Consider the following 144,179-nt stretch of genomic DNA (forward strand, 5'->3'; position numbering starts at 1 on the left):
TTTGAATTTAAATTCTACACACTATAGGTATTATTTGATTATAATGTATATATATATATATATACTTTGTAATAACTATATATAAATACCCATATAAAAACATAATGTGTAATATTGTAGTGTTTTAAAGCTAGGGATTATATTTTACATTATTATAAATATTCTAATCGTGTGACGATGATACACCATCACCACTGCATCCATAATTATTACGTAATATTTTAGATCCTGCATGAGCGGAGCGATGAATGTATATTTTTAACAATGTTGTGTGTGTGTGTGTGTGTTTTTGTGTCTGTGTACACCATAATAGTTGTCAAAATAATGCGTCGAATTTCAACTTCAGTATAGCTTTCCCGGTTATTGGAAAGTGAATCTAGTTTATGGAATTTAGTTAAGGAAAAATAGGAATTTTTACGCAAAATCAATTTCAAAAAAAAATCAAATTTTGATATTGGTGTAACTCTAAAACAAATTACCGTAGACAGATGAAATTTTCACTAAATATTTATAGTGACATTTTCAATACTACTTGGTAAATTTTTCAAATTTTTTCAAAATATTTCATATCTTTTTAAGTTATTTATAGACATTTGAAATTTTCGATCTTTTTACAATGACAGTTAAAAAATATTAAAAATACATGTAGTCACAATTTTTTTTAATAAGCTTTTTAAGTTCTATTTTTGACAAAATACGTAAAAATCACAATAATTTGTAATTTATTTTGAATTAAAAATTTATTTTTTTAAATCTAAGATTTGAAAATTCAATGCAAGATTCTTCATGAGTTTGTCTAATTTTATCAATTTTATCAATGTCTACCTGAAAGCCAAATTAAATTGTTATTAGCATTAGAATTTCAACATTGGATATTCACTCAATTTTTGTTGTAGGTATAGGTTTCTTATTTTATTGTTATTAAAAAAACGAATAACTGTAGTAGAAACTTGAAATTATTACACCAAATGTTTATTTTATCAACTCTTATACTTCATATTAAATTTCCAAAATATTTCAACTATTTTTAAGTTATCTATAAACATTTGAATTTTCCGTTTTTTTAGTTTTTGATTATATAATTGTCAATCAAATTTTATTCATTGGGTCAAAAGACTTGAAAATTTAATACAAGGTCCCCCGTATGTTTATATAATAGTAGGTAATTGAAAAATATTAAACATAGGTACACTGGCACGTTTTTTTTAAATAATCATTTACCCTTCACTGCATCATTTTTTATTAAGTAATAAAAAAAATGTATTTAATAGATTAAATCCTGTAGAATCCATTAAAATTATTAAATAATTCAGTTATAAAATGTAAACAGTACTCAATTTGACTCAATTTTGAAAAATGGATGTATGTATTTTATGGTAAAAATGTTGACAAAATTTGTTTTATTGAAAATTTATAAATTGTTCATCTTTTATAGCTAAGGAATGAAAATTTAAAACAAGGTTCCACATAAATATATATTCTTTGGCAAAAAAAAATCTAAAAGCTATACAAACACAGTTTTTATTTTATAGTTATTTTAAGTTCAAATTTAGATGAAATTACATATTAAATAACTAATATAGAATACCAATTTTAGTTTATATTCTTACATTGTTGTAATTTAAAAATATTATTCGTGAGTACTTTAAATTGTATATACCTAGTACCTACTGTGAATTACCGAGTCGTGTGCATAATGACTCTGATTTGATTAGTTTGGAATTTATTTTATAATTACCAACATTTTTTTTCCTCGAAATAATAGCAATATAATATAAAACAATTAAATATCCTATAGTAGGATATAGACTGACAAACCGTATATCCGCTCAGAATCGTTTTTCGTATACAATGATATTATATCATTGAATTCAAATTTAATACCATCCATTGCAGTAACCCATTTATAAACTACAGCAGACTGACATCTACTTACCTGCTTTTTTTATTTCTTATTTACAGAAAAACAGTCCGCGGAACCTGTGACCATTGGACGTATAATATTACATTTTGTACTCTATTATTACATCATTTTGTAACACGGATGTAACCACTTTGGTGACTATATAAATATATATGTATAATATGTACTCTTTGATAAAGCCGGGTTCACTTTATTCATATTTTGGTTGGCCGGTTTATAATCATAGTATCAGTCACTAAGAGTACTTTTTAACCGAACATGATGTTTAACCCGGAAAATGACGTTTTGAGTTGGGTAGTATAATATAGTTAGAGCTCAATTTTTTTACGCGTGCACGTCATGCACAACACGTCAAATTACGTAGCTGTGCGAATCCGGTTTAACGCTTGCATAATATATAATGCACGTGTCCTTTAGGCATCATTATCTATTATGGGCGTTTGGCTATATATATGTAGCTGTTCGCGTAAATATCTGCAGTGGTGGCGGCGGCAGATGTTTTATGTTTTCGTCCCCTTTCCGTTGCGGTCCTTTGCAGTGGCTTTTCGCCGCTACACTGCCACCCCCTGCACCCGTCCACGTCATCGTCGACTGCACCACCTGGTTTCGCCGATGCGCGTTCGTCGATCGCCCTTTATTATAGATATATACATATATTAATAAACATAATATTATGTATATATTGCGTATATGTATATGGAATATATTATATATTATATGCTCGTTTATATGCCGCGGGTACAGTGATTTCAGCAGAAACAAACCGCAGTGGATGCTGAAGCCCTGGTACATTATTATACAAGTCCATATTTGTTCACGGTCTGGGGTGCTCATTTAAAAACTATATTATAATAGGAGTGATTGGCAGACCCTATAACACTCCTTGATGATGGATATAATTATTTATCGTGATGCCTAAGCTCCGTGCTGAGCTTCGTCCGGATTATCGATTTTTCCGGATTACCGGAGGTTTTTCAAAATTACCTATACTCAAATAATTACTAAGATTTTATTTTTAATTTCACTATTATTATGTACCCACATAGGTACATGTATTAGTCTTTACTAGGAACAGTAAGTAATAAAAATTACGAAATTGTATTTGTCGATAACAATATTTTATAGATTAATTGCGTTGCGGGAATTCTCGTAAAATTAATTTACGAACAAAATGGAATTTAGCCGTCTGGATTACCGCGTTCACCGGATTATCGGGGGTCCGAACTATCGAGGCTCTACCGTATATATAACAATGATGTAATATCACTGTATTCCAGTGTGAAGGTAAATTATGTATTTACCTATACGTATTTTATAAATGTAAAATATATATAATGGTAGCAATATAAATGATATTAATCAAATAAGCAGGTATATGTTTTTGCGCCGTGTCGCGTACCAACAATCTGCCGAGAATTTGATTAACCGACACATAATATTATATGATGTTGAGTTATAAATTAATTATACTTTTTACTTATTACAAAAAAAAAAATAGTAAATTATCACTAAATGCTTACAATGAAAAGCTATGAATACGTAAATAATTTATTAATTGTATTCTATTATATTTGAAAATTATGATTATTGTTAAAGTTAATAAATTTTTTGTAAGGATATTTTCACCATTATGACGCGTGCAATAACAATATAATATAATATGATGTGATACTTACACTATATATATTATACAGTTATACAAATATAAATAATTTAATAAATTAATTATGAATGTCCGCAAGTCACAGTCCGTATACAGTACATATAGTACAAATTTTCTCTTTCGATATTGCTTGACCGCAATTATTAAAGTTCAGAATTTATTTTAAGCACTCATAAGAGTGACGATTCATGGAACAATTATGAGTATTTAATATCAAAAATATATATTTTATTAACATTTTGATTGCATAGATATAGATTGCAATATATATTCTGAAATGAATTTTTTTTTTTTGTAATTGACAAATTACTATGTATCGGCGTGTACTTTTGTGTAATCATCGTATTGTGTTACGTGATAAATCGGTGTTCTCGGAGTGGAACATTTCCCCTTAAACAATTTTTTTTACCGCGTAAAAGCTGGCTGTGAACATACAAATCCATACTACTTATAGTTATTACTTTTTATATTATTTATTAACAAAAAGTTATTGTAAAATGTATTATTATGTATAACTAAATCTCCCCCCACATTGAAAATTTCTGGACACGCCTCTGCTTTTAATAATGTATATAAATTAAATAATGTAATGCTAACATCATCATTTTAATTTTTAAGTGGATTGTTTTTTACTTATTTATAAACATTTCAAAAGTACATAATTTTTTGTTTATGTATATATATAAGGTATGATATTTTTGTTTAGACAACTTACAATAATTATATATAATTGAAACATGTGATAGTTAGTTTATATTAAACTGATATGTTAGCGGCAGATTTTCACGCACGAGTGATACACGACGAGAAAACATATAAAAATACGCGCTTAACTTGTATTTTGCCGCATAATTTGTGCAACTGCAGCGTTCGGGACAACATGGCGTTCGGAATAAAAATCGCCAGCATCAGCTGTATAGATAATAATATGTATTTTATGTTTACCCGCGTGCACGTAATTCAGCTGATGGGACAGGGCTTTACGTCAGACCAACTGCTGGGACAGCGCGCGCCGCAGCACGGACGACGGTAAGCCACGGTGCAGGCGTGTGTGACGTCAGTGATGGGCGAACAGCGAACAGCCGTCGAAGCTTCTGCGCCCGCCGCGCACTTTGGAGGAGCCCTGCAGTAGCGAAACGGGTTGGCGTAACGCTGCAGTTCCGCGAACTTCGGAAATCCTTCCCCAGCCGCGGCTCGTCGTCGCATCACTGTGCACTACATTCCCGGAGAATCGGAAGCGGATGAAACCCACGAAGAAGTACTCGTATAATACGTATACAGAATATGTCCAGCGATATCTCACGAAACAATGGAGATATCAAAATTCTGGATTTATAACAAGATTCACAGAGTGAAGAACTACAATTGTTTCATTTTTAAATTCATTTCAATGTTTTTGTACAAAATTAAAAAAATATATTTTAATTATTCGCAAAAAAATTAAAGATAGTCATTTTGTAGAGTTTATTTTTTTGAAAATATTGACGTTTCAAAATTTTATTTCCAATAATTTCCTGATTTTTGATATTTTTTCTAGTTTTGAAGAAATAAAATATGATTATTATAAATGTATAACTATTAGGAACAAGGAAAGTATTCAGCCGACCGTATGGGAATGCGCGCGGCGGGTCACATGTTTAATAACATTATGGTGTTAATAATTCGCAATTTTTGTCAAAACTAAAAAAAAATATTAAAAACCAGGAAATTATAATGAAAATAAAATTTTGAAACTTGAATATCTTCAAAAAAATAAACTCTAGAAAATGGCTATCTTTAATTTTTTTTGGAAATAGTTAAATATAAAAATATATTTTTAACTTTTTTACCAAAATAACATTGAAATAAATCAAAATATGAAACAATTGTAGTTATTATCCCTGTGAGTTATATTACAAAACCAGAATATTTCGATATCACCATTATTTCGGGAGATATCGCAATCACGGGACACCCTGTATATATAAAGATAAGCAGTTCGCTAGTCGGCGTCATACGCTCATACGCTGTCTCGAGCCGTGTCGGTAACTGTAAAGTCTTACAACGGGTTGCGGGATCATATACATTATACATATATATATATACCGGTGTGCGTTAAAATCCGAGCAACCGTTGGGGCCGTATATCACTCATCGTCTGCTTATACCTGCACCAAATTATCGTACATCAAATGCGCATCAATATTTTAAACAATAAAAGGGTATAACGAATTGTGTTTCATGTTGTATAATATTATATATAGATGATAAATAATTTAAGATTTTTAAAATTAAAAAATAATTTATATACATAAACATTTTTTTGTTAAAATTTTGACAAAATTCATCAAAAACTCGAAAATGTAAGTTACAAAATCACATTTTTATTCAGTAGGTATATTTTGTATATCACCTTATACATATGCAAAATTCGAAAATTTAACATTACGTAAGTAAATTTAGAGACGAGCAAAGTTTAAGACCAAAGTTAGAAAACAATTTGCACTTGGAGTGCACATTTTTTTGTTTTATTTCTATTGTTGAATAATTTTGATGTGCAAAATTATGTAGGACCTTTTAAACGGTCAATGATGCGCAAACGATGTATAATCCAAAAATCGAACGATGCGCAATTGCGCAAATGTCTTACGAAAAAGGTTATAATCAACAATAGCCGCGATGCGCAAACGATAACCAGCGACCGTAGCACTGCAGGCATTGCCCCAGCACTTTGCGGGTGGCGAATGACGACTACCACGCTGCGTTGTGCTCAACCGCACCTGGACGGAAAACAAAAACTCAATCAATTTTATTAGTCGTGATTAATTAGTCAGCTGATCACAGCAACAAAAAAAAAGCACAAGTCTTGCGATCAATGCACGAGGTTTTCATGGCGGCACGCACAGACGGCGAACGGAGACATTGCAAACATTGCGACATTGCTGCAGTGTTCTCGGCTTAACCGTTGGAAAAAACAGAATTATTATTATAAATAAATATTATTAATTATTTAAACGCAACCGGGCGGTGTTAACGGGGTTAACAGCTGGGCTACTCATTGAAGCTTCTGCGCAGCTTGGACGAGTTGTAGCCGAAACGTGGCGACAGCCAATCTTTTCCGTATTCTTAATTGTTATGATGCAAAACACGTTTCCATGCACGTACCGTTTTTCTGTTGTCGAATGTCGATCCGGCGTCATACACCCATAATACATTTTAAGCTCATATTGTTATTGTTTATTTTGCGTGAGTACGTCGCTTTAGCCTCTAGGAATATATCTGACGGTATTATATTGCGACGCTTTTGGTTACCTATATACTTACCTATATCTTACTTTCGTAAGAGTGCATTTGAACCATCGCATGAGACACCGAGACCGTCACAATATTTATATATATAATATAATAGTTAATTACTCACACAAACGTCTTCAGCACTTCTATACATAATAATAATAATTTATTTATTTTATTTATTTAGATAGATAAACGCCAAAGATGGCTTAAGTAGGTACAACATAATATATATATAATAATATACCAATAATAATAAATACAATAACATGATATAACATACATTCCAATAAACTTATATAAATTTTAACATATTATAGGATTAGTTATATCTGATAAACTGACAAATACGCATTTTACGACGGTCGGATGCGATTACTCTCGCAACCTTGCATTTATATATGCACAGAATACGCTCTTAATATTTTTGTATAATTATTATTTTGATTAATTCCAATGTAGAGAATTACATACAACCATAGAGGCTGATACGTTCTAACATAATACAACTACAGTTATCTCATATAAATGTACTTATCACAGATATCAACTATATTAATATATATGTTCTTCCTGCAACCAAACACTTTTTATGAATTATAATTTGTGTTTAATAATATAGGCTATAGGTATAGGTTAATTGTTTAATACTATGGCAGGTCAATTGTTTAAGTATGCAAAAAACCGTTGATTTTTACCAGACATTTTCGCGGAAAACTGCAACATAATAAGTAATGATTATGATGCAGGATATCCAAAATGTAAAGTAAAGATCAATTGAACCTTATAGAAGTAACAAAATGCATACATAAACTGCTATCGTCGTTTGATTGGACCAAAGTCGATGAAATAATGATATGAAATTGAAGATTTTGTTTTTTGGAATGAATAAACCAAGAAACGTGAATTTGCAGGCTATACTGCTTACGAATAACGTACTTCAGTCATAATCATATTATGGTCATATGAGTGTTAAGTTAGGTTAACCTAATGGTATACATAGCAGTGTTGGACTGGGCGGCCTGGCACACCAAAGACCCATATAGATCAATTTTTTTAAGCGGCCGAATAATGTATGGCCTGTGCATTGTGGACCGAGTAAAGAAAAATAATGCCTATTTATGCATGGTTATATATTTCAATACATACTTTTTGGGTCCCTACTCCTTACGTAAAACAAGGAACACGCTGAACAAATAAAATAATTTATGAGACTGAAAAAAACTGAGGGGCCCCGGTCGCGTTACATACGCGTAGTCCAGCGGCCATTGATTGGTTGGCACATCGGTTATAGTTCATATTATGCATTTAATCTTTTTAAATCTGAATTCATGAAAATTCGCAATTGATTTTTAATATATTCGGCAAAGAAAAAATAAAAAACAATTGCAATCGCTATTGATTAGAATTATATTTGAAACTAAATAGCTTATAATATTATAATTTATAATAATACATTTACTTTAAGTATATAAATGTAAAATATCTTTTTGATTCGACTAGGGACTAGGTATATAATTATTTATTAAGAGACTAGAGAAAGGCTCTGCAGGTGATGTAAAAATATTAGCTAAAAATTAAAATTTGTTGAAAATTGCCAAGCCTGAGACATTATTAGTTAAAACAATTAACTGTGCAGGTACTTATAATATGTTGTGTTGGAGATTATATAGTGATAACTGATTACAAACAATATATTTTCACTGCATTCACTAATAATATTATTATTGAATAAGAGTCAGACTAGTGTATACCTGTATGGATATATAATAAAAAATATAATATATTTATGATGCGTAGGGAGTAGCGGTGTGGAGCCGCACTATATATATTATTATACTCAATATTTATAATTTCTACTTTACGATCCTCACAGCATGCGGTGACGGGTCGACGTGATGAGGGCGTTTTCCCCCCACGTTTTAGTGCACCCTCCCCCTCCCCGCCCGCCCACCACTGACACGACCGTGGAGGTTTTCGATGGGGTGGCCGGTGGTAATCGACGGGTAGCGGCGGCTGTCGTTCCGACTCGTCGCGTCTACTACCTCCCCAACCCGCTCGCCTATCGCTGACGCGGCGACGTTCGTCCCAAGCGCGCGCGTACGTGGTGTGCGCGTGGCGCGTGCAAAATAATACTTTGTCGTACGGGCGAAGTCGACGGCGGCCGAACGCGGGGACGACGTCAGCCGACTGGGCCTTCGCCGCGACGTTGCCAGTTGTGGCGTAACGGTTTCGCCGGACGGACGGACGGACGGCGCGGCGGCGGCGGTCGGCTGCGGAGCCGTTTGGCCGTCAAGGCGTCCGACCTCGCTACGACGCTGGCGCCGCACGTACGCCATTTTGTGCTGCTGCGCACGGTTGCCGCTGCAGCTGTTGGCATAATAATATTTGTAGGTACATTTAATAATTTTAGCCGACAGTCGTTCCTATACTTATAAATGCCGCGTGGTAGACTAGGATTCCCGGGGTCGAATTTTGAAAATAATTGTAGGTACTTATTAAATGTTAGGTACTATAATATTATATTGGGCATAAATTATAATTGTTAGGCACGTTTTGTGTATAATATTATGCACATCATATTATTATTGTCACGACTTTGAAACTTGAAACAACAACGATAACGCGTCTCGCTATCATTTGAGAATGTTGTAATATTATAAATCATAATTTCCACATAACACCATATTTTAATCATTTCGGTCGATAAAACGATAATAATGTTTAAATAAACCTATATTATAGGAGGAATATAGGTTTTTCATATTTTAATAAAAGTGAACACCCAATAGCCTATGTTACCGCGGGTTCCCTTAAAAAAAAGTGTATCGATTGCCTATAATAGGCTAACCTAACCCATCTGAATAGCGTTTTTAAATCTTTCGCTGCAGTCAGATATTTAAAAAAATATTTGTTCATCTCATTTTAATATATGTCTTCATCAGGACACTAAATCTTCTCGTAGGTAGCTATACAGTATAACATAATATATAAAATGGCTCAACTTAAAAAATTACATTATACCTACCCTACCTATGGTTATAACTTACTGTTATAAGGATAAAAAATATTGTGTAAACCTATTTTGAGAGTACCTAATAAAAAATTCGTATGGTCGGATATTCAATTATCGCACAAAACGTATAATTGTAATTCATAATTTATACACTTTTAACTCAGAGTAACATGCAGAGTGATTGATGATCTCAGTCCATACGTTATACTGCAACAGCCAATAATTATAAATTTCCATATAAAATAGAATATACCAATATCGCAAGTATATATAATATGTAAAATAATATATGATTCATATATAGGTACACATATGTATATAGGTAATATATATATATACACAATATTACAGCTATATGCTCTTATCTCAAAGTCTAAATTCTGAAACCAATTGTAAAGTCTACACCGTATTACGCGTGGTAACTCGATACAATGAATAATAATAATAAAGATAAAAAAAAAATAATAACCGGTAAGTTGATACGTGTTAATGATATCGTAGAAATGACGACGACGACCTTCTATGCGGCGGCTCGCGTGTATAAACATGACTCTAATCAAATTTCTGCAATTTACAATTCCGGGTCAAGGGAGGCCGTGATAATGACTGATGCTGCAGTAGGTACTTTGCATTCATACGGACTCTATGCTAAAAACATAACAATATTTACTATTGCGATTGTACATTTTTTAAATCGTACTTGAATATTTAAATAAATAAAAAAAACAAATATATAGGTACCTATACTATTTTATACTCCAGACAGTCAATAGAAGTATAATATTATTGAATATATAATATGTAAAATACGTGGGAATATTTTAAAATAGGTCAGGCCGAACGAATATCATTTCAGTCGTTGTTGCCTTTTATAGGAACAGCGTCGGGATATACGCACTAATGTACTATATATATATATATATATATATATATGTGTGTGTGTGTGTCAATGAGGTTTAACAAAACTATGAGTAAAGCCAATAGGTAGATATGTAATCTTTGTGTCGTTCCAGCCTAAGAGGAACGTACGTAGAACCGACAAGCGCACATATAGTTAACTCTAACAGTGCTCTTCTAATTACTTTTAGAGAGTACATGGGGAAAAAGCATTTCAGATTTAATTGCGTGTCCTTCGATATGCGGGTTATACCACAGTACTTATATATGCGTTAGGTATAATAATCGTTAGTAATAAAAATACACAACAAAATACTTACGAAAAACAAAATAAACACAATATATAATATAGGTACTTAAAAAACAATAAGTTGTAAATTTAAATTTAAACTTAATCTTTTTATAGATAATATAATAATGTGATTGTGATATTACGATACCTATATTATATTGTAATGAGTATATAGTATATACATCATGATAAATCCACATAAATTATGAACATTGCAGTACAGACTAATACTTTTATCAAAAAAAACTCTCTATTTCGATAGCTATTTTAAGTATTATTTTCATATTTTAAAATAACTTTACAGAGTTACAAAACAACATTTCGAGTCATTTTAAGTTTCGAATCAAAAAGAAGTCTATATTTTTCTCCGAGATCCCACATTACAACAGACACCTAAATTGGTTCAGTGGCTTATGCGTGAAAATGTAACAGACATCATTTAGAAATTTAACTCATGCAAATCGAATATTTTTTTATTATTTTTTTATAATAGAGTTGCCATTGGTTTCTTATTATATATTACTAGAGCTTGGATGTTATAAATGATCAAAATGTCTTTAAAATATGCATTTAAAATATTACTATGACTATTATGATTAGTAAAAAATTTATTGCAAAATACATTATTTATTTATTTACTTATTTTATTTTTTTGAGTTACCTTTAGTTACATACTTACACGTAATAAAATATTTATAAATTAAGATTAAATACTGTTTGTTGGAATTAACTTGAAAATGACTGTACCGGTATGGATTTTAATTTTAATTTTAAATGTTTACTGCAATGTTTGTAATTGTTCGAATAAGGTTTTTAGGGAAATAAAAATTGAAAATCGAAACATTTTTCGTTTAAAAATGGTTGTCATTGGTTTCATTTTACAAATTATAAAAGTAATAGTAAAAGTAGTAGAAGTTAGTAATTTTTTTTGCATATTTATGATTGCAATCGGTTATCTAGGCAGATGAGATAAAAGCAGGGCCGTATTTAAGGGGGAGCTACAGCTAGGGTACTGTTGCTCCGGGTGGCTGAGTAGGAGAGGGCGGCTGATTTTTTTATAATTTAAATTTGTATTTTGTATAATGATTTATGAGGCGTATTTTTTTTTTGCTGCCCATTGGTGTCAAATTCCTAAATACGGCCCTGGATAAAATCATAATATATCTATCAAATCATCGCTTATTTATGTCTTCGAATAAATAAATTATAATTTACAAATTTGAGAGTTGGATGTAAGTTTGTAATTTTTATATAGGTACCTACTCAAAAAATACTTGACCGATTTTGTGAAAATTATGAATTGTTCATAACAGAAAAGTTTAGAGAATTGTTTGAACCATTTTTGTTTTATTCCAAATTCTGTGTCCAATCTGCCACAGATGAAATATCCATCTCGGTCAAATTATAGTTCACAAAGCGCGGTGGTACACAGTACACGAACGCCAATTTACCCTTGAACTGAGATATACTCAGATCAAGATACACCTATAATCTATATAGATCCTACGTAGAGATTATTTAATATTTTTTCACTGGTGCACGAAGTAGGGATATAGGTACAAATGCAATGGAAGTTAGTTTATCTGAAATTATAAATATAAGTTATTAATATAGGTACTCAAAAATGACTGAATCGTTTTCAATAAAAGTTATATCAATAGACTCCTAAAGACTTGGAGGTGTTTAAAGTATATTTTTTCAACCTATATAGATATAGACTGGTATAACTAAAGGGAAGTTTATACGTACCTATATTTTTTTCAGCTCACGAAAAAAAGAATATTATGCTTATCTATTTATGAATTGTTTAGTTAAATGATGTCCATCGGTGACCTAGATTTTTTTCTGCACATATTACTATTACCAATAATTTGTAAAAACATGGGACTTATATAAATTGTATAAGTGTAAAAAAAATATAGGTCTGTACTTGCGTATATTATCTGTATTAAAGTATATGTGTATAATACATATATTTTAGTATCTTATATATACTTTTTAAGCTCATTAATAGATGGTCCTAAATTTGGATATTTAACTTTTTGAGGCTGAAATATATAGGTTTATATCTTATAGTTTGTCTATAAAAGCACTCCTCTAAGGTAAAAGGCAGCATGTAGTTTAAGGAAATAATTTCTTACGTTTTTGTTTATATAGCTATAGTTTCCTTAATAATTAATTTTTGTAATAAATATATTACACTTTTGTGCATATAACTATTAATTAGAGTAAATTATTATGAATTGTTTGTTATCTAGTGATAGAATAACTTATATTTAAAAAAATACATAGCGGATTGTCTGTATTACAGGTTGCCTATATAGTGGCGCAATATCACTGTAGCATTACACACACGCTATATATTACATACAATTCATACATAATTCAATAATTAATTAAAAATTAAGTATCATAAAAAATAATACATGATGATTAAGTTACCTAATCAATAATTTAGTTTAATCTTAAAGAACATCTATTGTATGTATTTATTGTAGGTGATAGTAGGTATACATAACTTATACACAAAAAATACATTTTTAAAGTTTCCGTTTTATTTTACTTTATATAGGTAATATATTATCATTATACTATATTATGTATATATTATATTTAAGTGAATTTAGAAAAAAACAACATGAATGGAAATCCTCTATAAAAGATAATCGACCTAATTGGACCACCCTTTTAAAAGTCTTCCATTCCATTTGGAGAGGAGGAGGAGTGATTTTGAACCCTCTATAGATACATATAGGGCTATATAATACGGATATGCGTGTGTATTGTACTTCAATAAAGGGGATAGATATATATGCAAAAAAACTTTCGCCCCAAGTTTTGTCACATTCGAATGCATTACACATGTGCTCATTGATTTACAAAAATATATTTTATATCCATTTATAGTGTTCCAAATAATTTTAAATGTATACAAATTTCCGCATTGGATTATTGGATGAAAAATTTTCATACTTCATGTAAATGATTAAGTTATGTATCTACTTTTTTATATTTTAATGTTACAGAATATTCAGTTTGATATTATAAATAAAATATTTTAATATAGATAAACCTATGTAAAAAAAAAATTTTATAATTTTTATAGAAACAACTGATTACAATCATACAATAAGAACTTGATCAATATTAAATCAAAACTTATCGATTGATTTTTGTGAGGGTACTTATAATACGAGGTCTATCTGTAGCAGATATATTATATAGGACACTGCTGATGCTTATACTGCTTATAGTCACATAAATAGGTATGTTTACCTAACATATATAGATGATTTAACAATACATATTTTGTGTACCTACAATTACCTACTATTTAAGTCATTTTTAGACTGCTCTGCCGCCTCTATACAGTCTACTGAATTAGCGAATTCATATAATTTATTTTTTAACTGATAAAAGACATAATATTATATAAATATTGATGTAGGAAATATGTTAGAGATCTACACTCTACAATGTACAGCTATCACAAATTATTAAATAATAGTATAATACAACATTAATATACCTACGTATAATGTAGATATTTTATACTACTGCCAGTTAAAATTAAGTACAATTATTAGAGAATTTAAAAACGATTTAAGTTCAAAATCATTGTAAACAATATATTTTTATGTACATATAAGTAAATTTATATTTTTTTATAAACATATTGTCTATCTAACTATATAATCTACGCGATGATCTACCGGCTACCACAGCTACATATATGTATAATAAATAATAATGATCAGTGTGCCACATGCGGGTAGAAAAATGCAATCAGTGTATATAATAGGTAGACATTTTATATTTGTTTGTTTCTTGAAAAGTAATGATTTTTACTTATGTATAGCCGTATAGGTATACTATTACTCTATATAATATATGAATATATACTCGCACATCATCAATCAATTTTACACGTGAATACGTGATGGTTATGTATTGTATGTATTTCTGGTTAGGTATTATTCGCAACGTTCGCTGTAATTCTATTCAATATTCCAATTCAATTAGTTTGTTCAACTGCGGCAGCAACAGATTAACATTTAGTAAATAGCTACCCCATTAGGCCGTTCAACGAGTGCACGGCGTCACACCCTTCATCCACACTCCCAACAGTCTACACAGTTTTTCGATTATGTTCCGACGTTTAACCACGCGTTTCAGTGCGTATAATATTATGTACGCTCTAACGAATACTGACGATCGCTTTGTACCCTTTTCCTCTGCAGTGCCTATTTTTATCACGCGCTTATATTTACATCGGGAGAGGGAGATTAATTCTTCGAATCCGTGCCATGAACCCTAGCTAAGCGCATTCATTATTTTTAGACGAACAAATGTTTTTTATACCGACGAAGTGGCGTCGCCCACGGACGTTCCCTGCGGGGTGGTCTCTATTATATAATATAATATAATATACTCCGCACTCGGTATACTCACGCTTCAACGTTTATTTATAGACACGAACGTTGTGTCTTGTGTGTATGTAGCCGTTGTTGACGAGCGGAAAAATTTTAAAACCATCTGAACAATATTATAATGCAGTACAACTATATACTTATACACATTAAAATCACATGGTTTTTGTCTTGAACGATATTCATCCAACAGTAGGATAAAATACTATTTATTATATACGCACGCAGTATATAGTCATGTAGTACCTAAATTAAGTACATTGGATTTTATGCATGTTATTTGAGATCAAGATTTAGAAAACTGAAATTTAGAAAAATAATATTTTTAAATGGATATATTTTTTTTGTAAAATGTGTATTTTGGAATGAAATGGTCGTAGAATAAATATATACTATATAAGTACACGTACCTATATTATTATAGCACGTAAAATTTCCAAAATATATTATTTAACATATTCGATATCCACAGATAAATTCACAAATTTACTAAAAAAAACCAGCAAAGTCAACATTAATATCTGCAGCGGTCATCGGTCATTATATAATAGCATTATATTCTATATTATACAAAGGTAAAATTTCAGTTTTTAAATACAGACATATTTAAAATAAATAATGAATATTTATAATATTTTATATTATAAATTTTAATATTTGAAGTGTTATTTTTCGATTAAATATATCCACTTCGTTAATATATATATATATTACGTATATATAATATATAAATAACCTTCAAATGCTTTTTATTTATTTAATCAACATAATCTAACATCTATATTAAAAAAGTCAAACATATCCAATATTTGTAAATAGTTCAAAAAGCAGGTAAATATTGTAAATAATTGAAATTGTCTTTTATATTTTGTAATTTTAATAATAAATAAAATTTAAAAATGTATCAATCTACAATATATTTGTTATAATAATGTTAAATACATAAATTTGTGATATAAATAATTTAAATTTTATTGCAAATTTGTATATTTCGTGTATTTGCATAGAATATGACATATTTTGATACTTTTAAGTGCATAAAAATCCGCGCTCTACTTATATGGGTTAGACCTAATCACACTCATTGATCACAATCTTATGAAAATCGGTCGAATAGTTTCGGAGTGAATCGCGGACACGCCAGTCGTATACGAAATTTTCATATTTATTTAAGTTTTACAACATTGCTGCCAAATTTATTGATTTTTAATGTTGGTTGGCGCTAACAGACATATTTTGAACATTATTTAATTTTATTAAGCACAATCAAGGTTTTTCTATACGACACAAATACGGCATTTAGACACAAACGTGGACTGTGCGCCCCCCCGTAGGTATAATATAATAATATAGGTATACTTCTTTTTTTCCTTTATAACTATATAAACTAGTCTATCCGCTTGGAATTCCACACGCAATAACGCGTACCACATCTGTAAGTACCTGCAAATACAATGGTACATCAACGATCATCTCTTTGCCACAATATAATACCTTATATACCTACCAATATGATTTTGTTTGAATTGGACATTCCAATGTGTCTGTTTTTTTCCACGAAATTCCCCGTTGAATACGAATGATTTATAAGGACTATAGTCTATAATATACCGAGGTATAAATAATGTAATGGTTGCTGCAATAAAAAACAAAAAATTAGACTTATATAAAAGAAGTTTAGGTTTACAGTTGTGATCGTAGTACGATGGAACGCAAATACGGCAAACTCGGCACGCGACGTGGTCGGCACCTTTAAACCATACTGATTTTAAATTTAACTCAAAATAACTTACTAAAACATAAAAAAATCATTCTCGTCTTACTAAAAATATATAATATACCTATAAATAGTTGGTTAAACAAATGAATAGGTCAAGTAATGAGTACAGTAGGTTAAATAAATCTATTATTAGTTATATGAACAAATAAATCTAGAAAAGTTTCACTGTTGTAGGTACAACTGTACAAGTACTTATATGTTTTGAGGGTAGGTATATCACTTTTATGAAAATGGAATAAGCCTCTTTAAAGAACAATGTTTATACCAGAAACGTGGAGCTTATCACTTTTTCTACTTGAAAACATCATCATAGATCCATTTATTTTTATACAAAATATCATATCAAATCTTTTGCTCAGTTTAGATTCTTTTTAATTTTTTCGTTTAATTTCTAAAATAAAAATAATTGCTTCTTCCACATATACATATTATATAAATAAAGATTGTGGAATGAGCATAAAAAAAGTCAAATTACACACATTTTAATTTGTATGCATATTATAATTTGTTAGATGTGTAATTACTATTTGTATCATTTGGCACCTATACAAATATATTGTACATAACAATAAAATATAATAAGATAAGTATATAATACTAGCAAATCTCTATGTTTTTTGGCATTCGTTTATAGGTATACATATTTTAATTTATGGTGTAGGTTGGTACCTATACATTATTGTATGGATTTTGTTTGTTTATATTTACTCAATTTATATGCGTGAGATCTATAGTTTGGTTTAACACAGTTGGTTATTTTTTTTATTTTTTATTTTTATTAAAGCCGCAACAACTAAGATTATTGGCATATTGTACAATGTAAACATTAAATTAGGTGCTAGATAACATTATGAATAGTAAGTACAAATAGTACTATGTAGATTATTTATAAAGGTATAGCGTTAAAATATAGAAGTACAGTATTGGAAGTGAGAGAAAGATGAAAAGAAAAAAAATACAAGTATAAAATAGATACAAATACAAATACAAATGTCAGATAAGGTTATACAATTTGGTTATTTTAAGAAACTTTATGATTTTGATAGTGTTTTCATGATCGGGTCCAAGTGCTTCATATAGAGTTGGTTATTTACAACATGCAGATTGTAGATTCTGATTTTAAAACTAGTTCGGATATTGTCAAGTAATAGTATTTAAGTATAGGTATAATGTATTAAGTATTGATATATTATACAGTGTTCAGCGGGGATGACCTGTGATAAGATAGTAGCGAGCCGCCATAAAATAAAGAAAAATATGTAATATGAACACCAGGTAAAGGAATAATTATACCTTCCTATTATTATAATATATATTATAGTAAAATGTTAAGACGTAAACCGCATGAGTCGAAGACGTGAACTGCGGTTTGGCTACCCTTGATATAGTATGAGTATATAAGTTCAAATTACATAATTTACGATAAGACTATAAGAGATATGAGAATAATAAATAATTTATATAAAAGTAATAGTTTATGAAGATTATAAAAAATGCGTTTTTCAATCAATGCCCTAAACCAGCAGTGAACAATAATTAGTCCAACTCATAGGTTATATTTTATGATTAATCCTAACTTAATACTCCGCTCATATATTTATAAATTCTAAAAAGTTATTACAATATTTTAACTCCGTCTTAAAATTGCGTAAAATTTGGTATGTTATCTACCGTGCAAAAAACAGTTACAATTACATAAAAGGAATATTCCTTTGAAACGTCCCTATACAAAACTTCCATTGAGTTCCAAAAACATTCCGAAAACGCAATATGCCGTGTTGTTTGAAACAATAAATAAAACATAACTGTACTGTATTCTGTTGCATTTAAATTATATTTATAGTTTTGTGAAACATAGTTTTATCGTTTTCGTACAACATAACTAAAGTGTAAGTTAAGTTTATATTCCATTTATGATACCTATGTATGTTATCCGCAATTGTAAGACGGATACAACAATAATGTACGTGTTACGTCTACTTAATATAGTTTATTAGTTATAAAATCAATCACTTCGTTTAAAATGTTTTTAAGATTATTCAATAATGTTTATGTTTTGATAGTTTATAGAGCTATTTGCATGTTTATAAACTAGTTAATGCTACCAGTAAATAAAGTTACATGGGTAAACATGATATAGAACAATTATTACTGTACGTGTATTTATTATTTTTTCATTAATTTTTTTTAAAATTGTTTAACAAATAAAAGGTTCAATACTATTTTTTGTAATTTATATAACTTACAACATATTTTATATTTTATTTCAAAAATAATAAAATATAATAATATAACAATATACCAAATGACAGATTCAGAAATAATTATGGGTTTGTAAATGAGTAGGTACTCTATGTTGCATAATTTTAGGTACATTTATGTCTTTTTAATGAATAATATTATACCATCATTTTATCGTATATATATATATGTGCTGTATTAATAATCTATAGATTTTGAATTAAGTTTCTCAAAGCATTATACAAATGAACACTGTTAAACAAAAAAAATACAGTAATGAATTATTGTGATAATAAATTACAGAAACAAATTTTTAACAAATTTGATTTAGGACTTAGGTTTTATAGATGTTAATTACAAATATATTTGCTTTACTATTTTTGATATTTTACATGATTGGAGATCAGCATTGAATATTATTTTTAATTTTTGTAAAAATTAATATTTTATAGCATATATCATAATATACAATATTTAATAGACTAGCATGGCTATAATATACATATAAAATAATATAAATATTTACCCACACGGTTAACTGACTCATTATTAAGTTTCTAACTTCTACAGCCAATATATCTTGAAATACTGTTAATATAACATATAATGGTATATGACAGATTATGGTTTTACATTTATTAAAACATAATATATATATATATATATACAATTTTATTCGACGGCCGCTAGCAGTATGAACCATAGAGACCACAATCTCTTCTGTACAAAATTATTAGAAGAGGTTCGATTCGAACAAGTCGTGAACATTTAGGAAGTCGCCAAGTCCCGATTTTTGTACTTATAGGTAGTTTTTATACTGCCGATACTGCTGCAGCGTCCGCTGTAGTAGTATGACACTGTGACCACGTATAACTATTGTAATCTTAGAAAATCATTGGACGAATAAACTATATTTTTGTGGAGATAGGATTATCGGAGAAAAATATCCTATACCGTCTGTTAACGAATAATTTTTCTTAAATTTTCGGATATTTTAGATTTTTATTCCTCGGATATGATTAAATTGCACGTGGGTAGTAGATACTATTACATCTTTGCATCTGGGCCATAGTATACTTAAATGGCACCTATATGTATTATTCGCCTGTTCCACGATCCTTAACTATAGCAATCCGTGCAAGTTAGGTATATATACAATATAATAATTTATATAGAAGGAAATTCTATGATGTTAAGTGGAAATTATTGCTAAGTGAATATTTGCTAATTGTCGAACATATATTATAATATTATGTTCATGTAAAATATATTATATAGGTGCGTATATCTATTTGGCTATAACTAATAAATATACATATATAATAGGTAGGTACATATTATAGTACTGTATATATTTATAATTTATTCCTATTATAAACATATATAATATAATGGTTATACAAACTTGAATGGTGGGTGTGGTCTATTTATTATTTTTAACGGAATTCGATCGATTATACAAAACCACATTATTGCTCAACATTTTATACATATTTTCCCTTAAAGGCCATTTTGAATGATTAAAAAGTGAAATTGAAATAGAAATAAATTGAGGTGCCGCAGGCAACGGAGCATTTTATAAGTATATAAATATTAATACTATACCTATAATGTTAATTTTATAAATAACTTATAAACTATTATTTTTTCTTTATATTAATATAAACGTAATAGGTACTATTAGAGCATATATAGGTAATAGATATAAGGATAAGTATACGTATGTAAACCATTATAACTATATGGCTATGTACTAATGACTATATAAAGACTATAGTACATATTATTATAGTATATACACCCCATCGCGGTTATTAAAAACCAACACAACTCTATAACCACGAAACCTTAGAACAAGGCTGTGCAGGGCAAATATATACTCATATGACGTATAAACGGATATTTGTCTTTTATGGGTGGGGTCAGACACAGATCGATTCGTATACTATTATATATAGGTATATGTATCATCGGTGGTTACATTGCAGATTTTGAATATGTTACACCCTACATGCATATTATACATATTACTATTAGGTACACAGCAGTATTCACTAAGGGACATAGTATTTTAATTTATTATACATGCTATAACGTCTTAACACATAAAATACTATTAGGAAAATACTTTTAAAATTATTTTATCATTTATTTTGAGATTATATATCGACGATACCGATAATATATTTGTATACATATTTAGTAGCTATAGTATTATACAGCTTATACATATAGATATGTATATACATAGGTAGGTACGGCAGTAGCCATTTTCCTCCAATAAGGAATTAAGAATATCAAAAATATATTCTTAAATCATATTATATTAAACTACCAAAAATAAGTTAAATAAATATGAATTATTAACAAGACTCATTAAATATTAAAAAAGTAATAAAAATACTTTTTCCGCCATATATATCTTTGTTTAAATCTCAGTATAAGTAGGTAGATGATAAAAAGTATACATAGATGCCAATATACATGGAATTTTGTTATTACCCAAATATGTAGACGTAAATATTTAGATAACATAATTTTATTTAGTATGTGCAATAATCCTGCAGCAGTGCCACAATCACAACTTCGAGGTATACGTGCAAAAATATTTAAGAGGCTTTGCCTCTTATTATAGAGAATAATATATCTGATAGTCTGTAACTGCTTGTTGGTCATTTGATTATTCGACAACGGCGTTATATTTCATGCATTAGATGTTATATTATAATATGTATAGTATATATATATATAAATATATATATATATATATATATATATTTATTATTATTTATAAGTTGTTGATTATGAGTTTAAATAATTTACTTTCAACTCGTACATACAATCATCAATTACTAAATATAACATCATTAACATCTATAATGGAAGCATCTATAGCTAGAATTGACACTATGTCGTCTTAGATTTGGTACTTGGTATTCAATACGTTGTTCACTGCATGTTATAATCTATACAAGTTCAATAGTTTTATAGATATTGAACTATACTCGTTATGATATAGTGGAAACACGATTGTAAATATTTTCAAAGCACTGCTACAGTTTGACTTGGGGTACCAATTCTTTTTACTGTAAATTGTATACATAATATCATTTTTATTTATTTTGAACATTTTTCGTGTATCTAAATTCTTGATTAATATTTGAATAAATAGTTTCTGGACTATTAAAATGTATATAATATATATACATTGTACTAAGTACAGTAGTCTTTAAAAAAGGCTTTTCGAAAACATGAAATAGATATCATATATATATATATACTTACCTATCATACTTATGTATGGACACTGTTTACAAATTATATAAAATCTTCATAAATATATATTGACTATATGGGTGTACATAGTAAATATCTTCCAAACCCAATATCACGAGCTAATATTCGCTCTAAGTATACAAAATCAACTCAAATCTAATTATTTCAATTTCTATTTCGATACCTACATCAACTTTTTTTAAAAATTCATTTGATTAATAATTTATTCGAAAAAAAGTTTTAGTTTCTCATTTCGAGTTAGGATCGCCACAGCACGCTCCTTAAATGGTTTACAAATCCTAGTTGAAAATATGGCCATTATGGCTTATACGTACCTATACATTTATGCCGGGTTGCATAAACGATAGATAAGTAGTTATCGGTTCGATAATACAGAAATCGGATCGATAAGAATATTGTCTCTTGCATAAACGATTTTTATCTTTTATCGATCCGATAAATATGTTGCTATCGGTTCGATAACTTGAAGCCCCGATTTTGGTTCGATAAATATTAAAAAGAACTCTATAACTTTATTGAACTGATAACAGTGTGTTTTTAATGATAATATCGATTGACTTATCACTTTTGTAAGTGATTTTGTAATCAATAACCACATACCTAACCGCGGTTAACGAACGAACCATTGAACTTAATGGAATTATTTGTGCAACCGAACACTACTTTGTGGATTCAATAAAGATGTTTATCAGCTTGTTTATCAAACCGATATCACATCTTATTGAACTGTTTTTATCGACCGTTTATGCAACCCGGCATTAAAGTTCCAAAAAAAAAAAGGATTTTAATAACGGATTGAAGAATTGCCTAGCTATAAATTTAGTATATTATACCAACAGCCAGCTGCAACGGATGCTCACGCCCCAAATTGGCGTATCGATTGAAATTTTCATGTGCCAACTAGCTAGTAACTACGTATACTAAACGTATAGCTGCGTAGCGCTTATATTCTTTGCACAATATGTAGAAACTTCACGGGCCACACCACTTGTTAGCTGCATCATAAATTTATATGTATTTTACATGTTTTGGTGCGGACGGTGATATCACGACGACTGACGACACAAATATAGGTTTGATCGAAAATCGAAATGCTGTGATACTCAATAATTCGATTAAAATTGACCAATGGATAATATTATATTCCATACAGCAGTGTATGTATTCAGTAGCCTAAATAGATAATATCATACTCTCCAGCGGGTCTTATCACGATAATATTATTTCATGTCGTTACGGGTTACGGCGGTCGGTCTGAAAACTTTTGCTGATATCACTTTGTCACCACCTAGTGATCCATCGAATCTATAAATGCAACTCTTTGTATATATAGTTTTTTCGCTCATCCTATGTGTTTGTAATTATTTGACTAAACTAATTATATAGAAGAGAACAAATCAAATAGAACCGTAGGACACATACGTGACTCATGAGTTTTTTGTGTCAATCATACGTTTTGTAGTAGAACATTTTTTTTGGTCATCAACATCATTGAGGTTGATTTATAATAACAAACTTTGTCTACTGTAGATTGTAGATGGTCATTTAAGTAATATATCTCGTACTTTTCTTTAGTTGGCAAAAGGATCAGGAATTGTCCTGCACTTTTTAACTACAAGTAAATTAATTTTTTTACTCGGGAAAAAAATAACCTAGGAGTTTAAAATGTTCACTAAATGTTTAGATTAGCGTTTCCTTGACATGATAAAATGTTGACATTTTTTACAACTTTTTTTAAGAAAAACTAATATTTACTAGCTATCTGTATAATAGGAAAATAAATGTAGTTATTCCCTTCTATTTATATAATTGGCACTTTTTCAGCTATTTTTAATTGTTGAAAGTTGTATTTTGTAAGTAAATCAATATTTGTTTTTCGGTTAAAAAGTTGGAAAATGTATTAAATTAGTACACTTATAAAACTGTAAATAATTTATTAGATACAATTTTAAAATTTTAAATTCATTATATAATAAAATTTAAATAATCAAAATCCCGAAAATTAAATACATGTTGGGTAATATATCCCTTATCCTATATATAAATATTTTAAAACAAAGTAAAAACATGAAAATTATTTTAATTTAAAATTTATATAACTATAAATATTAGATTTAAAATAAACCTATCAAATAATTTGATCAAATATTTTATTTTTATTACCTGTACCTATACTGTTAATCTAGCGATATGTACGAAACTGAAACCGTATAAAATACTGCAGGAGCAGATAACACGACGAGGAACAATAATAAATTGTGCACTCTGACGCTGGCAGCAGCGTTCGAAACCGACATTCCAACTTCCGAATTAGGCATTATATTATGCCATCCAACATTTTTATCCTATATACTAACAGCCACACTCAGCAAAATCAACACATTTATTGAAATTTTTGGTTTTGATTGAACTTCATGACTCGTGAGCGATAATGGACAAAATCACTAAGATATTGTTCTTACTTTAATATTATGATGATATCTTCTTTTACGTTAACTGCAGTATTGATGTTGGGTGAAATAGTGGAAATAGAGATAATTTTGTTTAAGTTTATTTTCGAACTACTATACTTTTATATTCATACAATACGGACGGTATCTAATATTTTTTTTTGTAGGCATCACGTAAGTATAGGTACCTAATGATAATATTACAGATATTATTGGAGTACTATTTAATTTTTATGGACGGAATTATTTAAAAACGTCATAATATTACATTCTTATGTTTCATATTATGTTACTTGACACTCCGTGTTTATATATTCTTTTTACAATATAATTTGAAGTCTTGGTGTATACATTTGATATCTATCAGTCCGTGTACTGCAGACTGCAGTGCATCGCCTGCACCTACAGTAATTCTCTCCTGCAGTACGCTCGTACTAAGCTGTTGCTATTATTCATTATAATGAATAATGACAAAACAAATGTCGTCCTATTATTACAACATATGAGAAACGAAATAACGCTGAGATACCGGAATCGGAAATATTATATTAGTTAAGCGTTTTAGGTGTAATGTGTAAATAATATAAATTGTTAAAATTTTGCCAACACGTCTTTAATGCATTACACAAATATACAATTAAGAGGACATCATACTCGCATAGTATGTTGTGTTTGTCTCTCAATGAAAACTTGGTAAATTTCCATTACGCCATTCCAACTACGAGTGATGGTTAGCTTTAATATGAGGGTAAGTTAACCTGCTATCAAACTCAAAGGTAAGAAAATTATCTGTACGTCGGTTTTTAAAATATTTTAATTTTAAAGTGAATAAATAACACTTTTAAATTTTAATATTTTACTTAGGTCAACTTACACAAATATTTGAGGTAACAATACACAATTAAAAGTTGTAACTATATATGGAACTTAAGTTTGGGTACGTAGAAACAGATATGGACGCAAGCCTAACGCTTTCGACAAAAGTATAATATAATAATATGATACCTTAAATGCTGAATAAAAGAGACTTTTCGCCCTCTATCGTATATAAATAGTAAGTATGAGCGGCTGTTTGTCGTTTTTTAAGGCTTTAAGCTGTCGCCGCCGTCTGTAGCGGAAGCCGGAAGGGAGGCGGTAAAAAAGAACGTGCGTGCAAAAAAAAAATCATGTGCGGTATTATTATAATATATATATATATATATATATATAATATTTAATATTATAGACCATAGTCATTTGTAGTAATACGACGCGGCGACGGCTGCACACACATACATATACTACACACACAAATGCGCACTTACTGGTAGTGTTAATTGTTACGTTGGGGGAGGGGAAGGGGACAAACTTGTTAGGTTAACAAACAGGGCCTTGGTCAGTCGGCAGTCAAGCACAACAAAATACTGACAGCGAATAGTCTTTTTTACAGATTCTAGTGTGTTGGGCTCGATAATAATATTACCCTCTCGCCAACTCCTACACCTCAGTTTTATCTAATTTGAGTGCATTTTTTTATCATAATTAGCACACTATTATAATATCAACGGTGCATTGGTGCGAATTATCGATTATGAATTTTGTACAATATTCGTTCTTGCAGGTCGAGTTGTCGAATAGTTTAATATTAAATTAAAAAACACAGAGACGAAACGGGTGCAGAACAACAACAACAATAATAATAATAATAATAATATTAATAATAATAATAGTAATAAAGTGTGACGGTCGACTATGGGCCCCGGGAGGCCCCTCTATTATTATTATTATAATTGTACATTTTATTTCACAGCCGACGACGACAACACTACTACTATAGTAAATAATATACGTCGTCGCGGCAGTTCAAAACTATGCGCCGCTTGTGCCGCCGACGGTAGCGCAGGTCCGTTCCAAAAACAACTCAAGGCCGACACACAACAAACACGCGGATTTCGCCGTTGCCGCAGTGTTGCCAACTCGACGGTGCTGAACGGATCGTGGTGAGGCGGCGGCTACGATTATGACGACGGTGACGGCTAGGGGACACGACGACGCCGTAATTAGGACAACAGGCGACAACGTCGCGCCGCCCGGCCGTGTCGATGATTCTCTCCGTCCGGTTGCGAGTGCGACGTACAAATTATTATAATATAATAATAATAATAATAATAATTACTACGACGTTTCCCTTTGTGTGAGTGTGTGTGCGCGTGTGTGTGTACACTGTACTGTGTAGTGAATGTATTTTTGTGTGTGGTACGTGTTGCGCGCAGCACGCGACAAAAGAGAAAACGCATTATTTTCTTTTTGTAAATCTAATACCTACGCGCGTTTCCTGTATGGTTATCGCATTGTTTATTCGGTTGCACGTTCGTTCATGAAATTCATTTTTTGTACCCTCTACGTACAGCTATTTCATATAGGTATACCTTCATCGCTATAATAGAATAATATTCACAAAAATTAAATAAACGTTGTATCACTTGTATATACCATTTCCATGAAATTTTAGTTACATAGTATAAAGCCATGTTTATGTGTAATAATGCATTTAGATGCACATGATATTGGTTGAACGAAAAATGAACCCAGTAGACGCGCGTTTCTACCTGTAGTTCGGATAATAAATTTGTTCGATTGTCCAGAATTCCGTAGGTATTATTGTTGTATTGTATCGTATTGACGTGGGTAACGTCATAAATTTTGTTAAGGTTAACTGTAAGTGGTATTCCGATGTTTGTTTACTTATTTTATTTACGATGTAACTGTTGTGTGTGCCCTACATTAATAATGCCACTATATTGTGTATTTTAAGGGATCTAGTGCAACAGTCAGATATTTCCACTTTTCAAAATTCTTCAGCAGAAGAAAATCACGTTTAGTACATTATTATTTGTGATAGATTATAATTTCTGTAGTGAAAACATGTGTAGGTATAGCTTTTCTATTTATTTGTGGATTTAATGTATTCAAATTGCTTTTTTATTAAGTCATGGTTATTAACATGGAATGAAAAGAACTGCGGACTTATACCTTATTTGGTTATTTCTTGCTCATAATTCAAAAAAAAAATAATTTTCAGTAAAATAAAAGTCAGGAAATAAACTATTGTTATTTACGATGTATAATTTAATCATAGTGAAAATATGTGACACACCTGCTTATGTATATCGAGGATATATATTCAAATTATTTATATAATATGATCTCATTTACAAATATTATGACTATTCTTCGTTATTGATGATAATTGTAAAAATTGTTACTATTTTATTATCAATTAATACGCGATTCAACCAGCAGTTCCGTTGCAACAAGTATGTCCGGACATACCCGTTTGTTGCAACCGAAACGTGTAACTTATTTTCCTTGTTCTGAATCTATAATCAAAACGATTTCACATAAACGTGGAATACCTGGTTGTTGCACTGGACACTTCATTTGATCATGTTAGTTATTACTTATTATACAATAATAATATATATAATAAGTAATAGGCACCTGCAATATGTCTAGGCATAACTCGAAATTTATATAGTGAAAAAAAAATGAATACCAATAAACTATTAATATCAACAGTATTATTATTTTTTTACTGAGAAAAATGTTGGTGTTGATTGGTGAGGCATTAATCTATTAAATCCTAATTTATATATTTATTAAATTCCTACTTATATATTTTATATGATTATATGAATTTATTTGTAGTTCGATTTTTATAATATAATTTCAATGTATACTATACTATATTATATATTATTAGCTATATACATTATAATAAATTAAGGAAAAAAAAGCCACGAGAAAAATAATCCACAGAAAAAAAATATTAGGTTATTTTTATTCAATGTATATTATTATAATATTAACAATTTAATTTTTATACATGAATTCGGACAATACAGTACGATCAACTTTGTTAAAAATTTTAAATTAATTAACATATAACCAGTGTATTAATAATTTTATGTATACAGGGTGTCCCACTGAGATCTGACATCCTGACAAATGAAATAACTTTTGTTCTAATCAATATTAAAAAACAATTTTTTTAATACAATTCATAGACATTCACGCTAGATTTTTGGGTATACATTTTTTTTTTTTTTTTTTTAATACTGAAAATAAAAAACTTTAAAATTCATAAAAAAAAATTCAAAAACATTCAATATAGCCAATTTCTAAATCTTATTTTGAGAAAAATTTATATGGTAAAAACAATTATTTAAGTCAAATGAATGATTTTTAAAATTTTTTTTAAATATCAATATTCTCGTTAAGTAAATTATGATCTAGTTTATGCTAAAATCATTATAATTTAAAAAAATATAAATTTACTTAGGTGCATATGATATATAAAAATATTTTTAAAAAAATTTATATTTTTTCAAATTATAATGTTTCTATAACATAAACTAGATCGTAATTTATTTAACGAGAATATTGATATTTTAAAAAATTATAAAAAATCAGCTATTTAACTTAAATAAGTGTTTTTACCATATACATTTTTACAAAAATCAGTTTTACAAATTGGCTAGGTATATTGAATACTTCGAACATTTTTTTTATCAATTTTTAAGTTTTTTATTTTTGGTATTAAAAAAATAAAAAACTATACTAAAAATGTAGCTCAAGTGTCTATTAATTATATTTAAAAGACATTTTTTTTTAAATATTGATTACAACAAAAGTTATTTCATTTATCTCCAGATCTCCGTGGGACACCCTGTATATATATATATATATATATATATGTATGTATACAATATGACCAATGTTTAAAAATTTTGAATAATACTTTAGATTTTATTCTTTATATATTTAATTATAATTATTTTTTATATATTTGACCAATAATGTGTAAACAATTTTTAAATAATACCTAATTTAATACTTTAATTTTAATTGTTATATATTTAATGATTGTAATTTGACTTTCCGTGGCTTATTTTTCCCATGGTTTTTTTTTTCTGTGGATTATTTTTTTCTTGGCTTTTTTTCCTTGGATTTTTTTCCGTAGCTTTTATTCTGACTACCCATTATAATATTATATAATATTATAATATGTTACCAATTTTTTAATATCTCGAGAATATATCAAATTGCATTGTAATATTATCTACAATAAAATATATCTAAATCTTAATGTCATTACTCATTAATCAACAATTACATATAATAATATAGAAATTTTGAGATGTTCGTAAAATTGATGAGTTATCATTGATAACTATGTAATATTATTTACGTATAGGTAAGGATACACCCATACAGGATAATATAGTAATATAGTATAGGTAGGAATTTATCTAATTAGAATAAATTATGAGACTTCGATGTATTGATAGTTTATATTTTTGAATATAACTGACGAGAGTTGAGAATTATACAGAGCTCCAAGCCGAATCACTTGAAACATTAATCAAACCTTATGCAGACGACCTTTAAATTATATTCGTCTATACCGTGGGAAAACAACTATAAACCTGTTGTAGACTAATTAACGAATTCACTTATATAACTAAATATAATTCCTTTAACGTTCATTATAGTATAACAGGTACCTATACATAATAGTAAATAGACATTAAATGTGTAAAAAACACGACCATCATATTATCTCTCTATCTACTATCAAAATATTTAATATAATAATATGTGCACGATACATCTACGTAGTATGAATCTATGTACTAATGTATGGGCCTAAGTACTTTATATTTAAATTCCTAACGATAAATGTGTATAGGTACCTATATAATAATGAAATATATCTAAAATAATAATGTTATGTATTTTAAATTATGCATGTTCTTCGTTATGTAAAGGTACCGTCGGTACCTTCCGGCTGTTGCTGTTGTAACTGGTAATGTGAGCACAATCCTTATTGCTATAGCAACATTAGGATAAACATCACCAACACTGTTGCAAAGGATTTTTTGTAAGACTCTTAAAGGTGAGGTACCTTTATCAGTTATTTCTGAAAGAAGACAAAGTTCATCATATAATTCCACTCCAATAATGTCCGTGTTTTTCCCTATTTGTAACATAATCTGTAAGTCATGGCAACTTTGTAACAATATATTTGAATCAGCCTTCGATAGATTACCAATATCAAACATAAATTCAAAATAATTGTTAAAATGATCTAAGTGGGTGAATCGTTGATTTATAGATACAATTCCTTGATCTAAAATTGGTAAAAAAAAGCATTGACAAAACATTCTTCTTCATTTGTTGAGCATAATACAGGAGAGCTTTTATAACTAAACATTCGTTTCTATAAACTTCTTCTTTTAGATTTAAACTCTGGTGTTATATAAATTTGTTTGCAAATATGAATAGCTTCTTCTTTTGCTTCATTAAATCCATTTTCACGATACTTAAACTGTTTCAGGCCTTTCAAATTGTTTACAGCAAAATCAATTGAAATTTTTTCATTTTGCAGAGTTTTGCTTACTTTATTAATATTATTTAATTTTTTCGTTTTTAATTTAATTTAATTAATAAAATTTCAAATTAAATAATATGTAATATATTATGAAAATTGTTGTACTTATAATAAAGAAAACTTGGGATTTTTCATGTGTGTGAGCGCGGGGCCTAAATGAGAATCCCTAAGCGCGGGGCGTGGGGCGTGGGCCCCGCTCGCCCTTGCCTAGAGACGGCCCTGGGTACCGATATGTAAAAATCAGATTAATCTGCTAATAATTATTAGGTTCACTAAAGTTTAAAATATGATTTTATATGCTCTACAAAAACCTTGAAATATTCTCTTCGTAATCCTTAAACTGATAAAATATGCTTTTTTCTTAAAAATTATTTATAAATCAGTATATATCTACCTGTTGCAATAAAAAGATATTATGTATTTTACATAATATATAATGTATTACAATTTACATTTATCATCGTTCATAAATTGCTCTACATTTTGTAATAATATTATTAACCTTTTTTTTTGTAAATTATTTAAATTTAATCAAAAAAAATTCAACAATTTCCATTAAAGAAATATTTTCAAAAAAAAAAAAAAAAAAAAAAAAAAAATGAAAGAATAATACAATATATTCTTAATTATGAAATATAGACTGAATTTTTTTATCTCCAAATAATGCGAAATCACTTTTTTCTACAAATGCTGTATCTATACTGTATAATTCGTCTACAGTTCACCCCTGTTGAGCTGCCTAAAGTCAACAAATTCATTTAAAAACCAGCTCTGTATTTGTTACGTATAGGTACATCTTCTTTGTCAACATGTTTTGTTGCATACCTAAACGTCGGCCATAAAAATCAAAGGGTCAATTATTATAACCCAGTGTCGGCATCCGTGACTCTAAAAGATTCTATACAGTCATATATAATATATACTAATGTTTAATATTTTCTTGTTAACTGCACCATACCCGCACACATATGCGGTTGTGTTCCATTTAAATCCGTAATACCGAACACAGCAGTGGCGTCATGCAGGACCAAATGCGTCTCCCTGCTACCGATATAACAATAAAAATGGACCTTCGAGAACAACGCGTGACGGGTCCATTGCTGATAAATCGGTTTATGACATACGAATACATTGCCATTGTATCCACGTGAAACGGATGAAAATGTGGTATATTGTATTTCTAGTCCTATATAAGGTCGAAAACGGCTTGCACATAAATTATTTATGTGCTGCAGAATGATACACGCCGAACCCAAATCCTGATGCATTGATGTTGAAGGAAATTCCTTAAATTTTTTTCTCAATGGTAGATTGCTGCAATACAAGTGCTAATTATTGGATTATTATGCGAGATATTTATTTCATGCCTGCGGTTAAATATATTTATATGCAATGAATTATGTGTGCATTGTGCACCTTTGTCTACGATGAGATACATTGACGTGAGGGTAGGAACTAGGGGTAGTGGTTTCATGCTGTATCCACTTATATATATTTATATATACAAATATCGTATAAATAGGAAATTATTCATTCGAAAAAACATTTGGTATATAAAGTGTTGTTAATTTAGGTATCCAACAATTCACCTTATTTATATTCAATGTTCAAACGGGTGAATTTTACAAAATTATAAAGGAAGATACAGTGAAACAAAAGTTTGTAACATATTTAATTAATTAATTTATGGCCAAAGAATAAAAAAATGGTTCAAGCTAAGTAATTATTATAATTCATAAGACGCAACATTTGGAGAAGTGAAGAGAAGATAAGTTTTGTCCATCATGATATGAAGGGTGCGTAAGAATGATAAATGAGAATGGTTTCTGGTGTAATGGGTTTTTGGGACAAGGAATTTGATATCTGAAAAATATAATCACTAATCACGTTTTATACGGTTTAATACTTATTATTTATTCTAGTTGATACAAAAGTAAACATATAGTTTTATATTATGGGATAATTAAAAAAAAAAAATCCCTGAAAAAGAGCTTATAGGTGAGACATAACACAAGAAAGAAGTGTGATTAAAATATAATATATTGTTAATTAAATTATAATAATAATTATAATATAAGGACTATTGTTTTTATTATTTCAGACTTTTTCAAATAATTGACTTTATCTTGTGTGGACCGTGGACCTTTTTAATCGGGACTTTTTTCCCGCGGTTCACGTATATTATGGCGTCCTACTTCTGTAGCATGATAATCAATAAATAGGTACTCATTCACAGAAAATAGCTATGAGTTATCATTTTTCACACATAATATTACGGGCTGTAGCCCATAAGCGCAAAATATGACCCAAATGCAACCCAAAAGGCAAAAGCGCAAAAATAAATATCCCATCAGCGCAAAAAAACTTACCTTTTCAATAACCCATGAGCGCAAATTAATTTTATAAAAAAAAGTGTATTTTATTAAAATCATATAGTTAAAAAGATATAATTAAAATCATACAGTTATTAATATATATTAGGTATGCATACTATTCGTGATTATAACATGTGTATTAAATATAAAAATATATAAAAAATTATAATAATTGTATTTAATTTATTAGCAACAATACTAATAGATGTTTTGTTTAAGATCAATAAAAATAATAAATAAGTAATAAAAAGTAAATAAGTAATAAAAAGTACCTTAATATTAAATTTGAAATTTGAAGCCCACAGTTTTTAAGTAATCCAATCTTGAAATATTTTTTATCGTAATTTATTACAATAAAATTCGATGATACTATAAATACTAAATTAAACTGAAATAATACTACTATAATAATTTTAAAATGAAACCTATAGTGTAACGGGTGCAATATTTTATCAGGTAATACAATTTATTTTTAAGCGCAAATTCGTTTTGCGCTTTTGGTTTATCGAAAAAAATTTACCTTTTGCGCTTTTGGGCTTCACCGATATTACGTGGTATATATACATAATATTGTATTTAAAAAAATATATGCAGGTAAATAACTTACGCGTAAAACGCATTTATTATAGTTGTAAAGTTTAAGAAATAAACGCATATTATACGCGTCAAAGTAATGGTATATGTTGTAATATTATAAGTATAGTGTATATATGTATAACAAAAGCAGGCAATTTTTATCTATACTTAGTACCTAGTTACCACTTACGTCTTATATAAACAAATTAAAATTTGCACAGTACAGTAAACCTATAGGATATATACTCGATTATATGTACAGTTGGTATATAGAATATAGACTGTATTATATATATTGAACGACTGCAGTCTGCAATCAAATATTGAACATTATATGGTAAACAACAAAAAGTCCGTGATGGTTAAAGAGTACCTATACGACGCATAAGTCTTATAGTGAAAAAGTGAAAATGTCCTAAAAATAATAATATACAATTAGGTAAAAGAAAAATACCATGTGATGCATATTTAACGTTCCAATTAGTATAAGATAATAATAAGTAATAACATTAATTTTAGTTAAATAATTTAGCTGAAGTCTGACTTCAGGTTGACGAAATTAACAAAGTAATATGATTTTGAATAGGTATATCAATATCGGCATCATTACTGCATTAGGAAATATTACAACTTTTTATAGTGATATAACTCTATTGGGCTAGGTAAATTGAGTCCCGGGAAAAACAGGTATAATATATAACTCAGTTGAGCCTCGGGAAAAAATTGGTAGCAAGTAAATATTTTGACTTATTTTAAGCTATTTATATAAGGATATAATATTTAGATTTATATTGATTAAAAATATAAAAATAATGTCCTTATTATTATACATTACATTATATAATAATACACTCCATTTATTTATGATACCGTAATCAGGGCCGTATTTAGGAATTTAATACCAATAAGGGGCAACAAAAAAAATACACCTCATTAATTATTATACAAAATACAAATTAAAATTATAAAAAAATTTGCCGTCTTCTCCTACTTAGCCGCCCGGGACAACAGTACCCTGTAGCTCCTTCCTAAATACTGCCCTGACCGTAGTATACGTATATATAGTATATACGTACGAACAAGCCCCTACTTATCGGTTTCTTAATTGCGTTTAATCAAAGGTACAATGTTACAAAGTTATCGACTTTTATTGACTGTGAGTGTTTTGGTATTGTTAAGAGTGTATCGTTATTTTATCGTTGGGGAAAAAAATAATTATATAATTAATAAAAATGCAAATTTCCATTTTAAAAATCATATACATTCAAATAATACATACAATAAATAATACAATGAATGTCCACAAATCATAAATAAAAATTTTATAGTGCTTATTTTTAAATTTTAAATGCATATAAATCGTTTTTCCCTGGGACTCAAATTACCTACTACCTATTTTTCCCCGGGACTTACCAACCCCGAACTCTATAACTGAGTATAAGTATAAGTTACATTTACTTTTTTGGACTTTGAACACGGCTCAACTTTTAAAAGAATGCAATAATCGAAATAATTAATACTGTTGCATTTATCTTAAGAAGACGTGATACTCGTATGTGTTGTCTCCGTCTCAAGTGCGTAACATAGTAAATTTTACGTTCAATAGAACACGTGTAGCTCTGTTAATTTATAATTTAGAGTGAATTTTTTACCTCTAATAAAATTTAAATGTAAGATTATTATCAAGACAACCTCATATTTTTTTATCACATTTTATATTAAAACGAGTTATGAGTATTTTAAGATGTAAAAACTATTTACAATTAACTGAATATTTTTCATTTTTTTTCAGTATAATAGTTCGACATTTTGTTGGTTTTTCTATAAATACGCTAGCTAGTCACCTTTTATTTGTACAACGTTGAAAAAATGGAAAAATTGTAAAAAGTATATAATAGTGATTACTCATACTTACCCACTGGCCACTATCTATCAACGGCATTAACATACGTTGGCAAAAACGTAATATGAAAACCAAGTACAATTGCTCATCAGAAATCTGGTCTTCATTTTTGGAAGTTAACAAACAATGTAGTTCAATTTGTACACAACCACGCTGGGAACAATCAAATTAAAAACATACTGAAAACTTTAAAAATAAATTAAATAACGATTGCAAAGAACTTGTATTAAACCCAGTCAGACATTTGCAGAAACACTGCAGAGTGCAGATGTACTATAAGCTCTAATGTTTAAACTAAATGAAATTCGTCATAATATCAAAACAATTAGGACAAGAAAAAAATTATTTAAAACAATTTATTATTTATTATGTATTGTGTATTTGTATTGTCAGTGGCGTCATTTCATTTTTCAATAGAAACAGGGACAAGTTTTGACAAGACTATAGTCTATAAATATGTGTTGCGTCCCAACTGACGCTGATTCATATATCAACGTATAGAAATGAACACTTTGTCTATATATAATTATAATGTTGTTTATTTCACTTAATACAAAAATGCATTTATGATTAACATAATGAGGTAAGCAGTGTTACGATCTGACTAGGAAATGTATATCGCTATAAGACTGTGAGTGGTGTTACGACCTGCCTTCAAGTGTCTTGTTTAGCCCTATTATCTGCCTAACAGTCTGGCTCACATTTTATAAACCGTCTGACGAGTCCTTGTCCTCGTTTCTCTTATTCGGTCCTTATAGGAGTGATGTTTGTATTGGTGGTGACTTTCCTGCTACATGTCGAAATTCGGGTCTCGTGATTCAACTTAATATGCTGACCGTTATTTCGTCACACGGATCATTCACAGTCATTTCTGATAAGAGACGTGTGAAAATATTTTTATAGTCTGATTAATTTTATATCCTATTCACCACGTTCCGATTGTTGACCTCCGCATGATGCTTTTGATATTAATATGGCTTACCTATTAGTTTTAGCCATAGTTAGCTACACTTATAATATAGTCACAAATGAGTGCTATCTCGCATATATTGTATAGGTTCGTATCAAGGGAATCGCGGTAAAAAAGTCCAAGATAAAAAAGTCCTAGGAAAAAAGTCTGAGGCATAAAAATCTCACCATAGATTTTAATTGTTGCTTTTTTTTAAATCAATTATTTTATTTCCCTGTTCTAGTATAATGCATATAGGTACCTATACACAAACCGTAATTATTTACTCTAGAATTTTTTACTGGGGACTTTTTATACACCAGACTTCTTAACATCGGAATTTTTTTTTACCATGGTGTACGATTCATATTATACTTTGGCTACCTAGTAAATATAATTGTATAAAGATGGTTTAAACATTAATGGAACTAGTTGGGTCATTTTATTTTTACTTTAAGAGGTGAAAGGGGAGGCAAAAATAAAAATGCTTGGAAATTAAAAAAAAATATTCTAAAAAGTGTATACCACTCACTGCAATAAATGGTGTTGAATTTAAATTCAATGATGATGATATATCATGTTTATTGTATGTGAAAACTATTATTTTATTTTTAATATTATCGTTCGAAAAACTTATGATAATAAATCAATCTTGTTTGAATTTACATATCTATGATCTGTGGATGAGAGGGTTTAGGTGATTTGAAAATTTAAGGTGGAAACGTTTGTATAGAATTTTAGTGACGTTTTTAACTGTCAGAATGAGGAGGTCTTAGAGAAGGGTATCATTCGATATACATAAAAAAGAGCTTTAGTTATCTGCCGGAGGCATTTAGATTGAAATGTTTGGATTCAGTTTATATATTAGAGTCTTTGGCTGATTCCCAGAGTTAAATTCCATAGGACCAGATAGGTTTGAGGAGTACATTATGCATAAGGATTTTACTATGTAGTGTGAAATGTGTAGGACCTACACTGTAGGTGTTATGCAGACAATTTACTTTGGCAATCTACCTCTCTGTCTCCATTTGTAAGTGAAAGTCTAAAGTCAGGTATATATTTTATAGTTATATGATTGTTATTGATGTAAATATGCACAAGTATAGTGTGAAAATAAACATACATTCATTAAAATAGTACCTATCGTTTTATTATTATATATACAGCTTTCAGCTAGGTACAATATTGTTAAAACCTTTTATTTCTGTTTTATGTAACTGTGTTATACATAAAACAATGGTATACGGTTTTTATTTTTAAACACTGGACCCTTCCCACCGTCCCTTAAAGAGGGGTGGCATTTTATATGTACCTCGAGTGTCAAAATCTTAAATACAGCTCTGCATAAGTTAAAATAATTATCAGGTATATAGGTATATAAATATTAAATATAATACACCGAAAAGACATATAAATAGACCTAATATTTATAAATAACTAATACAAATTAGGTAAATAATATGCATTTAATTTCGATAAAATATGGAATAAAAATATAATAAAATATTCATAGTGAATTAACTGATATTTTATTAATTATTATTAATTGAAACAGAAGGATCTTATGATTTTACAACAAACTTTTTTGTTATTTTTGTTAGTCTTTAAGTCTTTAGGTAATTATACACAATTGTCAATCGATAATATTTAAAAGATGTTTTCGTCTAAGACGAATCCTCTAATTTTATGAAATTGATAGTAACATAATGTGAAGTCTATAATAGTAAATATATCACATAAAACATGTATATTTTTTGTTTTAGTAGTTAAAATATGCGATATTTTAATTATTAAAATATGTAAAGTAAAAAATATATTATATTTAGGTATATTATATATATAAGAAATATATATCAATATGAAGTGATTTGTGTACAAATTGTACCGAATTTATAAAAGGACGCTGCAAATAAAAACATACCATAATATTATATAACACTGTTGCACGTGCATACGGCCCACATGGCATACGGTTTTTTTTTAACATTTTATTTATACTTATACAAAATATATATGACTGTAGGTATGTATAGGTACCTACATACCGCACTATACTATGTACATTGCATATACCTAATATATTACACTCGCATAACTCTACACCCACCCGAGTTGGTATGGGCCAACCGATCGTCAAAATCAACGTGCCGCGAACAGGTTTTCGGGTTTCCTATACACTTAGATATTATACAACATAACATTATATATATATATATATTATTTCAAGACGGCGTTTATCATATCTATATAGTGCTGAGGTGAAGTATAGACAATTAATGTTACATATTATATGTAAAATTCTTCTTCAGACAGCCCACGGGGACGAGTTTTAATTAACGATATACAATGATTGTACTATATATGTTATATACTCATACCACAAATAGTCGGATAGAATGTAATAAACAAAAATGAACAAACACGGTATTATATACGTATATATTAAATATATAGGTGTAACAACTAACGGCGGTCTTGCGAGAGAAAACTATAAATATAATCACCCTACATTGTATATTATTGACTATATTATACATATATTTAATATATTTAACGTTACGCGCGAGGCGATTGGAGACCGTTGTAGTGAAGTACACTATATAAAGTAAATAATAATAATAATATATTATATCTATAGATGACGCGCCTATTGATGTGCCTGCATTTTATTTACCAACATGAAACGAAAATCTTCTTCCCGTTTAATGGCGTGTATACGACGATGGGAAATCGCAGAAAAATCATTGGTGTTTGTTTTGTGTAATGCATAATTTTTCTGCACAGTATATAAAGTATTCACAATACAATATAAAGTAACACAATTCATGTTATATTATTTTACGGTTATTATTATAATAATATTATGATTTTTGCTTAGTGGTCAACGGTTGAAAGAGACGCGTCAGACACGAAGAGAACTATTCTATGGGGGGCAGTAGGCGTATTTAATAATAATAATAATAATATTGGCAATAATAATGCATTGTGGATGGGCCATGATCGCGGGGTGTTCGTGGTGCGGTGGGGATGCGATTGTCATCTGTTGTACTGGCGGCGGTATTTGATAATAACGTACTATATATATTATGTTATGTATATTCGCATGCATGTGACGTCAGTGCAGTGTGTCGGACAATGCACGCGTAGGAGAGGAGTTTGGCCACGGCGAGCGGAGTGGAGTTAGTGCGAGTGAGAGGGCGTGAGTAGTCAAGGATACGGCGGTGCGTAAACAACGAATTTCTCTGTGTCCCCTTCGCCTATAATATAATTTCGTACACTATGCACACCGCACACAGTACACAGAGGATCAAGACCCCCCTCCGACAGTTGTTCGCATAATATATATATATACATTATTATAATATGGTTTTTAGGCGGATTTTACTGAAGGCCGGAAGGCGTTTACCCTGTATATGACGTGTAATGTGTGTGTGTGTGTGTGTGTGTGTGTGTGTGTGTGTGTGGGGTGAGGGTCGTGGTACTCGTGTATTATAGTATGCAGTCGTCCCTTATAAAACACGAAATACACGGACAAATGTATATTGATCGATGTCCGTTTTGTGCTTGCTAGTGTGTTTGTGTGTCATCGATATAAAACTATTATACACCATCATATACACATATTATATACGGCGTGATCGTACGCGCGTGCGTGTGTGAGTGTTGTAACCTCCTCTTATAGAATACTATATAGGTACTATGTAGGTACATATATATAAGCCGCGTATAGCCAAAACTCCACAAATGCTTGACGAATAACTTTTTTCGTGTACTGCAGACATATGTATTCGAGTGTAATAACTATAATAATTATCAGACCCCCAACACTCGTCGTACTTTCGATCACGGATCTGGACTTGATTATTTATTATCATTATTATGACCGTCTAATGTACGTAATAATCATAACATTATAACAATAATAATAATAATAATAATAATAATAATTAGTTTATCGATTGGTATATTAGTTATATACGTATTATCAAGTAAATCGTTCGACGATCTATATCGATTATACACCGTGACTGGATCGGGATATAGGTCGCTAAGTGTATACCTACGTACTATAGAGTACTTAAACGCATTTTCTATATTGCAGTATTATGCGTTTGGAACATTGTCTACGCTTACTATACTCGTTTATCAATGTTGTTTTTTATACCTATCATACCTACTTTTAGTGGAGGACGGAGGTACACTTATCGTAGGTATCTCAGTTTATGTATAGTCATAACATTCGAATTATCATTTAATAAAATAAAAATAGTGCAATTTGAAATGCGTTTTTCTACAAGTATTTTCCAGGACGAGATAAACATATTAAAGTCTTGTTTATAAGAGTTTTGATAACATATTTTGGAATATAACTATTTCGAAATGTATCTACGTGCTTTCATAATAAAGACAATTTACACATTATGTTTTTAATCAACCAGCTTATAATACAATATATTAATACTTAATAATGTCAGAAATTTTATTTTTAAATTGTACAACATTAATGTCAATAATATTATCTTATAATGAAGTACATTAGTATGGGGTACACCGTTGACATAATACAATTTTACACAAGTAGGTACTTGAATAAAAAACTTATTGCAGGACTGCTGGTCTTGCCAGTAGGTTAATAATATTTAGTCGAAACTTATTGTACACATTATATTTCACGCTAATTAATAGTTATGAAAACGAGGACTGGATTGTGTAAGGTAAACTTATATGTATAGTAAAGTTTTTTTTTTATATTACAAAGTTTACAGATACAAGAAATATTGAAAAAAAATAGAAACGATTATATTTATATTATGTAGGCACTTATGTTATTCTGGATTCAATATGAAATGTATTTTATGTATTAAAGGTGCATGATGCGCATTAATATAATTAAAAACTATTAATTAGAATGTTTTAACCGTATATAGGTATGCTCCATACGAAGTTTTGTGGTTGATCAGTGTCAGTAGAAATTGTTTGGAATTTAGGCATAAATTCATAGGTAATGGACTGGCATGCGAAGGACAAGTTCGGTGTCGTTGATTAATTATATTATTTATCTTTATTTATAAACCAGGTTAATATGATATATGAGCAATACATATACAATTAATATCTGATATAAATTACGAGGTATATCTCTGTCAATTAGATAGGTACTACAATTACATATAGCCATGTATATAATTTCGAAATAATAACGTCGCGATGCGTAGAATGTTGTCCTTCCGAATCGGAAGACGCGTAAAAAATTTTCAACGTAAGCTTGCAGTGTGTAAAAAATATATGTCTTTAAATTTCAGTATAGGTACGGTTCAGTAACTGTCAATATATAAAACGCGTATGTAGCACCGTTATTGAATTTGTTGATATTTTTTCTAGTCTCATCTTAGACTGTACAGATCATATTATATATGCATATATATATATATATATATATCACTAGACATTGATAAATTATCCAGATTTATATAGGCACTGCATATTATTTTTTGAAGTTGGTATGCATACACAAATATTTATATTATGTACAATATTTGAAGATTTGTAAGAATGTCGTAAAATTATAACAATATTATTTTTTTACGCTCTAAAAATTCGATAAATACACTCTCGACTGAACAGTGAACACATGCAATCACACATGTAAACAATATTGTGCGAAAAAAAACATCTACGTCAGCATATTATAGATTTGCGGCGTTGTATTATAGAGCGTGAATATTGTTTTTTTTTCTCTATATTTACACGTAAAACCAGACAAACGACCTACTTGCATGATGGTTATATACTGACGTGTAACGATGCTCGAAAACAAATTGATCAACTCACGAAATAATGAATTTATACATATATTTGTATACAACCATTAACACCATATATAAATACTGCAGTGTGCCTATATATATATATATTTATTTATTTATAATTTATATACATCATTCCTCCTAAGTCCTTGGTTAAATTAGTGGTCGGCGCCGTTTAGAACGGTCATTGTGGTATAGTGTAATAATTGTAATATGACAATGAAATCCGGTAACACACAATCGTATCACTGATAATAACTGAATAACTGATATAATTTGTAAGATATCCGTGCCTAGATATAAAAACACTGCTGAACCGATGCGTACTTAAATCGTTGCACTATACTATTCACTGTCAAACTTCACAATGACTCCATTCGGTATCATACTAGTAATAACTGCTGTGCTCTCGACCCAGGTACGTAAAAACGTAACTTATATAATTACAATGTATATACTATTATAATATGATGGACACCTGCGTGTATATGTATACATACCTACGAGTATAATAGTTGAAGTGGTACTTTGTGTTTTACATGGATACAATTGGTGTACCTATAATTATTTAAATTTTTTTATGTGTTTTGAAAGAAATCTTATAAGATTTTATACATTTTTGTAAATATATTACATATATTAATTTCAAAATATTTTAAACAAACTATTAAATATTCATCATAACTTTCGTATTATCATTATTCATTATATATATTATATTATAATATGCATAATAATTAACACAGGTAATTTATATATTTATAGACCTCATTATATTCTAGGTCGACCGAAATACATGATAAGAAATCCTAAATGTTATACATTTATATAATTATGTCAACTTTTTAAGCAGTTTATTGAATAGTTAAGTAATATATATATATATATATTTGATTAATTACTATAGCTTTTAATTAAATGCCCACATATAGTACTAATATCTACCTAAGTACTTATAGAGAGTTGTCATTTTATAGAGTTGCGCCGTTTTTAAACAATTCAGTGATTTTCTTTTAGTAAGGTTTCTACAATGAATTCACTCGTAATTAAATTATAACTTGGTTACAATTATTTTTTGTTTTATGATTAATATATTCATGTAGAAAAGTAACTATAATGAACATTCAAATTTTTGTTGAAAATAATTTAATAACAATAATTGTCAGATCAACATATTATTTATATATAGGTAGTGCATATATTATATACTTTATATGCATCGAGAAAATAAAATACAAATACAAATTAGGTGAGTATCTATATGTATAATGTATTATTGACTATACTTATAATGATTTATATAATTGTACTTTGTTATTTATTAGCAGGGCACAGGGATTTTTAGTACTAAAATTCATTAAAATATCCGCTTTTAAAAACGTAAAAATTTAATTTAATTTTTCATACAAATTTGCATTCATATCATATTAAAAAAAAAAAAAATTAAACAGGTAGGTATTACAAATAAATAGCCATAATTTATAGAAAACCTGTATAATTGAGTGATAGTAGATGAGTACCTATATAATAATATTATATAAATGCCATAATACCTAGAAAGCATGGACACGTCGTATAATTTTATTTTTTGAGTGAAGCGATGAATGTGTACTGTTTTTACAATTATGGGTTTTTGTTTCTGTGTCTATAATCTATATGTACACGGTAAGTAGTATTAATGATGCTTCGATTTTTAACTTTTCACAGTAAAGTGAATCTAGTTTGCGCTTTTGAGACATTGAAAATTTCCAGTAGTTTTCAACTAACGAAAAAATAGCCATTTATAGAAGAAATATTCACTAAATAATTATAACAACATTTTCAATAGGTACTCAACATCATAACATTTTCAAAATAATATATTTATCCTTTTTGAGTTATTTATACATAATATAATTAATAATAATAGGCACATTTTGATTTTTACTGTTTAAAAAAAAAAAAAAAAAAAAAACTTTTGATCATAAACTTTGTTCGGTCAACATTAAATACAACGTTTCTTATACGTTGTGTATTGTGTTAGTGGAAATTAAACAAAAAAATTGAATGTACGTCCACAGTATTTTTTTATAAACGCAATAATATGCAAATTATTTAATAGTTAGAAATTAATAAAAGATTATATAATTTTCTATTTATATCTTATAGATTTTTAAAATTTAATACAAGATTCCTCATGAGTTTTTCTACCTTTAACAAAAAACACCTAAAATTTACATAAACATAGTCTTTTTAATAGACATTTCAAGTTCAAATTCGGAAAAATTTGATATTTAAATGGCACTTAAAAAATGTATAATAGTAGTTTAATATTAAATATTTATTTTGCGAAATATATTTAAAATGAGGAATTTAAAAGTACAAAACAGCGTTACTAAGAAAACAATTTTAATTTACGTGCTAATTTAAACGTTTTGTATAAGTGTACTTATTATCTATAGACTTTATCTAAGCATGTGTATATTTTGACATAATTTATGTTGTACAAATTGTGTTCATTTTGAACTAAGAACCAGCCAGATATTTCGTACAATGCTGATACACATTTACAATACAAGTACATTATGTTACTAACGCGTATGTTCAAAATTCGAAAATATCAACTTAAAAAAAATAAATAAATGGCAGCTATACATTTTTATTCATAAAGATTTAGCTCCAAATAATTATTAAAAATGTAAAATATCGTACTTTGAACATTACATAAATAGAAATATTTTAAACACATTCACAAACTACTACACACTTATTGTTATAACTTTTATAATACATTTGTTTAAATAATTATTATAACGCAAACATGTACCTTGTACCTAATATCATAGATATATAGGTTTAGTAAACATTTAATTAATTCGATTATTATTTGCAGGTTATGCAATCTATAACACAGCCTAAAAAATATCGATGTATTTCATCAAGACCGTTGCCACAACCGGAATCGGAATCAATGTCTAACGTAATGTATATAAGAGTACCAACATTATCGGTTACAAAATCATCTTCCACGGCCTCAAAATCTCCAGCTCCGGTTTCAAATTCACAATCCTCATTCATAAATTCACCATCTACAGGATCAAAATCATCTTCAGTTCCAAAAAAACCATCTTCAGTTCAAAAAAAACCATCTTCAGTTCCAAAAACACAGTCTTCAGTTTTTAAATCATCATCTCCGGCCACTAAATCATCATCATCAACTGTTCAAAAAGTGACGTCTAAAGTAACCAACTCATCACGCACAGACAAAAAATCGCCACCCGACTCCTTTAGTTTATTTAAGTTACCGTTAAAATTAATTTCTAGTTTACTGGTACCACTAATACCAACAACAATTAGACAAAACACATCTTCGATTATTTCACCACTATTTAGTTTTCAGATGCCTTTAACATTCTCAACGATTCATCATCCTAACTATCTACCTTGTAATACAAATAACTCGCCTTATCCGTGTAACTCATTACCCGGTATCTCAAACAATATACCTATTTCTTTTAACCCTCTACCCGGTAACACGAACAATTCGCCTATCCCTTCTAATTCTATACCCGATAACACCAATACTTTGCCTACTCCTTGTAACCCTCAACCCGGTAATACAAATACCATAACTACTCCTTGTAACTCACTACCTGGGAACACTAATACCACCCCTGAGCCTAGTAATTCTCTACCCACAGGTAATAAAAATAACTCGATTAATCTTTGTACTTCTATAGCTAGCAATACAAATAACTCAATTAATGTTCTTTGTAATTCTTTTCTAGGGCATTCACACAAATCCATTATTTTTAATTGGTTTTGCAACTTTTTGCTAAACAAAATAAAAAATGTAAGCTGCGATATTCCACCAACTGAAATTATTCCCACGCCTAGCGAACCTAATCCACCAGCGACTACGGACAATCCTAATACATTATTACCCGTAACGAGTGACTTTACTGTTACATCAACTGAAGATATTACAACAAATGATAATAACACACCGAACGATAATTGCACACCAAATGAAAATAATACACCAAAATATGATACACCGCATGATAATAACATACCAAATAACAATATACCAACATCCACATCACACTATCCTATTCCACCATGTATTTTTACACCAATTAGTAAGATTCATAAACCTTGCCTACCATTGATCCATAGTCAAAAACCAAAACCTTGTAGTGTACCAATAACCCACTCACATTCGCATATCCCATTAAAGTATTATCCACCAAATCATGCACCTTGTTCACCATCTTACACTTATTTAAATTAATTGTTTAATCCTACAATTTAAGAATCTTACGCAGATCATACTTTAAATCCGCAAGACGAGATCCTTTTAAAAAGCTTAATTTCCAATTCAAATTTACGATAATCTTCTACAAGTATAAGTAAAACTGAGCATATAGATTGACACTATATTTACATTGTATATAGGTAATATTAATTGTATTAAATAAATATAGGTTTTATAATTATAATTTATTGGTATATTTAAAATTTTCGTAGTAGCTATAGGTATAATATTATTTAAATAAATATATAAAAATATTTTATATGGTTTTATTATCATCTGTACTGAATTTAAAATTACTTTTTGTAATTTTAAAATCATATTATAATTTACCTGTGTATGTAGAGGTACTCACAAAAAATAGCTAAAATATTTTATTTTTTATTCTTTATAGTAATGTGGTTAACTTTTTTAAATTAATAAATAATAGAGTAACGTGTATAATAGTATGATTGATACAATAATGTTGTGCATGTACTATTTTATAAAGTATCTATTTATTGAATAAATATAATATGTAATTGGTATTATTATTTTACATTAGTATTTATAGAAGTTAATATATTTTTTGCAGGGGGGGAGTCAGAAGGACCTATGGTACTGCAGGGACCCGGACTTTCAGGGGGCCCGGCGTTCATGCAAATAATTATTTAAATATATATTAAAAAGTTGTTGTGGGCGGGTTTAGTTCTGTACCACCGGGCCAAAAATATGATGTATGGCGCCTGAAATTTTGTATATTTTTGTTTTCATGTTTCAAGAACATACATATATTTATAAAAATGGGACAAAAGTCGATGTTTTTTTAATCTGTGATTAATTACATTGTCCGTACAGTATCAATAATCAATAATGGTGCTGTGGTTCTTGTACGATTGACGGTCATAGATATACCAGGATCTCCAGCGCCATTGCCGTGAACCAGAATCCTTACCCGCAAAACCCTGTTTACTGGCATGCTGGTTCCGTTTACAGGTCCGTCGCCTGCCGCTTCTGGATTCATACTTGTCAGAATTTCTTCCATTTTATTTTACAGTGTTTTAGAATAATAAAAATCAATATTCATATACTGTTTATTAGTTTTAAGAATCACATGCAAGTGATTCTCGGCTGTTACCATAGATAATATTATATTCGATAATCATATGTAGATAGATCTACCCAATATCCATATATGCATATACGAATTACGAGTATATACAAAATATTTATATAATACTTGCTGTATTACACGAATTTACCAGGGAAAAAATGAACAAATATAAAATATAGCGATATATAGGTACACTACTATATAGCTATTATAAATAGGTGTATCTCAATTCTCAGTCCTAGTGTCCAATTCACGGACAAATCGGCGCTACCTTGCTTTTATTACTATAGAAATAGCACTTGAAATATTTGTAACGTAATTCAAATTACACTCTATAAACTTATCTGATATATCTAAGAACATTCTGTCAAACTATAACATTTTCATCAAAATCTAAGCTATATTCATATTACACATACCTATATTATATATTGTGTATAGATTATATAAAAGTTGTTTTATGTCCGTAACCTGTAATGGCAACCCTTCATATAAACAAAAAAATGTCCTTAATCCTTATTATGTGAGACGCCATATTTTATTTAGCTATACAAATGAACAAAAGTAAGTTGAAAACGAAGTTTATATATTGCATATATTTATTATACATCCTCGCAAGTCTCAAGGAATACGTCACGAGCGCAACATTTTTGGTGCCAATTGGATAGGGAATAAGTTATTCCGAAATTAGCGAGAACAATTGCACAAATATTTATATACTATACATAATATATAAAGATTCTAAGTTTTAAACACATACATGCTTATAGTTCATAAACTATACTTGTCCGAAATTTGATTTTTATAAATCGAAACACTTCGAATAATATTCCGATTTGTAACATGATGTTAAAAGTGTGTGTTGATTGATACTTAAAAATTAAAAGACATTAAGTGGGGTAAGCAGCTATTTATAAAAGGTATAACTTCTATCGGCTCTATCACTAAGTAGCTATATATTTTATGATTAAAATAATTTATTTTACTGTTATATTATTATTACGATATAGGTGATTGATTGATAGTTACGCCGAGCACCAAAATATATGTGTAAAATGTATTATACTATATCAAATTTAATTATTATAATATATACCATATACCTACATAGTATATATACCTATGTATTCCAAAATTAAATCAAAATTTGAACTTCGAATGTCCATAAAAAAAAATCAAGACAATTTCCCAATTATTAAGAAAATGTAAATATTTTGAATTGATTTCTTTTAAACCCCCAAAGGACTGAGGTTTATTAGCTAAATTTACTTTTCTAGCAGAAAATATATATATCGAAGTTTAAACACGTGTAGGTACACTGTATAAACGTATTACAGTGTATAAACACGTTAAAAAAGTATATATCATCAATTAGTATACATTTATCATTCAACTCAGAATCTAAAATGCAATTTGAGAATTGTAAATTATGCTATTTATTTATTTATTTATAATTTATGTATTATAGTTAAAAAGTGGAACTAAAGATATGTAGAATGTAGATGTAGGTATATAAATATTAAATATATGATAAAAAGAATCGAATGGTACATTAAACATTTATAAAAAAGATACAATATTGAATTAACAATGTTCACAAAAATTAAGGATATATCCTATATAACCTAGCATTGACCATAATTAACAGTTTAATTCTAACAATATACGTATAGGTATTAGGTACATATAGGGTGATGATATATTAAGTATGTATATAAATATAATCTTTGGAGAACTATATAGACCACTTCAGCTGACATTTTTTTTTTATATGTATTTATGGCATATAGGTATAAGTATTTTCAATGAAAGTCTGAACATTTAGTGACCGATCAAATGCGTGTTATTATTATTATATAGAATATTCTACAACAAATGAAACTGCAGTCACAAAGATTAATATCATATTGTATCAGATTATAATATCATTAATATAATTGTTAAATGTTAATTAAAATTATATAGGTGTACCTATAGAATTTTATAATATAACATCATCATGACGTAACATATAATAATAGCTCTTTGTAAAATACTTAGCTCTATTAGTATATAATAGTCTACACTATATATTAGGGTGTTCCTTAACTATAAATGATGAAAAAAAAATATCCTATTATTTCTGGTCTCACCCCCTAAACGTATATGTATAAAAGTGAACTGCAAAAAATTTGAAACCAATTATGGTTAAGGTTAACCCGTGCCGATTTGTAATTTGAACTATCTTTACATTTTTTAATATTTACGAAAATTTTCCTCATCTCCATAAATATTTCGTTAACCTTTAGAAATATCGACATTTTTTATACCATATATTTTGAAGTAAATTAAATTTTCTATAACTTTTATTGTATGATATTTTTTAATATCTCCAATGGTTCGTAAAGTATATATTAACTTGACTGTAAGAAAACACAATTTAGGTATTTTTTCATGCTTATTAATTATAATAGTGCAGGTTAAAATAATTTTACAAAATTCTCGTATGAAATTTTCCATCAACTAATTTGATATTTATTTGATTTCATTTTATCACTGGCAACATAATAATCAGAATACAAATATAATGTTCACAATAATAATATATTAATTTAATCTCTTTCATCACTTAATTATTAGGGATTTCATTATATTTCCGTTTATAAAAATTAAATATCAATAGATTAAATAGTATCTGGTTTTTATTTTGGTACAATTGTAACTTATAATTAATGTTAGTTTGATCGTAATATCTGTTTAGTGGAGATCTAACATTTACCTATCGTCATTTGTCATTGTATAATTTAAAATTGATCGCGTTTTTTATTATTTTAAATAAAAAAATTTCAAAAAAACTGAGAAGTAATTATTAAATATTTTTAATCGGATCTGAAGAGACACAAATTCATGATGCCAAGCTTCCATCCAACGGTCAAAATATGCTTTCAGTGTTTCTTTTACAATATGCGGCACTGTTTAAAACCCTCAATCGTTATATGTTCTTATTCTTGCCTAACTTTGCCTTTCTTCTTACCGAACGTGGTTATGCGGACCGCCATATGCTTCGAAATCACATTTAAAACGAGTAGGTCTTTGTGGCAACAAGGATTTAATTCTTATTGATGATAATATACTATTTTTTTATTCGTTTTGATTGAATATAATATATATATATATATTGATTTATATTATTGTATGAATATGGACGTGTTAGCCGAAAATTTCCGTTAGAAGCGCCATCGGATCCGGTCGCAGTGGCCTATACGGCTATACGATGTACTTAAAAAGACGGATAAAACGTTTTGCCTATAAATAATGTGTACGAGTATAGAATGGACGCAGTGATGGCAGTTTTAAAATAGGATCGCGTCTCGGTGACTTTGACGCGTGGGGGCCGTCGCGCGGAGCAGTGAAAAAAAAATCGATATAGTCACACGCGACCGTGTGTGATAATTCACGAGCCGTGGCGGATAATTCTACGCGGGGGCCGAAATCCCAACGGCTGTCACGGCCGCCGCCGCTTCGCACCCCTCCGATTGTCAGCACGGCGTGACGTCACCGGGCCAATGCTGACCGGGCGGCGGGGCGGGGCGCTGGCCTGCTGGTCCAATCGGGGCCCGGCGACCCCTTCTCCCCCACCCAGTCGGCAGTCCGGGACCCGTTTCCCGACCACCGCGGCCGCGTCGGTCTGGTTCCGCGTCAGTCTCTAGTCCGGTGTCGCGCGATCACGTTCGCACGACCTTTCTCCGTGCGTTTCACTCGTTGCCGCCGCCGCGCCAAGTCGCAGTGTCAGTAGTCTGTGCGCTCTTAATCCGTTTCGCAGTGTTATGTTCCGCGTTCTTATTTGATGAAGTGCGAACTGACTAGTGTGCGAGTACCGCGTCCATACTACCGTATTATCATCGTTATCATTACAGTTTGAGTCGAAAGTATTATGCTCGTCGGCAGTCGTCAGGGACGTCCATAGTGGTAAGTAACAAAATATACAATATTACTCTATAACAGAATATTTGTATCGATGAAGACGTTTAACTTTAAGTTAGTCGTCCAGCCGTAAGTATTGCGTCGAAGCTGAGGAAAAAAACCGTCAACACGGCGGCGGCGCGGCGGTCGTTCGTGTTCGTCTATTTCGACAACGGTGAAAACTCGTGCACCGACACAACACGGCAACGTCGCACATGCTGGCGGTTCCCCTCTATCTGATTGTGTGTGTGCGTTTTCGTGTGCACGCGAGCTTGTGTGTGTGTGCGTGTGTGCGTGTAGTGCATGTGAAACCCCGACATGGTCTCGTGTGTAATATTATGCTGCCTCCGCGCACCGCCCGCCACCCACCCATCTTATTTGCTCGCCGCGCCACTCACACGCCGCCCGTTCCCGCCGCGCTCATTCACTCGCCGCCGCCGTTACCCATAGGTTTCCTTCCTCCCTTCACCGCGTCATGTATACGGCCGCCGTCGTATCCATTCAATGAAGGCCAATTTATTTCCCCCTATTATTTTTTTTTCTCCCTTTCACCCTATTCTCTTTTTCACTCTTTTCCGTCACCCCACCTCTTCCCCCATGTAGGCAGTGTGTGCACCGGTCTACTTTTTGTCAGTAGACCTATTGCCTACTTTTTTTTCTAATTTTTTTTCTGTTTCACAATCAAACGGTTTTTCCTCCCCACCCCTGATGCGCGGTGGACCGGTTGTTTCCGTGGTAAACTCTACTATAGCTTTTAACCCAATGAATCATAAAATAATATGGTAGGTATTTAGTTGTATATCTAGTATACCTATCTTAGGTATACTCGATGATTATAATGTATTATGATTTTTTGCTCTCTGAATATGAGCCTAAAATGTACATATACTTATTATAGGCACATTTAGTATTTAAAAATTTTTTTTCTTACCTACGAATGTATGTATCCTTTTATTAATATTTAATTCACCGGGTCTACTGCAGAGTGCAGAGCTCAAATTGATATATTCTTGTTCCTTTATTCGTTTTAAGCTATTCACGCAATCACGCAAACGACATTTATATTATTATTATTATTATACATTAATTATAATATACCTACGTAACACTGATAAGACGGAAATATATTGCATGTAGGTATATACAGTTCTACGTCGGGAAGGGGGGAATTGTATGCACGTCAGTTTCGGCACCGGCGCTCTTTCTCTCTCTCCCTCACTCACTCGCTCTTTCTATAGTTCTCCATCACTCTTTATCTCACACAGTTGGTAACACTTTTACCCCATGGTGCGGCGTCTGTGTTAGTTGTTGGTCGCCGCTATATAGTTGTAGTTGTACATGTGACGAGAAAAGACCATGCGTTTTCCTGATAGTGATGTCTATATATTTAATGATTATTGGCGCGGTAGGAGGGATACTCCAATGATTGTATCTGGCGGTAGTATATCGATGACATTTATACGAATCGTCCTTTTTTTTTTTAAATAAACGTGTATTTGATAGAATTAATATATATATATATATATATATATATATATATATATTATATATTTTAAATGACATTTTATTTTAAAAAAAATTGGGAGGAAGATAAAAGAACATCATGATGCCGTTGTATAGCTTGTTATTTCATGTTCTCTTCAAGAGTTGGTTTTTGACTCGAATGTACTAATAGTACATCGTCGACATTTTATAAAAATATAAAACTCTACTATGAAATCTGCAGACAAAATTACATAGTATTGGCTATTTGTTGTGTGAATATGGGATTTGTGTCATATAAGTATTAGGTATACGAGTGACGACAATCACAAGTACTTATATAACATAAAGGTATTATTATAATTTATTATTTAGGTATAATGTTCAAAAAAGACTGATGACATTATACATTATGATATATAATATACGCGTTTAGTTATATTATCATTTATCAGGAATATTTAGCTATATGAATTGCTATATATACATTGAAACTGCTTATCAACTCTGCTTGAAGTTTCAAAATTGCAAAATTATTTTTGGAACATGTTTCGTATAACTATAAATTATCACGCCTGGTTTTTTCTGTTCGTCGCCCGTCGTATCTTAATTTGGTTTTTTTTATGTTTATTCCCCTCCGGATTGCATTCTTCAGGGCCCTAAAAACAACCGGTTTCCCATATATATATATATATAATATATACAGACACATTGCTATATAGTGTATACGCACACAGACGATAAACGAACCCCTCTTGTATATAGTGTGCCTGTTTCCCGTTCCGGAAATTATGGATAAACAAAAGGTGCAGCCCCTATTGATACTCACCGCGTTGTGTATAGTGCATGTATACATATATATATATATATATATATATATATGTATGTATATTAAACACACACACTCTCATTGTGTTCTCACATAGATGTACCTACTGTCGTTGACGTGTGGAGCAATAGGAAAAATGTATTTGAAAATCATGTGTATATGATAATATAGGTAGCTACTATAGCTACACAATACTATATGATATATCCCCACTGAACTGTCTCCGTTGTTAGGATGTGTGTTGCGCTCGCAGTTGCCACCAAAAAAAGTATTTTGCATGTCAATATAGGTTATAATATATATTATCGGATTGTTCCCATATCTATATTATGTACACTCCCATAATGTTCTTAACAATGGAGGAAATTTTGTCACACGATAATTTTTCCCTTGTATATACTATATATATATTACATACGTATTATGTATATATCTACATTTCTTCATTCTTGCTACCCACCGTATTGACAATGGAATGATGGATACCTATAATAGTAAGTAATTATCTAAAGCATCGTGTTGACATCACAAAAATTTTCTGTATACCAATACCATATCATTTCAAATATTTTAATTTATTATACATACGTGTATTGTGTACTGTATATATATACTGTGCAGGTATAGGAACCCTAGATAATATGCCTACATAAATATATACATAAGATTTTGATACCTTATTATTTTTACAATTATAGGTACCTATCCTTATAGTATTATTATGCTATACGTTATTATTTTTAATTTCTACTTAAATTAAACTTAAAATATTATGCAATAATGATAGTACACCATAAACATATAAATAATCAATAAATACGATACCTATATGTCATTGAAAATCAATAATACCGTGATTATTGGTATCCTATATGTCATTGAAAATCAATAATACCGTGATTATTGGTATATTTAAATTATATAATATATTTGTAATTATGTATAGATGTAAAATGTCTTATCTTGCAAGCAAAATTCATTTAAGTGTCAAACAAATTTTTTTATAATTATTTTTCATGTAAATTTATTATTTCTAGTCATGTATGACGCCTTCTCGTACGCGTTGTATTAAATAATTATTCAATATTTTGTGGTATATTTTAATTCATATTTATTGGCTATAATAGTATATCTATATGTATACATCATATACAATAATAATTTTGGTTTTCTGCTTTAAAGTCCATTAAAAATGTATTTATCTTTATTTAATATTTTTTTCAAATTTCAGTTTTTGTATAATTATAGTGCCTAGTCATAGAGAAAACTACATGTTTTTTAAATTAATTTCAATTTTTCTTCTTCAATATTATATCAAAAGCCTTTTTAGTTCACTACATATGTAAATAGTTTATGTATTAAACAAGAAAAATAAAACGAAAATATAGTTTTTATTAAAATACTTACGTGCAATACGTATATACATATATATAAGGTTCCTTTGTATTACCCTTTTTCACTCAATTTACGGCCACATTATTATTAAATTCACTTTATAAATAAAATTTTTAATAACAATGGTATAATTAATCTATACAATAATTTTAATTTTATATTTTTTATAAGAAAACTGGAGATTTTCGCCTTTTTACGAGTATTTAGTTACACACATTATAGAATATTAATAATCAATGAAACCGGTTTATCGGTTTTTTCTCGATGGATCACCTGGACTTTCCTATATTTGCATGCACGAGGAAACCTTACATGACCCGAACTTCTCTCCCCACGACTATAATATTATGTTCAGTCACTGTGAAAATGCTTGTCAAGGGTGTTGTTGGCGGATGTTCTTATTCCTGCAGTTGAATGATTTTATCCCTGGAATAGTGGAATAGCAACGTACGTTAAGTATATTTTACATTGAATAAATCGATAAAAAAAAAACACTCCTTATTATTACCTATTATTACTTGAGCCAGGACTTCGGCAAAAGAAATCTCATATCTTCAATATTAATCTTATTATACCTGCAATTTATACATTTATACCTTCTCGATTTATCTTAACGTGCGTATTGATGCCATTGACTTGTCGCGCAGTCTAACAACGTATATACTGCAGACTTTATTCTTATATGTGATTTTTCTCTATTCTGCAGTGTATGTACATATACATACACGATTACGTTTGAACATAATATATTCTCAAGGTGTATATTAATGAACCGATTGCCATTGGCTATTTTTATTTTAAATTACCCGATTATATAGACCGTTTGTTATTGAATGTGCGGCCACTGTTAAGTACAAAGAAGAAAAAGTATGCATAGAATGGGCAAGGTTAACGTCTTATTTACTTGTATACCATACAGTGTTCAATGTATATGAACACAAACGGATCCGAATCCTCTAATTTCATTGAAAAATCATCCTCGTATATATGTTGTATGCGTGCGCATCGAGTGTTGAGACTCTAAAGTTACCCATCCACCTGTCGTTGTCTGCATGCTGTGTGCGTAAGCGGTGCTCTCGATTCGGCAGAATTAGTATGGAGTTTTGTGTTACCCATATACACCAGCTATAATAGAAGTTTTCCATATTCCCCAACATCTGAAATTGTATACTTGAGTATAGTTTCATCCCAAGGTCCCCCTCCATTCCAAGTGTTTATACTTTATATACACACATACACAGGGGTCGTCATAAGTCCAGAAACCACCCTCTTTCTTTCATCTCTGAAAACATGCAATATGTGTTTTTATGCCCGTGTTATAGGTATATCATATATAATATACCTATATATATATAGATATTTTACAGTATTTTACTTTTATACCATACATAGGTTACTAATATATTATCTATACAGCGTGTAACAGTACTATTTGACAAGTATAGTAATATTTGTAATGTAAATTTGTTAAATAGTCCCGTTACACTTTATATAGTAATATGTGTGTGTTGTATACGAATAATAATAATATTTATTTTATTTTTGTATTTATCTACAGAATTGAAACCATATTTCTGATATATTGTTATTGTCGTCACCATGTCGTCATCGTCTTTACCTTCGCCACCGTGGCTGCTGCAAAAACTATTCGGCGACCCAGTTGTGCCCTGCAAAGGTGGAAGAGTAAAACTGACTGACGTTAACCGCCAACTAATTTGCGTCTTATGCCACGGGTACTTGGTAGACGCAACTTCCATCGTAGAATGTCTCCATTCATGTAAGTATATAAACATCTTGGACTACTTTTCACAATCTGTTATGACTTCAAGTTTATACACATTAACACATTACCTATACATTACTCGATATTCTCATGTACCTATACTTATTGGCGCTCAAACATTTTAGCAAGTACCTACTACAACGTCTACAACTGCATGTGCTCTCAAAGGGGTCGGGTGTAAATTGCTGATGCGATAGTGAAATTTGTAAATCCTAATTGGGGGCAACGTTAATATTACGTGCGTTAAATGGCCGTTATACTTTTAGTACATATTGAATAAAATTATTTTATTGTGTAAAATAATTTTCCGTAGTTTTCCTGTGAAACTTGCGTATGTTAATTGATATTACTATTAAAATTCGCGAAGGCACCGTGAGTGTAAATCGAACGGGCTTGGCCGGCGTAGTGGGTGCTATTTGGAAAGTAAATTTGTCGCATGCGGCCGGAGAGGGGTTGATGATGCGACGTGGTGCGGTGTGATTGATTGCCTACTGTGCGGTATGCTTATTGCAGCGTCGGCGACGGCTCTCGTGTTACGTAGTCGACCGTCGACGACGCGCCGCGTGTAGTAAAAGCGTAGACGGTATAGCTGCTGTCGGCGTGCGTGCGTGTGAGTGTGTACATGTGCGCAACGTTGCCGTTGTGCTGGTATGTTTTGATCGGCAAAACGACAACGGCGCTCCGTAGTAGAAGTGTACCGCGCGCGCGTACCCCGCACACCACTACGAGGAAAACACAACAAAAACCATCTGTGCGGCGTTCCCTCCGACCCTCAGTTTCCCTACCATCCATCGTTCACTATAATAATAATATATTCCACCGCCGCACTACTAACCTACGGCTTGTTAATATTCGGCGCAAGGACCTGTGTGCTTCGTCCGCCGCCGCTGCGTCCGGAACGGGCCCGCTCAACGTTCCGGCGTGTCCCCGCGGGGCGATGCGATGCGAGAGGGGGATTTTCCGTCCGTCCATCGTTGTCCTCGTTCTCCGTGTTCTGCCGGCGAGTGCGCCTCTAATTGGACGACGGCGGTGGCGGCGGCGAGGGACCGTGAAAAACGCTTTCGGATTTCTCTCGCATCGGGCCGGCGGGTGGGTAGGGGATAAACTGACGGCGCGCACCGTCGGTGGGCGGACGGGGTATACAGAGCGGTAGGTGGAATGACGACCCCGCGAGTGCGCACCGACGCTATACTAGAATATTATTACTTCTCCGCTCGAGCATCAGCCTCCCGTCATGATTATTATTATTGTTTTTATTATTATTATAGGGTTTTTTTTTTACGGTCAACGATGAATTTCTTTCACACATCATTAACGCCGCGTTGTGGGTTGAAAAACGTTCATTATACGCTCTATAATATTATAGATTAATTTTCTGGATTCCTAACTATACCCATATGAATATAATATGATACATACGTTATATAGCTTAAGATTAGACGATCTCGGCTTCAACAACGGACATTTTTAATTGACGCATTATGTATGTTTGCCGATACTACCTAAGTACTTTTATATCCACTCCATTATAATTCTAGTTTTCCCAATAATTCTGATTTATTTTAATTAATTTAAATTTTTATTGCAGTTATATGATTGATATCGTGTTTTTAGTTATTTACGAAGCAAAAAATACACGTAAAAACCCCTACTCAAACACTATATTTTAAGTTATGAAAAAAATTTTAAATTATATTATATTATTACAATTTATTAAACTTTTTATGATGATTATAGGCATGATATTTTATAGTCTTATTTACTTGCTATGGTTGGGTAAAATAGTATTTTGAGTTATCAGTTGTATCTAAAACAAATTTAAAAAAAAAAACACGTTATTTAAACAAGTCCATTCCCAATTAAATTAACAAAAAAAAAACCATCTTCATTATTAAGAAAGTAATAGTGAAAAACACCATAGTGTTTTTTTATGGCGGTGTCTTTGCAGGTATACGATATTCACTAAAAAGTATAATTTGGTAATTCTATATGATTAATAAAAATTGTTCATAAAAAGTATATATAATAAAATAAAATATTTCTAGTAGTAAACTGTTCAATTTTCTAATTGAAGAATTAGGCTTATTTCGTGCTGGTTAAAAATCAAACTAATAAGATCAAAACTATGTTCACTTATATTTTATTTTGATATAAATCTTTTTTTTAAATTTAATTTGGTTCCAATTTAAAAAAGGGGATAAAGTAATAATATGTTATCAATATAAATCATTGCAATTATGAAAGATTAAGGGTATATACATAAATGCAATATAGATTTTCACCATTATGAGCGTGCTTACACGGAAGTTGGGAGGGGCGATAATATAATTTTCATCTTTGGTTTATTTTCGTCGTATAAAATATATGATAAGGCAATAAATGTAAATTTCAGCATTTATAACGTGGTCTAAGAATAGTAAAAATGCATAATATCTCTTTTCAAAAAAGTTGATCTCGCCACTGTTCGCTATACATATAAAGTACATTGTTATTTAAAAAATATACCTACATGCTATTTTAAATTTATATTTTTGGTGCAAAAATCGCCAGGCAGATCCCATTAAAATATTCTCCGATTATTCACTGAAACGCTTAAGGCTGTACGCTTATATACATTACATGAAGGGAGGGTAAAACTTTAAATATTATAGTATGGACGAAACTCTGGTCGATTAACCAGTGACTTATGCTAATCGTTTCGAAATTGTCGACGAATTTTCGCATCATTTGTGTGATAATTATACCACTGCGAAAGAGTAGAATCATTTAATTCCTTAAAATTTATTGAACATTTTATATTTGCCCATATTTTATATATTTATTATATTGACATATCCCTATTAAACTAATTGCCTCAAACAATAAATCTATACAAAACTAAACAAATAAATTATGTGTTTCAGTTTGCCGGAGCTGCATTGTACTACATTTAGACAAGAATAATTTTTGTCCGATATGTCGAGAAGATATTCAGAACAGCAAAGTTCTCAAGTAAGCTTATAATTGACTTGTTTTCTTACTTAGTGTTATAATTTTGTTCTATAAAAATATACCTCTTTAATTTTACTCTCACTATCACTCTCTTTTTATAAAGGTAATATAAAAATGTATAAAGTATTATTTTTATTAAACTATACAATTAAAAATAATTAATAAATATAAAATAAGTTAATATCAAAATCCGATTAAAACGTATTTCTCCAATGTATTATATTTTTATTTTATAGTAGATATATTTATGTACCTAAAATATTATGAAAAACGACTCCACTGTATTGTATTTTTGTATCATTATGTATTGCTTTGTATGTTTAAATTGTGTTAATTTTTTCATGTGAGCTATTTGTAATCACAAGGATTGGCGCCTGGAAATACCAACATAGTACCTATACACATATTAAACATATATATATATTATATATAACATATTACGCTTATTGTTCAAACAGTCATACTCCCCGCTGGTTTTTACGACTGTAATAATACGATAAGCCCATATCGGCCATAACGGTATGGACTTAAACAATAATATGTAATAAACTAATAAGTGCACCATGTCCAAATATAATATTTTAAACCACTAAAAATATAAAATTAAAAATATTTTTATTCAAATATTATATAAATGTATGTAAGAATATCATCAAAATATTTGTATAATGAACTATTTTTAATTAAAAAAAAAAAATTAGTACACAATTTTGAAGTACCTAAAGATACCAAAAGTTTCAAAAGTTACTTTTCAAACAAATATTAATGCTTCAGACAGTTGTATGTTGTTCCCATTTGACACAGTGGGTGGCTTTTGGAAAAGAGCAAACTTGCCCATATCATACACAATGCGAAAAAAACGGATTATGTTTACGAAGAGAGAAAGGCCCAAGTTAGGGTCCAAGTTATTCACCCGAGGTGACGAGAAAAGTTTTAATGTTTGAGGGAACTGCTATGGTTCTTTTATGAATATATTCGAAAACAACAGTCACATTATATGACATGGTGTGAAAAAACTTCACAAATCTAACATTCATAACATATACGTGGTTAGAATATTAATGTATTCATACATTTCAGTAAATTTTTATTTTCTTATTTAATATTATTGTATTGAATATAATAATAAGTAGATTAGGTTAGTTAATACTCGTATTATTGAATTTATTAAAATATTATATCCAAAATGTATTAGGTGTTAACATTCTTTTGTTGCATTTTTTCTCTATTAAGTCCCTGGATGAAATTAATATGGTACATTTATATTACCTATTATAATTTATAATTGATTATGTTCGCAAATAAATATTACCTTTGATTTGGCTGAGACCTGATATTTATTTATAGTGTAGGTAGTAGGTACCTACAGTAAGTTTATTATAAACCATAATAAGTAATTAGGTATATATTATGTAGTTAGGTCCTGCAGATTACAATTATATTTTATAATGCTTTGGTGAAAGGTAAAATACTGATATAAAAAAAAAATTATACTCCTATACTATCATATATACATACCTAGAATTTATATGTTGTAGCATTTTTATTCAAAATAATATTCCTGTTATTAATAAAATGTCTAACGTGTATAAATACCATAAATATCATCAAACTGTTCATATAATATATACCTAACGAATAAATAGAAAACAAAAAAAAATTATAAGGGCTGAATTTAGTAAAAAACAAACATGCCTGTTGTAGTTTATTATTTATTTATATTAATATTATTATTTTTGTTTATTATATAATAGTTTAACCACATGTGTGATAGGTATATGTATATAATATTTTGTATATATTGTTATTGTAGCTACGTGATAGGTGTACGTAAAATATTTTAATGTTTGAGCGAGTAACACGCTCATAACAACCCCCCACACACATACCTGTGTCGCTGTGATTTCACGGTTCGCGTAACGTGCGACAGTCGCCGCCGCTGGGCTTTTCTCGCGGGAAAAGTGTTACGGTACGGTGAACGGTGTCTGTGTGTGTGCTGGCGGCAGACGCGCATACGTATAAATATATATACGATTGTGGTGGTGGTGGACGGCCGCGGCGGTATACTATACGGCAAAGTCGAGTTTCCCTACCGCGCTGGCGGCACCCGTGTCAATGGCCTCTTTCTCTCTCGGCGGCGTTGCCGTAGTATTCGCCGCCAGTTTTCGTGTCGTAAAAAATTGGCAGATAATATAGTAAGCGTTATTCAATCATTTGAAATCGTCTTAGTCATTATACATATATGCATTATTATTATTATCAGTTTAAATAGTGAGATCGAGAGAGAGAGAAAGAGAAAGAGAGAGAGCTGCTGATTGGGAGAAACGGGGAAAAATAACAATAGATTTCATTTATGTATATAATACATGCTTTGCTCATATAGTTTTGCGATCTATCGGTTTTCACGTTTATTCCGTTGCCTCATAATATAATTTTTTTCTTTGCAGACGTTGTCGGTTCTGGTTCGAAACATTTTTTTAAATTTTGCTAACATTTCATACTTCCTCTGGCTCTGCGTTTTAATCTGTTATATTTTATATTTCTGAAAATGTTTAACTTTTACAAGATAAACTTTTTGCTGTTAATTAATATTTTTATTACGTAAGATGTACATTTATTTTTAATTAATCTACACAACCACACATTATATTATTTATATTATACATTTCCGCTTTCGAAGTTCCTGATTATTAACTGCATCGTCGTTATTCTATCTAAATCTATCCTACTCTCGATAACTGCCAGCTTGTGCGCGTAATAATGATCGGAACACTGCGTATATAATTTGAAAATCGTTATTCGAATTTCATCACACGCTCGCTTTATTCGTTCATCATATACAACAATGAATCGTACAAAAAATAACGTTCATATCTACTATATAAATTGATACCCTTCGTGCGTATACATTATTTTTCCATTTTTGTTATTTGTTTGTGCTTATTGCTTATACATCGATACCTAACTAATTTTTTTATCGACAACAGTATGAAAATACTTATAGGTATAAATGGAAAACAATCTCGAAATTCTTGAGGCACCCATACGCACTTCTATCCGCCTGGTAGATTTTCGTGCAATTAATTTTGGTTTGTCACATTGTAAATTGTAAATGCCTTCGTTGTGTGGGTGCTTTTTCATTTTATCTACCGAGACACCAGTCGCGAACTGAATGTATTACGTTTACTAACAAATGAAATAAAATAAACAATTAGATTAATTTTGAGGAAAAATCGTTATAACGATCTGTATACAAATAATAATAATTGGAACATTCAAACAAAATAATACAATATTATATTCCGCTGTTTTTTGGTGGATGTCACTACTCCTATATTGCGAGTATATAAATGATACCTATTATATAATAACTATATTTTATATTATGTTTGCCTTCTAATCTAAAGCTGATGAATTTCGTTTGTATGTACAATATTGTACATATTCTTAAGTGTAAAATTGTTTATTTATTTTGTATACTGTATAGAGTATAAACACTATAAACATAACATAATATTGTTGATCTGTTGTTTTAAGTAAAGTGTCAACAGCAAAACTTTTACAGAAATTAATGATACATTTTATAGGTTAGAATGTTAGATAATTAATGCAATAATCCACGTTTCGTTGTGTTAATATAGGTTTGTCTGTGGGCAATTTATGTCGATGCTGTAACTGTACTCACCCGTATCCTTATTCCTTACGTATATAATATTATATACATATATATATTTACTTTAAATTATTCCACGTACACCTACATATATTTATAATCCGGTACCTATATAATTTGTTACGTATACCTATACGGTTACCACCATGTTTTAATTGTAAAAATTAATGGTATTTTATTTATGTGAAAATTTTCTTCTGAAGCTTAAGTCTTCTTTGAAGAATAGTAGTGACCAAGTGTTATAAGTATGTGTATGAAAAGTCAATATAGTTAAATTTGCAGTATCTAATACATGACTGCAAGGTTAAAGTAATTTAATTTTAGGCTTAGTTGAAAGAATTTGAATATTCTATCATACGAATTTAAAAAAAGCAATAATTTTATGTTAATTTAGGTATATTTTTAAAACATTGACTATGTACAAACATCATGATCTATAAAATCCAATATGCAATAATTGCAAATATGCTTTTGTAAAATATACCTATACTGTAGGTATAGATATTATACATATATAGTACTCGGCTTAAGTTAATATTATACAAATATCTAGTTGTTTAAACATACTAACAATTTCATTAATAATTTTTAAATTTTAATCTATAGCCATGTTAAAAGTTTTACTCATTCTATACATTTGTCCTTTAAGTTTATTTAGGTACATACGTATAATGTTATCTAAAAGTCAATAATTTATTCTGCAGTAATTATGATTCAAAAAAAGTAGGTAACAAAATATAAGGTGAAATGTACCTATTTAGATATAGTAGTGTTTGTATCTAATATATACACATGTATATATATGTATGTCCCTTTGTGTTATAAATATATTTATATAAATATAAATATGTAATACATTGGTCTATTGCCTTGTTACCACTTCGCCTTGCTGTCAGTTTTGTTATGGAATGTATGAACCCTCTCCCTGGCATAGGTATTATAGAATCTAGGTAATTTAACTGAATAAATATGGCTAGAAAAATAATGCATTAGGATTTGTGTTAAAAATATGAATAAACTTATGCAAATAAAAACAATATACATTAATTTAAACCTACTTTTAAGCAAATGTAAAACTTGTAAAACATATTTGGACAATATTAGACATTTTATTTGATTAATATACAATTAAAAATCCAGTTAATATATTTTTACTTCAACAAGAAATTGTAATTTAGCTTAATTTATTTATAAGCAATTTTTGTTTGTTTAGATACAAAATGTACTTAATATGTTGTTGTGTAGTCAATAATGTAATATATTGAATATGTTATTCATATCCAACAGTTTAATTCACAAATAAATTAAGATATGGATTAAACACATTTTATGTAATAACATCACGCAATTTTTTTTCTTTTGCAGACCCGATAAAGCATTACAAGACATCGTGTACAAATTAGTCCCAGGCCTATTTCATTCAGAAATGAAACGTAGACAAGAATTCTATCAAAAACATCCTCATAGAGGTAATATATTTTGATCTATAGCGAGGCGTTATACGTTTAATATTTTATTTTCTATTTTTCTTATAGACATGCATTTACAACCGGAATGTCGGGGTGTCAGCGTTGATCGAATCGTATATACAGCTGATGAATTAATCAGCCTGTCATTGGAATATTATGATAAGTAAGGGTTTTACAAATTAATGTTTAAATTAATTATGCATTTGAATATGATAAAGGTCATAAGGATAGGAATAAGGATAACATTGTACAGTTCTAAATGTGATTTAAATGATTTCAATAATTTATACGATCTCGATTTACCTGCATGGCTTCATTTCTATATTTATTTGCAATTTATTAATTGTTAATCATTTCAATTCATCAGTGATAGGCAATATTGAAATGTTTGACACTCATCATAGTCTATACGGCTATTTGGTTAGCGCAATTCAGGCACGGCGCCAGAATTTTTTTTCTAGGGGGGCGGTAAAGGGCAAGTTAATTTTTTGAAGGGGCATAATGCATATTCAACAATTTTATTTATTTCAATAACAATAAAAAAAATGTTAAGTAATGATTTATGTATCAGTGAACACAGTAATACTGTATAAGTGCATTTTTAAATATAACATAAATTTATTACATACCTAATAGTAATATTTGAAAATAAAAAATACAATTAAAGGACCTACAATTTAAATATAAAAACATTTAACTGTATAGTTGCATTTCAGCATGAGACATAATTGAATATAATATAATAGTAATTACTAAAATTTAAATATGAAAACATTTTTAAATGTATAAGTGCATTTCTGCATATAAAATAAATTTAATATGTATATATTAGTAATATTTAAAAATAAAAATAAAATTCCAAGTAAGATTAAATTATGAAAAAAATTTAAATAAGCATTATCTTTCTATTGTGATGAGCAGCAGAAAACTTGTCCACAACCTTTTCCATATCTAGGTTTTTGGAAATGTTTTTTTCAATTGAAAGAATTGCTATATCTGTTAGTCTTGAGTTAATCATTTTATTTCTTAAATAAGTTTTGATTTGTCGGAGACTAGAAAAAGTTCTCTCCACTCCGGCACTGGAAGGAGGTATGATAATTGCTATGGTACATAGTAAATATAGTTCAGAAAAAGCCAATTTGTAACATTCTAATAAATGCATGAAATCGAGTATAGTGTTAATTTTAGTTTTTTTTTCTATCTGATGTCTTTTTATGAGTTTCGGTATTAACTTAAGTTCAGATTCCAAGCTTTCAATATCAACATCATAATGCTTAGCAAAAGGTAATAATATTTGAAAGTCTAAAAAGGATTTATTTTGAGGATTTAAGGAACTTATACCAGATAATATTGGATTATTATCAGAAAATCTTCGTTGTAGTTCATTGATCATTCTATCAATTACAGGATTAAATATGATTATCTTTACATCATTCTTACACATAACGGTCCTATTTTTAGATGTCGGTAGTTCTGTAATATAAGATGAAAATCTAACAGGCAATTTACGATGAGTTCTTCTACACATTAAGTTTTCTTCAGGTAATAGAATGTTATTATTTTCCGCAAACAAAACAAATAATAGTTGGGGAACTAGCTTTGTCTAGTGCTCCATGGTCACACACCAGTTAATAAGAGTTAAAATATCTGGGGGGGGCGAGAGCAGGGCGAGAACTTATCCTGGGTGGGCAATCGCCCCCCCTCGCCACCCCTTGGCGCCGTCCCTGGCGCAATTAATCTTGAAATCTATTTTGAATAGTACACATTTGTACACCACAAATCGGTTATAGGCGCTGGTATAATAACCATACATTTTCAGCCGTATTATTGACTGATTGTCTGCAGATCACGAACGGACGTACAGTAGAATGTATATAATTGTCATGCGATAATTACAGGTACTAATCGGCGAAAAATAGGAAATCTCTTAATAATAGAAGTTAAAATATTTATAACCATAAAGTAACGTTTTATTTTTATTAGGTTAACTAATATAATTAAACGAGCATTTAACCTTTTAAAAAATAAAATAAATTTCTCTTTGTGTATTATTATAGCAAGTGATGATATAAGCCTGAGGGAGTTTGAATGTATTTAAACTCCCAAATTATTGAAAACAAACTTAATGATGACAAAAATACGTTAAGGACTACAAAACAAAATTAAAATTTTATATGGGTTGAAGATCAAAATTTAAAATTATTGCCATTTTCTATTATTGATATGTTAGACTTGCTAAAAAAAAAATATGTAGGTTTTTTTTTATATATAAAGCTGTTAAAATAACATATTACCCCCCCCCCCCCCAAATTTCAGTATACAATATATTAGAAGCTACAGGTCTTCAGTGTTCATCTACGTCTCCCGTGTATAGAGAAAAAGATAAAAAGCCCTCAAATGCATTTCCCTCGCGCGCGTTATTCATATCGATCACAGGGCCCAGCACCGTAACCTTGGTTACCACAACGGGCTGGAAAACCACATTTTTCTGAGATCCTCCACTAACAGTTTATTATTTTCAAGATCCTTGATGTTTCTCTACTTACTAAATACTATTATTACATATTATTATTTTTTTATTATATTGGTTACGTATAAATACATTATTTTTTAGATACCTCCTTAGTTATACTATTTATTATATCTATAGTATCATCATCATAATGGTAAATAAAAAATAATAAGTAATATGGAATTATATTGTTGCATAAACCCGTACAAATATATTCTATTGTCTTCTCGTAGTTCACTTTTGAGTGATTTCAATAAATATAAAAATTAAAAATATTAAAAAGTACTATTTTGAATATGTTATGGAAATTAGCTTGAATGTAAATACCTACGTGGTGTGTAATCTCATGCCATGTATTTTTTAACTTTTTTTACCAATAATATTTTAATGTAATGTTTCATTTAGATTTCTGACATGCATGTGTAATTCTAAATTCCAACATTTATCTACTACGTATTTCATATATGATTGACAGTTGTAATTTTTACCCCTCAGAAATTCTTGTATGAAAATAATGTCTATTGTTTAACATTTTCAACCCTTCATCGAATAATTTCCGTCCGTTTTATATTAAATGGCGATGAATTTATACCCCCACCATCGAGCTCTCTTCAACATGTGGAATTTCAGGGTTTCATAATTCGATTGTCGTACAGGCCACTTATTTTCTAATCCCCCCTCCTCCTCCTCACACCAAATACCATCAACTGCTACCGCTGTAGCAACGCCACCGTGTTGTTCTCGCTCTTCGTGTCTTTTGTATAGCACGCGATACACATGGGCGCACCGTTGCAGCTGTTGCAACGCCACCCCGAATTGCGAGCAAACTATAATATGTGCATGTATGTATATATTGCCATATCGGTAATCATTTTAAAAGGACAGGACCGTTGTGGTAGTATACAGTAAGAAAATAATTTAACGTAACATCACGTGCCCATTTGTTAAGTTTTTTTTTTTTTATTGAAAACCGTTATCCGCTTTCTATTTAGTTGATACATTTTTCATTCATTTATTTTCTCATATAAAAAGATGATATCAGCTAACTGTTGTAGTGGAATTTATTTATAAGAATAATGAGAATATGAACATTTAAATATTTTTCAGTTAATTGCATGGCTTTTAATTATAGCTACATTTATTTAGCAGATAGATATGTCTATAAAAGTCTAAAAATATTGAAGACCTATTTGATAAATATAAAAATTTAAAATTATGTTACTTTGTTGTGTAATTATCATCATATTTTATGTTATTCACAAGTATTTGATTTTATCAATTTGTTTTTCAGGGTATGTGAACAAGAAATGTGGAAAAACGTCACAGATGATAAAGGTTTACAGTACAAAGTGAGAGTAAGTATTATCTAAAACGTTACCTATACCGAAATAATATTGCATAATATACAATAATCAATTTTATTTTATTTCAAAATTGATTATCTTTATTTATTTGTATTCTCAAAAATAGCTTACTAAATATAATATCTACAATGACCGTTATTATTTTTATATTTTTTAGACCGACAAGCCACAACGATGTATAGTGAGAAAACGGTATTTAAAATGTCCGGCAGCCGTAAGAATGTCGCACCTCAAGAAATTTATTCGACTGAAGTATAACCTAAAACCTGAGGACAAGGTAAGCAAATTTATTAGCAGATCATTTATAGTATTACTTTATGTACAATTATTTTGTTTCTACGTAAATGCTATTATTTTTTTTTATTTTTTTATGGTTAGGGCTTCGACAACTGAGGTCATTAGCCTGGGGAACTGTAGGGGAAGGTACTGTAAGGTTTTAACTCGTGGGTTTTTTTGGCAGAATTTTGAATGGGCACCCGTGGGTTTATGCCATGCCCGGTTGGGGGCCGGCGGCCTCTCTCTCCAGACATCGCGAAATGCCCAAAGAGCGATGCCGCCCGTGATCGAGATTCGAACCGGCGACTGCGTGCGTCGCAACCGACGCCTTAGTCCGCTCGGCCACTCCACCCCCAAATGCTATTATTATTCTTTCGTTAAAAACACATTTTGATTACACTATTGGCGCATCGGTGTAGTACAAAAACACAATAACAATATTAATGTTCAGTTTTTTCCTTGTGCAGTTGTTTCACAAATTCTACTTGAAATGTAATCACACTGTATCTCATTATTGATAAAATCGCAAGTAAATATTTCCTACAGTCCTATACTATAGTAGGTATGTGTACCACCTTGACTTTATGTTAAGTATAATTTTGATGCATTTATTTACATATTATGACGTGTTATCCCACAGGAACATAATATGTTATTTATACACAATATCGTCAATAAGCTTTTATGAACATATTTTATTGCCTACATACTACATAATCAACAAGAACACCAAAAATACATAGTCTACGTTTATTGATTTTGTTTTTGAAATCCCGCATTAATAAACTGTATATTGTATAGTAGTTAAGTTATATTGCACTGACAAGATATTTATTTACATGTAGCAGATACAGAAATAACTTTGTGGTAAAAACTTTAAGTACCCATGTGATTATGTACACTAAACGTTAACTTTGTTTATATTTGTATTTTTTTTTGTGGAAAAATAACTTGATTTCTGTAAAACAATACCTCTCAGTTGATAGAATACAAAAAATGTAATTTCCACGTGAATTTACAACAAAAGTGTATATTCTATCATCATTTTTTCCACGTAAAATATTATTTAAAAATAGTTATTTCAAGAAGCAGCCCACTGGAAAAACTGCCAAATCCCTGGTGGTTCAAGGTGCCACTAGTTGTTATATAATAATAATATATTTTTTTGCAATAATACAAATTATAATAACAATTTTGTCCAGATTTCGGTTTACCAATTACTGACTTATGTTTACTTATTCCCAAGATAATCCATTATAAATAAATAATAACTATTCACGGATTATGTCTGTGGTGATTGTGTGTAGACGATCTATAGTCGGAAGGTCGATTCGTTGTCTTAAATCACCTTTTTTTTTCAGGTCGAATTGCTGTACAGGAGAGAAAGCCTACCCGAAGAATACTCAATAATGGATATCGCGTATATTTACACATGGAACAGAAACGAACCTATGAGGTTCTTTTACAAGATTAATGCTCGTATGATGGTGCCTGTAATATTGCCGTCAGATAAACTTAGTACGACGTTGACAGATGTGACCACAGAACCCATACTCTCACCGCTACCTCACACTGCCATGGAAACGACGCCATTGCCCCCACAAATAAACATGTCGGGTCTTAATTCGATCGTCGAAACGACAGAAGAAGATAAGAAAAAAAGTGTGCCACAACTTTTGAAACTACCCATCAGCGAAGAATCAAAAGTGATTGAGGGAGAACAACTGCCTAAAGTAGAATCGAACGTAAAAGAACCGACGATAGTGATCGCAAGAACAGATGTATCAAAGAATGATCGTCGATCATCTTCTCCTCCGCCAATAGAGTCACTGAACCCTCCCATATCGCCAGAAGGTAGTTCGAGGAAGGAAAATGTTTCAGATAACGTCAGGAACAATTGTGCCAATGAATTGTCGAAATCAACCCCCACACAGACTATGGTGACAGAAGAAGAAAAATCTGTTGATCTCGTTGAACATCAACAAACTGGCAATACCACCGCCGAAATACCTATGAAAAAATTGGAAAAACTAGTTGACCAGCAGCAGCAGCAGATGCTCCCGGTTGTTGTTACTAGTAACTCTTCACCTTCTGCTTCGCCATTGCCGAAGAAGCACAAAGGCGTCGGTGAATCCAAGCTCAATTTATCCATCACGAAACTGATCATGAAGAATAAGAATGCTTCTGCTGCTGCCAAATTTGTTCCTACTTTGCAGCAAATGCAACAAATTGGTATGCATACATCCATACCTAGCTTCCAACAACAACAACAACAGCAGCATCAGCAGCAACAATCTTCATCTCTACAGCCTAATGCTTACGTACGTCCTGGATTTCCTGGCATGCATCCCTTCAAAAGGACTCCAGAAGCGGCACCTGTTCGGAGCCAAGCGTCCACCAATCGCCCACCTTTTATTCCGGTGCGCAAGTCCTACGAATGGAATAAGGCCAGAAGCTTAGCAGCTAAACCACTACCATCACCTGTAACGACTTCTGTGAAAGACAACAAGATGAATGAGAAGTTACCCATGACGGTTGTAGAAAATCCAACAAAGAAACCGATGGCTGATAAACCCCCGACAACTGTCGTTAATACAAGTATGTTATCGAAAAATTCAGACGAAATGAACGCGGCACAAAGTCTTTTAAAAGTTGGCCAAGATCTTCGGCTCTTAAAGCCACCAACTGTCACCGATCTGCATGACAAGTACAACTGTGAATCGTCGCTACAGATCACAAAAGTCACAGAGCCAGAGACTAATCAACTACCAGCCGCTCACGAAAATCACTCGAATTCTCAGCCGAGCTTACAAATAATGCGAGTGCCGCCGGCAACAGACAAGTTATCAAAACCTGCAGCAACTACAGAAATTAGCAACGGTAACAACAGTATCAATACTGTAGTAGTGCCGAGCAAACCGGTCAACAAGAAACCTGTACCAAGCCTGTACAGTATGCCAACGAAACGAATGAAGGAAGACTCTAACGTACAAAGTAACAACGTTACAGACAACAATCGTATAGAGAGGCGCGTGGACACGGAAAATGGCGTTCTTAGTGTATCTCTGTTGACCGAAACTTCTAAACAAGACATGGATGCCAAGCGTCGTGAAATCGTACAACCGGACGTGTCTATAAAGCTAATGACGTTCGCTACTGAATCAGTGAAGAAAGCACCAGAACTGAGTCCAATCGCTAGCAGTGGCTGTAACAGCAAGAAAAAATTGGATGAATTGAATCCTATCACTAGCGGTGGCGCTAACAACAAAAATAAATTGGATGAATTGAGTCCAATGGCTGGAAGTGGTGCTAACAAGAGAAAATTTGATGAATTGAATCCCGTCGTTAGTGGTAGCGCTAACAACAAGAGAAAGTTAGAAGAGCTGAATCCTATCGCTGGTGGTGGCGTCAACAAGAGAAAACAAGAAGACCCCGAACGGAAGGTGACGCCTCCGAGACTTGGACTGAATAAGGATGACGTACCGCAATTGATCGAGATCAACTCGTCGCCGTACGCTAAACTATTGCCTACCAAAAAACAACAATCTACCCCGAAACAGCAACAATCATCGAAACTCCAAACGGTTACGAAACAACATTCGGCTATGAAACAGCAGCCTACTTCAAAACTTCAACCCGCGACCAAAGTGTTGGACTTGTCCAAGTCTCCACCAAATGGTTGCGTAAAACGATTAGCAGCTACTGAAGGCTCCGGTAATTGTTCTCCACTAAACACGAAAAAATCAACCAACTCTGTGCAAATGGTACAATCATCAATGACTACTGGAACTACTTCGGCGGCCATCAACTCAAACGTGTTGTTTGCTGCCCAAAGGCAAGCTGCCGCGTTTTTGTTGAAACAACATTTCGAAACATTGAACAACGGACTGATGCGTAACGGTGGCAAAGGACCCATCGAATGGCCTAGAACTATGTTTAATCCTGCATTATTCGCCAGGCCACCGACCAACCTAAACAATTGAACGGTGACTTTGAGAAATGATTATGATTATTATTATTATTGCTATCGTTTTCTTCGTCTTCTTTTTTGATATCGTCTAGTGAACCCTATGGTTATCACTTATACTATTGAATAGTATTTATTATTTAATATTAGTTAGCCTATATAGTATGTAGGTACAAAATGAATTATTATTATTTTATTTGTTAATATTAATTATAAATTTCTTTTTTTGTTAACGAGTTCAGTATGTTATTCAAAGCTCAAATGTAACATTTTTTTTTATGTATATAAACTGTACAAACAAGACACAAGTGAAAAAATGATGATAAAACTTCATCATTATGCTATTATTTACACTATTATAAGTATATTAATAGCAGACTGGTTCCCTATATGTATTTATCCCATAATATATTTTTATTATACGTACATTTACAAAAATCACACATTTTATGTTGCTTAAACCACGACAATATTGTACAGCAATAACATTATTATAACTATATTTTGTATAAACTAATAAACTGAGCTATATATATTATTATATTTAAACTATTGTAATTTTTTATTATATTATTTATTTCAGGGAGAAGGGTATAAAACGCAAAGTATACAGATAGATACGTGACCTCAGATCTATTTTACAATAATTTTTAATTCGCCAAATTAAAGTTTACTCTTAATTTTATCTTTAATTTTAGAAACCGCGAAGTCGACAATGAACTACATGGACAATAATATCATTACATTTACCTTTTTTAATATCTAGATTAATTCAATAACTGTGACGCCCCCCCCCCGCTCCTCTCTATCCACTACTGATACCTTCAGTTATTACTTACGTTTATAGTAAGTTGTTTTGTCTAAGTGTTTTATGAACTGATTTATTAAGTTCTCTCTTCCAGCTTTTTTCTCTATTATTTTTTCCATTTTTGTTAATTTTTGATCGTGTTCATTTTTATCATTATATTGTCTTTATTCGTCAATTAGATTTTGTTGGCGGAGGTATACGTCTGTTTAATAAAAGTCGCCGCGTTTCATAATTCCCTTTTTTGTTTTTAAACACACACCTGTCAGATTACATCTGCCAGGTATTCAAGTTACTTCAAAACCGACATTTTTGGAAGTAAAAAATTATGATAGTAAGTATTGTGTTGCAGCCATGTGGTGGCCCATGGGCGTGTTTCGTGTATATACACACAGGTGTGCACACGACAATTGCTATTAGAATATTATTATTATATTGTAAAACTAGGTAGGTACATTCGGTAGTTTTTCCAACGTTAATTAACTGCCACGGTCGACGAGACCTGTATGCGTTGGATTATAATATACGTTTGATCCCTGCATTGGGGCGTAGTAACCAATTGACTTATTATTCCATTATTTGAGTGTCGGACGAAAAATGATTGGTTTCAGTTCTACATTTATGCTGGTAAATATGGACTGGGTGGTAATCAAAAGCGATTATCGCCACTCAAGCACCCATTGAAATTTAGACACTTACGAAGGCTTCGATCAATTAATGTATCAGTTTATTTTATAAAACATATAATTAATTAACTGTACCTACATGTTTTTGCACATAGCACGACGCCAACTCGGAGCTTAGATGTAATATAATTACAACAAAGTATTCATGAAAAAACAATTATAATCAGTTATTTATAACCAATTAAGTGTAACTATACATATACACACCATTTAAATTATGGTACTTGCATCTGTAATAATAAGCAGATAAATAAATAAACTTTCTTGGTCCCCTCTCTACTCTCTAGCATTTCAGTTATCAGTATGGTTCGTTACTATTAAATAACTAGTAATAATTATAATTGTAGAGGAGGTTGGTTATTGACATCATCCCTACTTAACAATCCAAACAAAGCATACCTACCTATATTTCATTATCGTATATGTAGTTGAATGACGATATACCATTTGTATAAATAAAAAGTCTTATTATAATTTAAAACAATTAAATATTTCAAATAGCAATATTTATATTTTTATATAAAAATATTATGTGAGTTTGATGTTTTATTTAATATTAATAAACAATTCCACGATTTGAATAAAATACCAAAGCGTTATACATATCATTATTAAGTAAAGTTATAATAAATAATAAACCTAAGTCGATCTAAACATGCAGCTTAAACTATGATAAACTTATTGGTCAGTTATAGTAAATCACTATCAATTATCATTATCATTTGTGCGGATATCCTATCCTAATATTGCAATGATAATGGACATTTCGTTTATGGAATGGTTTGTCATCGTCGGATCAACAGTATTATTATTATCTCTGAGCGATTAACGATTACAGTAACGATGTGCACGATCAAGATCATGCCTACCCCTCGTCTCGATGTTGTACATTTAGTTTGTTTTTCTATTATTTTTTTTAAATATTTTTTTTTTTGGTGGTGTTGGGGGGTGTAGTTGAGGGGTCGAGAACGAGGGTCTTGTAAGTAAGAAATGTGGTTGCTACAATAATATTATTACCAGCTCATAATGTATTCCACACGAGGCTGTGGCGATGAAGGAGAAGATAGTTTTTGCTTTTATATTGTTAGTGGAGGGGCATCTATCCGGGTTTTTTTTTTATTATTTAGGTACTGCTAAAAAGTTTGTTTGGAAAACTTTAACTCGCCGCGCATTAATCGATTCTACCGATGACGCCATCGGTGTGATCGACCGCGGTGTGTTATTGCACTATGATGTTTATAATATTATAACCATACTGGTATTATAGCGCATTAACGTTGTCCCGAGTGCATGTGCTGCTTGTGTCATGCCTCATTTGTTTGCATATTAATATTTTACTCGGATACACATTATTATATATATATAATACAAGCGCACGCACACGCGACAGTCGACATTTGTCGATCGTCCGCCGCGTAGGTGTGAGCTATATATAGGTAGTGTGTGCATCACATCGTAAATTTCTAGCACACAATCTATCACCTGAAAATTATACCACGGACAGTTTGATACAATATTTAATTTCAAAGATTTTTTCGCGCTTTTCACATAAAGCCGTTTTTAAAAATCCGTACGGACAAACCACAAATTCAATTGAAACAACTAGTATAGGTGCTTGGTGCTTAGAAGTATAACGATCGACCTATATGTGGCTATGTGCTGATGCTCTCTATGTATACAGCTCGTCGTCTAAAACCATATAGATATATAATGTATGTACATTATAAATTTATTGCCGCTGACGGATGTCGAATGAAAATACCATGAAAATGGCGATATAATTTTAAAACTAAAACTTAGATGTCTGTGCATCGCTTTTTGTATATTATTATGTTATGTTGACGTCAGCTACAATATTTTTATGATAGTTGAAATCGGAAATATTAGTCGCATAAACGGATACACGACCATTGACCAATATATTACGGATTCATCGTTCCGCTAAGAATCTAAAATAGTTCAACCATTATTGTAGGTACTTATTGAAGTGTTAATTGCTATCGTGCCTATATACCTACACGCCCTAAAATGGTAAACATACTCCCTCGTTTATACCTATATTATAGCCCACATAAATGTAAAATATATTATATTTGTATTTTACTATTTATATTTATTTATGTAAATAATATTCGTCAACATTCCCAGACACGCGTCTATTCTGTAGTACGATCATTTAAATGGCAATTATTGTACATAAGACCCGAAGACCGTGATTTTTGAAAATTATGTGCCTCGCGAAATTGCTCAGAAAACGGAGATTATCGTAGGTACCAGCTACTTAGGTATATAGCATAAAATAAATATTACATGTACGCTTGTACATAGGCGTGCGCAGGCCTCTTTTTCAGGATATGCAGAAGGTTGACAATAGAAAGTTATTTTAAGCTCGTAAAATTCTGACAATATGTATACACAATTCATAAATATTGAAAAAACCTACTGTTTAATTAAAAAAATATTGTAATAAATACCATTACATAATACAAGAAGTATGTATTTCGCAAATACTTGGTAGTTGATAACTGATAACTGCAGGATGTTTCAATTTTCCAGAGTCGATGTTCGCCTCTCACAGAACTTCAGGGTATGCAGCTGCATACCCTGCATACCCCCTGCGCACGCCTATGTGTACAAGCTATACATTCATAATAGAAATTATTTAGTATATAATATACATATTATTATTAAAGATCAATGTATACATAATATCATAAACAATACATTTGTCGTGGAAGCCGCCGAGTAAACTTTGCAGTACCTATAGCACAATAACTGCTTGTGCGGCTGGTTTTCTCCCTCGTCATTTTTCTCTCTCACTCTTCGCTCTTTATTTCTCTCTCTCTCCCTCTCATGGCACACAATAACTCACTCCCTTATATAGTTCATTCTGTTTGAAATCTCCCCATTCCTTTCGTTCGGGCGTAAAATATGTATATATATATATATATATATATATATTATACTTGGTGACGAGGTAAAAATGTTTAATAAACCGAAACTTTTCCCGTGCCGCCTGGAAGATTATAACGCCTACAATATTTTACGTACAAATATAATCTCTCGGTTCACGCACGGGCCAAAAAAAAAAAAAAACCAACGACCTACCTAATCGTTCTTTTCGTCCGCTTCGGCTGTTATCGACGTTATTGCTACGCGAGAGGTGAATAATACAAAAAAAAAAAAAACGTCGACCGATAAATTATTATTATTATATTATAATCGGCGCCACTGCGTATTCAACGCGCGGCGTTTGATTTATGACGGTCGGGCTCAAACAGTGTTGTTTTCACCGACGATAAAGTGTGCATGCGTTTGCTACAGCCACGTCGAATGCCGCCTCAAAAGATGTATACCTATTCCTATACGGCTATACGACCTAACGGATTTGTACATTATTGGTATCCTTTTTATGGTTTTGTAACGATGATACAACCACGAGTCCGAAAGTCCTTAAGTGCGTATACAATTTTAAGACCCATTATACCCAAGCATTGACAAAATTGCAAGATTAGTGAAAATTGGTGAATTTAAAAATATACGTAGATATATACCTAATCTATATAGTATTTATACTATAAGTATAATTTATTATATTATACAATCGTCTATGTTCTACAATAACGATATTCATCAATCATATTATATTTAGGTATTATTTGATTAGTTTTGATTTTTTTATGATAAGCTCTAAAAAATCGGTTATGGCTTGCCGTGACATTACGGCATGCATTTTATTCGCATCACAGCGAGGACAGTTTGTCTGTATTTTGATCTCTCGTTTTTTGCAGCGGTAATGATGGATACGTATATAGTTTCAACACAGTACTCTATATCATCATAATATATAATAATCGTATAGGTACTATATTGTAGCCATTGCAAAACATTATATGTTTTTGAGAGTTTTAAACAACAAGTACACATGGACGATAATAATATTGTTCTGCACTGATTTAGCAGCGTGTAATGTAACAGCGGTTTTCTTTTTTAATCAAGCCCCATCATGTTTGAAAAACGCTACCGACGTCCGTTTTACTGTTGTTTTTTCCATCTGCAGTCTTTCGACGTTTTTTCATCACCGCGCGTCTTCCACATATATTGTAAATTATATAATAAAAAATAAACATAAATATTAGGTAGGTACATATGATATATCATATATATGCATTTGTACCACGAACGTGCGGAACTGAAAAAAAAAGGTTCACGAGGATTTATCGACGAAAGACCTTCCTTTTTTTTTTCTCAAAAAGATTAGACCGTTCCCTCCGTTTTTTATGTGTATATAGACTATAGATGTATTATATTCTCTGTCTCTCTTTGTGTGCGCTTGCAGCAGCCTCGAATAATGCGCTCGTCGTGCAGCCCTCGTATATAATATATATTGTACAAAACGCGTATATATATACTACAGGGCTTATACTAATACTTTAGTGTCAAATGTGTACCATATATATGTATAAAGTATATATATATATATATATATATATGTGTGTGTGTACATATATATACATCACCCTATATACTTTACGCTATGTCCGATCGACAATTCTCGGGCGGCATTTATTTACTCGAGGTGGTTTTTTTCTCTTTATGTAAGTTAGACTAGGATATGTACATATTTATATAGGTAATAAATCTGACTTTTAACCCAACCGGATCGTACATACATAATATGATGGACGGAGAGTGTAGAAGTTGACGATTCGGGCTGTATTATATACTTTAGCATTGGTATCCCGCCTATAAAGTATAAACAATAATTAAATAATTAATTAATTATACTATTTAATTTGTAGGTAGCCACGCTTATGTATAAATATATTTTTATAGACATTATGCATAGAATGTTTTACATTTTGTTTTCCAATGTACCTGTTAAGTTTTAGTTGAATAAAAAATAAAAATAAAACTCTCAATAAAGGCATAGAATATCGTAAATAGCATACGCCATAATATGGTATTAGGTAAGGTACCTGTATTATTATAGTAATACATACATTATAATATATATATATATGTATTATTACGAGTGCTGAAGTTCCTATTACTATAGGTACGTATAATAAATCTGATTTATAGACCTTTCAAAAAATGCATTGAAAGCCATATACATTTTTTAGTAATGCAGTATTATGTGTACATACCTATATAACATAGTCACCGCTGTATAGTAATAAATAGCTACTATAGTTTAAGACGTTAATATATTAAATATTCATTGGCCACGTGTCATCATTTATATATAGGTACAATATTATCCATATATTACTAGTATATAGGTATATTATATAAACGAAGACGATGATGTTGGAGCATATACCTATTATATACGTATTTACGAGACATTTTTACGCATACCCCCCCCCCCCCCACCCCCAGTGAGGGTAAACTCTTTATTATGGTGGTTTATGGTTGTCGACGTTATTCTGCGCACGACTTTATACCTATATATATAAACGCTATGATTTAAGGCCTTACGCGACGACGCTACCCGACAAAACGGACCCCAATTTTTCTGGCACTTCATATATAGATGTATACACAAGTACTTGTATACAATGTATTATGATAAAACTATATATATTTATAAAATAAGAGAAAAAAAACGGCAATACTATTCCGAGCAGCCCACCCTGTATACGATGTGTAGACGTATATATATATATATGTACATTCATCAAATGGTGCGACGCTGCTGCAGTAATGGACATCATACCCGTGGTATGGCGAGGGGTAAAGTACCAGTGGTTGACTGTGGTGATGGCGAGGGTGAGTCGAGGTCAGTTAATGCCGTTATCACATACGAGCCGTACAACAACACTTACGGCGACGATTTTACCGTGAGCACGCGGCCTCGGTGGCATAATATATATATATATATATATATATATATATATATAGATCGAGAATCTGAAAGCAGAAGGGTCGTTGTCGCCGTCGTAAATATAGTGTTAATGGCCGTCTAAACGCCGCGCCACCGCGAGTTTTCCCGCTCGGGTGGTTTTTTTCACACGTCATTTGCGCGTTTTCCATAAATTCGTCGTCGTCGGCACCATAGACCGTAAGCGCGTCATGCCTACCTAATATAATAATATACTTATATTTACCCGTGCCACCTACTGCAGATTTATATTTCTTAATAAAAACAACGCAGGTAATAAATACAATAAATGTGTAAACAGGCGCCGACACGCATAATAAAATAATATATCATAAGGCTGTTGTGTACAAAGATCGTATTGCTTTGTGCGTGGTGTGTCGGGTCGGCAGACCTGTCGACCTTGGATATCGGAACGTAGGCGTGGTCTAACACGTCTACTATATTATAATAATAAGACACTACTTGACAATAGCGTCCTGTACCCGCTGACCGACTTGTTTATCGTTTCGACGACGATAACATTCAACGGGTAAAATTCCCTGCAGAATATATATATATATACATCATTTTTTTTGTAGGCGCCTACGCGCGGTGAAAATATCATATATTATAGGTACTAAGATGTACTGAAATATCATGTAAGTACCATATATTATCGTGATTTTGTTCTAGGGGTACGACTTAACAGCAACGAAGAAAGAACTGGTAGACATCAGCTGTCCGACGACGGTGTTCAAACAAATTTCGCACGTCCAACGAACAGTCGGCAATCCGCCCCATATTATACTTATGTCTTGTCATACATAATTGACAATTTGACACACTGATATTACAAATATATCGATTTTTCGATTTTTCATTTCAACATATTATGTTAGATAAATATCGATTTTAACAAAACTACGAACATTTGAAAATAATATTGAATAAAAATTCATAAAATCTTTAATATTTAAAAATATAATTCTATATTCTTAATAAGTTTTACGACTATACAATTAAAAAGTTGAGCTTAATTTCGTGAATATTTTTTTATGAATGTTCAAATTTTTATGATATTGGATATTCATGTGTATAACACATGTTTTATACTGAATAATTGGCTAAATATGTATACTTTATAGTTTGTGTGTAGATTTATATGACATAATAGTTCTTTATGTAAGTGTAACTTGTAAGTATATAGCAAAAATAAATTTAGCAATCTGATGTTTTATAAATTCAATTGTTATTTATCCTGCCGATATAATATATATATATATATATACGAGGGTCGTGGAGGATAATCAAAGACAATCACAAAATCTAACCACGAAATGAATGGTTGTATTTGTATTTAAAGGGTGGAAAAGTGACGAACGTGTGTCTATGTTTTTACCCTTAACTAAAGCGGTGAGCATATTATTTTGCGTTCACCCGTTAATCTGATACAGTTCTGTTTTTTATATTATTTATTTAGTTTTAATTTTTCGCATGTTTTTTGGTAACATATGCTTCAGTATACACGGGGCGGTTAATAATTATGTAGGTATACATGAATTATAATGATACGGTATAATGACTTGAAAAAATGTTTTTTTTTTTTTCGAAAAAATAACGCACGCGACTAACACGCCCACTGCAGGATGAGTTATAATACTCTTGTTCTAATACACAATGGATGAAAATATAAAAACAATAACGCCAAACATCACAGCGCAACGTACACATAAATTATACGTTATACTAATAATTTATAAGCCTGCTCGCAATACGTTCGTGCAACTACGGAAATAAGAAAAAAAATTCACCTAGCAATATTGTATCATAATGTTATTATGTCATAGCCAATTTTACATACCTAAATATGTAATACACTGCGTTCTACTTAATATAACCTTTAAGTGGTTTAAAACTTTTGTGGTAATAATACTATACAGTCTCGTGGTTCAAAGTCAGCTTACCGCCGTTAGGCGTTTACAATATCTTTTAGCAGAACGTTGACGACTGTGCAGACGAGCACCAAAAAGGCTGCAAACTAATTGAAATTAAATTGACTGACAAGCATTCGAGTGTAGGGCACAGATACGACAATGATTCTTCATATTTTATACGATTATACCATAGATACATAGATTGCAGCAGCATCCAGTAAACAATACAAGTCATTGTTAAAGATAAGAATTATAGATACCTACTATAGATAATTGATGAAGCCAAATGTCTTCCAAACGATTTGTGTAAGAAGGAAAACGTTATCATGGAAATGTTGGTCGCTTACATTTATATAAATTGTATTAATCTCAGTTAATCTCTACAATATAAAATAATAAAACTCCAAATATCCGAAATCTTCTGAAATCTCTGTACTTGACTTAGAATTTATAAAAGAAGGAGAGAAATATAAATATGAAACTATTGTAGGCTTATGAAGTTCACGATCATTTTCAAGAGTATCTATATTGGAAAAAATGTTATATGAACTACATTAATACGATCGCTATAATTATATCGTTTAACATCGGTATAATATTTTACGGATTAGAAACTTATAGTCTTTACGGAATTGAGGAACAAAATCAATTGCTAATACTTTCTTCAATAAAATGTAAAATTTATGGCGAAATGGCCATCAACAAGTGTGACACCAAGACTTAAGTGAAAAAGATTAAACATTTTTAAATTTTTTGTTTATAATCGTTTTAATCGACATAATTCTAATAATATATAATAATATATGAAAGATATGGCCCGGTTTGTAAGGTCAAAATATGCGCCTTCACATTATCATACAAATAATATATTTTTTTTGTAAATTAAAAACCTATTTTCGATCACTATGATGCTAGTTTAGAGTAACATTTTAATTTTAATTTTTTTTTTGCATAAATCTAGTTTTATGACTATTTTTCTTTTGCTTTTTTCTTGTCATTACCACTTTTACATTTTATTTTTAAATTTTACTCGACATTTTTGTTAAAGTATACCAAGTGCTCGAAATGGGGGGGGGGGGGTGCGCAGGGGGACGGAACTCTCCTTCTATTTTCTTTTTTTTTTGCGTACCCCTACTATTTTTTTTTACTTGGACGGGGGGACGGTACAAACTAATGTCCGAAATAATTTTTATTAAAATATGGATTTTTAATTGATGTCAATTATATAAAAAATTTACTATTTTTCTTTTCAAAATTATTTTTGATATTATACTTTAATATTTATTATATCTTTTCTACATGGTTTAAGATATGCGGTTTAATATCTACAACCGTGCTTTTCTACGATCCACAAAATAGATACGGTGCACAGTGCACAGATACTAGTGTGTGATAGTACTATCTAAAAAAAATCTCTGGTTCCGAACGAAATGTTATCACTTTATCAGTTTCAGTTATTACTGTTGTCTGTTATGGTTATCATTTATCGGTGTTTTGAATTTAATATAGGTTAATATTGTTATCTATTATAGACTATTATAATTTTTCTTGCTATCTTAACATGCAAGGTGTATATATTGCTATAAAAATATATTATATTTGGAATTAAAATATGTGGTCAGTCCAAAGCTGACTGATGTGTAAGAACATTTAATGACATCAAGGGCCGGTGAGAATACAAACATAACGGCGATCGCAAACGAACGTATGAGGTATAGGTACAAACTGATTATTGAATAATTTATGAATTATTCAATATTTCAATGAAACATCGACGTAACGGCGTAAAGGACAATATTATGCGCTGCAACACAATATGTCAATTCATTTAAAATATTATCTAAGCATAAAGTTGTAATTGTATTTCCTCCTCATTTATTCAGACGTGAAGCTGACTTTAATTTGTACACGACTTTGTTTAAGTTGTATAAGATTATTAAAGGCACACGCTACACAATAAACCTTAAGTTAATATGATTATTCGTAAAAAAAATATCTTTATAAAAACATATTTTATCAAGACCAAACGAATGTTTAATAACGTCGAAATTATTTTAATGACATAATAAAATATAATGATTAATTATCATTTTGGTAAAGCATGTGAATTAATTTGTCGTGATAAAGCGTTATTATTGGTCATACGTGAATTATAATTGTTTTCAGCTCTCGAGAAAAGAATGTTTTTGTTATATAGATATTTAAATGATTGCCGTATATACCTATAATATTAAATAACTATTATAATTAGCAAAAAAATGTGATGAATGATTTTTTTTACAAATATATACAGGGTGATTCTTTTAAGTGGGTACACTAATCATCTCGAAAAGTATTTACTTTTTTCAAAATATTTTTTTACATGGTTTCAAGTTGTTAAAAAACCAACGTTTTTATTAAAAAATTGTATTTTTAAATATTTTTTATCCTTATCATTTTTTAAGTTTTTTACTTTTTTGAATGACAACATAGAGTTTTAATTTCATATTCCAAAGCAGAATATTTTTCTAAGTATTTTGATTCATAAAAATAGAATTTAGGACGAGTAGTTTATGAGTTATATGTATTTAAAGTTTAGACAAGCGGAGTAGTGGACAAACATTTAGCGGGGTAACCCCGTACCACTCCACTCTGGCAATCTAAACTTTAAATACTCATAACTCAAAAACTACAAGCCTTAAATTCGATTTTTATGAATCAAAATACTTAGAAAAATATTCTGCTTTGGAATATGAAATTCCTGTAATCGTCTAATGCCGTGTCCTATGCGTACGTGAATCCGACAAACACGACAAAAAACAAAACGATTTGTGTTTTGTCGCACGGGTCGCATATATATGGCGACGGAACAGCACGGTCACAAATCAAAATAGATATCGCACGCGCCCGTCGCATTCGCGTAGAACACTGCGTAATAAGCACGTGCAGGATGCGTATAGTTGGACATTGTTTGTGTTTACTCGCTCGTGTGGTCGCATCGCATTGTATTTGTAATATTTTGCGTTATAATGACGATTGGTGCGCGTTTATTGACATTACTCTGCAGTTACTCTGTCCGTCTTCGCCAGCGACATTAAACGTTTGTACCTAAATATTATATAAAGTTGTTCGATAAAATACCATTTTTGAACGCGTCGAATCGGGTGCTATAATATATCGTGTAGTACTGCACCGGCCATCACTGGTTATTTCGTGCGGGACTTCAATAATCGCGGGCACCGGGACGACATGACATTTGGATTTTGATGTTCTGCATCTCGCGGCTTACTCGTCATCACCGTCGCGAAAATTAAATAACGCGAGCCCGGCACGTTTCGGTCTTCCGCCGATCTCCATCACAGGCTGTCCCTCGTGCATGCACTCTCTCGTGATGCGTTACCGAAAGTCGTCTCGTCTGCCGTCGTTACCTTATTTGCGTCTATATATACTGTCTCATACTCATTACACCTTAGATCATATATACAATGGATGAAGCCATCGGGCTAATTCTTGAAGCCAGAATAACCCAGAGCCCCGACTGCAGTTTGTGCGCATGCGCGTAATTCTTGATTGGTTAATAAATTATTACAAAAAATAATATGATCATAATATCATGCATATACCTACTATACTATTATCAGTAATTTACGCATGCGCAGTAATAACCAAGGCTCTAGCGTTTTCAGTCATTTTGGCTTCAAATCTAATACTGCACAAGCATATACCGAGTGGCTACATCCATAGTTATATGATCTAAGCATCACCGTAATCCACGCAGTGCTGTGCGCCGTTGTTATTATAGCGTTATTATATACGGTGCAGCTGTCACACCGCCGTCGGTTACCTACATATTATTATTATCATCTTAACGTAACGATTTATATTATATTATCGTCATCGCTCGTCTGCACGTGTAGATAGTAAAAAACACCTAACCGATTAACCGCGTTTGATCGAGATCGCTGTTGACCACGTCGGCTCGTTAGTAGCCGGTACGCCGATCATAATATTCGTTGGTTTATTTTTATATTATACATTAATATTATATATACTGTTATTATAATTATTCACTGTATAGTAAGTGCAGGGTCCCTGAGGGCATCCTCCTCTTCCTCTGCCACCGCCACCGTCCACCCCTCCGCCCGAAGAACACTCTGTCACAGATCCCTCCCCCCGACCCCGCCGTCTAAGCTGCAGCCGCGCCGATCCCTTCGCCCGAACCCTCCACAACCGCGTACGGGCGTGCCGATGATATGCTACGTTATTAAATTGTTGTCACTACACATATAATCATATTTATTTTTTTTCATTTGTTATTAAAATACACGACCAGTAAATATTATTTTACTATAAGCGTGCGCGTGATGGAGGTGACATGGCTTGGGTGACAGCCAGCAGATAAGAAGCCCCACCCATTGGAGGCACTTAAGGGTGGGAGTTTATTTTAATGTGCCAGCAAAATTGAATACAAAAATAAAGTGCGGAGGCAGAGGTATATACCTACCATTTTAGTTAAGTAGGTCACGATACGCTTAAGACGCCTTATTCTGAGGTCGCCAGGAATATGCTATAGCATTGGTGGATAGTTCGGATGAAATCAAGGGATTGCGATGGCTGCAGTGGAACTTGGAGTGTGTGCGTTTGTAGAAAGGTTTTGCGACGTTTTGGACTGTTGGAATGATTAGATCTCTATGTAGAGTGTCGTTATAGATACAATAAGTAGGGGAGTTCGGTTATTTGGCGGAGACATTTTGATTGGAAGACTTGGATTTCGTTAAGTTGGACGTTTTGGTTGCACCTCAGAGTTGGATACCGTATGTCCAGATCGGTTTGAGAAGGAGTGCATTAACCAAATTTTAATTCGATAATGCCACCATCGTTTTTGTACCGAAAAAAACATTCAGTCGTGGGTTTTTTTCATACAGTGTCAAGTTGTTGCGCAGTCTATAAAAATGGCTAGTGAACGGGTACATATATACAAATATATTGCACCTACACCACTGTATAGTAAGTGTGACTAATCGACTTTGTAAATCGCAAGTTCTTATACACATCGGCCTCGATCATCATGCACAGCAATTCAATGTTTCAATTCATATATAATTGCACCGTCGCGTTTTGTAAGCATTTCCACGGACTTCTTGAAACGTGTAGGTATATAATATTCATTGATGTGGCATATTTTATCGCATGTTCTCGATACTTACTTAGAATATGTCTAATACTTATAGAGAAGTTAATCTGCAAAAGAAAATATTTTTCATTAATGTTATCTTTTAACTATTTTCAATATTTTTACAAAGGTTATGTAACGTATATTATATACCGAATAATTTAATCACAAGCTTTAATACTATAAATTATATGAACAATTTCAATTACATATTTCTATTAATTATCTTAGGATTAATTATACACATTATGTTATGCATACTCACACTCAAAGCACTACATAGGATTAAATTGGTTTTCCATTGCAATTCTCAACATTATAGAAGGGACTCATCGTGACCCACTTGAACGTTGGATAGTTGCTGCAGGTTATTCGAGGTCACCAACATATTAATGTAACTTATTTATGCATGTATTTACACAAGAATATTATTTTAAGATTTCGCGAAAAAATCGTTTTTTTTCATTTGATGTCACTTTAAAAAAGCTGAACAGCATCACTGGACAATAGCCAATCAGATTTCTTCGTCAAAATCACTTCACTTATGTATGACATTTTACTGTTATTATAATAAATTGTTCGGCTAAATAACATTTTATAAGTAATTATATTGTCTCCTGTGCAGACTTGCAGTTTCCTCAAAAAATTCTCTAAGCCACAACTACAGTGATGATAATAACGAGCAGATGTCTAAATCTGTAATGTGTATAATTGTATATATTATATAATATATATACTGTATAGGTATATTTCTATTGACAACAAAAAATAACGATGTGAATGTACTTTAACGTTTGTAAAATTGGACACAATCGATGTATAGGAAATATGAGACGGTGTTCACAGTGTTGGGTTGACAAGAGAAGACCGCGATGATTAAAAAAAAAACTGTTTTACGCGTGTGGGAAATTGTCGATCGCAGGTGGACAGATCACCAACGTACCTACGTAGTGCACACTCCCGTGATATCTAAAATTGTGTGTACAGTTTGAATGTAAATATCTAACACGTATTGCTGCACAGCTATATTATAGGACATAGGCACCTACAAGTGCAGTACTAGTGTGTACGTATCATAATATGTTATACATATTTATTTACCTATAGATTGTACAAGTGTTAAACCGTTATAAATATGGGATAGGTATATATATATATAAATATATATATATATATATGTATAGGACTTATTGCAGTAAAGCTGCTGCTGTCTAGTGCAGGTTTACAAATTTTAAAAATTACATTCACTACAGACATTTTTATACGCACCAGTGTTTTTTTACAATAGTTCACGTTTATAGATAAATTACCATAATATTCTGCATTAACCCTGAATATATATAGATTATATATACACATCATAAGACATTAAAGAGTTTTAGGTTTGCTTAACTATAGTTGTGTTGGAGTGAAGACATTTATCATATATTCACATGTTTATGCGAGTAAAACAGAATATATTAAGCACTACTACGAATACAGCAGCATTTTCAAAACGACTAAAACAAAGTACAAAATATAAAGCATGGTTATTATAGTTATTATACTATATAGGTACATTAGGAAATACGCATTATACCTATATAATGTTATTGTAATGTAAAAACTTTATTATACCAATATGTGTCTCAAATGTATAAATAAAATGTTATATCAAACAAACAATACCTATTTATGACACCCGATAATAATAAACAATTATCGATATTACCTATTATACATATTTCAGAATTTCAGATTGTATTATTTTTTCATGATAATTACACGTTGACACACCTTGCCACCTTGGTCATTACCATTAATTTTATTAGGTAAAATTGTTATTGTTACCTTGTTACCTATAATAACATTTTACCTATACGCTAAAGGTAGATATTTGTATAATTGTATAAGCAACTAAAAATCATGAAATATATTAAAACAAAATATGATGTTAACATTATATTGTAGGTACAAAAAGATACCTATCGTTGGTTAAATCCAAAGCTTAACCGAAAAGAAGACACAGTACTCAACAGACTTCTCCGCATTGGGACACACCAAAATCACGCACGGACTCCTGATGGAAAGAGAGGAGCCTCCCATTTGTCATACTTGTGGAACTATGTTAACAGTCAAACACGTAATAGCCGACTGTTTATTGTACAACCAAGAATGAGTTGAGCGCAGGATATCCATACAACTTGGACTCCGCACTCGGTCCCAATCCTAAAAAATAACTCAGATTTATTGAATTTTTTAAAACACTCCAAATTGTACAATCAAACAAATATGTACATCTCATTTTATTTATAACTCATCTTTGTAAATATCGTTGTAAACACTTGTTCATGCATATCTTTTAACATTCTGAAACTAATGGCCTTTGCTGTCGATGTTTTTTTGTGATTAAAAAAAAAATTATATACATATTATAGATACATATGTTTACGAAAAATACTTCAATATTTCATTACATTTTATATATATTATAGTATTTTTATAGTTGACATATTCGTGATACCTTCAAACTACATTGTATTAGTGTGTAAGTACTAAAAAATTATTATCAAAAATTCGCATTTTAAAGAGTTGCTAACTTAATTTTGTTTTACACATAGGTAAATGGATGTCATTTATTTGACTGATGAGGTAAAAGCATACATGAAATTGTTGAAATTATGGCGTCCAATAAATAAATTATATCATAAAACAATATGGGAGCTTATTAATTTAATATTTTAATCCTATATCTTTTTTCATATAGACTCCAAACTCAACTAACTTTGACAAAAGTTTGAGAGATTTTTCTTGGAGATGTTTGGAAAGTATTTATATGACCGTGTTGGACAATATTGTCAAAAACTATAATATCCGAATAAAATTGAGGTAAGTAAATAATTAAAACCAAGATAAATTAACGGAACTAGTGTATCATACGCGTACGGATATATGGATGAAAAAGTAGTTTGTATACCTAGCGCGATGTATAGATATTATATATTATAGATACTTAATACGGACTGCTAAATAATTGATGTCTATATATTATGTTTATTTAATATCTAATATCTATGTATAATATACTGCAGAGAATTCCGTTATAGATTTCATTATATTCTTATTAATTCATTATAAAATATTGTTTATTCCATTCTTTCTTATTCCCGCATATATAGCCATATAGGTAAGTATTGATAATATTTCAATTTTGAATTTGTTACTACGATTTGCACTTAAGACTTAGTATATAATATTCTTAAATTAGTAGTTTTAACTTATTCATCGTTCAGAAAAAATTTACATACAAATCTCGCTTATGACCTCCGCTTGAGTTTTTTTTTATAGCATTGACCGATTAACCTCTTAAACATTTTTAAAATCATTGTAATGTCTCGTTTAAGTATTTAAGAATATGGTTTTATACATATGGTTAGGTATAACTTATAACTCGGTTTATAGTTAAACCTAATGTACTTGTATGAATATAAACTTGTTGCAGACTGCAAGTATAACATCTTTAGCATTATTAAAAAAAGTCTTACTAAAAATGTAACAAAAAAAATTTCTTTTACTAATGGCCTAGTTGTCGATATATATTTTGATCAATAAAAAAAAGTCATTCATTTTGTATGCGTAATATTTCTGTAGGCCGTAACTATAAAAAGTAAAAACATTAAGTTCAAGTTAGATTAATGAAAATATAATTTTTATATACAAATTATACACTGTTGCAGTATTTGTATTTTATATGATGGAACAAGAATACTTATATCAATTTATTTTCACAAACAATAATGTCTGTATTATACATATATAATTACAATGACAATCATCCTTGTGATAATGCGATCTAACATCGAAATAGATAGGTAGTTCATACCTAAATATTATGCATTATTTTTAATTACTTTTCATTTCTTATTGGTTATTATCTGCAATTTGCATTGTAAATAATTTTTTTTAAACATTTAAAAATTATTTCGCAACTTGCGAGTGAAGTTATATTTATACAGCTTTTATAATCTAAATTGAAAAAATATATTCAAGGTGTTGTATGGATATTTTTAGTGCTAATATAATATAATTTTTTAATTTATATTAATTTTAAAATATTTTGATAATAAGGTAAAAACAATAATTTATTTATAAACTGAAAATACAAACATTTTAAAACACATTGTTGAGTTTTAAAAATGTCTCAAACGCCCACAAATAATGTTTTTAAATTGCAGTAAAATAACTAAAACTGATACTCTTGGTTTTAATATTTATAATTTCGTCCAAAGTTTGAACTTAAAATCACACATTGTGGCACTGTAAAATATTCATGGCTCCTCTCAGAATCTCAAATATTCCAAAAAATTAAATTGAGATTAACTTACGAATTTCCAACAGAAAAAATAACTTAAATGAAAATAATGTTTAGTGAAGCGTTACTTCATATTAATATAGGTACACAAAAAAGTTTTAAAAAAGTCATCATATATAATTATATTATTTTCGAACTACTGTCTACAGTCTACATAATAATTCTAATAATCCTCTCGCTCCATAAGTTCATATAAGCCATAAAAGATTGAACATCTAATATGCCACTGCCATAAATTCACCGACATCAGAACCAAGCTCAACATAGAAGACAATATGGAAGAAGCCCTAAGTCCCCAGCCAAGCAACATTGAAAAATTAATCAGTTATTTAAAACAAACTAAACTATATCAAATTATTTAACCTAGATATATCTCAATCCTTTTTTGTTCATACTATTACCTTTGTTTTGTATATATAATTATTGTTAATAATTCATTCTTGTGTAAAAAAATATTGATGTTAAAGGCCAATAACCTTTGTTGTTGAGTCTCATTTAAAATAAAATAAAAAAAGCCATAAAAGAAACATTCGAGTAATTTTTTGTCCAAAAACGGATAAATTCGTCTTCATGTAAGAAAATCTCGTTTTTTATGACCATGAAAAAATAAAATAATTCGTTATTCACAAGTGTTTTAGACGTGACGTGAATTATTAAAACATGTTATTACTTTATTGTTATAGATATACATGATATTATCTATATAAGTACTACATATTTTTCTATACATAATATATATTGTATATGAATAAGATGCCTACTATTCTTATATCACAAATCATAATATTACTTCCTCGCATGCGAGACACTTGCTCACAGTTTAATCTTGTCTGTATTTAATATTTTATGACTTGTTATGAATATTATGATACGCGTATGTGTGGAAATTCGTAAATTTTATAGTATAGGTAATTCCATAGATTCAAAAACATCGCTGCATAGTGCATACTAGAAAGTGATAATATGCAATGAGTAGGGATAACAAATTAAAATAACATTCTTTAATTTACAGGAATTGATAATTTTACATTTATAGTATATTATTAGAATATGATATATAATATAAGTATTAAGTAATAATTATGATATCATTGAGTTATACATAAGAATATTATTATTTTTTTAAATAAAATACAATTTATTTTTTTGAATTTATAGTATTATAGTTATTAATTATTATGTATATATAGTAACATTAGTAGTATGATTTGGTATGTTCAGAAGGCTGATCCTTGCTGATCCTTGCTGCCCCGCTGATCCTTGCTGATCCTTGCTGATCCTTGCTGCCCCGCTGATCCTTGCTGATCCTTGCTGATCCTTGCTGATCCTTGCTGCCCCGCTGATCCTTGCTGCCCCGCTGATCCCCGCATCCGCATCTCTGCATCCCCGCATCCGCTCATCCTAGTCTTTACTCATCCTCGTCCTCGCCGCCGCCCGATCACGCACGTACGCGACGTATATTTACCCCACCCCACCTCATACACCACCTGAACCCGTCTACTCATCACGTGACCGATACATATTTTGTATATTTACCCCTCCACCTGAACCCGTCTACTCATCACGCGACTGATATATATTTTGTGTATTAACCCCCACCTCCCCACCATCATCCGATCCGTTATGTGAGCAACATATATTATTTAATATTATTATCAATATTATCAGTTATCAATTACACATTTTTCCTGTAGATTCTTAGATATTATATTTAACAACAACAAATTAAAATACATATTAATGAAAATGTATAAGTCGCGAGTAAACTCTCGTCCTTTAGATACTATACTTAACAACAACAACAAATTAATATATATTAGTGAATAACATAATAATTACCAATCTGTTTATAACATTATATATATTATTATTATAAGCAAATGTCATTAGTACTAAAAAATATCTTAATCGCTTATACGTTGGACTCATAGATATACGCGACAACAACAACAAATTAATATATATTAGTGAATATCACATTAATAACCAATATATACTAAAAAATACCTTAATCACTTACACGTTAGACTCTTAGATAGCTTAATATTATATCTCCTACCAATTAATGGACTCATCCACACCCGTCTTAGCTCTACAAGAGCCGCCATTCATTCAGTCTGTTCTCAGTCGTACACAATTGTAATTCTCCTCTCCGTGTTTTCACAGTCTTCATAATTCGTTCTGAACTTATAGTTTTTTTCAAGTCTTTAGTGTTTATTATTTTCCAAGTGTTTTATAAAATTTTAAGTGTTTATTATTTTATTATTTTTAAAATCATTTTTAAAAACATGGCTGGTTCAATCGCCGACAACGCTACCTTATACAACGAGAAGAAGGCTTTTACATATGTGCCACCATCACCTCCGGCTGAACTCATCGAGTCTACATGCTACACGTTGGACTTTACGGCTAGAAAATTTATAATTGTCGGTATCGATCCAACAGAACAACTTCAAATAGTTGTTCTTTTATTAACATCATCACGTTATGTGAAAATAAGTACAGATTTTCTAAGACGGATATTCTCGCTTATGGGTAACGTACTATCTTTTATATTAGACACGCCGCAAAAGTACAAGCGTACCACATTTCTCGAAACCGATGCTTATAAAATATCGAGTATGATGTATAACGGTTCAAACGTTCTGGTAATTGAATCCAAGACTGAAAACGGGTGTAGAGTTTTATTAAGTCGTTTAGATTTAATAAAACTCCAGGAATTAGAATGGTGTATTACTGCTAGTATTAATGAAAAAGCAGAGAAAATAAAACCCGTAATTATTAAGCAAATTAGTGATTATTGCGAGTATTTGAGGGAGAAATGCTTGCAATCGGATTCACCGCCCAACAATTTGAGGGAAATGGAAATTTTCATTCGGAACGTTGAAGTCAGACAGAGTAAGAAGACACCCAACCTCGGCCAAATTAAAATGTTTGCGACTACACAATTGGCTGAACTTTGTATGGCTCATCGGAACGAACAAAACTCAAAAGTGGTAATGTAAAAGTATATTATTTCATATATAAAATATTAAATTACACTTATTTTTATTTTAGGTATATGATAAGAATTTCAAATCGCTGTCAGCTATATCACCAAGTTGTTCCGAGGTAAACGCTATCTTCTCCAAGTATGACGATTCAAATGATGGATTTAATCAACTGGACGATGATGATAATTTAGTTAAGGTAATACATAAATGTAATATTATATACAATCATATATATTTAAACAAGTTTTATTTTTTATTTTTATTTTAGTTACAGTACGGGTATTCACCAATATCACCAAACTATTCTCCAACCAACATTATATCAAGTAAACAAGAAGTTGCCACTACAACTATTCTAGCTAAGGTAATTTATATAATATTTTTCTTTAAATAAAAACAATATTGATATTATTAATTTTGTTTAGTCCATCGATGAGAACGATGGATATGATTCTGACAATTTGGCGCAGTACCCTCCGTGGCATCACAACCCAAATCTATACCTACGTCAACGAGCTTTAGTAGTTGATGAGAATGATGGTCCAACGTCGTTCTCGATTCAATCATCTCCACCATCGCCATCTTTTTTTGACAAGCCCTCAGATATATCAAGTAAACGGGGCGCTCAACACCTCACACCATCCCGTAACGTAAAGCGCAGATTATTATAATAAAATTAAATAATTTAGATATGTAGAATAAAAATAAACATGATATATAAAAAAGTATTTTTATTTATTAATATTAAGATTTACAATAAATATTTACAAGGTTCTTACTTCTCCATTAAATGGATTATAAGTTATAATTATTAATAATAAGGTTTACAATTCATATTTACAAGGTTCTTACTTCTCCATTAAATGGATTATAAGTTATAATTTGATCGTGTAATATTAAGCAATATGCAGAAGTTGAAGCTGGGAACGCTTCGTCTGCTTCTAGTTCAATCCTAAGGTCTACGGTTGACATTTTCACGTTGTCGTTCTGGCGGCTCATGTCAACAACAATAATTGGACATAGATTTTTGAAATCTGAACGGTTCAATAGAGGTGTTACTTCGTTATAACCATAGTAAGATTTCTGGAACTCGGCATATGCGCGATATAATGTAGCCATCTTATTCTTGGTGAAGTCGCATTGAAAATCTTCATAGGGAAATACTTCTGAGTTTAAATAGACCTTTACGTTTTTAATTTTACAATGGTCGAAAAATGACATTGCTTTATTCGAGCTATTTTTCCTGTCGTTTTGAAATCCGATTATAACATATCGAGGCTTTTCTAATTTGTTGGATGTCTTTACTTTCCACGAATGCGAAGTGTTTTGAGGTAAAAATGGATATTCACACAGTTCCCACGATCTAAACGTACATGTTAGAGGTTTCTGATTGTTGATTACTTTCAACAGTCGAATTTTTTCTCTATCACTCACTTTCACTATAGGCATTCTCCACAATATTTTTGTTATGTTTATTTTAACATCTTTTAGTTTAGGAGTGTCTACTATCTCATTATTTTTAAACTGTTTAACAGCATTAATATCGATCGAAGCTCTATTCAATATAAGTTGTTGGTTACAATTTATTAAAATACGTTTATAATCTTCGCAAAAACCAAACAAATCTTTAAGATTAATACATCCATTCAAATTTCCGTTATCGATAAAGTCTTTATTACCATTTTTAATTTCACTATCCCAGGCAGCATTATGATGCGATATAATATTTGTTTTATTATACGAGCAATATCCTTTTAATGTAGTCGAAATACCTGGGTTAACAAGTTTTTGAATTTGAGTACCATTTATTTCATATTTCATTTCAGAGAAAAGAAATGCCAGTCCATTGTTTATAAATCGAATTTCGTCAGTTATATCTATAGGTTTATTTATTGTTCCCTCAATGTAAATATAACTCTCACATGGTAAAGTATAAGACTCTGTGTTATGTAAAGCAATACGGACCTCATCATTATTAGAAAGAGCGGACGTCGAATAAGGTAAAAAAGAATGATATTCAATTTGAGTTATCTTACAATCATCGGTGTATCCTGCCGTGACATTTAAATACATATCATCCATATTAAATTGCGTTTAGCGAACGTAGAAAAGCCAAATTATCAGCAGTTAAACTATGTTTGACATACAATTTACGTTTAGAATATTTTTTTTTCTTTAGAGATGTTACCTTGTTAGTGTTATTAACACGACTAACATGTTTTATATTTGCATACGTATTTATATTATGAAATTGCAGCCCCATAATATTATCATGAGTCTTGAATTAATAACCGTATTGATACTGGCTCGCCTCGCAGATCGATCAACTCGTTGTTCTGATTTTTTAAAATTATACTTGCGTGCGTTATAGATGTAGAATTAAGAGGGTAAAATACCAAATGTGATGGTACCTCTATTATTTTATAGCCTGGAGGTACATTTGGATAAAACTCATGTATTGTATGACACTGTTTACCGTTGACAAATGAACCCATAACTAGGTTTGAATCGATATATATACAGTTTGTTGTGGTAATATTGACTAACGAATCTGATTCGTGATTGACATTAGCAGCATATTTACGATTTTTAAAGCCTAACAACTGCCCTATACTATTTGCCATGGAAAAATCGATAGTTTCGCTACAAAACATTGTACATTTTAATGTATTATTATCTGCTCTCAACTCGAATAAAGTATCAGTGTTATGTAATACACGTTTTATTGCCGTCTCAATTTCCATCAATTCATAAGAGCCAGTAGGTATTGTATAGCTATCGCTATTATTATTATTATTATTATTATATATGAAACCAATTTTATTACACTTTTCGTTTACATTAGGAATAGAATTATTCGTTTGAAAACCCAACAGTCCGATTTTTGCATTTTTACTAACTTCTATAGGCGGGAAAAAGTCACATCATAATTCGCTTGAGTTCCCCGTTAAAGTTATAGTGTACATGATAAAAATTTTAAACACAAGTGTCCACAGTTTGTTGTATTATATTTCTGTTGTTTCTCGTAATTATATTCGATACTACAACCGTTGAAATATTTCAGTAATTCTAGCGGAGGGGTTAAGTTTCCGTAGCTATCAAAATATTTAACATGATTTCCGATTTTCTTATACGCTACCCAATGAGTACCTGTACCTTTGTCGATGTCTAAATTAACTATAGCCGACTCTTTATATTTTGGTCGTAAAGGCAACCTGTCTCTAGAAAATACTCCAATGAAATGAGGAATTTTCAACATGTCGACATATTTTATAATCTCATAATCGTACAACGCTCTATCGGGTAACGTGGAAATTAGTTTTTTGATATAGATTTCTTAACTGATCCGCCCTTGTATGGTGCTAGGTATAAACCTTTTCCTTTTACGATTTTATAAGAACCGCCCTTGTGAGGTGTTAGATATAAACCTTTACCTAAATGAATAGGAGTGCTTTTACCAGAATTTAATTCGTTCACTACTTTTACTATATTGCCGACACCTCCGGTAAGCGCGCCTAATGCTGATAAACCAGCAAAAATAGGTATTAAAGGTAAAACACCACCCTTTTTTGGTATTGGTATAATTCTTGGAGTTTTAGTCTTCTTATTTATAGATTTTTTAAATTTTTTCGCAGATGACAGACATGTTCTTACTAATTTAGTTATATTATTTTCATTCATTTTATTTTTGATCGAATTTTTAGCAGCCGAAACAATTTGTTTAAATCCGCAACCAGCACCCATCTTACGTTTGACTTTCATGGCTGTAGTAACCAACCAAGACGCCGCTTTTTCCTTAATACCTGTGTTTTTAGATTTAAACACCTCCCACGCCTGATTTTCCAATATTTCGTCCGCTCTATGTCTATCGGCGAGAGAATTACTTTCTTCGTATGCTATATCGTGAGCTCTGGCCAACTCATCAAGACTGTTTATCCCACGTTCTCCACGTGCTAATCTTTCTTTTAATTTGGTTCCAGGGCCAGCAAATCTATAACAAATATATATGTATATATATTTGATTTAGATCGGATTTTAATAATAATAATAATAATATATCATAATGACTTACCTATAACCAGGTAAATGTAATTCCACGGGTAAATGATTAATAACAGAGTTAATAAGACCAGAGCCCTTATTGTTGTTCCGCTTACGAACGTGAGACATCGTGTGACGCTTTCACTGACAATACATCTGTATTTATAGCTAAAAGTTTAAAAATGCGATTTATCGAACAAGAGAAAAAAATTCGAATTTATAACATTGATACCCCTGATACAATTCAGCTTAGACATGGTATGCTTTTTCCAAATACAATTAGATCGTTAGTGCTTGGGAGCTCGGGATGTGGAAAAACAAATTTGATATATTTTTTACTCGTTGACGAAAACGGGTTACGTTTTGAGAATGTTTATATATACTCTAAAACGCTGGAACAACCAAAATATAAATTACTAAAACGTATAATTGACAGTATTGATGGTATTAACATGTATACATTTTTTGAGAATGATAAAGTGATTCCACCCGAGCAAGTCTTACCAAATTCTATTTTTATCTTGGACGATGTTATAGGCGAACAACAAAACGTAATAAGGGAATACTTTTCTCGAGGTCGTCACAATAAAATAGATATATTTTATCTGGCTCAGAGTTATTCAAAAGTACCTAAACAGTTGATACGTGATAATGCTAATTTATTAGTATTATTCAAACAAGATGAAACCAATTTAAAACATATTTACAACGAACACTGTTCAGGTGATATGTCATATATACAATTTAAACATTTTTGTGTGACGTGCTGGAATCGTGACAGATTCGCATTTGTTGTTGTTTGTAAAGATAGCGAACGTGATAACGGACGTTATAGATTTGGATTTGATACATATGTGGTTATATAAGGCGGTATACAATAATAAATATTATCATTTAAAACTTAATCATGACGGAAGCAACTACTGTATTAGATGAAGTCGTTAAAGCTAAGGAAAGTATAAAACGTAAATATATAGCATTAAAAACCGGTTCATATAATGTTCAGCAATTAATGTCTGAGACATTAAAACCTATTATTGAACCTTTAAGTAAAATATCAAATAAGCCTCAACTCATACCGAATAAAGAAAACATTAATTCGAAAAACTCAATTGACTATCAGCAAGAAATTGAAAATTGGTTTCAGTCTACAGACTTGGATAAAACCTACGGTCCAAAAAAACTTCCAAGCGGTATTATTATTTTGGGTGGAAAAGAAGTAAAATTCCTTGAAAACACTATACTTATTGATGGTGTTGTTTACCCATCAACCTCGGGACTTATTCAGTTATTATTTTTGAAAAATCCATTAATTTATACTGATAACGATTTAGAGGCATATAAATCTATATTGATTCAAACATCGGCACATTTATCATCAGATGGTAAAAAAATAAAAAAGACTGGCTCTAAATATTCATCGGTTATTAATAAATTATTTACCTCGTCTGGTGGTGGATTATCAATGAAATTACAAAAAAATAACTTAGTGTATTGGGATAATCCAAATGAGTTAGTCGATCGATTACGTCTACTTCTCGCGTCCAAAGCAGCTGGTAATACAGGTGTTTCAAACGAAATAATATCGATTTTCGAAGAATTACGTGAAGTCGGTCTTATAAAACGAATACCAAATGTCTAAACGGGAAATCGCTATCGAACTTCACAAGCCAGCAAGGAAAAATTTTAGTAGACGTAGAGTTAACGTTTATGGAAAAAATGATTTATGGCAAGCTGACTTGGTTGAAATGATTCCATATTCAAAGAAAAATAAAAGTTACAAATACATTCTAACAGTTATTGACTGTTTTACAAAATTTGCGTGGGCTCTACCTCTGAAATCAAAAACTGGTAGAGAAGTCACTAGTGCGATGTCAAAAATATTACTTGATCGTTCACCAAAACTTTTACAACTCGATAATGGAAAAGAATTTTATAACACCACTTTCAACGCATTGATGACTAAGTATAACATACACAAATATTCTACATTCAGCGTTATGAAAGCATGTATTGTAGAACGATTTAATCGTACATTAAAAGAAAAAATGTTTAGAGAGTTTACGGCGCGTGGCTCACACGAATGGATTTCAATTTTACCGTTGCTGCTTAACGAATACAATAATTCACGACATAGAACTATAGGAATGACGCCAATACAAGCAGATTTCGACCCCGCCTCAGTGGTAATAAAACAATGTAAAATTAATAATGAAAAAATTAAATTCAAAGTCGGTGATAACGTTCGTATCAGTACACAAAAAGGCGTGTTTACAAAAGGTTATCTGCCAAACTGGTCTACGGAAATATTCGAGATTATAAAAATAAATAAAACATTACCCGTTACTTATCAATTGCAAGATTATATAGGTAAACCTATATCAGGTTGTTTTTACTCTGATGAAATATGCAAGACCAATTTTCCAAACGAATATTTAATCGAAAAAATGATTCGTAAGAAGGGCGATAAAATGTTTGTAAAATGGTTAGGATTCGATAATACACATAATAGTTGGATAAATACACGTGATGTCAAAAAATAGTGCCAGTAGTTTTATAACTATGAACGTGTTTGGTAGTTCTCAGGCTAGTGATACTAAGAAAACTATTTCCGATATTCAATCAAGTAACAAAACAATCCTAAATGATGTGAAACTTCATCAGAAAGAAATTGATACTTTGAAAAGTAATATTGTTGATCTAAATTTAAAAATACATTCGATGGAAAATAATATACAAACAAGTAATAAGTCTTTATTAAATTGCGAAAATCGTATGTCAGAGCTATTTAACAACTATGCTGCCACCAGCACAGCGATAGGTATCTTCGGAGGAGACTTGAGTCAATTAAAATCTGAAATAAATCGAATAACTGGGATATTTGATGAAAATTCACTACCGAATCATGGGGCATATATTTCAGATTTAAATTCACGTTTGGAGATCATCGAAAGAAAAAATATTAATAAAACTTAATAATATACAATATATAATACAATTATAATAAACAATTAGTTGGTTTTAAATATATGAGATATTGGAATATAATGTCAGTCATGCTGTATACATCAACGTGTTTGGTAGTCCACAGACCTTGTTATAAATACTACAAGTCATTTTTATATATATCTATAATTATGTCGTCGGCTATCGCAGACATGCAATGCGTTCTTGGAGCAGGCAATAAATATTTTATTAAAGAATTATCTATAATCGACACGGAAACATGGGCAACTCAACACTGGATTTTTAAAAATTCAAAAACTATGCAGGACAATAAGAGTCGAAAAACTAACAAGTGGTTGGAACGTAACTATCACAAACTATCTATAGAATATGGTGATATTGAATATGAAGAACTAAGTAGAATATTGAATTCATTAAAGTTCACATGCATTTATGTCAAAGGTGAACAGAAAAAACAACTGCTCACAGAATTTATACCTCATGTCACACTCATCAACATCGAAGACCTTGGATGCCCACGTTTGGACCAAATATGTAATGATGAAACTCTACCTTGTTGTATTTTTCATATGGAATTTAATCCTAAACAATGTACATTTTATAAAGTATTTGCTATAAGGAAATGGTATATAAATAATTCTTAAAAATTATGTTGTATACATTTTATTTAATAAACATAATTATATTTTAACATTGTTTTTTTAATTTATATGTTAACATACATTTACAAGGTTTTTTAATTATACTAATATTGGCTTCCATCTATACCTGAAACAGAAAAACATGATTATAAACATGAAAAAACTTAAATATCTAACAATTATACATTATAAACATGAAAAAACTTAAATATCTAACAATTATACATTATAAACATGAAAAAACTTAAATATCTATCAATTATACATTATAAACATGAAAAAACTTAAATATCTGTCAATTATACATTATAAACATGAAAAACTAAAAGTTTATACCCTAATCTAACTTAAAAACATACTGTTACACAGTATTTACAATAATTTCAATTTTATGTGTTGCGTTTACAAAAATAAATACATGAAATATACTATTCTAACTTAAAACTAATAAAACATATATATATTATTTACAATAATTTCAATTTTATGTGATGCGTTTACAAAAATATATACATTAATCTATCTCAAGTATAATTATATAACATGATAATATTTACAATATATATAACAAACTATATATTAATATTTACAATAAAACTAATTAACAGAAAAAAAAATATACAATATATAAAATCAGGTTATGTAATGTAGAAGGCCTATCATTAATCCTTTCTCTTCCTCGTTCCAGCCCCCTCCATCTTCCTCAAGTTCTGACCATATGTCATCTTCTCTGTAAAATTAAGAGAAAATGTTAGTAAAATAATTTAAATATATATTTTATAATAACTTGCTCTATACTATAGTGTCCATGTGCTAGTGTATTTATTTTATCTTCTAACACCACCCTCTTGTCATCGTAGCTGTTATATGTTAATTTTTTAGTCTTTATCGTCATGAGCTGATGATTGAATGACCGTATTGAAACATTCTCTGTATATAATTCCACTCCTTCTTCATCAAACAGACACTTTCTATGATCCTCAAGAGTCATGTGGTTTTTAACCACATGACCTCTTATCCCCTTCGCTTTGATCTTTTCACCACCAACTTTATCCTTATCGTTCTTATCTCTCACCGCATCCTCTTCTCCTGCATATACATTAAAAGCGTAGGACTTTGCCCTCAACGCACAAAACTCTGTAATAGCATTAGCATCCACCTCATCGGAAAAGAACCCCGGGATCTTCTTTCTTTCCGCCACATAACACGGATGGTCACTGGGCAGGTTAGCGGTGTCCATCCGGTCCAACAAGTTATGGTTGGCCGCCAAGTCTGCATAAAAGTCATCAGTATAGACATGGTAAATCAGTGAATCTGAAAAAGAATGATATTAATATATTATATACATGAGTATAGTTTTAATATAATATTTACCTGTATCAGTATACATTAGTTTAATCCTGTCTCCATAATGCCTCTGTATAACATCATAATGGTACTCATACATCATTGTTTTTGAAATATCTAGTACAGCGAATCCTGTAAAAAATAAATGTGTTAATAAATGTATTATTGTATATTATATAAAATATATTTACCAATATATATAGGCTTGTCAAATTTAATAATTTTATTTTCAAGCGCTACGGCGTTAAGATTCTCATTATAAGTAATACAGTGTTTAAACGTACTCTTATTAATGAGTTTCTGTAATCTCCTCTCACACGACACCAACTCCATCTTCATCTCTTTCCTTTTAGACTGCATTGTTTTACCTGTAAAAATAAAATATTAATAAAAATATAATAAATAGTATAAAGTAACATACCAAATACAGCATTGTTCATCAGCTTAAAAAAGTCTTTCTCAAAATCGTTCTTAGCCTTCTTCCTCATCTCGGTGTTCAACTCTATATATTTAGCCAGCCAATCTGACTGGTTAAACTGAATAACTCTGTGCACCTATAAAAAATAAGAGAAATGTTAAAAATCTGTTTAAAACCATATAAAATACAAATATTTACTTTTTCAACTATCAAACCATTCTTAATGGCCTGCTGTAAGTTCCTATAATGTATGATGTAATTCTCCTTTTTCTCAAATGTCGCCATCAACTTCCTAACCTTCGAGCCTCGAGGCACGCTGTTTTGCGGGAGGAAAGGCAGGTCGTTATGTCCGTTATGCAAGTGTCTTGGGTACGACACGTCCACCTCATACACTCGTCCTATGGGGGAGGTGTCATCCAAATCGTTCAATCCATTCAATGTAGGTTCAACCCAGTTGAACCCACCGTACGGCATGTACTGCGACATAGCCCATCCGTACAAGTTGTTACCTATAAAATTTAAAAAATATTATTAAGTAAGAAAAAAAATTAACAAGTTTTGAAAAAAAATATACTCACAGTCCTGATATATTATCCACGATTTCTCCTTCGTTTCGTCATACCCCGGGGTCTTTACATTGTTCGCCGTCGCATATCGCTTGCTCGCCTGTACCAATCCTCCACGTATACCTATAACAAATATATAAGATTATTATATATTAATTTTTAAAAAAATAATATACTAACCATTCTCAAACATTAATAACATGTCGTACTCTGACAACAACTCCAACTTTTTCTTTGTAAACTTAAGCATCGCATCGAAACTTAAGCCTGGGGCGGTGAAATAATGGGCGGCGTCCAGGTTATACGCCCTCATGCACACGTCGCGGAAGTTCTCGAAAACGTCTGCCAACAACAACACGTCGATTTTAAGATATAGATCGCTGTACTTCCCTAACGTCGTACAGCCGAAGTGGTCCCAGACCTCCTTCACGTGGTCAAACTCCTTCTCCTTAATCCCAGTCTCCGTCAATGTACTGTAAAAATCCCTCTTACTCGGTAGTCTTGTCTCCTCCAGCCGCTCCCAACTATCCGTGTACTCGTACGGGTACACCCCCTTACGAGTCACGAGCGGCATATCTCCGGCGACAAAATGTTTGGCTGTCTCACGGAAGTTCTCATGTTCGGGTGTAACTAAATTTTCAGCCAGGGACGATAAACTCGACGCCATAAATCGGAACGTGTCGATAAACCGAACAGTGAAGGTACTACTTATATATTTCGAGAAAGATATATATTTCTCCTCACTGTTCGGTATAACGTTGATAGTCTGTGTATCATACCCAAGTTCCGTTACTATTAAATGGGCGTCATAGTTGGAAAGGTTATGGAAAAAAACGGGGACAAATTTAGGCTGTTGTAACTCTAAGTTACACCTAGAGCACAAGGTCTGCCTAAATTTGCCCGTCAGATGATCGTGATCTCTAACCTTATCGCCCCCGGCTAAACTACATTTGCATAAGTTACACTCTATACACTCTTGGTGTGTTTTTTCTTCACCCTCAGTCATTTTTATCGGAATATTCGTCTTCATCAGATTTTCGATTTTCAGGGCCACATCAACAATCGACTCCATAAAATGTTTCGCCACGTCTAAACGACTTAATAAAACTCTACACCCGTTTTCAGTCTTGGATTCAATTACCAGAACGTTTGAACCGTTATACATCATACTCGATATTTTATAAGCATCGGTTTCGAGAAATGTGGTACGCTTGTACTTTTGCGGCGTGTCTAATATAAAAGATAGTACGTTACCCATAAGCGAGAATATCCGTCTTAGAAAATCTGTACTTATTTTCACATAACGTGATGATGTTAATAAAAGAACAACTATTTGAAGTTGTTCTGTTGGATCGATACCGACAATTATAAATTTTCTAGCCGTAAAGTCCAACGTGTAGCATGTAGACTCGATGAGTTCAGCCGGAGGTGATGGTGGCACATATGTAAAAGCCTTCTTCTCGTTGTATAAGGTAGCGTTGTCGGCGATTGAACCAGCCATGTTTTTAAAAATGATTTTAAAAATAATAAAATAATAAACACTTAAAATTTTATAAAACACTTGGAAAATAATAAAGACTAAAGACTTGAAAAAAACTATAAGTTCAGAACGAATTATGAAGACTGTGAAAACACTGAGAGGAGAATTACAATTGTGTACGACTGAGAACAGACTGAATGAATGGCGGCTCTTGTAGAGCTAAGACGGGTGTGGATGAGTCCATTAATTGGTAGGAGATATAATATTAAGCTATCTAAGAGTCTAACGTGTAAGTGATTAAGGTATTTTTTAGTATATATTGGTTATTAATGTGATATTCACTAATATATATTAATTTGTTGTTGTTGTCGCGTATATCTATGAGTCCAACGTATAAGCGATTAAGATATTTTTTAGTACTAATGACATTTGCTTATAATAATAATATATATAATGTTATAAACAGATTGGTAATTATTATGTTATTCACTAATATATATTAATTTGTTGTTGTTGTTAAGTATAGTATCTAAAGGACGAGAGTTTACTCGCGACTTATACATTTTCACTAATAGGTATTTTAATTTGTTGTTGTTAAATATAATATCTAAGAATCTACAGGAAAAATGTGTAATTGATAACTGATAATATTGATAATAATATTAAATAATATATGTTGCTCACATAACGGATCGGATGGTGGTGGGGAGGTGGGGGTTAATACACAAAATATATATCAGTCGCGTGATGAGTAGACGGGTTCAGGTGGAGGGGTAAATATACAAAATATGTATCGGTCACGTGATGAGTAGACGGGTTCAGGTGGTGTATGAGGTGGGGTGGGGTAAATATACGTCGCGTACGTGCGTGATCGGGCGGCGGCGAGGACGAGGATGAGTAAAGACTAGGATGAGCGGATGCGGGGATGCAGAGATGCGGATGCGGGGATCAGCGGGGCAGCAAGGATCAGCAAGGATCAGCGGGGCAGCAAGGATCAGCAAGGATCAGCGGGGCAGCAAGGATCAGCAAGGATCAGCGGGGCAGCAAGGATCAGCAAGGATCAGCCTTCTGAACATACCAAATCATACTACTAACATTAATTAATTAAAATTATGATGGAAATTCTATAATAAAAAAATCAAAATATTTTTAATATTATCTTAAGCCTGAAGATATATTACACGCACATACTTAAAGTGAATGCCTCTTAGTGATTCTGAGTTATTGACAACACGCTCAATAATTTGATTAGAAATTCTTATGAATTTTTATTAAATTACACTTATACCTAATATCTTGGGCAGATTGAAAAAATCATCAACAACTGTATAGTAGGTATATGAATGTGAAATTTTTTTGATATGGAATTTAAATGAAAGAAATCTAAGGAAACAGGAAATTAGTTTTAATATTAGATGATAAAATGTATGTAGTTGATCTAAATAATTTGAGTGCCATATTCCATCCATGAACAATACAATAGTTTTATCATTTTTTTATTAATAATACTATAATGGATATGTAATAATATTGGTTACTCTTCTTTTGCCATACAGAGTTTTTGTCACAGTGCATATATATATTTATACAGTGTGTAACAGAAAGACCTGAACAAAATAAATAAAAAATGTGCTAATTCAACGTATGACAAAAATTATTAATATTATATATTATGATAAGTAAATAATTTAAAAAATATACTCATGTCAGAAAATTCTCAAAAATCATATTTTTAAAAAAGTTACTATGTGTTCCAAATTAATTTAACCAAAAAAATATTGAATTAAAAAAAATAAACTAGGTTTTTGATTTAGATAAATCTTTTTATACCATCAAAATTGTTCTTATAATCAGATTCACAAATAGGCTATATTGAATTTATTTAAAACATTTTTTATTAAATTAATTTTTTTTATCTTCAATACTAAAAATAAAAAAATTAAAAAATATTATATATGTAGCGCTATAGGGGCACTTAATGAACAAAAAAAATAAATAAAAAATATTAATTTGAACAAAAGTTATTCCAAAATTCAGATCTATCTGTTACGACTTATTGTATATATAATGCCATGAAATTAGTTTTGAAAATTACATATAGATAGTTCCTATGTACATCTAAAAAGGGTTGTGTTTGCTCCTTCTTACCCTCCGACCTAACCGACCGCGACGTTTATGGTGTGTGTATGTAAGGATCGTTTCCGGCGGTACGTTTAGGAAGCGTTCGCGCAGTATGCGTCGTCCACATCGACCAGGGCGCGACGTGCCGCACCGACGCAACAGGACGAACGCTGCCTCACGGAAACTTTAGCCGCTCGTTGAAAAGTCGCAACGAACGCATTATAATGATAATGTACAATATAATTTATTGATACTTAAAGTCCTTAAGTGTCTGAGCCCGATGAATGAGATTAATATTTGACCACGTTTTTTTTTTTTTTTTTTTATAATACCTACCAATAATAAAAAATAATGTAATAATGACAATCGTTCGATTTTTTTTTCCCACTTGCACGCGTGACAAGCGGTCGGTCGAAGGTCATCATCACTATAATATAAATAGGTACGCGTTGGCGCGTTACGGTGGTCTGAAATAAATCATTATATAATACCTACCTATATATTATATTATATAATACTGCATCAGCATCCACCCTCGCACATCGAATTTATTCCAATTATAAATGAAACGAATAATCGTTTTACAAAATTAAATTAATACATTATATAAAATTAGATATTATATTAATAGATTCCTGGTATGTATATATATAATATTTATGTAAATTCTATACCTTTATTATATTATATAGGCGAGAGTCAGGACGTTAGAACCCCATGCGTTGCCTCCGTCTTCCAAACGCATCATAACGTAGCAAATTAAACGTTTTGAATAATCCAATTAACTCAGTTATGCTTGATATTAAAAAGAATATTGGACTATATTATATCATTTTTAATGAATTTAGAATATTATCTTTCGAATTTCGTAAGATTTTGTTATATTTTGATTTTAACAAAATTATTGCCATATTTTAAAATCTATTAACTATACATTTTTAAAATACTCATAGAAAACTCTTAAAAATTAAAGTATAAAAATCTCAAGAAATTCACTGGATAATAATCTTACGTCTAAATTCGATAATAGGTAAAATCATCCAATAGTAAGACTGATACAATGAATACGGATGCATGGAAACGTAACATCCTCTTAATTTTTTTATTTTTTTTTTTTTGTTCTAAATAGTAAATATGTCAGATTGTTAGCGATAAATTCATAAAACATAACGAAAACATAACTATGTAGGTATAGAATAAGACATACGAAAAATAATATATTTATTTTTTTAGCTAATTGTTTTGCATGGAGTTATTTGACTTTCGTGTTATTGATAAAATGTGTTCTACTAAACAAACACTTATTTTAAAAGATAATAATAATATTGAAAGGTCAATCAATTTTCATATCGTACCTGTATATAGAATGCTCAAATTGCTTTATCTCGTCATGTTTGATTTACGTACTAATCTGATTATTCGAAACTGTTAACTAGAATATAACTATGACCTGTACAATCATTATAAATTGTACCATATGTTATGTACCAACGTCTATTATAGCAGCTGGTGTCAATAATTTAAATTGAAAGTAAATACAAAATTAGCACCTCTTAAATTGTTCTTGAAATGTGTGCATTATTTCTTAGTGTACGTGTTTTTGTACTTTTGGTGTTGTTTTAAGTTTTAAAGATTTTTCGCTATTTTTGAAATGATTTTTTTTCCGAACCTTATAGAACTATATAAAATCCTCATCTGCAAGTATGTATAATATACACACTCGGCATTTATAGGTACTGAATTTTGTCTATCGTCTATGCATATTATTATGTTTTTTGCTACCTACCTTAAAACTCTTTTAGATATAGATTATCGACATTCGACATAGTTACATCACGTGGGCCGTTGAATGACATTTATTTGAGCCAATCAAAACAACCACTATATATATATATATATATATATATTGTTATAGGTTGTTACCATTTGTATTTAATATTGTGTATAGGTATAGTTATGCCATTTGTGTGTTCGATTTATAAGCCGAGCCGGCCGAGGTATGTGATTCCATCACCCTTTACGAAATCAATCACGCACGACATTTTTAGGTCTTTGCTTATAATATAATAATAGGTAAATATATGAAAGGTTTGAGTGTGATAGTGTGAATATTATATAGGTATTTCATAATATTTCCATGCAAATATTCACAGTGATCAATAAGTCCTGCACCATCTGGCTCACGCTTCGTGGTCGTATCGTTGTCGAATTTTCCATCACAATGACTACAATGTCATATATTTATATACCAGTGGCGTTGCTGCAGCCCTCCTTCCCGAAATATTATGAACATTTAAAAATAATTTTATTGTATATTATTAAAATGATTATTATTGTTCTATGAAAGTCGCTACGAAAGTCATGAAATGTATTTTATTGGTTTTAAATTGTCATCATTATTTTGTTAGCTTTTCTTATTTGTTTATGAACAAAAGTTAACTATTATTTACACTTAACAGCTATTTATAGGTATTTGATGCATACAACATTGCGCATAAAATATTAGGTTTCTGCGATTTTCATTGTTATCATGTTTATTGGTTTCATGTTAAAATCCATAAAAAAAATATTTGTGATTCATCATTTACATCCGCTGACTGTTCTTATTTATACATCTAATCGTTTAATGATGTATATAGTTGTACAAATAATAAATATGCATAAACGATTGGCGGAAAATATAGACCGACGGGCGCATGTAAATTCCATCGACCTTTTTAAATTTTTTTCATTTAAATTCCACCGGTGCGTTTGTTTTACCTGAAATAAAAGCATCCAAATCCAATCTGATGAACTAAGATTACATAATTTATGTGGGTACAGATTTATTATAATATATTTATTGTATTTATAGATGCAATAATTTAATAAAAAAAAATCATATAATAATGAAATAGAAAAATAAAAAATTGTTAATTAACATAACAAAGGTAATACGTACCTTCATAATTTATGTACAGATTTATTAGCTGTATACATTTTATATTTAGATAGTTGGATCTTTTTTCCCAATATTAAATTAAAAGATATAATAATCAATAGTGATCACTACTTACTACAAGAGTATAGTTAATATATACTATATAATATTATCTGTGGTCGTTAAGATGAAGTAAACTAAAGATGAGTCAGTTGAAAGTTGATGTGTAGCTATACTAAAAATAGTTGTAATCTGTGGATTTTAAGTGTTTTAATGTCAAAAGTACGTATCGGTGGAAGACTCATTGTACATATAAACATACCTGTAAATATTATTAAAAAAACTTTTTTTTAGATCCAAGACTTGTTGTACTCACATTATTATCAATTCATAGAGATATTGACATTTCAGATAATCAAATATTGTACACATTTGTTAACAGTTAACAGCGGAAAGGCTCAAAGGTTTAAATTGTGACTTTACTTTTATTGTTATTTAATGATAAATTATTTTAAAATGTTAAATAGTATTTAAATATTGTTGATTTTTTTTATCATCACATAATCATGTTTAATAAATAGGGATTTGTTTTATCACAAAAAATGTTGGTATATTATAATAATATGTCCTATTAAAAAGAAAATACATTACTATTATTTTTAAACAAGCAATGCGCATGTAAAATAATTAATCTTATAATAATACTTTAAAATACAATATCCAAAGTATTTAAAGTATACAAGTGCATTATTAAATTAATATAATATGTTATGGGTTAGATTATACTTACGGAAGAACCTTTATATAGGTAAACTATCATCGCTAAGTAAAAATTGATAAGTGCCCCCTCCCCCGAAGAAAAATCTTGGATACGCCACTGCTTAGTGCATGAAGTATGCATAATTAATATATATATGTACGTATATAAAATATTATATAGATATTAGTTGTTGCAAAGCTTGTTGTATAGATATTAGATACATGTGTGTATATTATAAACTTTACCTAGGTAAATTATGATTTTCAATTCATTACTTAATTATTTTTTAAACTATAATTTATTTTAAACCTTCGTGTTTCTAATTTTATATGCAGCGGAATATTGCATTGCAAACTACTTATTATATATTATATTGCTACAACAGTATTTATTTTCTCAATTTCCTAAATAGTGCAGGTATACATGGTTGGGTGTAAATTATCATTTCTATCAACATTCATCAATTTGTTAAATATGCAATTTCAATATTATTTCAAAAAATATAATCATTTAAAAAATGACTATATTTTTATGCTAAAAATATAGTAAAAAATAACTGCATTATTATTATATATATATTATAATACATAAATACAGAATATATTCAACTATATAAACACATGAAAAAATTTTTTAAAAATGGCATGGGCAGTTGAATATTTAGAACCATAATTTTCCGGGGGGGGGGGGGGAGTTATCCCGGCATTAGTACCCCATTTGTCAAAAACTTCCCATAGGTACAAATTTTGGGCAAGTGAATATGTAAATGGGCCGCCTAGAAGTGAAAATCTCGATGGGCTGATTTATACCAATCCGGCCCTGGGTCTCAGCACCATTTACGTTTTAGTCGTCTAGGAGGACTGCCAGGGATTGAGAGGGAGGAAAGGTTTTTAATTAAAGAATTTGAGTGGGAGGAAAGACGGTTGTGGAATCTTTTGTAAGAGTGTTTGGATTCCTTGTAGATAGTTTTTAATTTTAGGTCTGTATGGAGAGTAAACGTTTAAACGTAAATAATATATTGTATATCTTATACGTAAAGCAACTTTGGACCGAATAATAACGGAAGTACAATACAGTACCAATTAGCAATTAGTGTTCCACCAGCATGCTGCACGACGCATACCATTATACACATCGACACTTGTAGGAATCCGATTTTATTAAAAAAAACTTTTTCAATTAGAATAGAGTGTGGTATGCATTACTCGGACGACCCGACTGTAGAAATTGGAAATTCAGAATACTATAGGTATTATATTATACTATACATTGACTTTATTTCTTCGAATGACTTACCTGAACTTATTATACCCATACTGAGTATACTTAAACCCCATTATTACAATGTTTGTTCTTGTTTTTGATTTACATAATTTTAATTTTCAAATAAGTGGAAAAAACATCATAATAATTATAGCCAATATAGCAAACTGTCAATAGCAGGATAAAACTATGTTTATTTTTGGCCACATGTGACCAAAAGTATTAACTATTATTAATATTATCCATAATAATATTAAGTATTATTATTTCTCAATCAATGTTATTTATTTTTGAAAAATATTTAAATGTTTTATCTTCACGATTAAAGTACATGCAGATTTTATACGTAAGTATAATATTATTTATAATTTATCAAAATATATACAACCAATATATATTTAGGCAGTAGATATACTTAGCTGGTATATACCAGATATCTACACTTCCCATTAAAGAACTTATCCCTTGAAAATTTCAAGTATCTGCATTTATATTTCGGATTACAACAATAAAATACCTATGTCTTGTCAAAAACTGGTTTTGTGTAAAATTTCCTGTTTTTCCTAGTATTATATTACGCAATCAAAACACGAACAACGAAATAAAAATATGAAACAACACGGACCACCTGTGATACCATCATGTCGAGGCTGCTTATGTTCAATGTTTATTTATTAATACATTAATAATAGACAGTCCAATATTTCGATTTTCAAAAAAGTGTAAAATGTAGAGGGGTTAAATTGAAAAGCACAAGTACTACTTACATTTTGTACATGATTTGTTTTCCTTAAATTACTTTTACCCTATGAAAATAATTTATAACGGTTTTACAACCTTTTTTTTTTCAGTTTTCAACCGACTACGCAGCGGGGAGTGCTTTCGCATTTCTTCCGCTGCGCCGCCATCGTTTATTAGACATCAGTTTAATAATAATTACATACAGGCTTGTGCCAACATGGGGATAGACGGGACAGATCCCCGACTTACCCCCTTACATTTTAGGTTATGATTTACAACTTATAGCCGAAGTTCTTCCTGTCGCCTTCTCGGGCCGACCAGAGTCCGTCGCCCTTGCAATCCCGTTTATGTCCGTCTTCCTTAGCCGACCGGAGTCCGCCGCTCTGGAGTAACGGTTCCACAACCTAACCTAAAATAACATAACTCTTAATTTTAATGTGTATATGTGTGACGTATTTTCGAGGGAAATGGGACAAAACACTTATAAATTAGGTAAATGCGCTGAATGAAAGATAGTATTTCAATAAAAAATATTAAGAATAATTTCAAATGCCACCTAGTTCGTAGGGAAGAAGCACTTCACGCCGACCTTAAGCTGTATACAATAACGCTACAAGCCTACAACCGATCAAACAATATGCTTTCTTCAGCCAAATGTATAGACTATATCAGCAACACAAAACACTATCACCTACACAATTATTAGGCCAAGCCTTCTTTATGTTGGCTCAAATGAAGATTTTCTAAAGAATTAGCATTATAAATAATTATTAAATCATATGAATACATCACATACATTTTTTTATTCGGCTGAGGGTGAGTTGCGGCACGACCTTTCGTTTCCGGTGTTGGAGACCGGTGAATTCCGGTCCGATAATATTTTAGGTATAGGTTAGTTGCGGCCCGAATAATTATCATTACATATGTACCTTACTTATATAATATATATTATATTATATACCTATTACCTATGTACCATATAAACGAATAACGATAAATGAAATGTTCAATACGTATGGGAAGTTATATTTTTGTATATAATATGATAAAGATAATATAGATCGTTTTATCGTATTATCTGCCATATATGACTTACATTATGAATGCTTTGATTTTTTTTGGGCATTATTATTATAATATATTACACCAATTATACTTTTATTTTTTTTTATTATTTATTATTTAATATAATGTCATAATATTAATATATTATATTATATTCAATAATTTTATGAATACTTTTATTTTCTTTACGACCAATATTAATATAAGTACGACAATTTATTCTACAAAATACCTACATAATATTGTGATGTTTATATACTATTACTATATATATATATATATATATATATATGTAATATATATATGTATATATATGTAATATATACATTATTGTATGGCCGCAATTCGTACGTACCTTTCATAAACCCGGGCCGCAACTCGTACGTACCTCTCATAAACCCGGGCCGCAACTCGTACGTTATTTAGGGTTTGGGCCTCAACTCACCAACATTGTTTTATTCAGAACACAACAAGCTGTATTTCGGGTTTCCTATAACCTGACCTGAAAGTCCCAAAAAGGAGTGTACCGAATACGCCTAGACAAGGGTATTGATCGTTTGTATCACACTTCACACCGTCATTCTCGCATAATTTCAAATCTATACAAAGTGCCATAATTTGGCCAGTAAGTAATTGGATCTTATACGACTAAACTAAATGTGGTTATCCCAGTGGGATATTGGCAAAATTAAATTGGATCTTAAAAAAATAAAAAAGACACCCATATTTTAATCATTTTAATCTATTAAAAATTGTATTTATTTTATTATTATTTTAATACTTAGGGCTATGGTATGTAAATCTAAGCATGCACCATACCTTTTCTTAAAACTACGACATTCAAGCTTTCGGTTTATCGCTCTTCAGCTAATATATTATAGCTATGGCCCTTATGGTAGGTGTAATACCTACTTATAGTAATAACATATAAAACCAAAACAAACCTTTGAACACTCTAACGGTTGACTATAATTAACCAAAATATATTATAATAGGTTTCAATCCATTCTGCAACACCGATACAACAGCCAAACCCTTATCTATTCAGTTTACTTTTTAATATCACGTGCTCTTCCTGACAATAACCCACCACGCGACTTCCAGAAGCGCTGATGCCGTGACCTATATTAAAATAATATTGATTTAATAAATATTAACCAATATATTCCATTGCTGAATGACTTCCCTCAAATTATGCTACTGTAGAATTGCTACATGACGTGTCATTTTATATTACTATTTATATGGCATGATAATATGTTTAGGTATGTCTATCATCTTTTTTACTTTTGACTATCGTATTAACAAATATAGATTGTAAATTTTCCGAATAAAATAAAAAAAAGGTATATTGTTATCATTATACAAATTTTCATATTTTATTCATAATGTCCAGAAATGTATAAAATTTATGAAATTCATATTGTAAACTATCAACAATTTAAATGACTAAATACCTAAGTAAAATTTTAAAATAAAATAAAAAACTAATATAAAACGAAATCTTATTTTTCGTATATGCGTAGGTTATGTGAATTCAAAAGGAATGCATAATATTTTATAGGTATTTACAAACGAAAAGAAAATGTTTCAAGCAGAATTATTATAAATAATTTAAATAATAATGCTTTCAACTGATTATGATTACTAAAGCTTAACGATGTATATATATACGTCTTTCTGCGTGAGATCACTGAGATCGCGATATATACATATACATATATACACACATTTATATATATATATATAGATTACGTATTTTACAACCCTATGAAATGAACAATCTCCAAAACCACTGCGGGAAATAAAACCAGGGAAGGGTGAAGAAACATAAAATTATACTTTAAAGTGGAAATGGGGTGGTGGTTTCGAATACTTAATTTGGATTATAATTCGAGGATTATTGTACATTTTCCATTGTTGATGAAAATTCGTGACACCAAATTATTGAAACCATTTTACCATACCATAATATATTACGAATATTTTTTTTTGTCCCCCCCCCCCCATCATTCAAAATAATAAAAATAAGGATATCTCTTTAAAATATACTGTACATTTCGAAAAACATTCATAAAATTATTTGTTCCTGAAAGCTATTTTGTTTTACATGGCAACGCATCAAAAATAGAATAACGAATCCGAATGTATAAAAAAACAGGACGGCTAATGTTGATTATTATTTTATTATTATACCTACAAATAATAGAAGTAGATATTTGAACGATTTAATAATATTGTATAAAATATTAAATTCATGACGTTTCAAGCTTTTTGAAAAAAGTTTTAGTCAAAAACAAATTTGAGAATTTATATTTATTACCTACCTATACACTTATACTTTCATTATTTGAACAAAAAGTCAATTGCGGCACCATCACATAATATCCATTCTTAATTTGTATAGCAATTATAATTGATTAATAATATCATATGTATACATGTTTACATGTTAAAGCTCATAATTAACAAACATGTTAGTTAAATGTTGCATATAATATAATTCGTGAAAGATAATAAAGAATGAAAAATTTTAAATTCTATATAAGGGTATCATAAGGGTTCATAATCCACTGACATACAATAATCAACCGATGCTTTCTATATTTCTATATGAAAACAATGGGAAAAGTTTTTGAAATATCGTAATTTCACAAAGTACATTAAGCTATTTATGGACAATTGAAATTTTCGTTTTTTCTAAGTTTTTTTATTGAAATGCCTATAGAAAAATTTGGCTGTCCAAAAAATCTTCAAAGTTTTATAAGGTTTATTGTAAGTTGTACTACTTATCGTACTAAATACAAATTTAAATGTTTACAAAATATGTTAAAATCGCGGAAAATTTGCATGGAATTTTGAAGTTGAAAATTCATAAAATTATTGTGATTTGTACCAAAGGTTAAAAAACCCAACACAAAGTTCTCCATAACTTTTACTTCAAATAACTGTAAAAAAAAACTCCAGAGCCAATATAGAAAACATTTTGTGAGCGTATATAAATATAAAATAATTTAAATATAGGTAATATAATATATCCTAGACTAACAAATCATCTCCGTTCAGAATCGTTTTTCGTGTACTATACCTTAATAATTACATTCAAATTTAACACATCCATTATAGTTATCTATTCTCCATTTCTAACATACAACAGAGCGATACCCACTTGTCCACTTTTTTAAATTTGCATATAAGTTGTCATACAAAATTTTGGACTATCGGTGGGTTTTATTCCTTTTTTAACATCTTCATTTGAGTTTTCGTTCCCACCAATGTTGCATGCAGTGTCAAAGAATACAGATTAGAGATATGTTTATTTCTATGGTTTTTTATTTTTATATAGTTTTCAATACGTGTTATAACTTTAAAATATTAAAATAATATATATTTGATACTTTAACTTACGAAGTGGTAAAAAACCCCATAATACTACCATTTTTAATTATGAGTATGAAATCAATTAGATAATTATTATAAAACTAATAATTATAATAACTAATAAGTATATAATTAATTATTAACTATAAAATATGTATCGAAAAATCACGAGTTGGCCAATTGAGTGCCAGAAAAATGACGTGTCAGCTTATTGAGTTGACGAATGCCGCTGTGATAGAGGTAATAATATATTGCGTCTGGCTGCATTTTATAGCTTTCTCCACTTGGTTATAATAGTATATTATCAATAATTATCTTTCAGCTATTCTTCATAATATTATGATAAAAGTTGTAAACATTTTCTATACTTTTATAATTTTTGTTCAACAATTGATCAGTATTCAAATTTCAAATGTTTAATTGTTGAGTATATAATACTATTTTTGTTGTCAATTTGGTTCCTATTAAATTGTGTAGTCAAACATATACTAGGTATAATATCTAATGTATATAATATATATGTGAATATGTGACACTGACTTAGTTATAAGCTTAAATTCTGTTATACCCATAATAATAATTATATATGCGTAGTGGTTATATTCTTTATAAAATATATGTCCGGCTGTTCTATATACAGCGTAGTTTTCATGTGTGCATATGACATTGTATAGGTATTTAAGTATTTAACGGAATAATATATTATGATACACTATAGCCATTTGGGTATCTATATAATATATATAAAATATAATATGTATACTTAAACATGTATAAACTATAACATTACGATACGTCGAAATCTATTATACATTATAACATACATCACGCATTCAATGCACCTATATAGTATTGCGTGCATTCTGTTGGTATATGATGTGAATAATAATGTGTTAATTTTACAATATATTATTCGATAAACTGCTTTAGGTCTTTGCGTTTATTTTTATTATTATTAGTTTGCGAACTACATACACATAGTATATATTATATACTATACTTAGAGCTCGGCGCACTTACGTTTACAACATTGACACGATATCTTGTCTGTTATCCAGTCTTAGCTGAATACAAATAAAACAATACTGGTTTTTCAAAGAAACCACCACAAGGCCTTGGGCTGAACCGGATTCAGAAAAAAAAAACAATTACACACTAACTTGTAAGATGCGTATATGTATACAGGTATACATATATGATCTATTGAGCAAGCTTCGCCAGTTTAACATCTAATAAAGGCTAAGATGAAACGAGTTATTAGATTTATGTATACGAATAAATAAATCACCCTTCAATGAGTGCGTAGAGTCAAGGTGTTTATAATAGCTACAACATTATATTATATACGTCAGCTGCGTATATATAATAGTATTTTAAACTGGTAGCAAAAGTAAGATGTCTACTGTTGATAATATAGTACTAGCATTGCGTAAATCGCGACCATAAAATCACAAATATAATGTTATTCCTGTATCCATTTTACACAGGGGTTGTTAAAATCATGTACAAACGTAATATATAGTATAGTGGATATCACCTAATATAACTATAAATACTATATGTATATACAAGGTGTATCAGATAGAACTGACTAATAAAAAAAAAAATTATGCTAATTAAACGTACAACAAAAATTGTGAAAATTATATAATTAATAACTAATTTAAGAAATATACTCATTTCAGAAATAATATTTGAAAGAAGTTATAACGCTCCAAAGTAATTTATGCAAAAAAATATTGATATTTTAAAATTTTTTTAAAAATAAGCTAATATTGATTTAGATAAATATTTTTACCATCAAAATATTTCTTTTAATTAAATTTACAAATTGGCTATTTTGAATTTTTCCAACAAAAATTTAATCAAATTGAAATTTTTTTATTTGTACTCATAAAAAAATGAAAATTTTTTTTATACTGTACGTGTAGCGCAAGGGTCTCTTAATAATATACAAAAGAAAAATTAAAAAAATATTAATTAGAACAAAAGTTCAAAAATTCTAAAAGTCAGTTCTATCTGTTACACCCTGTATATATAACTTTTCCTTTATGATGACGAATTAGTAGTAACAACTTGACATCAAACGTCCCGTCGAAATCGACTTATAAGTTATATTACCATAGACTATTTAAATGGTTATTACAACTTGGATATTATAACGGTGATACTGTAAGATCAGGTTTTCTGAAGAAAAAAAATTATAATCTTTATAATAGTTCATTAGTTATATAAATTATACCTAGACAGTAATTATTTAATGTTTATATTAGCGAAGTAGTATACAACTTTTTGCTCGGTACCCGCTCCTGAAACACCATATCCCTCACATCTAAATTTTAAATTCTTACCTTTACTTATATGAATATAATAAAATAATTCAACTTCTTTGATTGCAATACTTTGAATCATTTTCTGATTCAAAATATAAAATGAAAAAGTATGATGTCATTAAAAAGAATAAAAACGAATAAAACTTAAAAATATTAAAGATAAAAAATAAATTTTTTTCGGAAATAATGATGTTTTGAAATGGCATCGAATAATGCGAAGAAACAAATTTTCAAAATCATTAAAATTCCGAAATAATGAGTGTAGACACTTAAATGAATCACTCTGTATATATAACATTTACATAATGCTAAATAGTAAATTCTTAATTAGGTTTTTATCTGCAGTTTATCAAAGTATAACCTATGTGCAGATGTAGATAATAGGTACATACCAATTAGCTTTTAAGTATATACCAACTGTATAACTGTATATTTTTGTTCGAATTCTGTCGAATAATTAAAACTTACAACAGTTTCTTCGTATAAATTACACGTCTTAAACGGCTTTTTTATTTTTTGAGTAGTAAGTGATAGGTTCTGTTATGTGATTATAATAATTTATAATAGATATAGGTCATATAATACAGACTGCTTACGATGATGTATTTAAATTATAATATTATAATATTTATTTATTTTGATCATATATTTTATAATTGGTTCTTTAGTAAAAAAAAATCTCAAACGGTATATCAAGAAACATTAATATATCATCTTCATTGCAGTAAGTTTGGTTATGCGTTTAGTAAATCTAAATTAATTAACTAAATGTATAAAGTATAATATAAATTCATTAAAAATGTAATACATTTGCATACTTAATTTACAGTTTTTTACAGTCACCAGAACAAAATTCGAGGGAAGAAACTCAAGAAACATCGAGTCTAGTAAATTGGTAACCGTCAAACGGATAATTATTAGTTATTAGTTTATTACTTGTTACGATCATGATTGCAGGTATTTTAGTCTTCCGCGAAGTCATGACGCGCGTTTAGAAAATCGCATGCTATCACTGTAAATAGATAATATTTTTTAATTGCTTTTTGCTCTAAACATTAAATATAACTTATCAATTCGTTTTTATTTGTGAATTATTTTTATTATATACTGTAATTTTTATTTAAGAAGCAATCATAATATAATATTATCAATCTCTTAAAATATGAATCATATAAACCAGCAAGGGGTGGCGAACTTTTTCTGGGTCTAGTGCCAAATTGTTGCAATCAAGGGTTTGAAAATTGTTCACGTGCTCAATGTTTGTAGGTATACATTAAATAGAACATTATAAATATTGTAACATAATCAATTTTATATAAGTATATTATAATAATATTATAATTTTTCACAATTTTGATTTTTCACGTGTCATTGAAATTTGACAAACGTGCCACTTTTAGAGCGCGTGCCGTAAGTTCACCACCCTGATATAAATTATAAACTATATATTATATTTGTATATAATATTATATTTATATACTCACTAAAAAGTAAAGAAAGACATTATAGAAGAGTATAACGAAAACACAAAACAGCAGAATAGTTTACAATTATTAAGACATTAAGTATCATCATCTCTATATAGTCGTAGACATTTTCTTACAAAACTTAGATATCGTTTTCCTTCAATGTTCGTTACCCTTAAAAAAAAAAAAATATATATATATATATATATATAAATAAATCTTGACTGTTTTCCTCCAATTTTTTATTAATTCCAATAAAATATTAAGAATAAAAATAATATCTATATAATTATCATAAATACAATAGTTATTAAAATAGTTATAACAAATAAATATTAAACAATACACATTTATAATATATATATTAATATATTTTTTTTTAAATATAATTTTACGAAATTTCAGAAACACATGAATACCTGTTTAAAGAAAAGAAATATTAGACAGGTTACTTAAATTTTTGGATTATTACCCTGAAATTTCTTTATTTTTAATTTTAATAATTCCATTGTCGATTGCCTTACGCCATTAGTTCTCTTGGAAGTCTTTAGATTTTTTTGGAATATGATTACTTCTTATGATTAATATTTATTTAAATTTGTTTCACCATATTGAACTACATAAATCTAATGTTTGGTGTACATGTTTACTGTATAAGAATATCGGTAAAATATTTTAATATTTGGAAGATAATAAGCATCATTTTATTCCAAAAAAAAAATAAATATTTTGAGGAAAATGAAATCTAATCCATAATTTTTTAAAGGAAAATTGCCAGTGAGCAAAATCATCAGTGTCTCATTTTATAGGAAAATGGACCCGGATTGCTTATATATTTTATAATCTTTAATCGTTTTTCTTAGAAAAGTATAATCATTAATCATATTTTATAGGCTGACTATGTTTTTTTTTTTTAATATATATATATCTGTTTACAGTTAAAATATTAATCAGGATTCAGTATAGCATGTGAGTCGTGTGACTTTATTTCAAAACTATTATTTGCTCATTATGTATTACTATATTTTTAACGATTTAAGTATGTAATATAGGTAATAATATAGGTAATATATATTCACTCAACGGATTCGATTCAAGTTTTTCGTGTACATGCTTATTATGAAAATTATCTACAATTCAAATGCTTCACAGTTTGTATGCAATCTATTATTTAGGTACCTAAATGGAAAACGTGAAACATAATATATGTACAGTACGAATTTTGTGTATCGTCTATGTAGACATCTATATATACTGTTATATTATTAAAGTATGAAATATAACAATGAAATTTTAATTTCGAGACAAGATCAAAAATCAACGTTAATCACGGGCTAATAGAAATGATGACAATGTCATTAATTTATATTGTATATGCACATGTTCCTATATGTACGTATATCAGTATATTAGGTACCTATATATTATGCACTATGTAAGTAGTATACGAGTATTGTGGGGTGCACGTGTAGTTGCAGATTTAGGCAATAAGAGGTATATAGGTACCAGCTATTATAATACTTACCTAGGTGCACGCGTGCTCTTAAACGCAATTCTATACGTCTCAAACCGCACCGCGATTTAACCCGGCAATACAAAAATTATTATTTATAATAACTGCAGGTATATTCTACAGCCTATACTCGTGCGTATTTTGTATAATTAATATTCTCGTAAGTAATCGTTATTGTTTTTCATATCACATCATCGTACTTCAGCATCAACTAGATTAAATATGCAATAAGTATTTTATAAAATAATAAATACCTAATAGGCAGGTGTATATATCAATATATAATATAATAATATGCAATGCGCGTATATATAAACAATAGCTGCGTTGAAGTTGAGTATACGTGTAATTATACATTGAAATTCAGTAAGACGAATGCACTTACTACATGTATTTATATGCATTAATATTCATTGTAATATTATCATGATATTCAGACACTAACGTTTACATCATACACGAAACACTGTGTAAATGTATATACAAACTCTCGTGTTTTGGGCGTGCAACCACAGCAGGAAATTGCAATAAATGGTCTTCAAAACGATATAACACTGCAATTTCAAATTGTGCGTTTAACATAAATTATATGATGATAGGCGTATGCGCTGCATATATATTATATATGTATATAATATTGCAAAACAGCAAAATCTGAAATGATTCTTTGGGTTAATTTAGATGCGCATGCGCATGATTATATACTATATTATATACTTATAGTACTTATATATATAGCAAAGAAACGGGTGTGTTGCCGTTGGAGGTAGCGTAGGACTATCGATACAATTCGTACACATATATGAAACGTAGGTTTAACTATGCATAAAGTATTATGCACATTTAGACCGTTTAAATATTATGATAATATAATACTCTCTAATCGCCTGGCTTTTCGTGATTTCTGAACTCGACCTAATAATACAATAGGTATACTGCAAAATTATAATAACTGCGATGAAATCAGAAAGTTTCTCTACACGTAGGTACCAATATGTATAGATAAGCGAGCGGTGCGGCTGCTGCGTTGCCTAATTTTTGCGACTATCTAATTTTTGAAACCGTCAGCTGCACTCTCACGCGTAATTCTTAATTGATAGTGCACTCGTTTATATGCGTGTAAAAACTATAAAAAATGAACCGAACGCATTGTCGCACGTGGGGTAGTCTTCTATGTCGTGTACGTGTAATAATATTAAAACACAAAATGTACACATTTTATCGGTGGAACCAGTTACCAGCAGCTATACCGTGATTGAAATTCGAGGTGTGCAATATTGCGGTAACCATCTCCCCCGCACCATTCCACCGTGCCAGAGAATATGAAATAATATTGTATCATAATAAATAAGTGCGTACTATTATAATGTATCCCTGTCCCACTATAACTGCACACGAGCGATCGGTTAAAAAACACGGACGTATATAAAAAAATATATTGTAGGTACACAAGATAATATTTTATATCGTATATATGGGTACTCATACGCGTGTCTGTGTGTGTGCGTGCACGCTGTTCGTACGCGCATGAAGGACGAATTGTGAACTTGGAACGCACGCGGACTCAAAATACAACACAAACGTATACGACGTCGACGAGGTCGGTGTACCACGAGTATATAGTGTGTAGTCGTGTAGTGCATATTATACTCTCGCATCTAGTATATATACATCACACACTCACACACACACACAGACGCACGGACATGCAATTGTCTAGGGTGGCGTCACGAACTTTTTTTACTGTAATATTCAAGCGTTCAGAATATATCCATCCACCCCGTCATATGTGTCTATATATATATATATATATTAGAACATGGATCTACTACACGTCTACACAATATGTAGTCTAATGACTACTAGGGATTCACGCATATTTCCGCACGGTGATGACAATCTGTAATATATATATATTAGAATGGCCGACTGCAGACTGAAGTAATTTTCGAATCTATATAATATTTACATACATATTATAGATAATAATAGATATTAATGTATAGGCAGCCAGGTAGGTAAATCTTATTTTGAGTGTCGTAAAAAATTATATGCAACTAAAATTTAATACGTACTAAATAATATTGCCATGTATATATAATTTATAAAGAAGTACACTGGGTTTTGTTCAGGGTGGCTTATAATTTTTTCTATATCCTCCTTCCCCCACCTTACGACATACACACAATCACTACTAATTTGACTTTTATGACATCAGAAGTAAAAATTATTTTTTCATCGATAGGAAACGACTATCATCGTTGGCATAAGACCGCGGCCTAACCAAACCGCCAATATATATAAATAAAACTAAAAATAATTTTCAACGAAATAATCGATCATCGATTGACACAAACAAAATTGTATACAAAATACAAATATGACATTAAATGGACATATATTATAGGTACTATAATGTTCGTATTAGATTAAAAATATTATGTTATTATATAATTATGTATGTTTGAGTTATTAATTATTATTATCTTATTGATTGTTAATCTGCAAATAATTATAATAATTATAACTATATTATGGGGCGGGTAAGAGGAATAAAATAGTATACCTACCCACACCATATCTGTAGGTACATTTTTTGGATAAAAATTTAAAAATATATATACCATTTTTTTTTTTAAATATTTTATTATATCGAATATATACCATTGAATGAGTGGTCATTTGAAATCGATGTTCAGTACCGAATCATATGTGTTTTGTATGCCGACCGACATTTGTATTGTATTGTATTGTATTGTATTGTACTATTTTGTATTATCATCCACTCACAACAACACCGAATGTCATTGACGCATAGTTAGACATTTTGGTTTTTATACAGGAAATTCTTGACTTTACAACTATTTAAATACTTATAATACCTATGCTGCTTAAATTCTTAGACATTATTTAGGATAAAATATTATCCTAATATATGGCCATGGATGATGGTAATTTATCACTGATAATAACTATACATATAAAAGTTCAAACTGATACCCATCCTGTGAGTTCTAATCATAGTATTAGAAAATAAGATCAGACAACTTAACTTTATCATCGTTCCGCTTATACAATATAAAGGTTTTCAATATTGATCACATTTTATGAAAGTGCTGTTATAGTTAGGCGTTTCTGTGGAGTATTAGTAATTTAATTTAAATAATACAATTAATAAATAATATTAAAAACATTCGACTGCAGTATTACGTTTTAAATGTATTGAAGTATAGAAAAATTAACTTAAGTTAATTTAATTTAATAATATTTATATTTCAAACCTGAAAAACGTCTACCCAGAAATGCGGTCATAATTTGTAATGTTTTTGGCTCATTAAGTGGACGCATTTCACTAGAATGGCGGGAAAAGTTGTCCTGTCTATTATATTCTACAGATTATAAGACCGTTGTCGTGACTAAACACCATTTATTACTGACTGCAGTCCAAGAATATTGCGTTTCCCCATTCGTGATCAACACGAGCAAGCGAATCATATAAATTAGGCACCGACAAACGTTTCTGTATCGGCTGTACATGGATATAGAGTAAACAATTATTGAATAAAAAAAATATTTAAAATTAAATTAGGTATACTTTACAGATAGTGGTGATGGGTCATGCGATGTGTCATACATTCAACATTTGTAATTGGCACCGAATGACAATTTCGGAAATAGTCCATGGTCGTATAATATACACGAATATACACTATACAAACTGCATGTATCGTTGCATAATAAAAGGTGTTAAAAATATAAATTTTATAACTATATATGAGCTATATGAGTGTACATGAATAATATTAATAATATTATCAATTTAGTTTAGATACTATATAGACATAGAGTTAAAAGTATAATGAGTGTATAATATACTAACTATAGATATCTAGTCATCTAGATGTGTAATAGTGTAAACCACTGATCTTTGAACAATAAAATCTAAAAGTACTAATATACAACCATGGACATGTGAAAGAAATGCATAGTTTAATTATGTATACAATATAAATTATATAATTACTTTTTTTTATATTTATTTAATTTTATAGTCATATAGGTACCTATATTTATAATGTATGTAAAATATGTCAAATATATATATCACAATAGACTTGAAAGTCGAAAGAAGCACTAAGACCCAATATAATAATTAATAATATTATAACGTAAAATATTAACTATATTTGTGTACTATCATATGATATTTTATTTTACTATAAAATATAACTCAATAATTTTGAAATGAAATAATTGGTAAGTTGTGCTTTGTCACAAAATCAATAGAAAAACTCGCACATAAACGTAATTTTGAGTTATCAAATAAAATAAAATCACCATGCATTAATCTTATTGTATATATTTGATAGTTGCATTGTTCGACAGAAATTAATTACTACCCATGTATTAAATATAATAAATTAATGATAATATACCTATCGATGGCGACTGATGATTTATTACCAATACCAATATAGATTATAGCCCATAATATAGGTGTACCTATATAACATTATATATAATTTATTTTCATCATATTAATACGCGAATATTCGCATATATATTATAAATACCTTCTATAGATCATATATATGTTATGCGCTGTTCTTCCGTTATTGAAATTGCATTCTAATTGAATCTCAACAACATTCAACGACACACCGTAATTGGTTTATAATCTTTGTATTTCACCCTATACAGTTTAGGGATAGTAAGATAGATATTGCAGTGTTTTACAAGTATTACAACCCTGTTTGTTGTTATCTTATTTGCGCCGGAAGTTTTCTAACTGACAAGAAGGGTTAAAGTTTAATTTCCGATAAATTAAGTACAAATTATCGTTGTTGTAAACAAATACTTAATTTGTATATATACGCAATACCTACGCTAAATTAAAAAAAAAAAATTAAATTAAATGCTTGCTTCAGTCATTTCGTTTTTAAATGCACGGTGTTTAGAGCTGCTGCTGCATTATCGTTTACATATGGTATATATCTGTAATAGTTTATCATTCGGGATTTTAAATTCAGTATATAAGGTTAGTATACTGGGTGGGTGGGTCGTGACAGTGTTATCGATTATGTTAATATTTTGCTGATTATACGATTATCTCGATATGTTTATTGATACAACTATACAAGATTCCAACACACGCATATTGTATATTATTATGCAGGTTTCAATCATGTCATAGGTTAACTGGTTAAGTACTAATACCTATATATTATATTATGTATTTAAATATTTGAATGTTTTTTTTTTAGAAATAGGTAGGTACACGGTAAAATTAATAAGCATACATTTTGTAATTTTGACATAGACAAAGACATCTATAAGAATTAATTTCCAAATTAATCAATCAGATTATATATAATAGTACCTATACCTACTATATACAGTGGTAGGGGGAAGACCCCTCCCCCATATTATTTTATAATTGTTTTAAAACTATTTATCAAGTTTCAACTGTAACTAGTAAAATATAACGTAAATCAATATACGTTTTAACGGATTAGCTAAGTCTAAATAAATATGAAAAAAAAAATGGGAAAGTGAGAACCACTCTGCTGTATATACAGTAGGTATCGAATGAATCACCGATCACTGTTTAATGGATGATGGGTTCAATTTGAATTCAATGATATAATGATACCTATAGAAATACAAATAAATATAAATATAATAAATCGGTTGATTGTGATTGTATAAAAAAATGTAAATAATAAATTAAAAGCGGGTAAGTAGATGTCGTTCTGCTGTACATTAGGTGGTGGGGTGGACCTCTGACTAGGGAAGGTTAGATTTGAATGCAATGATAGGTATCATTGTATACGAAAAACGATTCGGAACAGAGATGATTTGTCAGTCTAGAATATATTATATTTAAATATTGTCATATATTCTATTTTGAAACAAATATTTTATTTTTCAATTAGGAGGCATTTTGCATTTTGGTTAATCAATTTTTCCAAAAACATTGCATGTAGTTATCATAATTCATAATACCTTATATTATCATAGATAAGGTTTATATATATATTATCATATATCTAGTTTGAGGATAAATCGTTATCGTTACGCGATTTTATAAAAATTTAAAACTCAAACGCTAAAAATATTTTTCCTATAATGACGCTTCAAATTTTCTCTATAGCTATTTGAAGCAAAACTTATGTAAAAATTGGTTTTTGAATTACAACCATATAAAAAAATCGATTTGGTCGAAAACTGGTTTTGCGTAAAAAATCCTTTTTTTCTGTCATCTTTTTTTTTTTCTCGGTTTTTTCGTAAACTATTGGAAAATTTTTCCTTTTGACCTTGATAATGCACCAAGGATATTCACTTTTACATCAGAAACCACCCCCAAAGTTTGAAATTGAAGCATTAATTCGATTAGTTATGCTGTACACAGACACAAAAAAAACACACACACATCATTGTAAAATAAAAGTACAGTTACGTTTGCTATGTATCAGATGATTCATATGTTTTTTTAATTCTACCTAGTGTTTAAAACGCCCTTTCTGCTAAACAATTTGTATTCAAATAATCAGATTACAAATTTGAAAACACTTAAGCTTAATTATTTTCATTTAACACTTGAGACAGATTCAGTATATTATATGAAACTCTATGTATTCAATATATTATTACATTCATGAGTTTCATAAAATTAAGTTGGTTCCTAGTTTTCTGCTCTAGAAACTGCACCATCTTCAGTATAGTTACAGATACTTATAGCTATAGTATCTAAATCTTCATCATATAAAATATATATAAATGACATTTTTGATGGATTATTTAATGTCTTCTTCAACTTCTTTTTCAGTCATAATATCAGTGGTTATTATGCACAAGGGTGTTATAAATAAAATAAGAATATCAGAAATAAATGTATAGGCTTAATTTATCTTAATATTAGTAAAGGTATATTACTGCAATATTCTTAATAATAATTATATGATATAGATATTATTTATTATGCTACTATAAATATATAGATACTGAGTCCTTTGGACTCTTGTCGACCATAGACCATAATGGTCCTTTCACCTCTGGGAGTTGATAATAATTTGTCCCAAAATAATAAAGATAATATGTGATTTACACCACTACGGAGAGCCAAAAATAGTGCTTGTATATAATTTGCATAAAATCAGGTATTTTTAAAGTTCGACGTCAATGTTAACGTACCGTATAGATGTCTATAAATTATAGGTTAGCTAGTGAAATAGCCACTTAGAAATTATTATAATGGAGATCTGATGGCCCGTGTTGTTACTTTATTAGCTATTCTCATATCTCAATACGACCTACCTTATAATCTACCATCAAACAGTGCACTGTCGAATTTAATTTTTTTGCGAATTTCAATTCATATTTTTTCTACCGGATATGAGAAATTATTACACACCTTAATTTTAGTGCAAATTACACAATTTGTATTTTGTATTTACAATTAAGGTAAATTTTTGTGAAAATTTTAAAATGAATATTGCCACCCTTATTTGCCCAACCTTAATCCAGGCTTGAATTCCAACTACTAAGGTATTTACTTCTATACAGAAAAAATATACGGTATCAGTGGCGGCTCGAAGGGAGTATATTTGAATCACGTGATTCACAAAAATATTAATGGGTGGTTGGGTGGGTAGGTCTTAAAGTTGGAAAAGGTAGATTGGACCATTTTTGCAGGTTGGTATTTAAATATTAAATTATAAATAATAAATATAATTTGTGTACTCAGCAGATAATGTACAATAATAAGTAATAACTAATAACTATATTTTAGGGTGGGTGGTGTAAAAATATTAAACGTGATTCGAGGGAAAAAAAGTTCAAGCCGCCACTGTACGGTATATTTTGAAAATCATAGATAAATTAATAATACTTTAAATATAGGCAACGTCAAATGATGCAATTATTCGTTGCTCATTATTTTAATTTGAGTTTGACTCACTAGTGGCGCGTTGTGGAGGAGGTGGGAAATATGTATCTATTCCACTCTTGCCAGTAAGCACCAAGTTCAAATCCGTATCAAAATAATGAGCGCGTTAAATGATTGCATTGGCGTGGTCTATCGTTATTTAATCTAAATGTACGCGTATTATACAATACCTACCTATTATGTTTATCTATACTGGTGATGTAAGTACCTTTATCGCCTATAAACATATAACATTGTAGCCTACGTTACATGTTTTGTGTCTTGTGTGTAGTAGGTATACCACTCGAGTAAATTATAAAACCTATTATATATTATATAGGACAACAACAACTACAGCTGATGTATATGTTCGACAAATCATATTTTACACCGTGAAGAGCGTGTTGAAAAATGTATCACGTGATGGATCCGTCCGTGTGGCGTACAGTTTCAACACGCTGTTTGAAAATATGCTAATAGCAAGTATCGAAGTATGTACCCACTACCCACCTATACTGCAGTCAAAACCACATAGTCATGCGGTAGATATAATTAAGTGTATAACTGACACCTACGAGTTGATTTCCATTACCTATTGGGTCTTGCAGGTAATTTATAGATGAAATATGATTTGGTTCCAATGTTGATAATACGATAATTTGACTATATTATGAAAAAAAAATTAAATTTTTAACCATGGTAGTAAAATGATTGGATAATATTCAACCAACAATATATTCCTTCCCATTTTAAACATATACTTAGGAATGTCTATATACAATATACGTACCTATATATTATGTATTATGGTTACCTACGTTGTATACGTTTGTGTTTCTATATAGTCAATTTACATAAAATAAATTGTAAACACGACGTATTTGTCAATATATTTATAAGCTAATAATAACAAAATAAATAAAATAATAGCTCAATACCTAATCCCATATAAGTAGAAGTTTAAAAAAAAAAAATATAATAATGATAAATAATACCACAAAGAAAGACCTAAACTAATATTAAAAGTATGCGTGCACAGTACCCCGCACTCGATATTTTTCCTCTGCTAGTAAAATCTATAAATTATATAATCAATATGTTTAAGTTAATAAGTAGCCATTACGATGAAAGCCTTACGAAAAATCTGTCTGAAACTAAAAATGTGTATTCCGCACAAAAACATATTTATGTTAAAATTATGAGTGTGCGGTATTGGTAAATAGATACCTATAAGTTATACCTATATGCAGGCTATATTTATATATAGGTTTATATAGGTCAAGTTTTTATACGAATTGTAAATTCGAAATTTGGCAGTCATTGCAGAATCTTTTCATTGATTTTGTTCATAAAAATAAACTTTTTCTATGTTGTTGTTAACAATACGTATTCTTGAAAAAATAATATAATTGTCATCAATGTAAATTCAACGCAATGTAACTAACATTTTGTAACTCAATGGCCTATGTCGCCAAGGGTATATTTCGTTTTAATTATAAAAAAATAAAATACGTATTTTTGATATTAAGTTAGATAGTTATTAGCCTCAAATATATTTCACATAGGATTTCTTTTTCAATTAATAAAAATATATATTGGCGGGTGGTATACAATTATGAATTAAGTGTGTAAATTAATTTTTTATTTGAATATAATTCGTGAATAAGAAATATTTGTGGTGGGGTAATTAAAATGGATCTTGAGGTTCCCTGGTTTGTTTCCAAAAAACAAAAAATTGGTTTTCTGAACTATTCTTTAATACGGGACTACCATAACTTGCAGTTTTCTATAAATGGTGACCAGGGTATAGGGCGTATTTTGGTAGTATGGTAGGTTACTAATTTTTGAACAAGAACTGCATAATAAGGGTCGCCAGTCGGTACAGTGACACAGCGTGCGGCTAGCTATTAAACAGTAGGTATATAATAGAATATAGCGTGCTCATTTCCTGGCTATTTCATCTTCCACAATAGTTCCATTACAGTTATTTCGATGAATTCATGATTTCCGTAGTTATTTTACTCGCACAATAAATGCAGTGCATTCGGTTACAAAACGGTTTTTTATGTATATATAGAAAAAAAATCATACGAGAGATGTGCCTATCACAGCATTGCAATAATATACATAGCACGTGACATATGTCACACGATGCGTTTATAATTTTTATACCATCTCTTTTGTGTCCCCATAGGTGTGCCGATGTCGCTTCACCGGAACAAACTTCTATTATGCACACATCATCGTCAATCTTCATCGCAGCATTTCGTTTCATTTATCTGTTATAATAAGCACAATACGATACGCATGTTACATAATGTACTGCTCACATAAAAATCAAAATAATATATATAGATGATCCCCATGAATATCTGCAGCCCATTTTAATGACGATTGCCAATCAATCTATGCATATTTAAAACAATAAAAAATGTAGTGGAAACCCGGCTTTACTGTTTTAATAATATAGCTTCATGCAAATGGTAATCCATTCTAGATTGAATTCATAATTTGACTTTAAAACTAGTATTTCAATATATTATACAGTGAAACCTCTAAATACCGGACACTCTCGGTCGCTTAAATGTCGTCCGCTATTTGGAGGTGTCCGCTATTAAGGGGGGAAATACAGTGAGTACACATTTCACCGTTCCCAAAATTCCGTCCGTTATTTGAAGGAGTCCGCTATTGAGAGGTGTCCGTTAAAGGAGGTTTCACTGTACATGTAACTAATAGACATTTATTTTTTATCTACGTTTGTTGTAATACTTAAGTCAAGTCAAAGGTATAACTCATACATATAAATTATTATCAATTTATAACAGTTTGAATTATAAATTAAAAACGAACACGCATTAAACTTATATGATATTATACTACTATTACTGTAATACTGTACGCAGCCAAGCAGGTATAGTGAAAATGTGTAATTATTTGTTCGACGTATGTATTTGATAATTGATACCATAGGCGGATAGGCCTACCGGACAACCGGACATTTCCCGGTGGGCCCCCCTTCGTATTTCGGTAATGGGGCTCTTTAATATCATATATTATTATTAATTTTTTTTTTCATGTGGAGGCCCCTTTTTAAAATTTTCCAGTAGGCCAAAATAATGACCTATCCGCCCATGTTTGATACTACAATAATGTTAAATTAATTTAGTTTTGTGTATGTCTTGTTCAATAACAAAATTAGTATGATGACAAATTCCTCAAATTGTATAACGGTTAGATAATAAACTACTAATAAACTACTGTTTATTAGTTAAATAGCTTTTAATAAAAGCCTTTTATGTATTATTATTTAGTATGAAATATATGATAATATGATGAATAATATACGTTACAACTTACAAGCAAATAATTTATACTATATACTTTTTTAAGTTTGAATGCCTACGTTTAAAACATATGATTTTAATATGAAATAAACTAAATTATTGAAATTACTTCAAGCAATCCGATTCCGTATTTTATCTCGTGAATTGCTGTTCAGTAGTTAAATATTTACCAATTTTATAATGGTAAATAGATTTGATTATATATATTATGTACATATAAAAAATAAAAACGTTTTCAAGGTTTTTTTTAGAGATAAGAATACATCACGTATACCCGGTATATGTAGGTCTGTATTATATATAGGTACCTACATATAATAGCTAGGTATATACACTTTTGTATACTTATACGTGACGTTGTGTGGTATTTTTTAGAAATAGACTTTAACCTTCTCAATTAAATTTGAAAAAACATTAATAAATTCTTATTTTTTCTTTTTCCTGTGCTTGTTAAATTTGTGTAATATACTAATATGATATACGTATACATAGATTTGTACATAAATGCTCTCATAAATCATTTCATTAACCGTTTTATACAGAGATCTAGGTCGTAATATATATACATTATATATAATATTGTCCGTTCACCAATTGGAGGTCAAGTAAAAAAAAATCGTACGACAATAATAATATGTATCGATTTCAATACGTATTATAAGCGTATACACTCGCTTATACGTTCTGTCAATGCGCGGAATGTAAGCCGCACAGCAGTGTATTAATATATTATTTTGGTTCTCCGGTCGACATTATACCATTATAAATACTTCAGTGGCATATATATACACACACACACGTGTATGTACGAGATTCGAATTCCATTCAACTAACGTCGCGGCATCGCGGGTATGTATATTCTTACTCTATGGTATGTATACATTATACACATATACATAGAACAGTGTATTAGTGTGTACCTACGCGCATTACCAATATCCACAGAACATTATAGATATATTACACCGAAGTGAAACAACAACAAAAACAATGCCTATATTATATTATAATATATATATATACTTATACATACACCACCACTCTGTACCTATATACATATTATTATAAAATAAGTTATCGTATATAATTGAAATATCGTCGTATTAAACTTGGTTTACTTGGTAGGTACATATCGGTACTTAATATTATAATATGTTATTTAAATAAATTATTTTTATTATTAGTAGACATCTAAGATCATAAGACGTGAAGCATTGATTTTAGATTAAGATTAGGTTACAATATTTACAAAAACCTATATAAATTATATTATTTTATACCTAGGTACATTATAATATTAGGTATATACTTATTTACCTATTATATGAAATTTAATTGGTATAGTTTGTTCTTGATATGTATTCAAATAGTATATAGGTATTTAGGACGTTGCTTAATTGGATTAGTTTTTCTAAACCTGGTTTATTTAAAAGGCGGATGTTAATTCTCAATAATTTACATTTCTGTTTCAAGAGCATTCTGTATTCGGTTCGGTTTTTGGTATAAAGATGATGAGTTTAATTGTAAGAGAGTTGGCACAGGCGCACAGCTGATGATATTTACGAGAGGACGTCAATGAGTTAATTATTCATTTAAAGTGTCGATGCGTGAGAAGCGATATTTTAAGTTCTGTCATTCTGAGGTAGATAATGAAGGTCTGATGTTTTTTGTGTTGTGGGGAAATAACAAGAATAGACGATTCTTTAAATTTCGTTGAGGTTTGTGAGAGTTCGAGCTCATTTTTTCCACTGACAATGTATGTTTCAATGACCTTTTTAATATCCCTAGCTGATTTGAGAAAAAAGATTATAACAACGTCGATGGATGAATGGGCTATAGTTTGGAACACATTATAATATAGGCGTATTATTGAATCAGCTCTATGTCCATCATTCTTTATACTCACCATTTGAGAAAAAAAGATTATAAAAACGTCGATGGATGAATGGACTATAGTTTGGAACACGTTATAATATAGGCGTATTATTGAATCAGCTCTATGTCCATCATTCTTTATACTCACCATTTGTACATACGATGATAATATAACCAACCTTTATTTTCCCTTATACCACTTATACCTTTTAAGTATATAGGTGTACAGTTGCGAAACGAACCTACAATAATCTATAAGCAACCTAATTTTACCCACTAACCACCCACCATGGTTGCAACGATTTTTAATTGATAATACTCGGAATTGGTTTCTGAGTCAAACAAAATGTACGAATTGGTTCCCGAAAAAACTACTTACTCAGTAACCTCTCGCCAGTATACAACTGTTACAAAAATATGTATATGTATACAATAGATAATCTTATAATATTTTATTAGGTTTTACGATTTCTGCGAAAGTTTATAAATATAATTTAATATCTAATTGATTGATTATGTTTGCAATTCTGTATTTCCTCAGTCTTGTAATAACTATTATAGTCTATTTATGCATGCTTTAAAAGGGAAGTACTAATGGAAGTGATGTTAAGTGAGAAAAATAAAAACTCTCTGTTATTAATGGTTTCAAATACGGATTCCAAAAATAACTATCGGGAAGTATCGAACGTTGTACCTGCTTGTAAAAAAGAAAACATAAACTTTTAAAAAATAAATAATTTAAATAATTTTGAGGAAAGTAACCTCGAACACAATTATGACAAAGATAATGAAAACATATTGAACAGGCAAGCATTAAGCAATAACTTAAAAAGGAAAGCTTAGGAAAATCTTGAACGCCCAACAAAATTAATTCGCTAAGAGTTACTAGTCAATGGTGATATTGAACAGCTTGAAGCTCATGAAGTTTTTAGAGTGAGACAAAGTATCACTATAGTCGATCAAGTAAGTTGCCGAAATCACCTAAAACATTATCAGGACTATATATGAAACATTGAACAATTACGATGTGATAACAAATCATGAAGAAAATTTTTAATTTATAAATGATCATAAACCAATTCGTTTGTTACCTGCAGAAAACCCAGGAATCAATTTGACTATTGGGAACCAACTCGTAGTCGTCCTTTATAATAAACACAAGTACTATATTATTACTATTACTATCTGCATATTATAATTAATATTTAGTAACTGTTCTTCACAGTCAAATAGAGCACCTACCTGGCTACCTACCCACCCTTAAATATTTAAAAAATCAAGAAAGCAACTGCATCTCAAACTTCAAAGTTCGTGTTCATTTCACTGCGGTATAGATACATGTATGCAAATAATACCTCAAAATGTGATGTTTCCATGAACGATCTCGCGTCAAAGAATAAACGAGGGAAGTTAAGAGGACGCTATACCCGCATGTGTTGTCTCCTTCTTATACAAACGCACAACATAGCAAAAACTATTTTCCTGTAAAAAGGAGAACATTTATTGCATAACATCGTTTTTATTTTTTCGATATCGCAAATACAAAAAAAAAATTAATGTTTAAAAAATCATTATTTCAAACTTTAATAACTTTTATTGTATTTATGATATAAAAAAGAAATAAAAACAATGTTACACAGTAAATGTTCTCTTTTTTATAGTATGAAAATTTTGTTTTTTAGTTATAACTACATGCAGCCTAAGTGGTTCTATCCCGCGTAAAATAGTTTTTGCTATGTTGTAAGTTTGTAAGACGGAGACACACATTCGGGTTTTGCGTCCTTTAATTAAGTCATTTGTTTCACTTCAAAGACACATTCAATATCTTTATAATAAAAATGTTAGTTAAATCGTTCGCAACATGTAATTTTGTTCGTTCGATGGGAACGAATTTTGTATTGTATTTGGCGAATGCTGAAAAAGGTGTTAGACTATATACTTTTTAATTCGACAAGATTAATCTATGCTGTTCTAATAAACAAATCAAATACTTTTTCAATAAGTTCAATAATTTTTTCGCTTTCATAATATAGATGTATTACTTTTATGAAAATGCCAACAAAAATATTTCGCCAACATGTTTTGGTCTTTTTCGCTTTAATGAAATGTATTGATACAGTCATATGTGATATGTTATTGTTCGTTTGGCAGTTTACGAAACCAAACTGCTAAAGCTCAATCGGTGATTCTGTTTATTGAAACTTGTAATCTATAGACCAATAAACTGTTCAGATGGCCGTATAATCTGTAATATATATATATAAATTATATTGTGCATTTAATCTTTGGTCGGGAACGCCTGCCAATGTCTCTATGATTTATAATACGTTTATAAAATAAAAACATTCATGAATGATTAGCAAATAAATTTGAGTAGTACAACTGCAGTGGACAAACCCTGCTATAGTCATATTATAATCCGTACTAGTTTACTAGTTTACTACCTATCAAAATATACAAAAATTAATAATTTATAGCCCATACATTAATATTATTTACCTATCGTATACTTATGAGTTATAAGTGACCAAGGGCAATGTCTGAAGTGTTATAGAATACAGTCATACCTCATAATATTATGCATATAGACCGTACACAGTAATACACGTCTGCACAGACACAAACACTATTGTACGATATACAGGGTGATCCACTAAGTATGCTCAACCCCACTTTTTTCTTTAATAATTAATTTATTCAAATTCTGGAAATTTTTTGTACCTACTACTTAAAGATTGTCCTGTGGTAATACAAACTTCTGTTTTTCAAATGAGAACACCCCCTTTATTACTGTAAATTATTTTTTTTTAAATTTTGATGTAGCTAATTAAAAATTCGAATGATTGGTTTATTAGTTATTAGAATGTTTGTACTAAGGTAATAGTCTTTAAAAATCGTTTTATAAAAATATAAAATACACGTTCTATTGGAACAAGTATTTATGATACTTAGGTCGTTTTTATAAATTATTTGTGCTGATATTAAGACTAATATTATTATATTAATGACTATAATATTTTCAAGTCCACCATAGACCACATATCTTATAAACCTTTTATTATTAGAATACAAAGTTAAATAACTCAAAAACTGCTCATCAGGACTTTGATTTCAATACATCAAATTTCACAAAAAAATTATCCGAAAAATAATTTACAGTAAAAAATCGGGGTTCTCATTAGAAATTCAAAAGTTTGTATCGTCAGTCGTCACGGCACACCTGAAGTGGTACAAAAAATCTCAAGAATTTGAAAATATGATCTTTGAGTATACTTAAAGATTCCAAAAGTCAGATTTTGAATAATTTCATTTTTAAAGAAAAAAAAGGGATGAGCATGCTTTGGAAATCACTCTGTATACATATTATGCACAATGTTCATATAGGGTTATGACGTATTTCTATAGATAACGTTATTATATCGTTATGAATTGTATAATAATAATAATACCGTTATTGCAAATAATGCATAGTTATAATGATATAAACTATAATTTAACTATTATGCAATATAAATTATAATATTCTGTTTGTATAATATACACATTTTAGACGTGTTTAATTTCCAAATCATTTTGTGAGCCGGATTCTTATCGCGTATTTCCACTCATGAATAGTGTTAATGTTTTTATTTTTATTTTTATTTTTTCTGATCTTTATGAAAAACATCGTTTGCTCGGGCCATTAGTTGCTGTTAATAAATTATTATATGTAACTATATTATCATTATCCAGACGCGTTCGACTGTCAATTGCCACGTAAATATAGCGATTAATATGTCTTAAAAACCCATATATTAATATATTATTTTAACTATAACCTAAAACAAAGCTACAGTTCACTGAAAATATTTACAAAGCAACGGTATAAAAAATTTAATAATTTTTAGTTACGAGTACCTATGTATATGTATAATATATAAATAAAATATATTTTTCTCGTAGGGCTGTGCGATTGTGTATACATAAATACAGCGCAAACGGGAGGTTTTGAGGAACCCGGGACAAATTTTTTTCATGAGCCCTAGACATATTTTTTCGTAGCCGCAAAAAATGTTCTTGAATTGTGCTTATTTGTTTGAAATTTACTTCTATTTTTTATAACTTAACTAAAAATATTTATTGGCATTGATGTAAAACATAATTAATTAAATTTATTTCGGCGAATTATTTTGGACGTCGCGCATCGACCTTATAATCTATTATTTCTCTGACTCATTTACTATAATATTATATTCCGATTATTACATTGGTCGATAATTATTGTGTAAATTCTTTGATAAGCATAGAAGGCAGCGGCTACTAAAAGCAGTTCAATATACGACTACAGTTACGCAACTATTATCGCAACTTATCAGCACGCGGACAAAAAACAAAAAAAAAGCAACGCTAAAGGACGGATGTGTGTGTTGAGAAGAACGATATTTTATCATACAACAATTTTCGATAAAACAATCGATATTGTGAGTACAGATTGAGAACGCCAATCGTCGGGTGCGTGCATGAGCGGATTAACAAAAGTTGCACGGACGTTTCGAGGATAAAAACTTAAACGAGTTGGTTGACAAAAATGCGATTACAATATCGATGCACGAAAAGAATAGAGATGTTAGGAACTATTCGATTTTCGAACCGAACTGGAAATTCCAAATAATCGAACCGAACCAAATATCTAATAGTTCCGTTCGATAATCGAACCAGAGAAATAAAAATAAAAGTCGATGGAGTATAATAACGGCTAAAATTATAAATCATTATTAAATAATTAATAATTAATAGATTAATATTAGTTGTTTAATGTTTGCTTGTTTAAATATTGATGTTTTTCGCTTTTTCTTATTCTTATCAGTTATCATCATATTAATAATTAAAAATTAAAAATCTCATGCATAATAATTATTAACTATTAAAGTATTTAAAGTATTTAAGTAAATAGTTGTAAAATCTTTATTCAATAATTCTGAGATATGGTGGCTAATTAATGATAAATAAATAAATATTAAATATTAAATAAAATAATATCCAATTTAACTTTTAATGTTTGGTTCGAGTTCGATAAAATATTTGAAGAGTTCGGATCTGTTCGAGTTCGTTAATTTAAAGGAAAGTTCGGTTCGGGTTCGGTTCGACCTTAAATATTATGGTTCGTAACATCTCTAACGAAAAGGCTACGGCGAGCGACGTGAATATTACGCGTGCATGCGGGAGGTCGGTAGAGAATGAGAAAGAGCCGTTTGTCGTGCGCGCAACAATCGAAAACGTCTCGGCGGCGTATCGAGCAAGCGGGGCGCGGAGGGGTGAACGCGAGATCGGTCGAACACGTCATAAATGAAATTAGCAACAGTTCGCGTGAACAGGCACATCGATCGGTAACGAATATATACAACAACAAAAAGGATGTGGGGAAATTCATTTGGGGTACAATTTCCGTTGGCTTGCGAGTTAACGTCGACGAAATGGACTGCGCGTACGTGATGTGGATCCTCCCGTGCGATGAACGATGGTTTGAGTCGATCGATGGAGATCTACCCGTGGACAGGTTGCACTTTATTGGCCCTTATAATTGTCTTCTGCCGGCGTTCGAGTACGACGAGTGGGCCCTCGTAACGTGGCTGAAGCGGTGGTCTGACACCGTCGATCGGGACAAAAACACGACTGTCCCGGTTCAGGTCGTCGAGCACGAACGCACTACACGTTCAGTATCGTGGTTCGAACCTGGGACGTATCGGAGCAGTCTCGTGGAGCCTCGCAACGCAGCTCGTGCGGTCGTGGCTCGGGTTGAGCGTAGAGTCGTGTACCGACTCGGCCGGAGGTTGTTCGATGCCGGCCGTTTTGACCGTGTTGCGCAGCG

At 30.4% G+C, this 144,179-nt stretch overlaps 5 protein-coding genes across 5 annotated transcripts; 3 read left to right on the forward strand and 2 right to left on the reverse strand.

The window, feature by feature from the left end:
• The first annotated feature begins 43,581 nt into the window (after positions 1-43,581).
• Positions 43,582-48,028, forward strand: LOC107165827 (uncharacterized). The gene is made up of 2 exons (XM_015514230.2): positions 43,582-43,723; positions 46,178-48,028. The coding sequence occupies exons 1-2, from the start codon at positions 43,673-43,675 to the stop codon at positions 47,576-47,578; spliced, it is 1,452 nt and encodes a 483-aa protein (XP_015369716.2). The 5' UTR covers positions 43,582-43,672; the 3' UTR covers positions 47,579-48,028.
• Positions 48,029-52,366: 4,338 nt separating this feature from the next.
• On the forward strand, positions 52,367-74,924 carry LOC107165828 (uncharacterized). Its single transcript, XM_089222712.1, has 8 exons — positions 52,367-52,640; positions 57,899-58,117; positions 61,027-61,114; positions 66,153-66,256; positions 66,323-66,419; positions 70,060-70,123; positions 70,290-70,409; positions 71,770-74,924. The coding sequence occupies exons 2-8, from the start codon at positions 57,940-57,942 to the stop codon at positions 74,389-74,391; spliced, it is 3,273 nt and encodes a 1,090-aa protein (XP_089078838.1). The 5' UTR covers positions 52,367-52,640; positions 57,899-57,939; the 3' UTR covers positions 74,392-74,924.
• Positions 74,925-94,500: 19,576 nt separating this feature from the next.
• LOC149057471 (uncharacterized) lies at positions 94,501-96,866 on the forward strand. Its single transcript, XM_089222980.1, has 4 exons — positions 94,501-96,165; positions 96,227-96,358; positions 96,431-96,526; positions 96,588-96,866. Exons 1-4 carry the CDS (start codon positions 95,458-95,460, stop codon positions 96,831-96,833), a joined length of 1,182 nt encoding a protein of 393 aa, XP_089079106.1. The 5' UTR covers positions 94,501-95,457; the 3' UTR covers positions 96,834-96,866.
• A 133-nt stretch (positions 96,867-96,999) lies between these two features.
• Positions 97,000-98,244, reverse strand: LOC149057472 (uncharacterized). Its single transcript, XM_089223429.1, has one exon. It carries the CDS (start codon positions 98,242-98,244, stop codon positions 97,000-97,002), a length of 1,245 nt encoding a protein of 414 aa, XP_089079555.1.
• A 6,200-nt stretch (positions 98,245-104,444) lies between these two features.
• LOC149057473 (uncharacterized) lies at positions 104,445-107,708 on the reverse strand. Its single transcript, XM_089224507.1, has 8 exons — positions 106,323-107,708; positions 106,155-106,265; positions 105,775-106,085; positions 105,580-105,712; positions 105,350-105,526; positions 105,186-105,290; positions 104,603-105,125; positions 104,445-104,541 (listed from the first exon to the last, which is right to left on the reverse strand). Exons 1-8 carry the CDS (start codon positions 107,641-107,643, stop codon positions 104,445-104,447), a joined length of 2,778 nt encoding a protein of 925 aa, XP_089080633.1. The 5' UTR covers positions 107,644-107,708.
• Between the last annotated feature and the right edge of the window lie 36,471 nt (positions 107,709-144,179).

The sequence above is a fragment of the Diuraphis noxia genome, unplaced genomic scaffold (genome assembly GCF_037042655.1).
Source record: "Diuraphis noxia isolate RWA-SAM2 unplaced genomic scaffold, SU_Dnox_SAM2 contig0003, whole genome shotgun sequence".
Lineage (NCBI taxonomy): Eukaryota > Metazoa > Arthropoda > Insecta > Hemiptera > Aphididae > Diuraphis > Diuraphis noxia.

What these genes read in the sequence shown, in the direction of transcription:
- LOC107165827 (XM_015514230.2), top strand. Translation starts at nt 43,673, where the DNA reads ATGACTCCATTCGGTATCATACTAGTAATAACTGCTGTGCTCTCGACC. An exon ending in CTGCTGTGCTCTCGACCCAG is followed by an intron (nt 43,724 to 46,177) that starts GTACGTAAAAAC and finishes TATTATTTGCAG; the next exon opens with GTTATGCAATCTATAACACA.
- LOC107165828 (XM_089222712.1), top strand. Translation starts at nt 57,940, where the DNA reads ATGTCGTCATCGTCTTTACCTTCGCCACCGTGGCTGCTGCAAAAACTA. An exon ending in TCATTGGAATATTATGATAA is followed by an intron (nt 66,420 to 70,059) that starts GTAAGGGTTTTA and finishes TTTGTTTTTCAG; the next exon opens with GGTATGTGAACAAGAAATGT. An exon ending in GTTTACAGTACAAAGTGAGA is followed by an intron (nt 70,124 to 70,289) that starts GTAAGTATTATC and finishes TATATTTTTTAG; the next exon opens with ACCGACAAGCCACAACGATG.
- LOC149057471 (XM_089222980.1), top strand. Translation starts at nt 95,458, where the DNA reads ATGGCTGGTTCAATCGCCGACAACGCTACCTTATACAACGAGAAGAAG. An exon ending in ACGAACAAAACTCAAAAGTG is followed by an intron (nt 96,166 to 96,226) that starts GTAATGTAAAAG and finishes TTTTTATTTTAG; the next exon opens with GTATATGATAAGAATTTCAA. An exon ending in ATGATGATAATTTAGTTAAG is followed by an intron (nt 96,359 to 96,430) that starts GTAATACATAAA and finishes TTTTTATTTTAG; the next exon opens with TTACAGTACGGGTATTCACC.
- LOC149057472 (XM_089223429.1), bottom strand. Translation starts at nt 98,244, where the DNA reads ATGGATGATATGTATTTAAATGTCACGGCAGGATACACCGATGATTGT.
- LOC149057473 (XM_089224507.1), bottom strand. Translation starts at nt 107,643, where the DNA reads ATGGCTGGTTCAATCGCCGACAACGCTACCTTATACAACGAGAAGAAG. An exon ending in TGACAAGCCTATATATATTG is followed by an intron (nt 105,291 to 105,349) that starts GTAAATATATTT and finishes TATTTTTTACAG; the next exon opens with GATTCGCTGTACTAGATATT. An exon ending in ACTAATGTATACTGATACAG is followed by an intron (nt 105,126 to 105,185) that starts GTAAATATTATA and finishes ATTCTTTTTCAG; the next exon opens with ATTCACTGATTTACCATGTC.